Here is a 113,388-nt window from a genome sequence, read left to right as displayed (position 1 = left end):
GGGTATTTAATTGTTACTCTCCCGCTTTCTTTTTTCGCCTCCTCCGATAAAACCTTTATTTTCTTCGTTTTTTTTGCTGCTTCAGCCGTGATACCAGCTTCTGCTGAGCTCTGCGCTCCACGTCCCGCCCATTTTCGTCTCGACTACGAATCGGGAAGGAGGGGGAAGTGACGTATGCCGTAAAGCAGTTAAAGCCGTAAAAAGTTGTAGTTTTCTAGTGTGGAAGGGTCATAGATGTATTATAGAACTGGATGGTACATTGAAAATGGCCGCCCATTCATTTCAATGCATTTTGCTCAGCCAGCGCATACGCCGAAAAAATTTCTGACTTCCGGGTTTACTTCCGCGTTCCGGGTTTACTTCCGCATGCGCAGTTGAGTCATGATGCTCTGGGGTCTCCCATCATGCAATGACGCGAGTATTAATATATTATGTATTAATATAATATATTAATTCATGTATATTATTACATGTAAAGTATTACATATATTATTAATGTATTAATATAATATAATTATATAATATATATTAATATAATACATCCGTGGAATGCACGGACATGATTGTGACGTCAGCCGTGACGTCACGCCCAGAAAGAGACTTTTCTTTGACTTTTCTGGCCGTTATAAAACATTTTTGACAGATATAAAGTCCATGACATAAAAATATAGAATACAAAGATTAGTAATTGCCGGTGATTACAGCTGGAGGTTCCTGTGAACAGTTTTAGGCCCCGTTTACACGGGGCAAAAACGGAGGCGTTTTCATGCGTTTTGGCCGTTCGTTTACACGAAAACGGAGGTCAAAGCCCCCAAAAACGATCATTTCTGAAAACTCCGGCCAAAGTGGAGATTTTCAAAAACTCCGTTTTCACTTTTGCGTCTAAACAGAGAAAACGGAGGAAAACGGAGATTTACGTCACATTATGCAACAGAAACGTCACCAGCAGCGTCATGAGTGCGACCTGTGTTTACAATTAGTTTGGCCACCGTCAATATTTTCTTTTATTTTACCTGTTCTCTCAGACTCTCGTTCCGTCTTGGAAGTAAAGCCCTGAATTATGGTCCCGCGTTAAATCGACGCAGAGCCTACGGCGTAGGGTACGCGGCGATGTGCGCCGTACAGTGTGCGTCGCCGCGTACCCTACGCCGTAGGCTATGCGTTGGTGTAACGCGGAACCATAAATCAGCCTTGACTGGAAGTTACACGTGTCATTTGTTGATGTTTTTTCCAGGATTCTGATTGGCTGGCATCACGTTAACAGCGTTTTCATGTGGGTCCGTGTAAACAAGGATATTTTTGAAAACGGAGAGGTGAAAATATCCGTTTTTGTAAATACCCGGCTACGTGTAAACGTGGCCTTAGAGGCTTCTCTTTTACTATTGCGGTCTACGGGAAAAAAGCTTTCTGGGCCCCATGGAATTTTTTGTTGCAGTACCGCGGCTGGCCACTGGAAAAAATCGGCGTGCCTGCTGACCGGGGGCTGGTTCCTACCATGCTCCTCAAAGTTACATAGTACCAGACCAGTGAAGGTGATACAGACCCCTCAGACCATGACAGAGGTGTCATTAAACCTGTTGTAAGTTGATGTACCATCACAATGACTCTGGAAATATGATATTAAGGTGGAAAAGTTACATAGTGCTGCTTTAAGCCCTTGTTATTCTCCGGGTTCTCGTTGCCATCGTGTCTCTTTATTTCTGTGTTGTCGCTTTAAGACCGAAGCCCCGCCCCTTTACGTCACGTCATCACTACAGTCAAACAAACATGGCGACCTTGTGCTGACGGCTCTGTTTCCTCGCTGCAGTGTCTCTCTGATGGCGGGTTTTGTGATGGACTGGTGGCCGGTCGTGTGTGTGACCGTCCTGGTCGTGCTGCTGTCGCTGCGGTTGCGGCGCCGGGACGCGGACACGCGGCGGCGGGTGTGCGTGCTGGTGCTGGGGGACGTGGGGCGCAGTCCCCGCATGCAGTATCACTCCCTGTCCCTCAGCAAACACGGATACCTGGTCACCTTTGTGGGCTTTTTAGGTACGATTTCAGCGTCTGTCGGGTTAAACAGAGATGGTGCTGTCGAGGTTTGAATTAAACTCAGTATTGACGTAATCAAAGGGAGAATTTGTGCAGAAACTGATGTTGCTGCAGGTGACAGGTGACAGGTGACAGGCAGTACTCGAGTTGAGGGGGGATGAGGGGGGATGGCATCCCTCCTGAAATAAAAACTGTCCAAATCATCCCTCCTTTCCACCCCTTATGTCATTTCATCAATGAATGTGGTTTTACTGCTATTTCAACATTTAGAGTCATCACCAGAAAAATAACTTATTTGACAATTTTCACCTGTTTCAAGTAAATTTTCATTTGAAATAAGTAGGAAAATCTGCCAGTGGAACAAGATTTATCTTCTCATTACAAGCAAAAAAATCTTGTTCCACTGGCAGATTTTTCTACTTATTTTAAGTGAAAATCTACTTGAAACATGTGAAAATTGTTGTTTTTTCCAGTGATGAGTCTTGTTTTAAGTGTAATGAGATTTTTTTTTACTAAAATAAGACATTTTAACTAGAAATAAGACAAATATTCTTGTTAAGATTTTGAGTTTTTGCAGTGATCCATTTTACTTATCCTGTGAAGGACAGAATCATATTGATAAGTTCAGAAAACTGTGTGTGTTTTGATGTAAGCCCAGTGGATATTTAAAGCTTACAGAAGGCTGCATTTAACTGCTGCTATGTCATTCCTGCAGTATTTCTGCAGGTGTTTTGGTCAGTGCTATTATTTGTAATATATTATATTATTTGTAATCAGCACAAATATCTGTCCCCATATGATAAAATCCACCATCCCCCTGATTTGTTTTTACAACTCGAGTACTGGTGACAGGTGACAGGTGACAGGCGACCACACCTGATGGTTTCCTTCCTCAATGATTAAAGGAGCCACAGTTTCCCTGAAAAGACTCGAAACAGACTTCTGCATCTGCCAGCACACTCTTCCCGAACAAGGCTGATTCTTAGTTTTCACATCAGTCTGTAAATCAGAATCAGAATCATGTTTATTTGGCCAAGTCAGGTCAAACTAGACAGGGAATTTGACTCGGTTATTTTCGCTCACTGTACAGTAAATAGGCAAATGTTAACATATACAGGACTGTCTCAGAACATTAGAATATTGTGATTTTCTGTAATGCAATTACAAAAACAAAAATGTCATACATTCTGGATTCACTACTAATCAGCTGAAATATTGCAAGCCTTTTATTATTTTAATATTGCTGATCAAGGCTTAAAGCTTAAGAAAACTCAAATATCCTATCTCAAAAAATTTGAATATTCTAGGAATCTTAATCTTAAACTGTAAGCCATAATCAGCAATATTAAAATAATAAAAGGCTTGCAATATTTCAGTTGATTTGTAATGAATCCAGAATGTATGACATTTTTGTTTTTTTTTAATTGCATTACAGAAAATAAAGAACTTTATCACAATATTCTAATTTTCTGAGACAGTCCTGTATACAATAATAATTTAAAAAAAAAGTAAAGGTGCAGCAATATGAGGTAGACATGGTTATTGAAAGGTGCATTGTTACAGCATATGTAGTGGTTACTTTTAACATGCCAGTCTACTTTCTAAAAACTTTGTCCTTTTAGATCATTTTTGGCATCTTGTTTAGGCAACATTGGCATAAATCCACCATAAAGCCTTTTTTAATGCTTTTTTTTTCCATTTAAACTGACATATTAGCACGTTTACATGAGACAGCAGATTATAATTTCATCAATTCTTAGTTTGAATGAAGCATTATTTCAGTGAGCTGTACAAATACCAGTCCTCCATGCACAACAATGCAAAGAGAGACAAACGAACAAATATAATTAATGAAATGTTCACAAGGTAGCATGCAGTTATGGACACAGAACAAGAACAAAACACTTACAGGTTACAGCAATATTTTGTACATAAAGTAGAAATAAAGGCAAAATTGTTACAAAAAAACAATTGCACATTCATTACAGAGTCTACCCTCTTTCAACTATTGTGTGAAGTTAATGATTTTTATCCGTAATACCTCAAAAAAGGCGAAAGTTTCAAGCGGATGAGTTTATTATTATTATTATTATTATTATTATTATTATTATTATTATTATTATTATTATTATTATTATTATTAGTAGTAGTAGTAGTAGTAGTAGTAGTAGTAGTAGTAGTAGTAATATTATTATTATTACAAAGTGTTGTACTTTATCTGTAGTTGTCAAAAAACACACACACACCTGCTGTTATCTTGGAAAAAAGCATATAAATGAGACATTTGTAAGACTAAGAGACATTGACACATTTTATTTGGAACCAAATAGTTGATAGCATCGAGACAGTGTCGCCCATAATTAATGGTGAATTATTTTCAGACAGCAAACCTCATCAAGGCGTGCTGAATGAGGAGAAAATCCGGATCGTCCCCATCTCCGAAGTTATGGGCGTCCGAGGTAAAGGGAACTGAGCTGCTGTTTTATTTGTTTTTGTATTTTTATTTCTCCACATTTGCTCTTTGTTAGAAGTGCCGACAAACATTGACACAAACCCTCTGCCTCTCCAGCGGGACCCAAAATGCTCACGTACGTGACGAAGGTGATCCTTCAGTCGCTGCAGCTTCTGTCCGTGCTGCTGACGATGGAGCGGCAGTCTCACATCCTGATGCAGGTTCGTTGCATCCGCATGTCTCAGAGCCAAGATATCCATCAATATCTCATAATTAAGAAAAAAAAAATCCCCTTTGAAAGCAGCACCCAAAGTTAATCTCAACGAGGAGCGCGTGTGTTTATGTTTCGGAGCCTTCTTTAACTGGTATATAGATGCTGTATTACTAATTACTGTGGTTATGTCCCAGAATCCTCCTGGGCTGCCCGGCGTGGCAGTGGCGTGGCTCGTGTGCGTCCTGCGTGGCAGCAGGTTCATCATCGACTGGCACAACTACGGCTACACCATCATGGCGCTGAGCCACGGGGCGACGCATCCCATCGTCCGCCTGGCGAAGTGGTGAGTGGTGCTGTAGGGCGTTTCAGCTTTGCTCACGGTCGATTATTGATCATCAGGACTGGTGCGGACTCTATTAAACATACATCCTGGCTTATTGGGATTCAAGTCATTTTTCTTTTTTCTTTTAAATTGTGTTCATCAGGAGGAAGCAGATCTTGACCAATCAGTTGATCTCTTTCTTGTCCTCCAGGTACGAGCGCTTCTTCGGCCCTCTGGCTGCCCATCACCTGTGTGTCACTGATGCCATGAAGGCCGACTTGCAGGAAAACTGGGGCATCAAGTGAGATTTAACTTGTATTTTCTGTCAAACAGATCATTTGGTTTGTTTCACTCAGTTTCAGTTTCGGCATTTCCTAGTAAAGACAGATGACAAGGGCTAAGTAATGTTTCAAGCTTGATTATTATTGTGTTTCATTGCCGTATCAAATCTGTCATCTTTCAAATTCAGTATTTGCTTCAAATGTCATTGTTTTTCGTGTGCAATGACAATAAAGTTTGAATTAAACTGATTTACATTTGTTTATTAGCTCATAGATATAACGACAGGCAGACAGAAAAATGCAGTTATGGTTGAGAAACAAGTTGAACATTTGACAAAATCCTGTTTAACAAATATTAATGCAGTTTATGCTTCAGGCAGACTCGTGGCAATTGTCATAGCATCTTCAAGATGTGATGTCAGCATCGTATCCTCTTCAGTCAAACAAACTAGGAGGATAAAAGTAGGACACCCGAGAGCTGAGGCCGCTGTCTGTTTCCTGTGTGCAGGGCGACGACCTTGTACGACCGACCCGCCTCCATCTTCAGAGAGACTCCCCTGAAGCTGCAACACCAGCTGTTCAGCAGGCTGGCCCGCGCTCATCCACAGTTCAAGGACTCAGGGTGAGACTGGAGCGGATGAAACTGTTAGCTTCATGTTTAATTTAAGATCAGAGATGTCAGCCTTAACGTTGATTGTAAGGCATGCAGACTTTTATTTTCACGGGACTGTAGAACAAACAAGGTTCAGTTATGGGTGGAGACATGAGCAGATGCTCGAGATCAAATCGAGTCATCCTGAACTTTGGCGGTTACTTTGCTTTCTCACTCTCTCAGGAGGATTATGGGATCCAAACTGATCTAAACGAGTCGTGAAATGCTTGAATACAGCCTCATAAACCCAAAAAGGACCTTTCCTTTGATCGAGCCAAATTAAACTCTTGAAGAGTTTTTTGTTCGTTGCTCGTCCAGAAGAAGATAAGTCTTATGGGGTTTTTAGGTTTTCACTGTGTTGTTGTGCGTTGGTCAGGTCTGACTGTTTGGGAGAGGAGGTGGAGAGGACCGTCTTCACTGTTCGTGACGCGACTGACGGCGCCGTGACCCTGAGGTCGAAGCGCCCGGCGCTGCTGCTCAGCAGCACCAGCTGGACAGGTGAGAGGATGAAACGGCATCCAGCGTTACGGTTGTTAGTCCCGGAATGAGGACGCGTGTCCGCTCTCAGACACCTATATGAGCCTTTATGGCTGCGCTACATGTGACCACGTGTGATGCGTCATGTCTCTAAACGTCAGCGTTTGCAAGATGACTTTACCCTCCAGAAGAAATTGTTGCGTAGCAGCTGGCCTTCATTTTAACATTGACTTTTTTTATTCATGGTCTATTTTTATTCATCCAGTTTCTGTACTGGCTTCAGTCTGGTCAGAAGAAAATCAGAGTTTTGTTGGATCAGCTCCCATGAAAGTGGAAATCGAGTCAAAGTGGAGCTGTTTCGGGTGTCTTAGCCTTTTACCAGGATCAAACATTTTTCCTCTTTTAGCTTTAAGTCTTTAGATCTGCCTCGTACCAGCTCTGTTTCTCTGTGACTATCAGAAAGTCTTATGTTTCTTAGTTACTTTACTAATACACCTAGGGCCCGATTTACTAAAGGTTTGCGTGTGTTAAAACGTGTGCAAACTTGACAGCACCCGCAAACCAAAGTGCCAGCTGATCTACTAACAGCGTGCAAAGACGACTGCGTCTCTGAAATGCGCAAAATTGCACACGCTGGGCAGTTAGTACTTTTGCCCTGATGAATAATCAATATGGGGCGTACCTGCCAGAACGCGCTAAATACTGGGAGGGGAAGATGCAAATTGCTCCATTTACCACGCGCAATGAGATTTACCAAGCCTGAAAGTAATTGCGCGTATTGGGATTGCGTCTGTATTTAATACGTTCGAAAGGAAGGTGCAAATCTGCTGCTGCCGTTATTGTGGCAAGGAGGCGACATCCAAAATCAAAGAATATGCAGAGAGAGAGAGAGTCTTTATTCTGCTGCATGCTATTTTAAAAATGGTTGCACAAGTTTTATTAAAGGCCACTTTTTCTTTAGTTCTTCGCCTTATATCTTTGCCACCTTCTCTTATTGTGCCCCCCTCCACTCGCCCACAAGCAGGCCAAGCCTTTGTGCCAAAACTTTGTATTTTATTGATTACTTATCTTATTGAACGTGAAATCATCCTTCGTAAATTACATTTAATTAAAACCCGTGCTTATTAATCACAAAACACAGGTTAAACATCATGACCAAATCCGCTCCGTCCCGCTGTGTCAGGATCAGCGCAGAGACTGCAGCTTCGCCTGAATTATGGTTCTGCGTTAAATCGACGGCGTAGCCGACGCGTAGGGTCGCGGTGCGGTGTGCGTCGCCGCGCACCCTACGCCGTCGGTTCTGCGTTGGTGTGACGCGGAACCATAAATCATCCTTTAGTGTGCGCTCTCCTCTGTGCGCTGTTCTGAACACTTCTCTTCTCTTCTTTCGGATGATGGTCCCGTCTGTCACACATTTACTGTCAGTGTTTGCTATATAATATATAATATTTGCAATATACTGTGGACATCTGAATAAAAACTTAACTCATAAATAGATGAATCAAAGCGCTCTCCAGCTCTGTGTCTGATGTCTTTTTCTCCTCAGATCATGCCGAGCACCGCGGGGTCAAGCAAACCCGACCAATTCAATATTAAAATCAAATTCGGTTCTGTGGCCCGTTTTTCTATTTCGTATTTTTGATCTGTGCCTAAAATTGAAATATGAAAAACCAGACGTTTTTCTGTTTTTTGTGTTACCAACTGCATTTATTCTATCGCAGGTTTTCTCCGATATTGCGTTTCTTTTGGTAATGTTTAAATTTCTTTGCTGTAGTTCATGAATGTGTTTATTGCCTCTTCCACTAATATCTCTAACTCCAACTCGTTCAATTTCATTTTGCGCTTGTGACTTGTGACTGTGCTTTCCATCCAGACTCTCCATGGCGCATACGTAAGACACGCAACACCTCATTTAAATACTGCAGTTTGCACCTGTTATCAATTGCGCAGGCAATCTTAGTTGATCACCCGCAAACCACGCAACAACAGCACGTGCAAACTTTTTCAGTGCACACGCAATTTAGTACTCTTTATTTAGGATCTTAGTAAATCGGGCCCCTAATGTTCCCAGTAAATCTAAAAAATGGGTGTATTTTGGATAGCTTAAGAATACAAGACATCAGTCACTTATTTAGCTATTTATTTTAAAGTCAGAAGTATACTGAGGTAGCGGCCTCATTAACAATACAGCCGGGCTATTACAACAACAGAAAAACCAGAGTGTTTGAAAAAGGTGTTTCTGTCACTAAAAAAAGATCCTGAGTAAAATAATAAAAACATTAAAATAAATAATGAAAAGAGAATAATGAACAAAAATAAGAACTACTATAAAAGTGAATAAAGTAGTTCCTACGAGCAGCGTGTCATTTAAACAAAATCAGAATAGTTTATTTACTTTCCACTGTATTCCTGTTAATTATATACATTACCACAAATGACTGAAGTATCAAAAGTGTCGATATTTTTTTTTTTATTTGAGAATGGATTTTAGAGCATACAGATCTGGTATTGGAAGTATCGATATTTCAGTATTGATCCGCACATCACTAGATATCACCCACTGTGTGCGTGCATCGGTAAAAGTAATTGTAATGTGGGCTATTATGTTGTTCTCAAGACATTGACATAGACATTGAGTGGTTAAACTGCCTAAATATACTGCGTTTATTGGCATGTTGTCGAATACTTATATGTTAGTTTTAGTAGTTAAATAGGTAAATGTGACAGTGCAATCAGCTCTCCTTGAAGTGTGATATGTCTATGCAGCTTTAAGCTCTATTCAGGTTGTTCCCTTACATTATCTATTTGTATCAGTACAGCTTATTTAGTCTCCCTGTTGCCCTTGACGCGTTTTAAATGAAGACCGCTGTTCACGCACCCTCACGTGTAAAGGAAGGGTGTAGTTGCGGTCTGTGTCCATTAGATGGAGCCACAGACCGCCAGATTTATTTAAATCAATAATTTCAATACTAACCTTTTAAATGACTGAATTTTTGTTGATTCATTACTTATTTGGTGTATTTGACTAAGTTAATATTTTTACAACCAGAAATTTCAATGTTTATAATTTAATTATTCATACAATTGTACAGTATTAATATTGTTTATATTTGGTTTCTTGTATAGACCACACACACTCATATATAGATGTCATCACCATTCCTGTAAACTAATGCCAAAATTAAAGTCTGCTTGGAAACGTTTGTCCATACCCTTCTCTCTGATCGGAGCTCTGCCAAAGGAATCTAACTAGCAACACCCACTAGAGTGTGTTATAATCTTTAGGTGTTGGAGGCCCGGTTTCACAGACAAGGCTTAAGCCTAGTCTCAGACTAAAATGCTGTTTGAGCTGGCTTAACTTTAAGTCACTTGCACAGATATATCTTAAAATAGTCTTAGATTTAGTCTGTTCTGGATTAAACAAAGCCAATTGCAAGAGGGTGGATTAGAGCTACTCTAGGACTAAATTTAAGTTTATATTAATCCTGCAAAGAGGCAGGTTTAACTTCGGCTTAGTACTTTTTGTGAAAGGGAGCACAGATGGTTTGGGAGCTTGGAGTATTTGGAATATCTAAATGAAGACCAATATTCGCTACAGAGGCCAGCCAGACAAATACTTGTGGATAGGAGTAATCCATTGAATCAGTTTGATGAAATAACTTTCCGAGACCGCTTTCGTATGTACAAAGAAGATGTACTGGAGATAGTTACTTTGCTTGAGCCTAGACTTTCCTCCATGTCTCAAAGAGGAAGGCCTGTACCCAGTTCTCTCCAAGTTCTGATCACTTTGAGATTCTTGGCATCTGGAACCTTTCATCGTGAAACTGGTGATTGTGTGGTGTCAGTGAAGCAACAGTGTGTAGAATAGTTCACAATGTCTGCAGTGCCATTTGTGAACTGAGAAATCTGTACATTAAGTTCCCTGATGCTGCTGAACAAGCCAACTATAAATCGCGATTCTACGAATATGGGAACTTCCCACGAGTGATTGGCTGTATAGATGGATGTCATGTTGAAATCAATTGTCCATCAACTCCTGATGCTGAGGAGTACAGGAACCGTAAGAACTGGTTTTCCATCAATGTTCAGACTGTATGCACTCCCAATTTAGAGTTTCCAAACATTGTTGCCCGTTTGAAGGGAGCAACACATGACTCAAGGATTTTTCACAACTCTTCATTGTGTGCTCAGTTTGAGAGAGGGCAACATAGTGGAATACTAATTGGTGACAATGGATATGCTCAGAGTTCCTATTTATTCACGCCTTGGCCACATCCCACAACAACTGAGCAGCAAAGATACAACAGAGCTCATATTCGCACTAGAGGGATGATCAAGCGTATGTTTGGAGTGTGGAAAAATCAATTCCAGTGTTTATGCAATACACTTCTTTTGAGCCAAGAAGATGCTGCAAGGTGATCATTGCTACAACTGTTCTGCACAACTACCTGAAGCTGCACAACTACCTGAAGCAGTATAATTGTCCTGACCCTCCAATGGAAGACCAGAATGATTCAGATGTGCCCATGCCAGTCCAACGAGGACTTGCACTCAGAGCTGCTTTCACATTGCAGTGCAATATTGCAGTGCAATAGTGTGCTGAAAAATTAAATGAGAAACTCAACCAAGGCTGTCCTAAAATTTAGGTTGGGGGGACTACAATACTCACACTCTTGTCAAGTGTATTTCATTACATTACATAGCTATCTCATGCATCTTTCTTTGAACAACTCTCTCTTCTAATTTCATATCCAATTCAACCTGTAGAATTCTCATTTTCATGTCATGCTCTTCTTTCAGATATTTCATTTTCTGCTCATGAACTTCTAAGGTTAACTTTTCATGCATTGACATCCTTTTTGGTCTCTGCTGGAAGGTTTTGACAGCATCTTTTCTCTGGGATGCCATGCCAGATGTGGAGGGTGCACAGTCACTGTGCACTGGCTCTTCCACCAGGGTTAGAATAATTTCCTCTGGGAAAAGAACACTGTTAGACACAAAAGTGTGGTTACATTTTCATTTGCATTGAATTCACTGCAAATGGCAGCCCACGCATAGTTCTTCTTATGTTCAACAGCAGCACTATGCCCTTTACTTTCAATAACAGCATGATTTCCCAAAATGTGTTTAAGTAGAGTTTTTTTTCATACTCAGTATAGTTCTTTGAGCGTGTTCTTTTACCTTCAGCCATGTTTGGTGTCAAAATTCCCTCCAGCAAAACTGTCCTCAATTCCATTCCAGGTTTTTATGAACACCATTAGGCTAACAGACTGTGCTCCCACTTAGGCTAATGAGGCGTTCTCATTTAAGCTTACTCCAGGACTCCACAGTCTGGGACTAACTAAGACAAATATAAGCCACGCTCATGCAAGCCACTTAAATGACCTAGCTTTACTAGTCTGACTTAGGCCTACTCCTGGCTTGATATAAGCCTTGTCTGTGAAACCGGGCCGGAGAGTGTCATACGTTAGTCTCAGACAGATCTTTCTAAAACGGTTTAGCTTGTGGTCGACACAAGTTTCTGGACCGTGGGAAGCAAACGTAAAACCCAGATTAGAACCAGGGACCTTCTGGCTTTGATTTGACAGCTGGTGCACCTCGTGCATCCTGCCCGAGTTTTAATCAATAACTTGAAAAATGTATCTGACCTTGATCAATGACACTACGTCTTCACAAATCATCATTGTATCAACGTACTTATGTGAACTCTGAATTTACTTGAAACTCACAAAAGCAACATTTAATATTTTACTAAATTTACTAAAAACTGTCATGAAAATCAGACATTGCTTTGCAATTGAGGTTGAACAGAATCATAAAAAAACATTAGTAGTAATAAAACTTAGGATTAATTATTTTTACTTTATTTTTTATATTAAATTACTTTCTTCGTCAGTGTCCAGTTTTAAGTGTACCTGCCGTTTGCCGTATTTTAATCGTTTTATTTTGTCTCCTCAGAGGATGAGGATTTCTCCATCCTGCTGAAAGCTCTTGAAGGTACCAAACAGAGACTGATCCCAAACTTCTTTCAAAGAATAAAACATGTTTCCCCACATCTGACGTCATGTTTATTTGTTGTTTTTTTCCTCAGAGTATGAAGGTTTCATCCAAGGAGGAGTTTTGTTGCCGTCTTTAGTCTGTGTGATCACAGGTAACGATGAAACATCTGCCTTCACACAAATCTCAACCTCAACACTTTCATTTCAAACCTTAAAAACTTCAAAAGAAAACATGCTGCACAAAACAAATCAAAGCAAACCTTAAAGCCAGCGAGGAAATAACTGTATTCATAGCTTTAACTGCTCCATCTTCAGGAGTTTCAGACTGTGAGGATCTGAATGTTTTATAACGGATGACTCCTTCCTTCCTTCTTTTAATGCTCCGTGTTTTTAAATGCACGTGCAGGTAAAGGCCCTCAGAAGGAGCACTACAGGAAGATGATTGCCTGTCTGCATCTGGAGCACGTGCAGATCTGCACCCCTTGGCTGGAGGCTGAGGACTATCCACTCTTGTTGGGTGAGTCCTTCTTTATTTAACCTGGAAACTCTCAACGGAGGTGGACGGAGGCCAAAGCTCTTCTTCTATGTTTGGAGACGCTCATTAATCACATTTCATGACTCTGGAAAAGGTTATAATGCCAGTTCAAACAGATGCGAAGATTATTAACAAGTTCCCTTCAAAGTCAGATCTTAGAGAAATTGTTAAATAAAACAAAATCTGCATCTCAGATTCTACAAAACTGTAAGAGTCTGAAATGTTGAAGTTTGGCTTTTATTTAGAATGAAGGTTCCAAACAAGCCAAAACAAAAACATGAAAGCACAGCTTAGATTTAAAACGTTTTACGTGAATAGACTACAAAACATGTGTAATGATTTTCTGATTGTGCCGTATAACACAAAGCCATGTTGAGAGGAAACAGAACGGCAGCACAAACGCTTCCTGTGGAGCACAGCGGCGGAGCATGAAGAGTTGGTCCGGTTCTGGAGCCAGCAGGACATGGGCACCATGTAGACCTTGACTCAACTATGAACTGATCTGAACACCAGAGATCTGTGTGACAGCTGGGTTAAACTGGGTCATGTGACTTGAAATGATCCCCAAAACCCAGGACATCTGAAGAAGAAAAGAACAGAGGTAGAGCAACGACACCATCGAATTTATGAGCTTGTACGTGTATTCTGTCCGTTATCCAGGTTCAGCAGATCTCGGTGTTTGTCTGCACAAGTCGTCCAGTGGTCTGGATCTGCCCATGAAGGTGGTGGACATGTTCGGCTGCTGCCTTCCCGTCTGTGCCGTCAACTTCGACTGGTGAGAAACTCGCACGACGCACACGGACCTCTGCTCTCCGGGGGAAAAACTTCAGGAGTGTCTGTCGCTTCCTATAGAGTTTACAGGAACGGATTCTGACATTTTTAGGGGAATTAAAACTAAGCTATATCGATTCTTGACTGATCTAAAGCAGCAGAAAGTCAATCAGGTATTTTAGCTCTTTCTCAGAGGAAGCTGAATAAGATCAGCAGCAATCTGACTCTGCCTCAGTGTGAAACTGTCCAGAAAGCAATTAGCAGCCAGTTTCTGTTTTTTTAAACATTTTTTGAGTTTGTTTCCAGCGTGTTAAAGAGCTCCACGTCCAACACAGCTGCTCCGAGCCCGAGGACTGCTCGTCCATCAGTGTTATGTTGTCCTCTGTGGCCAAACTTACTCTGATTCAAAGCTGCAGATGTTCTCGTTTCTCCACAGTCTGCACGAGCTGGTGAAGCATGAGGAGAACGGACTGATCTTCAGAGACTCCTCGGAGCTCGCCGGGCAGCTGAAGGTGAGGGGGGACACGAGTACATGAACGTGTGCTGATCCAGAGCAGCTGAGGCCGAGTCCAACTGATCAAAATAAAAAGAACCACAATTCCTGGACATCATAGGTCGTCATAGTTTTACTTGTTTGTGTCCCGTCCGCTTACATGGAGGGAGAGTTGAGGGTTTAAAACTTAGCCACCACGGGGCGACTAAACCATCTAAATCAAATGTTCTTCTTTGAGAGTCTTAACTTCTTTTGTGTTTCCAGTCTCTCCTCTCAGACTTTCCCAGCTCAGATGGCAAACTGGTAGCATTTAGGATGAATCTCCGTACCAGCAGGGGGCAGCGATGGGACGACAACTGGGACCAGAACGTGCTGCCCCTCATCACAGCGCAGGGATGAACCAAAGATGTGAAGATTGGATATTAGGAAACATTTGTGGTCACCTAGAATTCAGTATGCAGTTCATACATGAGGAAGAACACTTTAACAGACGAGTAGATGTTTAAAGGACCAATGTGTTCTCAGATGAGACTAACTGTAAACAAAGTGAAGCAGCGTCATCTTTTCATTCCTGTAGTTTTGTATTTAAAGAAAAACCAAAACACTTTGATACGATGTACATTTGTGAATAAAATCTTTATTGTGCTACCCTGTTGTCACCTGCACAGCTTCATCAACTCTATTGAAGCAAGTCTGTTGTAGGGAAACACGGCACTGACGGGGCCGCTCATCACCCGATGGCTGATTCCTGCATTTTCTGCCAAAAACGACACAAATATCAAAGTTTACACAGAAATCCACATCCACCAATGTGCTGCTGAACTACCTGAAGAAGTTCACAGGGTTAAACTGTTTGTGACCTGGCAGCGTCGTTGTGTGTGTGTGGCACACATTTCTAACAGGGAGGTCATAGAGCCAATTGACTAGATTATTTAATGAGACGTTTGCGAAAGATGTATCAAGACTTTCATGATGTTGGTTGTAGAACTTCTGGATTCTTACCGAGCTGCTGTTTGAAAGTGCTGTACGTGTCTGGGTTTCTGACGGCAGAGCAGATCAGGATCTCTGGTCGGACCTCAGCAGAAGAATGGTTCAGGATCTTTGAGAGCAGCTTCACCAGACTCCCTGTGATTTCAGGATCGTACACCACATCTGCACAAGAAGAACACCGTCACTGACATCTCCAAACATTAGGAACTTTATAAGTTCAGAAAGTTTCCATCACAGTCTGCGTAGGCCAATTAGTCAAAATCAGATTTATATATAATATTTCTCCACTTGAGTAATCTCTCATCCTGTAGAATTATAGACAATACATTGTTTGTAAATGGTCCTTCAAAACATCCCAAATTGAAATAATTCCTCCTTTAAGGTCGCTGATGTCTTTACTCCTTGACATTATGTTAATACGCATTTGAATCCTGCTGATACCTCTGCTTTTACACAAGTGCTCACACTTGGTATAACCTATCTATACCATATATATATATATATATATATATATATATATATATATATATATATATATATATATATATATATATATATATATATATATATATATATATACACATGCTATTATAGTCTGTTTTTCAGAATAAGACATTCAATTTGTATTAGTTAAAGTTTCTTTTGACTATCTGCATTTTGTCATGCACCTTGATGATAGAAGGATAGATAGTGGGTAAAATCACTGTGGTTACAGTCTTTTCATAGTCAGTTTGTAAATCAGTCATTGTAGCCCGAAAACGGAATCAAGAGACCATAAATGTTGGACTTTCATCCATCATTCACAAAAAAGAATGACTCCTGCTTTCACCTTCAGTAAATCAACTATTTGCAGTCCTTCTATACGAAAAACACTATTCAGACCAAAACGACCCGATAAATCAAAGCTAGGGACACAGAAGTGCATTTGCAGTTGTTAACCTGCAGAGGGCGCAACTAAATTCATCATTGACTCCCAACCGGCGTTGAACTGGTGAGATAAACTTTTCTGCACCACGGCTTCGAGATCTTTTCTTAAAGCTCTGTATTATTTGGAAAAGCTGTACAGGACAGTTTGTAAACAGAAAAAAATAGATAAAATAATGGTGTCCTGTGTGAAAAACTGTTTCCTTCCCAGAAGACTGGTATAAAAACCTGTAGCGATGATGGTGTCAACTCTGATCTCTCCAAGCCTCTCGTCGGTCACCATCGTCCAGTCCAGCTCCTCTACAGCCACGGCAGGACATGTCCGCGGGCTTAGACCGTTCAGCTGGACGTTTTCTCTCAGTTTCTGCAGGACTGCGGGGTGACAGTCACTGAAGATGAACCTGCGCGGGCTGCAGGAGCGGCAGATGGTGATGCCGGTCAATCCAACTCCACTGCCCAGCTCCAGAACTGACCTACAGGAGGGAAACAAAGAAGGTGGTGAAAGGTTTTATGTTGCATTAAAATGTTCTTATATGATTAAAAGTGGTTTAAGTGGTTTTGAGGCGTATTTTTCCTCATACGATGCAGCTCTATGTTACAATGGGCGGAACAGGGTTGGGAATCTGGGTGGTAGATGCCCCCTCATGCCAATCAAAGTTAGCCATTTTAGCTTGACTGACTTGGGTTTTTCCAACCTATGATGCTAAATAGTGATTCTTTACATTCATCCTCATTTGAAGTGTCATTACCAAAACAAAATCCCAAAACTAGATTGTGGAGATGCCAGAGCTGAACTAAGGACCAGCAGAGCTCCGCTGTGCACTCTAGCTATGGAGACCAAAGCAGGTTTTTGAATCAGGCTGTAAATATGTTTATTTCTGCTGCAAAGTTAGACGTTTTAACACAGAGATCCATGGAGAATGACTATTTTGGAGACAGCGAATTTTGGTTCTACCAGGTCTTGGTCTTACACCATGGACTGATATATGAACTTTCATGTTATATGTTTCCCCCATGTGGTTAAAAATGGCGCTGCTACACGAAATGGCTCAGGTTATACCGGCCCTTTCCACTGCTCCCAGGGCGCCGAATAAATGAACCCTATGAGATCTGCAGGTGGTGATACCTTCCAGTGAAGAGCTGCTGGTGATCCAGAGCCCACTCTGCCAGGTAGAGGGCTGCCTCCCAGGTCACAAGGCCAGTGGTCCCCTGTGAGATCAGAGCCGTGTTTTCCAGCAGGCTGACGGCGTCTCCGCTGGGCTGAAGGACACAGAAAAGCACCAAACTGTGTCAATTTTCTTTCAGAAAAAAGATCAAAGTGGATTTGACCTGCTGGTTCCTCGTCAAGGCAATTTGAATAGAATATGACAGGACTCACACTACCGGTCAACAGTTTTAGAGCACCCCAGTTTGTCCCATTTGTATTTGAAATGTTTGCAATGTCTCAGCATAGAGCAAAAATAACTGACTTAAACAAAGAAATCATAGAGTCAGTTTTTAAACCAAACTTTTTTTTAAATCGAGATTAGTTTTGTTGTAAATGTACTAAAGAAATTAACTTTGTTTTCAAAGTCTTCAGTTTTAAATCAGCACATGAGACGCAAACAAAACATTACGTACTCAAAAATGACCTGATTTTCAAACAATTTACACAAATATCACCGCAATCTCCGCGGCTTCAGTGATGTCATGCGTCTGGTACCAGGAAGTAGCTCTTGTAGCACTCGCCGGCCTCCGCGGCTCCCACCACCTCAGCCAAAGCGTCGTACAGCTCGTCCAGAGGATCACTGGTTGTGGCCTCATGCTGCGCAGAAACAGAGCCAGAGGAGACGAGTCACTCCCCCGGTGAGGTTACACACCAAGACTGACAACTTTCATATTTTTGAGAATTTATGAATCACAGTTGGTGTCTGTAATTTCAGATGACCTCATGATGTTGACATTTCAGGCACTTTTCTCATTCCATCAACATAAGGAGGCTCATTTTTCAGGATGATGATTGTTCGTCCACAGAGCAAAGAGTTACTAAACATTTCTTCTGGAAAATCAAATCAAATCACTGACATGACCAATAAACAGTCTGGATACCAGAAAACTAGAACCTGATTGATGGAAAATATTGGCTTTCTTTAGAAGTCCAACCATCAAACAGTTCAAAATGTAAAAAAAAAAAGGCTGGAGAAGGCAAAGAGAAAAAATAATTCTGACTTTTGTGCTTCACGATGCCACAATTTTCTCACCTACTTAATATGAAAAAAGCCACTGATTACAGCATTTAGTTATATGTTTAACAAAGACATATTCTTTAGTAAAATAAAATAGTTCTGTGTCCAATCTCTGATTTACTTTTATTTTCTATTAACTAAAAAGAAGGAGTGTTATTCCACATTTTAGCCTGAAACATCATTCACTAACATTCTTATTGGGACCTTATTCTGGAAATAAAAACAGTTTTTCTGTATTTAACATCTAATGATTTCCCAAAAACTTCAAATACATTATTATTATTACATAATATTTTGACAACAGAAATAAATAAAAACTGTTAATGTATTCTCAGTGTTGTTAAGTGAGAGACTGACCCGTTTGATGATCTCTGAGAGAAACAACCTCCGGTATCTGACTGATGGTGGAAACTTCAGGCACAAAGGATGAAGACACGTCTGCGGATTAAATAAAAGAGTATTCTTGTTAATCTTACTGATAAACCAATATTAGTTTTATGAGACAAAAGATAGATCAGGTCATCTGAAGGCATATTTACTTGCTTCAGCAGCTGTGAAACCAACTCTGATGACTTGTTGCCCTGCAGATTGTCCTCCAGCATCTGGAAAGAAAGTTAAAGTTAAAAGCAACACAGCAACCCAGACATCCCAGGCAGCACCCAGCTGTGAAGGATTTTTCAGAGACATATAACATTGAGCCTCACATTTATACTTTGAATAATCAGTTTACTTTATGATTACTATAAAAATAAAAAGTCAACCTAAACTTCTGAGACGATCAAATGAAAGAGATCACTCACAACATCTATGGAGAAAAGCACATAGCATTTCCATATACCAGCTACTGAAAATACTGAATCTGAAAGATGGAAATATTACATTTATATACATAAATATAATATCCACTTTTAGGACGCTAACTGCACCTTCTATGATAGCCAGTTCATGCACCAATGCGAAAGCCTGATATTCCAACAATAACCTGAGAAAAATATTAATAAAAGTTGGGTTTCAGGTACTATCTCTTATTAGGCATAGGATTTGTTGTGCAGTGTGAAAGTTTACAACCTTGTGTTCAATATTGCATTTACTGGATTTGTTTATAAAGATAAATAAGCCATTAAATACTTTGTACGTTTTTTAAGAGCTTGTTAATGAGAAGCATTACTGAAAAATAAATACGTACCATTTAAACTAGTACCATTTGTATTTAACATATTAAGTATATATATATATATATATATATATATATATATATATACATATTTTTTATCTCTTACTGGAATTGTCAGTCTGTTAAGTGTCTTTGTAATCTTGAATGTCGGAATGCTGCTTTTTACTAACTGATAAGTGATTTAATGTCAGTCAGATTGTTTCTGTGTCCATGTGTCTATGTCCATCCATGTGAGCTCTGTAGCACTAACAGGTTCTTATTTGAATGGAGTTTGGTCTCTTTCCGTGCAGGGTCTCGTACTCACAGTCCAGGGAAAAGAAGCCAAACGGCTCATAGCGAAAAATGCCACACGAAATTCTCTTAAATCATCCGTCTTTTCCATCGTTTCCAGCTCTGAAAGCGCCATCTTTCCACCTTCCATGTGTGTTTGTTTACTTCCTGTTTACCCACAATCCACCGCGATTAAAACTTGCTAGAGCTGCTGGGTTATGTAGTTTATTCTATTTTATTAATCCTTCAAAACCAATATTAAAATATTTGATTTAACAAAAACGGGAATTCAGATCAGAGGCATTTTTTTCCACAGTAAAAAAAAAACATATGATAAACTATTTTATGAATAACACACTTCAACATAGTAAGTATGAGAAGAAATAATTTAAAGTTATATTTTTTTTCTAAAGTTAAAATTCTTTAAATGTTTTTTAACTGTAAAATTATTTACAAAGTACAAAAAACTCAGAGTTTAGTTATTTTTGTCAGTTGGAGCTTTTTCTCCCGCTCTTTTCTTGATGTGTCACTGAAGGAGGAGATAAATATCTTAACTGTTGGACAACTCCTTTACAGCAGCACACTGTACCTTCAGGGTGAGTAAAAATTACCATTATCATTATCATTGCTTTAATGCTATAACATACTTTTAATTATCATTGCCTAATTTCTATATTCAAATTAAAAGAAAGTAGACATGACAAAGGGTTTGCCATTTGTATAAGTCAATATTTCTGCTTCACTGTCCTAATAAATATTCACTGTATCATGTAGGCAGTACTGCCAAGCTCCTTCAAAAATGTACTTTATTTGTAGATAAGTGAATAATACCCATGTTATGTTGGACCAAATAACTACAGTACAGAAAAGATAAACAATAAATGTTGTGCAGAAGCACTGAAGCACCTTCTAAGGATTACTTGTTGTTGTTCATACTAAAGTAGATCAATGTTGATTGTGCAAATTTTTTTTTTTCAAATATAGTTTTAACAGATGAATGATAAATAATATTTTTTAAAATAATAATATGAATAATATGTGTATAATAATGTGTGGTTTTGAGTCGTTTATGGTTGTTTTACGTTTTTTTCCCTTTTTTTTTTTTTTACATTCTTTTAACTAAAAATTTTGATGATACCAGAGAGCCGACAGGATCACACCCATAGACGTATATATACAGGATTGTCTCAGAAAATTAGAATATTGCGATAAAGTTCTTTATTTTCTGTAATGCAATTAAAAAAAACAAAAATGTCATACATTCTGGATTCATTACAAATCAACTGAAATATTGCAAGCCTTTTATTATTTTAATATTGCTGATTATGGCTTACAGTTTAAGATTAAGATTCCCAGAATATTCTAATTTTTTGAGATAGGATATTTGAGTTTTCTTAAGCTGTAAGCCATGATCAGCAATATTAAAATAATAAAAGGCTTGCAATATTTCAGTTGATTTGTAATGAATCCAGAATGTATGACATTTTTGTTTTTATAATTGCATTACAGAAAATCACAATATTCTAATTTTCTGAGACAGTCCTGTATCTATGACATGGATGTGGATCTATGATCACACCGATCAGTGTTTCTCACCGGAGCATTTAGGGAACGGACTATCAACAAAGATGATTCCGTCAGTAATTAAGTTCCCCGCTTCCCCGTGAGCGTTTCAGATGGATCACGAATGATTATTTTAGTCTTATTGAAGGTAAATATTAACTGTTCTTACTCTCACATACCGTTTCTGTTAGATTACATGGTCGCTGTTTGGTGTTAATTCATTCACTTTACTCTGTATTCTTTTTTATCATGTTTTAATTTTATTTTTATAGGTGAACTCTGATGCGTAGGACATTTAAAAAAAACACAAACGTAAAGTTTGTGTACCTTTTATACCTAAATGTTTCGTGACTCGGTGGTTATTCTACGCATTTATTTCTTAGCCAACACCACAGCTAACCTAATTTCTCGTCCTGGTTTGTGAATCGACACCATTGCCACTAAAATCAATGACATTCTCGCTCAGGGCAGCCCGTTGCTATGACGACCCGCAGCAGACCCGTGAAGGGCAAAACCAGCCCTGATTTCATTCAGAACTCGGTCAGGTTTCCCCTCGACCTGCATTATATAAACACATTTCCTATCACTTTGATTTATTTTGTGAATCTTAATTATCCACGCTTTGGTTCGGCAATGATTTAATCTTTTATTACAACAAATTGAAAAATATACACCGCGGTTGAATTGGTTTGATATTGGATATTCGACATTCAACACCCATAAAACTTGTGATACATACCACTGATTTTGGTCAAACCACTTGTGATGTGTTCATGGTCATCTAGACTATATATCACAAAACAGTGATTATTAAAAAATCATATAAAAAATCATATATATGGGCTGATTTAAAAATCATATATGGGCTGATTTAATGTGGTTTAATGAATTCAACACCCATAAAACTTGTGATACATACCACTGATTTTGGTCATATTGCTTGTGATGTGTTCATGGTCATCTAGACTATATATCACAAGAGAGTAATTATTATAAAATCATATTATGGGCTGATTTAATGAGGTTTCATGAATTCAACACCCATAAAACTTGTGATACATAACACCGATTGTTTTATGGGTGTTGAATTCATTAAACCACATTAAATCAGCCCATATGATTTTTAAATCAGCCCATATATATGATTTTTTTATATGATTTTTTTTTTTTTAATAATTAGTGTTTTGTGATATTTAGTCTAGATAACCATGAACACATCACAAGTGGTTTGACCAAAATCAGTGGTATGTATCACAAATTTTATGGGTGTTGAATGTCGAATATCCAATATCCAATATCAAACCAATTCAACCGCGGTAAAATATACTCGATGTTTTGTTGAATGTCACGTCGGGAAACAATATGTTACAGTATCACACTTCCTTTAGAATCATATAAACAAATGAAGGTTACTTAAAACACTTGTAATTTTTCACATCTTATATTTCATATCTAGTAGGCTACATTCACGTTACTACAAGATCTTTATAGAAAAGATAAAAAGCAAGGCAAGTTTATTTGTATAGCACAATTCAACACAAGGTAATTCAAAGTGCTTTACATCAACATTAAAAGCAGCAAGACACAATTAAACAGTAAATAACAAATACAATTATAAGAAAAGAGGTAAAATGATAAAAAGCACAAGTTTTAAAAAAGTAAGGGCAGTAGAGTACAGCAGGTAAGTATTTAATTGAGTTTTAATTATTCTTATTATTCTTATTTAATTATTATTTAATTAGTTTTAATTGAGTTTGCTTCAATAAACAGTAATGTTTTTAGCCCTGATTTAAAGGAGCTGACAGTTGGAGCAGACCTCAGGTCTACAGGAAGTTTGTTCCACCGGTGAGGAGCAGAATAACTGAACGCTGCCTCACCTTGCTTGGTTCTGGTTCTTTCGACACACAACAAACCAGATCCAGATGAACCTCAGGGGCCTGGGAGCTTCATAGGAACTAACAGATCAAGCATGTATTTTGGTCCAAGACCAAATCTTATAAATTTCCAGATTTATTTGTAAATATGAAAGTTCTGTGAATAGAGTTAAAGAAAATTTGAAAACATCAGATCTCCCTTTGTCATGAATAGAATGACCTCAGACCTTATTGTATCTTCGACTAGTCATAAGAATATTGTTAAATATAGAAACACCACAAGTAATGTTCAACCAGTCTTATATGTTTCATATTTGAACTGTAAAGTTGCATGGCTGGCAACGCTCTTCTTGTCTGCATCTGTAATCAAAACAAGACCAAGGTTTACACTTTGGTTTCTTTGTGTTAACTATAAACTTCACTTTGAATCCTCTTATATCTGTGTCCTCAGAGCTGCTGAACACTGATCTGCAGACGCCATGGTGCTGAAGATCTTCTTTCCACAGTGCTGTAACCGGGCGGACAGCGGGCTGCTGGTGGGCCGCTGGATCCCTGGACATGACTCAGCTGTGGTGCTGGCAGTCATCCACTACCCGTTCATCCCCGGACAGGTGAAACAGTACGTCCAGCAGGTTGGTACAACTGCAGATTGCTTATAAACAGATCCTATCAGCCTCTGTAGGACACTCTGTACGACACCTGTTGGCCTTCAGTGGTCCAACAGGTGCCACCACTCAGAGTCAAAAGTGATAGAGGTACAATACATCTGTGATCTTTATCTTTTATTATTTTTAAAAAGCAGTTGAACTTGAGGGGCAATAAAGTGTATTTTATTGTAATACATGGCTTTTTCCTCCAAGATGCAAGATCAGAGTGGGGTGCAGCTGTCTGTTCTGGGGTCCTGGAGCTTACCCAAAGAGGGTCAGGAGGGCATGGAGAGCTTCCTTAGGGACCTGAGCACCATTTTCCCCCAGAAACACTGGCTCCAGATTAGACGCCACATGGGAAAGATTGGCTTCACCTGCGATGTTCTCTGCCGGGATCAGAGTAAGATGCTCAACCATTAATCGTATGCTTTATTACAGCAATTGTTATGATTATGTATGATTCAGCTTTTTATTATGCATATTGGTCTCAATATTGTCCAAATATAAAGATCAAATATTTTAATTATAGTTAAATACCAAAGTCGATACATTTTTATGTATGCAGTAACGTTATATTTTGTTTTACAAAGTTGGGGACATAATGTTAAAGTGGAGCCTGATGGCCTCAGTTTCTTCCACACATCAGTAGAGTTGGATCAGTATTGATTTTTATGCAAAAGCCATTTATTATACAGAGTTATTTACAGATTTACATTGCAGGTTAAGTGTTACATTCATAGATGAATGATTGTCATAATTTAGCACCGGCTGTTCTATTATTTCGGCCATTATTCATTTATTTATTTGTTTGTTTGTTGGGCAACACGTGTTCCTCTCCAACCGCAGCAGCCGGTGTTTGCTTACTGAGAAATAGTAAAAAAAACTAAAAAAAAGTAACATTTTAGAAGCATCAACAAATGTGCACAAAACAAGATAATAAATTATTATAAGACTGTATAAATTATGCATTTCCATGTGGGTTTCTGCTTTCTCTTTTTTCATTTTATTTCTGATTTAGTCTTTTTTTTCTTTTCATTTTGATTGACGTCTTTCACAAATGAAAGGTAGACTGGTAATAATCAGCTGACAGTAGATGAGCCATAGCCAGTGTTGCACATAGAGTCCATTAAGTTAAATACGATAATGTAATTTTAGTGATATTCTTTTTCTTTTGAAATATATTTGTCATTCAAAGTTTACTTTTACTACCAATTGTGACAGGAGTCCAAAACCATGCTTACGCTGTGTTTTCTTTATTGAATAAATAAATTTGGGGTTTTCTTTTAGTTTATGCAAAATTGTAAATGTTTTTTTCTTTTTTTTTTTTCCTCTCACTGAACCCAGAAAGAGAAACAGCTCAGCCGGAAACAGCAAAGAAGAAAGAGGAAGAAGAAGAGGAAGAGGAGGAGGAGAAAGAGGAGGAGGACAAAGTGATCTTTGTCCACTATGAGCAGAGGAAGGTGATGCTGTCGCAGCTTCATCCCATCGAGGGCGGGGACACCGACAACAGCTCTGAGCCTCGGTCTGAGCTGCGACAGGTATGAGACAGAACTGCAGGTTAATCATGCTGTGTTTTCCCTCCAGTCCAACAAACTGCAGGTTGATTTTCATTTCAGAGCTGCAACAGTGTTTTGTGTCTGTGTGTATTTACAGCTTTTCCAGTTTTGGCAGCTGGTACCTGTAATTTCCTGTTCTTCCTTCTTCTGTGCAGATGTTCCAAACAGTGGCCCAAAGCGGGCCGCTGTTCTTCCGGGACAAGTATGATGACGGCCCGCTGAAATCGACACACTGGCAGTCTGAAGGGCGAGAGGCGAGCATCATCGTAGAGCTGCTCAAACAGGCCTCAGTGCCACTCTGCCTGCTCATCAGCTGGATGCTCACTATGTGGACGTGGATCTGCGGCCTGCGGTGAGAGGAGTCACCCACAGCCAAGTCCACACTTGTTTCTGACACATCAGTTCTGGGATTTGTCAGTGAAAATAGTGGAAAGTGCTTTATAACTTTACTGTTGAGCAGATATATTTTGTTATGTTAAAATTTTTCATACAAAAAGGTAAAACATTGAACATTTTCCTAAGAAGCTGCAATCAAAATTGTCTTATTAACAGGTAAAGTCAAGCTTTTTAGCAATAAGGAGATAAAGATAGGTATCTTCAACAGATAACAGATCAATAGATTTTTGATGTTTTGTGACCTTATTTTACTAAATAATAAATCACCGATTGCCAGATTAATTAAAAGTCTGCTTTGGCCACATTTACTCCTAAACCGTCAGCCATGTTCAGTCTCTCTTCTGGACAGTTTCCAGCGCTCTGGCCGACACAGTCCAGACTCATTCGAGCTTTTTTCACCTGCAGGATCTTCAATGTTTTCCCGCTGCGTTTCCTCGCCTCCAAACTGTCCACGTGTGTCCAGCTCAGCTACAGAACTGAACACATGAGGACGATCAGCTCACCAAAAGCAGCTGCCGACAACACGCAGTTCATGAGGTAGGCATGTGGTCTCCCGTGAGCTTGTCTTTGCCCCTCACCTGGCTGCCACTAAAGCAGATCAGGAGTGCGGCTGTGGCCGTGTCTCCTTTCCGGGTTTTAGAGTGACGTACTTGACTGTTGTCTGGCTTTATTTTTTTAAACGAGGCAACGCCACAGTAACCGCCTGCCTCGTCTCTGCCTGCAGGAAAGCCAACATCGTGGTGTCATTCCTGGTGGATGTGGCTCTTGGCGTGCTGCTCATGTGGTGGCTCTACAGAGACAACCACATCTCCAAGCTGGCTGACACTCTGGTGCCTGCAGCTGATGTAAGTGTGCGACCGAGATCGAAGTTTTGTTCCTGTGAGATCAAACAGTATCTGATTAGCCTTTATACATCAATACAATAAAAAATATGACAAGACAAAAAAACAAACCTTTCTCGGTTCTTTATTGTCGCTGCACTCATGGGACCAATGAAGCACGCCGTGGAGTATCTGAAGTGTTTTTACTCTGAATTTTATTTACAGTTCATCAGAAGGATTTAACTAATGATATTTAGCCTTAAAAATTATGAAAATCTGTGTTTTATAACTTATATGACAGTTCAAAGACATTTTTTTTTTGTGGCCTAACCCTGTAATGCCAGATGTGTTATCTTTGGTAGATACATTTCTGGGACCTTTGAACACAATCAGAGAAATAGAGAAAAAAAAAAAAAAAAAAAAAAAAAAAAAATCCCACTGTGGGTTAAGATAAACGGTGCTAAACTATCAAGCTGCATCTCTGCATCCAACATCATCGGTGACATAATTCTTTACCATTATACAGACTGTCTCTAGAAGTTGACTGCTGCATTTATTTCAAAATAGCATTTTCAGGTACTTTTGGTCAGTTATGCTAAGAAATATGATATATTATAAATGTTACATGATTTCCTGTTTTCTAGATTTAATGTGATTTTTATATTGTGTTGTTTTTTTTTGCCTCCATTGAACTCCTGCTCCTCTTCCTCAGCATGTGGCCAAAGAGCTGGAGGAGCTGCTGCAGTGGCTGATGGGAGCTCCAGCTGGGCTGAAGATGAACCGGGCCCTGGACCAGGTTCTGGGTCGCTTCTTCCTTTACCACATCCACCTCTGGATCAGTGAGTCGCAGCACAAAAACGTGCAGGAATTGTTGCGTTGTTTTCCATCTGGAGAAGTTGCAGTGCTTCAACGGCTCTGCCGGTGATCAATCGAAGGTTCAGTGTGTCACGTGTCCCTCCAGGCTACATCCACCTGATGTCTCCGTTCATCGAGGGGATCCTGTGGTACGGAGGTCTGTCCGCCTGCCTCGGCTTGACCTTTGCCCTCTCGCTGCTCTCTGACATGGTGGCGCTGTTTACCTTCCACATCTACTGCTTCTACGTCTACGGAGCCAGGTACCCCTTATAAATAAATCTGTCTGCATGTGTTACTACTGCAATGGGAAGAAAAGTATGTGTTAACTTTGAAAATGTTAAATTTTTTTAAACGCTTGCATTTTTTTAAATGCTGTAAAAATAACGTGCTACCTTTGATGGCCTGCAGGGGGCAGTGTTTCCAAACACTGACTTCATGGTAGCCAGCCCTGATTCTGGTTCTGCAAGATCTCAGAATCAAAGAGTTCTTTTGTCTGTGCACAGTGCAAAACGCACAGTGAAGTAAGGCGGCATTAACTTTATTGCCACAATAAAATAAACGCTTAACTAAAGGCTCATTTTAGCTGTTTGACAGTGGCCAAAGAGAAAATTAGATGTAGTCAAGCACATAAGGTGTGAATGATTAAAGTGCTCACTAAGCTTAAAGAATTTTTTTTTTTTTTTTTTTTTTAAGAATTTGTGATAATAAAAGATGTTTCCAGAGGGCACTAAAGAAGACATAGGCTCTTAAATGTCTAACTGGAGCTTCCTCATTTGCCTTTTGTCCTTCCTGTAACCCAGCAATCAATCTCTTCAATATGCTGAAGTTCCGAAAATACACTTGGAGGAATGTTTGTCTTTCAAGTGATCATAGTTCTTCTCCCCTTCAAAACAAATAATTGGTTTGTCCTCTGATTTGAGTTTCATATCAGGGTGACTGACTTTTATCCTTTTGATGTGGAAAACTAAAAAATCCATCCTGGTTGTTGCATTTAATTGCTTGAATAAATCTTCTGCCCTGATTGGTTCGGTATGTTTTGCACCGATTGAAATGAAATCAGACCCATTTCCTGAAAGAATTTTTGTGAGGTGAATGGTTGCTCAGGTTTGAGGAATGACGAAGTTTAATCTTTTATAGTATATATATAATCTAAGATTATATTAAATCTTGAGTGTGTTCTACAAAGTGCTTTAGAGTGTGTTTATAATTCACCTATTCACACTTTCACACTCAGAAAGTGCTTCTTACATTTATACACACACTCACACTGATGGGCTTCGGTGTCCTGCCCAAGGGCAATTCACCATTAGCCAGAGTTGGTATTGATCCTCCAACCTTCAGGTTGCAGGTGCTACCCAGGATCGCCTAAGATGCACGATGAGCTGTAAAGTCGATGATCAGGCATTTCTGTTGTCGTCTATTTAAAGAAAGGGGGCCTGGCACATTAAGCTTGCAAGTAACTATTAACTTCCTGGCAAATATATAATTTACTACTCTTGGAAAATATTCATTCAGCTGTGTGACTTTGTATGAAAAAACAAAGTCAAAGAAATTGTATTTTTTTTAAATGACGTAAAAACAGCTGAAATTTGGAGATGGTGATGAAGCTTTAGTTTGATGCAGCTGCACTGAAACAACAGGAATGCATGGGGAAAAAAAACGCAGTTGTTGATGATATGAGGTTGTCGTAAATTGAAACGTGAAATATATTTGAAAAAATGTTTTACATAAGTGAAGTCCATGCCTCGAAAGATTTGTCAAAGAAAAATAAATCTGTTTTAAAAGCCAGAGGAGGTGCTTCAAAATACTTATTTTGATTTTTGTGGTTCATGATCTTTTTTTTTCATCAGATTAATCTTAGAAAAAAACTGTTATTAATTACAGAATTATATTAATTTCTTAGTTTTTATTTTTATTTTCCTCTTCAAAGCCAGAATGTTCTACAGTTAAGTATAATAGTTGTCTTTTTTTTTCTTTTTTTTTTATGAAACGGATGAATTAACATCCTCCAAGAGTGCTGGTGCCATATGAGAGTCCCATATGTTATGTTGTCACGAACACCATAAAAGTTAATCTGACTGAGATTTGTAACACCGCAGGTGGTTGTAACGAAACACTGAGCAGATAGCGGCAGGGTTGTCATGACCAGATGGAGCAACAAAACTGTGGAAAAAAACAGTTTTAAATGATTTATTTGGGGATTTTGGGATTACTTTGCTCTTGATCGTGGTATTCAAAATTTCCAGCAAAGTTTGTTGAACCAGTCATGTTCGGATGCAGCTGTAGGCCTGCAAAGGTGGCGAAGAGACGTGGTGTAGTCGTCCCTTGATGTTGGTGTTGTTTACCAGAACATTTCTAAGACGTAAACAGAACAAACCTGAATGAACCTGAATTTCTCTCTTCTGAAAATAACTTCAAACTGTCCGTTTTTGTACGGCTACAAATAATAAACATGAGTGATTTGTTGATTTTTTAAAGACTTGAAATCACTTTGTGCAAACTCTGGGTGCAGGTGAAGTCATGTCCCAGCATGCATCAGTGGCAACTCCTGTTTGGTGATTAAAGGAAAAGTTTGGTTATGTTTAACTGCTGTTTTTCTTTAAATCTCGGCAACACTCGGCTGCTCTGGCTTCTGCTCAGTCCTCTTTTAGCCCGGAGGAACAAAGGCTGTGGGTCTGCTGTCATGAAAGTCTCTGATGAAAGAGGAGGAGGAAGGTTTGACTAAATTATGCATTTGCTCTAAAGATAGCGCTCCCTTGTCTGTGGTGTATAATGAAATATTCCTCACTTTCCTTTTAGCATATTTATGCTCCATCAGCTCTGGGAACATGAGTGTATGTTTTAGATTCACTTTGAGAAGCTTTGTGGGAATATTTTATAAATCTAAAAATATCTTCTTGTGTGATCACGGTTGAGCATGTGCTCAGGAGGAGATGAAGGAAGAAGCATCGCTCCTGCTCCTCAGAATTAGTTTTAGATGGGTTGTTTGTGTCTCTGCCTTCAGGCAGCTTGTGAGATCACAATGATTAATGGTTTCTGGAAGTTGACAGATTTATTTGGGTTGCAGCTTGTGAGGCTGTTTTTAGTCCAGATTTGAGATATTTCTTTTCTCCAGTTACAAGATGAAGTGTTACCCCGCCCAAAAGCAGCTTATTTTATTCTTTGGATCAGTCATTTTGAATGATTGTCACAGATCAAGAGAGATGTCTGTTCAGACCTTCAAGCCATCAGTTCATTTTTCAACAGAAAGGATCATTCAACCTCTCCTGTGACACCACAGACCCAAAAAAGATCAAATGTGAGATCGGTGGGTGGTCTCAGGTTGAAAAAGGAAAACAAATGTTCTGCCTCATATTTTAGCTCTTTTATGGTTATTATTGAATTAAATAATAATAAAAATAATGGTTTGTCTGACAATTTAACCAGAAACTTTAAACTTGAAGCTCTTGAAGCACAACGACAACATGAAACTCTGCAGAAACGTGACACACTGATCATCTGTAACTCACCTGCATGAAGTGTGTAAAATACGGAGTAAACTGAGTGCAGAAAATATTAAAAAGACAATGAAACTGAGTAAACTGAGTGCAGAAAATATTAAAAAGATTAAAAAGTTTTAATATTAAAAATTAAAACTGTACAGTGACTGCATGTACACGTACCGGTACAAGCTTTTGTCATTTTACTTTTATCCACCACCACAGTGGATATGTAATAAAACAATCAAGATGCGATCCAAGTGCAGACTTTCAGCTTTGATTTAAGAGGTTTCACAGAATATGGCACCGCGCCCTGGATTTCTCTTCTGAAGCAGAAACCAAGATGATAACTTGAGCCTCTTAGTTTCCTCCGCTGTGGCTCTGTCAGTTAGTTTCACGGTTGTTGATGTGTGACGGAGTTCTGTAAGCCTTACGCAGTTACCCGACTAAGACGGAGCAGGAACCTGCTTTTTCTGCTAATAAGTCAGCAAATATTCCATCAGGAGAAACTGATCGTTTAACATGAGAAAAAATCCTTAGTCTTGCTTTAAATTACGGCTGAAAGTCTTCACTTTGGTCACATTTGGCCCATTTCAATTTTATATCTATTGTACTTTTGTTTTAAGGCAAAATCATAAAAATTACCAAATAGTTATAGGTTTTTGGATTCGTTTGTTTCACATAAGAATTTGGAAAAAAAAAAACATTAAAATGCAAATATGACTCTCAGAAACAACAAACTCAAACTTTATCCTACAAAAAAATTCAATTTACTGTTAAATTTAATTTGGTAATCTGCTTTTAAGAAGATAAGCAGTTTGTTGTTTCCGTTTTAATTGTTTTTGTCTTTAGCAGTACTTCATTCTACAGCAGGTGGAGATTAATATGGAAGTGGTGCAGAGAAGCTGATTTAAGTGAACAAACATTGGTTTTTCTGAATCAGAAACATTACTGCTATTTTGGACAAACAAAGTTGGTCTGGTTTTAGTTTGGTGCCATATGGACTCGCAAGAAAAGACAAAAACCAAACAAGCAAACAGAATACCAGAACGACAGGTGGATCTAAACACACGCAGTTCAGATCTAGTTTATTTAAAGGGATATATTCTGTGATTTTTACTTTTTACAAATTATATCTTGTAATTTAAAGAAAAACATGTTTGGGGGTTAAAAAAAGGGGAAGATAAAGGAAAATTGGGCATTTTACAATGTGGACATGACAGAGCCCATTTTACAGCAGTTTTAGCTGCCAGACTCTGTAGCTTTCCCACATCTGCTCATTTCTCAAAACTAAAGTGCACCAGCTCCAGTCAAACTACAACGTCTCAATTATATTTCAGTCTGAGCTTTGACCATTTTGAGACTCTTAGCTGTTTTCCCTGTAACCACTGAAGCGTGGATTTGTTATGTTTTTGGGTCACTCCCAAAGCTGAAGCTCCATCTCAGTCTCGGCTCTCTGAGAGACTGAACAACTTGCCTGTGTTTAGCACTATCAATCCTTCCTTCAATCCTGAGCAACTTCCCAGGCCTTTGCCTCACTCAAGAGTTCAGTTTTAGACTCAATCTGACCAGAGCTCCTTCCTCCGACTCAAAGTGCATCATTGTGCAGCTGTTTCTGACGTGTTTGCATCTCAATCACAAATTAAATGGACGACAGCTGCGCTTGCTCAGACCCAAGAGGAAAAACTTCAGAAAATCTGTTTTATTATTAGAAATGATCAGTGTGTTTGTTCATTAGTGTCCCATCAGCTGTCTGTGTGTGTCTTTCAGGCTGTATTGTCTGAAGATCTACGGCCTGTCGTCTCTCTGGAGGCTCTTCAGGGGGAAGAAGTGGAACGTCCTGCGGCAGAGAGTGGACTCGTGCTCCTATGACGTGGATCAGGTGACTCCCACATCTCAGCTTTATTTGATTTGCATTTATTTCCATTATGATCCCCTATTGCCTTTTTAACTCTTTGTATCAAATGGTTGTAATTGTTGCTTTAACCATTTGGTCCAAGGTGAGGCTTAGAATAACCACATTCTGAGTTAGTTTAGGTTGAAACCAACAAATCTCCAACATAATCCAAACGCATGCTCCACCGGTTCCTTGAATTTTTTCAGTCGGGGGTCAAAGATGTAAGGGGAGAGAAAATGTTGGCCTAACTAAGAGAAAACACAAAAGTTCTCTTGGCGTTTCCTGAGTGTTTTTGTGTCTGTGATGCTCCAGCTCTTTATCGGTATGCTGCTGTTCACCATCCTGCTGTTTCTGCTGCCGACAACTGCTCTCTACTATCTGGTCTTCACGCTGGTAAGATGAGTCACAAGTCAGACACTTTAATTCATTTCAGAAAAAAAAACAAGTAAACACAAAGTATTTGTAGCTGTAAAAAAAGTGCTGCATTATTCAGGTTATAGTCTGCATGTTCTCCATGAATTGTTAGACTGGAATAAATCTTGTTATGGACATCAATTACTGCTCCATGTCTAGATTTTAAGACTCACAGACTCCATGCCTGATTGTCTGCATAATTATGTCTTTTTTTTGTGACTCCTGCACGTTCCTGTGTGTTGTGTAGCTGCGGCTGGTGGTGGTGATGTTTCAGGGTGTCCTCCACCTCAGCGTGGACTTCATCAACTCCTTCCCTCTGTTTGCCATGGGCCTGCGCATCTGTCGGCCCTACAGATCGGCAGGTACGACACGTTTGACATATATTTGTCAGGTACAAATATATGTACACTATATATGTACACGTGGGTACACTATACTGAGGTGACAACACAATCAAAAGCATATTCCATAACCAGAAAGGAGCAGGAAGAAGAAAATCTTATTATACCTGCCCCTCCCTCAAAACAAAATTGAACAATAATAACAGATGGTCTGCACAATTACTTAGTTAATATCACAAGAAAAGAAAAACAAGAAAATAAATTGTCTGTCTCCATACGCATATATTATATATTTAGACTATTTCATACATACATTGCTATTTTTTTCAATTTTTCAATTTTTTTAATTTATATTTAAACTGAAATATGTTTATACAGCCCTTTAAATCATAATTTAATGAATTCCATAACTTAATTCCAACAATTGAAGTGCTCATCTGCTTTAAGGTTCTTCGGGCAAATAAATGTTTAAAATTAAATTTTCTACGATTATCTTCGTTATTTAAACTGAAAGTAAACATGTATTGTAAGTTTTCTGGTAATAATTTACATTTAGCTGTGTACATGATTGTGAGTGTCTGTAACTTAACCAAATCATCAAGTTTCGGTAATCTTGATTCAATAAATAATCTGTTGGTGTGTTCTCTGTAATGTGTATTGAAAATAACTCTAAGTGCTCTTTTCTATAATAAAAATAAAGGATTCATATTGGTTGAATATATATATATATATATATATATATATATATATATATATATATATAATATATATATATATATATATATATATATATATATATATATATATATAATGTATGTATATATGTATGTACCTCAGAAATGGAAACTCAAAACTCTTATATTTCACTTAACATGGCCATACCAATTCACTTCACAAAAATTAGCATGGGTGTACCTAATAGGTACAACTGCTGTACCTACAGTTAGGTAAACCAGGAGTTTACATCTGCTGAACTGTTTGACATTTCATGACAAAGAAATTAAACTTTTTGTGGCTCTTATCCCCCCCCCATCAGAAGATTTAACATCCTAATTTCCTGATAGTCTTGAAAGCACCTTAGCAGCAGCACTAATTTTGCCATAAAAAAAACATAGTTTAAACCTGCCTATGTTAGCAATTGTTCTCAATTTCCCCTCTAAGATCTAAAGAAAACACAGAAGAATCAAGGGGTTAATGTTCTGGAGGAACTCAGATGTGATTTTTGACTGTTGTATTAATGGCTGTTACTCTACTTCAGCTTTCCTATCCAAGTTGCAGTGTTTTCATCCTGTGACTTAATGAGCACTCTTTTAGGTATAATCATGTTACGATTATACCTAAAAGAGAGCTGAGTATCATCTGAACTATAAATATCCGAGAGTCAAATTGGCAGTTATTGTCCTCCTAGTTTCCTGAGTGTCTGCTCTCTCACATGGGACTGCTCTTTTAGATTTATACATTTTAATCTGTGTCTTATTGCATGTTTATGTGGTATTTCCAAGCTGTAGATCAAGTCTCAAATGAGACACACATTGCAACAGATGAGCAGATTTGTAAAGACATAGCTTAAAAGTAAGGTGTTATAAAGTATTTCTGTGGTGTTGTCCCTTCCCGGTATGAAGTTGTTGTTTCCATTTGCAGAAGGTGTAAAGTTCAGGGTGCTGTGTGAGGAGCCGGGCTCTGCCCTTCACCTGCTGATGGAGGTAAGTGGACTGTGTCTGATTGAAGCTCCTGCAAAGGAAGTTTGTTGGGGTTAAAGCAACATGACTGCAGTTACTCTTGATTACATTTACAATGGGTCAGCTTTATTACACTTCCCTGTGAACAAGCATGAGCAAAATCAGAACATTTTATTTGTTGTCATGACCCCTCAGATTAACCCGCTGAAGTGCAGCACCGTGGTTCAGACCTACCGCACCCCGACGTACAGCTGCTACCCCAAAGACTCATGGGCCGCCCTGGTCAAGAAGCTGTTTGTTGGGGAGCTGATTTACCCCTGGAAACACAAAACCACCAAGACTGATTGAGACAGGGGCCAGACATGTGACAAAGGCAGCAAAAAGAAGAGGAAATGGAGAGGTGAGGGAGAGGAGGAAAGAGAAGAGGCTGAATAAATAATATCTTTGAGATGCCTTTGATGGCAGGAAAAGCGTCTCAAGGAGCAGCAGTTGAAGCTTCAAAGTCTTCACGTGTAGTTTTCTAATGATTTGGAAGATGGATGGTAAATATGAGCAGCAGCAGAAGCTTAAAAGGCACAAAGTATTCACATCCTGCTGCTCAGTTTTCAGAGCTGTGATCATAAACTGACTTTCAGTTTGCTGTGAGAGTCCCTCACTTTATTTGAAGTGAAAATAAATGACCTAGACTTGACAAATTCTATGTTTGTTGGTACTGCTGAAAGATGTGAACACTCCTCATGTTTTCTTCAGGTGTAATGTGGAACACAAAGATGAGAAATGGTTCTACGTGTTACTCTGTATACAGATGTTATTTTTGTGCTCTATCTCAGAACAAAACAGACTTTTTCTACCAGCTCGATTAAATCAACCAGCTCCTTTTGCTGCGACAAGACCAGTGTCACATTTTGATTCCACCCAGGCCTTGTAATATTGGCTGTAGTTAACTTGACTGTAGTTAAGACAATAAAGATAAAAGGCATCTATATACAAATAATACTGAAATATGTAGGTGCAGTCAAGTTATTTATTTCTTTTATTTTCTGTGCAGTAAAAAGCTGGAGATGTCAGAATTATGAATTGGAATTGTGCACTATAGGCGAATGAAATGGTTAATTGGATTAATCTGAAGTCACCTCCTTTATCTTTTGATTTCAGCTGCAACGATGCAGCTTTTGCAGCTTCACCTCATCTCAAACCCCTTTTGAGACCATCAGCTGATGGCTGATTGTGGAGTCCAGGACATGTTGAGCAGCAATAGATAACTCTGTCTCTTGGTCAGAGAAGGTTTATGAAATTCTCTGGCGACAAAGTAATGACGCTCAGAGCAGCTGGAATTACTTGTGGCTGCAGGATGTTGTGTAGACCTGCTGGTTAATTGTTGCCCATCCTGTGGGACCTTCTGTCTTCTCTTTCCTCAGGTAGTCATGATGACACACTCGCTAGTTTTCCAGTCAGTGGTGTTGCAAACTTCCAACAAACTTGTGAAGTATTATTTCTTACTATAATATAAAGGACTATGTTAACTGAAAGTGGCCGTTCATTTTAATACTACATGCACACAATATAACTGATGTTTCCATTTAAGAAACACAAAAAAATAAAAATATTAGTTTCAATTTCATTTGAAGGAGTATTTTAATGTTTTTGAAGTAAATCTTGGACATCTTTTTAAAAGCAGCTTAACCTCCACACCTTAAGGGAAACCTTCTTAGCTAAAAATAGTTCAAGTTCCTTTGTGTCGCTTTAAGAATGAACAATTTCCACTGTTTAATTTGTGACAATACTGACTTGTTAACTAGTAACTTGTCCAGGTTACAATGTTTCTTTCCTAAGTGCTTTTGTCATTTCAGAGTTCTGACATCTCCAGTTTATTCAGCATTGCCGAAAATGCTCAAACTAAAGATAAACACTGGTGTCCAAACTTCTGCTCGTAGACAGGGTTCACTATTCTCTTAAATTTTACAAACATTCCCTGTAATGATACAATATATAATACGATAAATAACGATACAACAATATCTCTTGTCTAGAAGGTTTCTAAAAAGTCTTGATTTGAACTCGTAGGCTGCACTTTCACTGCAGTCTTCATGTGACTCAATTATGATATTTTTTTTTTTCCTTTTTCTCTTCCCTCCTGTGTGGTACAAGCTGAATATGCCTGGTGGGGCTGTAAACAGTGAAAGGAAAGCACATATTATAGATATTCCTACATCCATTTCAGGCCTCATTCATATGTGGAAATAAATCTGATGTGAATTGGATCTGTCCAAAATCTGTCTGCCATCTGACGATGATCTGATTTTCTTTATAAATGCAATTCAACTATTCTTGAATATTTTATTGTGATGTAAACGGGTGGACAAATTCTTTGCTGACCTTTGCTGAAGTTTAAGAATACAATATTCTTTTGTTTCTTTCACTACCTCAAGGATAACAAGGGGGACTTGCTGGCAAGATAAGTTCGCACATATTGGTATACAGGACTGTCTCAGAAAATTTGAATATTGTGATAAAGTTATTTATTTTCTGTAATGCAATTTAAAAAAAAAAAAAAAAAAAAAAAAAAAAAAAAAAATGTCATACATTCTGCATTCAGAAAACTCAAATATCCTATCTAAAAAAAATTGAATATTCTGGGAATCTTAAACTGTAAGCCATAATCATCAATATTAAAATAATAAAAGGCTTGCAATATTTCAGTTGATTTGTAATGAATCCAGAAAGAACTTTATCACAATATTCTAATTTTCTGAGACAGTCCTGTAAGAGGGTTGTCAGTGTAGCAATGGAATTAGGTCCATATACTCCATCTTGCTTTTCACTCAACTGTGTTCGATGAAAATACCGCCTGTTTTTCTCCTTCGTCACCTAATGTTGCCCACGTCGGTAGCCTAGTCTACCTTAGATGTTTTTTCCCCTGCTGGTGGGCATAAGAAATGCAGATATGGGTCATTTTTAAAAGATAAGCATGCTACTCATAAAAAAATTTAATGAAAAAAACTTTAAACAAAATGGAACCAGGTATTGAATCAAAATTCTCCATCAAGACCTGCAGTGTAAATGCATCTTACTTTACTTTTCTTTAAAATCCCCATGAAACCACATTTAAAAAACATCTTTTAATGGTTTAAAAAATATACATTTTTTTTTTTTTTACTTGAAACTTTTATCATTTCCTGTAAACATTTACTGACTTGGCATCCAGTTACAAACCTTTTTCTAATTGTTGCCAAAATCAATTAAGACAAAAATACCAGCAGAGCTAGTGGAGTTTGGTCTGACCAGTCAATGCAGACTTCACTTTTTTAATGGAGGATAGTCATCCTGGAGTTTTAAAGGGGATTTATAATCAGGATGAACAAGAAAACTGTTACTGGAGATGTTGATTGGGGGGAAAAAAAGTGAGGTGTAACAGCTGTCAGTAAATTAGATCATATTTTTATTTAAAGATGGGCCTTCTTTGGAAATGGAGAAGTGATGCATGAACTGCACTGAATGTGTCAAAACTTGTGATCTTTTAGATTTTATATGATTAAGTATTAACACAGGAAAAGTTTAACTGATACTAAAGGAACAAAAAAAAATATTTTTAATGCAATGTGTTTTTGTTTGGTTTATTTCTTTTACTTTTTATTTGTCACTTCCCTCATTCACTGACCAATTTGTTCTGATTGAGTCTACAGGCCTGAAAAAAAAACATTTGTATGTTTTAATGTGCCTACTTATGTTATGTTAGATAACTGTACTAAAGCCACTTAAATCTTGTATTTAAGTTTCTTGAGTTACTTAACTGGAAGATAAGCTGTTTTTGTAGAAGTAGGCCAATAGTTCCCACCAGTTTCCAGTCGTTCTGTGAAGCTACACAAAACACCTCCTGTTCTCTTCATGTCAATTATCCTCATTGTATTTACACTTTAATGTCAGACTGTCCTTGTGTCTCATTTATACTGACTGAATTTAGTTACTTGGTACAGTATAACTCATAAATATGTTTATTCTCAGGTGTTTGTTCTTTCCAGATTATCTTTTTTTTTTTATTAATTAATAAAAAAATTATCATTGACATTCTGAAATTGTTTTGTGCAGTTTTTGATACTCTTTTTAAATTTTTGATAATTGTGTGGTTATATTTGATAATTGTGTGGTTATATTTGTGTTTAAAAACTTTTTCTCTGTACAAATAATTAAGCTCAATATTTTTGTTCGCATGGTGTCCAATTAAGTGATGGTGGAGACCAGAGAGGGGTTTTGGGTCATCAGCTGGTAGATTTTGAAAATTAACCTCACCCCAAAAGAAATTTCAGCAAAACTGTGTCATGCATTATTTTTTAATGGAAGCCTTCTGTTGATACATTGACGCAGACTTGTCTTTAGCATTGCTTTAACGCATTAGCTAAGATGACTTATCAGAAATAATTGTTTATTTGTGTGATTTTTGATGAAAAAGACCAAAAGACACTGATGCTCTTTCACCTTTTTACTCCTTATCCAGCAACAGTCACATTCAGGAATTCAAAGAGCCAAATGGCAAGCTGCTCTGATCAGCATCATGTGATATTTTGGACAGTGAGCATCACTTTGAAATAATTTACCAGCCATCTGGTTGCAGATCACAATTTATTTTTAATCTATCAAACATTAAATGTACCAACATTTGTTACTTTGGCTAAATTTGAACCCTGGATTAATAATCAACCTGAAACTTGTCAAAATAAAAGCACCACCAAGCCTTTAAACACAATCTTTGATTTAGTGTTTTCTATTTTTCTTCCTCAAACCTTTTAAACTCTGAAGTATTTAAAAAAAAAAAATCACTCTGTATTGTCTCAAATGTAGATTTCTGAGTAATTTTGTCCTTCAGAGCCACGATAAAACAAGAAAAGGTGAGATGGAGGTATGATTCAATTTCTGAGATTTTAATCTCTCAAATACACTAACATGCCAGTCAAGATTTGTTAAATTAGGAAAATCAGGGGTCGTGTTTTCAGCTGCCTCCAGTACATATCAGAACTGATACAGCTCTGAATGCACTTTGCTCTTTGTATTTTCATTAACAGTCATATTCAAGCTGTTGCTGTCAGTTCAGGTCTGGATCTTTCGTTCATTATGTGTGTAGGTGTTCTGGCAAAGCTGAAGGGAGCGATGAGTCATCATGTTATAAAAACAGATTTAACACAGATAGAAGCAAATATACACACAGCCCACAGCTTCACATCACATGACATATTTATTGTTTCAGTTATACAACATGGTGTAAATGGCCCCAGAAAAGTGGAATTTGAATTTGTTTGATTCATTTTTGAACCAAAGCTTAAGCTAAATGTTAGATAAATTTGTCAATATTTCAGTAAATTCTATTTTATGAGTCAGATGGGAGATTTGATGCAATTTCCATATTCTTTAATCTCAGTTTAACCTATTTCTGATGATGACAGATTAAATTGATGTGATGCTCTTTCACAGGCTGCAAGAGGGCAAACACGGCTTCTTCGTGAATAAAAAGAAGTATAGCTTTCAAATCGAACTTTAAACAAATCTCCTCCGTGAAATATCTTTGCCTTTGTTCTGTGGGCATTTAGGGGAAGAATGCATCATCTTTGTTTTCCACATTCCCCCTCACCATCTGCGCATTGTTGACAGAAACATTTGATTGACGCTCTCCTCCACCAATGAACTCGGCGATTAGTGTCAGCGCGAAACCGCCGTCCAATCAGAGACGGGAATGGGCGGGGCTTGGGTCGTGAGTGGGCGGGGCCAGCGGAAGACTCCGGCCGCTCGAATCTGTCAGCGTCAGTGTCGTTGAGGAGACGCAGCTGCGAACACCAGCGGGTCTAAATCACAGAAATGGAAACATCCCGGGCTCAGCTCTCTCAGATCCGGACTGCACAGCCCGCAGCCCCTCGGTCCCGCTCGCAGACGCTGGAGTTTTGTGGATGAATCCGAGGCAGTGAAGTGAATCTTTGTCATTTTAGGACTAAATGAAGACAAGGCGGCCTGAGATTACTCCGACGTGGAAGTTGAGCTAGCTTTAAAAACAAGAACAAAAGTGTTTGCTCTTTTGTTTTACCTTAATAAAACTCAAAACGCAAGGCGTTTGGTTGGTTCCACTGACGTGGGAGTGTATTTAAATAATTATTGCTGCGAGAAGGAGCTAGCTAAGGAGCTAGCTGTTAGCTGCAGACAGGACTAGCTTTTGTTGCTAAATTAACCAGAAAGTCTCTTAAATGTAAAGAAACAAAACACAGAATCCAGGGTTTTTTCAGCTGAGCAAAACACGTATTTTATCAGGATATAAGTTTAATTTTTCTCATTGGTTGGCTAAGTTTAACAGATTATTTAAACGTGATTTGGCTCCATGTAAATCATGTTTATCCGTGTTTTAATCTTTATTTAAAGTAAACTTCACTAAGACACACTTAGGTTTAGTTTGTGGGTACCTGGTGGTTTTAGTTTACATTGTTTTTTTGTTTTCTTTCTGGTGTGCACTACCTTTTGACCTATAGCTTTTACTTCTTTTATATTTAACCTTATCAATAACAATGATTTGCTTTCCAAAACCTCTTTTTTGGGGATCATCTTATTTTTCAACACTTCATCTCTGAGACTGTGGCCCCTTATTAGTCTGATATATTCGCCGTTTATTTGGACAACGTTTTTAAAAAGGTAAAACAAAGGCTTCACAAGTGGACCCATGTTCAAGCAGGAGTAACTCATAAAGGGTGCCAGTATAAACCCGTCCACGTTTCCAGCTGTTCCTCAGCATCCTGGCTTCAGAGATGGGCACTCAGGGCAGCCCTGTGAAAAGCTACGACTACCTGCTCAAGTTCCTCCTGGTGGGAGACAGCGACGTGGGCAAAGGAGAGATCCTGGACAGCCTGCAGGACGGATCTGCAGAGTCTCCGTATGCCTACAGTAGCGGTGAGTCACTCCTGTCTCAGCTGATCGTTTGCCCTCCTGTGATGACATGTCACGCATTACAAAAGTCCTGAACATTCTGGCTGTGTGTGTCGCTCTGTGTGTGTGGATAGTGGAGGAAAATACAATGAGCTCTTCTCACTGTCTTCACATACAGTAGCTGTCACACAGAGCATTCGCGTAGAAGTGAGTCAGCCTGTCACAAATGTATGGTCTGCATTGTTGCTGCATTCATGCTTTTCAGTGACCTCTGAGTCTAGCTCGTGGTGGTTATGCTGGATATTTTCCAGTCAGTTGTCACTCAGTTGTGGCAGTTTTGTTTTTTTTTGTTTTTACATGCTTTGCAGTTTTGTGCATACATACACACAGTAGCTTCAGGCTTTTTCTCAGCTTTGTTCCTGGCTGGATCATCTTTCTGCGGTGCAGGAGGGTTAGATCACCTTGGTCAGTCGTGGTTTGAACATCGCATGCTGCTGCAGTATTGCTACTGGTCTGATCTGCTGTAAATCTGCATGTATACCTCCCACAATCAGAGGGAAACCCCAGTAAAGGGGCCTGCACTTCTATCTTTTGCTTAATAACATCCTAATAAACATCACAGATGCTTCACTAAAGGCTCCATTTGAGCACGTGTACTATTAAAATATAGCATATATATAATATATATCATCAAATGCTTATTATATGATTTCCAAACTCTCCTAATTTTACAAATCTTACTTCAGAAATTACCTTTCTCATTTTCAATATAATACTGATGAATTCTCAATCCGTTTCTGTGCCCTAACTTGTGTATTAGAGAAATTAATTTTGAAAATTGCGCTTTAGTAGTAATCGAGTCATAAATGCATCCTTAGCACACCTTGGGCCTGGTACCTGAGAGTAGAACTTGAGATGAACAAATAATCAAATTTAAATTGTAAGCTGCAATTTTGAATAATGTAATAAGTAAACCTCAAAGGCAGTTATTTTACTTTATACTTTATGCAATACGTCTGATAAAGGCTTAAAGCTGTTCTCTGGTTATACAAAGTCACAATGTCCTCCTTGTATTACAGTCATGCCCACCAATGAGATTCACTGTTTCTCCTGTGGAGAAAAGTATAAACATATGGAAATAGCAGAAGCTTGAGATGTATATGTAATCTTTAAAGAAATGGTTACTCTTCAACCTGAAAGCATAAATGTTACATCAGTCCCGAACAAAAGCAGGATTTCTGTGTCATCGAAGAATTTTGAATTTAATAAGGGAGATGTGCAGCACTAAAAGAAGCCGTGCAGAATGTGCTGCAGTACAGTAGACACAACTAGATTCAATACCATGATCCATTATCAGTAGCACCATTAAAGTAGCACCACAGCCCACTGAACAAGAAATGTAACAAGTAATGCCAAATTAGTGATGAGATTTTTGGCTAAGTCGTGACACACATAATGATCTCTAAGTCACTTGTCATGGCAGAACCATAATGAGAATCCCTCGAGGGTGATTGCCAACTTCTCGGTTGTAGACGTGCTGTGTCTATCAACACAGTGACTATATGGATTTGAAAAATGTCAAACTCTTGACAAAAGAGATACCTTTTCATCTCCCCTGTGTTTTATAGCAGATGTCTTATACAGAATGTAAGAAGAGAGATGAGAAGGACCTAATAATGTGCCGTTTTATGCCACAACAACTGATTTATGGTTAAGTAGGATGACTGAGTAGTATCCGTATCACACTTTCATTAATGATGACCTTCAGCTGAAGAGTCGCTGCATACAAACAACATAGTTTCATTTTTACCACGTGGGCTGTGTAAAAGCAGCATAAAGGAACTTTTATTCCTTTCAGGTTAGGTTGCTTTTAGGACAATGTCCAAGATTTAATCTTGTTTGGTCTATTCCACAGTCAATCTCATTTTTTTTTCCTTCTGATATTTCTTATTTGTCATACTTTGTGAGCTAGTTTCGTTGTCGATGATGTGTGACGTAGCACTGTAAAGCAATTTGCAGCTTTGTAAGAGACAAACCTTTTGAGAGTTAGAAATGATTTTGGATAGACGATTCCTAGTTAAATCAAACATTCCTTCAAATGTAACTGTAAATGATGTCTTAACATTGAAAAACTTTCTATGTGGTGCTTTAATGCTCCATTATATGCTACAAATTTAATGCAGAGCAAATATTGGATTTGAGCTTAGTAATCATGGCTCAAGTAATAATTACGATATAAGAAAAAATGCACTTAGATGTTGTTCAGCCTTGTTCAGGAGACGGTCCAAATGTCACCTTTTTGTGAGACGGCATCTAATGACTATTTTGGTATCGGATGAATCTGTCGATTATTGTTTTTCGACTTGTCAATGAATACTTATGTCATGCTCTCCAAAATACTGCTGTAAAATTAAGGTTGTGTATCACAGCTCACTCATGCAACTGGCTACTAGCTCATGGACCATGCAGGATACCAGCAGAAGATGCTTCTTCTTCTTCTTCTTCTGTCTAAGAAGTTGGATACTTTTTAACACCTCAATGATGAAAATCCCTATGAGAAATGTGTACAATCTGGTGTACTTCAGCAACTCTCATGCAAGTCACAACTCACATCAGCAACTTTTCTATGGTTGAACATCCACAGCTGGCACAAAACCTGAATCCTCACCTGAACTCTTGATATTCTAAGAACTGGAAGGTTTTTGTTGTTTAATCACAAGATTGTCTTGTTCTTCTCTGAGTCCTGCACCAGGTTCAGTCTGTCTTTGCCCGATTGCTTTACACTATTTTATTTTTTTCATCATTAGAATTACCACAATTAAAAATCTGTCAAACCTGAATTTTTTTATTCTTCAATCTGGTTGCCTTGGGAAGTCTTGCTTATACATTTGCATGTGAGCCCTCTTTTTAATTTAGTTCAGTTTTTTTTACACAGCACCAATTATCAACAAATGTCAAGCACCTTACAAAGAAAAACGAGTTCAATTCATATCAAATCAAATACAATAGAATTCAAACCAATTATACTCAGATCCGTCATAATCTGATTCAAATAAATTCAGTCTTTTTTTTGGGCAATGTTGTGAGGTCTGCTGTTGCAATAATACAACTAAAATGCCAGAATTATACATCTCCAACATACAATTAGGTCTATAAATCTACTGGCGCCTCATTGATGGAGCAGTCTTAATGAGCAGCTTACGGTATTTCATTTTTACATTTTCAGCCAGCAGGGGTTTTTATCACCTTTCCTTCCTGTCTTTGTCTACAGCAGCCATTTTGCATTCAGCTTGCTTTTTTATGTCTTTTAAATTTGTTGTAATTGGTAAGTGTAAATGTGTAATCCAACCTCCTGACTAGGAGTCAAAGTCCTCAGTGTGATACTGCACATGAACTACTGATGAGGTGTTGTCATTTTTCAAGACAGTGGTCACAGCTATTATTTTTATTACATTATTAAAATAAATGATTCAATTATTCAGGGTTTGCTTGGTGTTGATGGATTGTCCAAACTTGAATCTGCACATAAACTTGATAAGTTACTCTGCTAATCTACCGTAAAATTAAACAACTGTTCTTGATAATATGGCCATCTTAAAACTATAACTTAAATAAAAGCCTCCCTGTACTATTTGAAACTTTATATCAATTACTTTATGAAAGTTAAATTAATGTTTCCGCTTACATAACACTAATCCATATTCATTTTAGAAACACTATTTTCACAAATGATGTTTTGAAATCGGTGCAAAGAACGCTGCAACTGGAGTTATAGCAGGATTATTAAAGCAGACGTTGTGATGGATTATTTAAACTCAGGTGATTTTCAATTATCCGCTAGTTGATTTTTATCAGTAACTGAGATGATAGAAAACCAGCGGCAACACAGAAGTCAAGGAAAATAATTTCAAAGGACTAAAAGAATGTGGTGAATGACTGGGATGTCACGGGAAACTCGCATGTTTGTCAAGAAAAACTACTAAGGAGCACAGCTGGGCATGCATGCACAGTAATTAGTCTTAATTTCCTCACTTTAAATCTGTGATGTCAGATCACTGATGCCTGAAAGGTAAACTGTGCAGATGTTTTCTCCAGCAGTCAGATGTGGAGATGCAGCCACAGATGAGGTTTTAGGTATTCACACCATCACTTTATCAAATGAATCCTGCCGGAGGAGGCAGCTGCTTGTTGGTGTTTGACAGCATTCTGGAGACCTTTTTCAGGTTGTTGGATTGCAGATATCCACATTCGCTGCAGGTCAAATCAAATTTTTCACAGCAGCAGTTGGAGATAAAAAAATGTCTGAGCAGAAGAGATGTTTGTCCCTGTGTTGTAGTTTAAATGAGACTGAACAAACTCAATAACGACTCTTACTGACCCAGTTTTCTCAACATCAGTGTTTGATGAATTCATTCTTTCACACGAGTCGTGAACCTGCTCTGAGTGCGGTGAAACTGCTTTCATCAACAACCAGAACGGAGCTCGGGCAAAAGTCCAGTTCACAGCTTTGTAAGCCCAAAACCCTGGAGGTTTTAAGATGTTTGATTTCCTCAAGTAGCAAGAGCTTTTTATTATTTCAGCAACTCCTAGGAACATTCAAATCTGTTAATCTCTGTTGATTTTATGCACTGTGAATCATATTTGATATGAGTAGCAGAGTTAGACCTGGATTTTTTAGCACAATAACAGTGGTCCCCCATTACTTATTGAAATGCATTAACGAGGTTTCTTTTAATAATAAATTAATGCACTTTATCCTGATTGCACATTGCACAATGTATTATGTGTGAAGTCAACACTAACTTATTATTATGATTTATCAGAATTTCTGTGTTGCATCTTTGTTATTGAAAAGGGATCTTCAAGTTGAGGCACTCCAATTTCCTGTCGGTTGATAAATAAATGTATATAACAACTGGGTTCGTGCTTTGCCAGAATGTCCGCCGGTCCAGCTTCAAAACACCATCTATAGGAGGACGCCGTCCCGACTGAAGTCAGAAATGTCAAAAGGCCTCAAACAGCTTCATTAAAAATGGAGGGTAGAGAACACAGCTGAACTCACTCAGACGAGGATGTTTACGCAGGCAGAAGCTTTGCTATTGATTTCCGTCCCCTTGGCAAAGAGAGGTTAGTGGAGGTGTGGGGGTTGAGTGTTTCCAAGGACCCTGAATATTTCAAGAGGAGAAAATCAGAACTGGAGGAATCATTTTAATTGGATGATGCAGTCCGCAGGCTATGATTGGATCAGATTTTTTCTTTTTGAGGAGGACAAATCTATCGGGATACTCTAATCTGCCAGATTGTGCTTTTATTCATCATAAACATGGTGATCAGAAGATGTCTGTGGTGCAGCAGAGTGACTCAGGTTATCGTAAGGATTCACATCAGGGTTTCTCTTCAGGTGACGAGTGTTTGTCACATCGCTGATGTTTCAGCTGGAACACAATCGACTGACTGATTCGTTAACTGACAGAAAACAAACAGATTTTTACATTATTTTTATTTAATAAGCTGCAGAGGTGTGAAAGTTAACTTCCCTCATGATTGCATTCAACTTTAGTTTTTTTTCCCTCTTTCTTTGACATTTATTGTTGAAGGAGAGCAAAGTTGTCAGGGCTGTTTACGCACCAATGTTTTGTTGGTGTGAATCCTGCTAAAGTGGTTCCTTATCAGCTGTACTGATAAGGTACTTAATCGGTTTTTTATATACGTTTTGGAGGGCAGAGTCTATAATGAAGTAAATTGGTTTCTAAGCACCGCAGTAAGGTTTAGTTTTTCCCAGTTGAGTGATGCCAAACATCAAAAAACCACTGCTGTGAAGAAGAGAAGCTAATTAAAATGCAGGAACAGCTTGAAACAACACTTTTCAGAGCATCTGCTAGACAAGTGAGGTTCTTGCATCTTTTTTCCCTTTATTGTGTGCACACTAACAACCAGTTATTCCTCAGGGATCAACTTGGCTCAGTAGTTTGTTGTTTCATTGTAGAAGTGGACCAGCTTGTTTCACAGCCCCACATCCACCAGTGACGGTTATCGCTGGATGTCAGCCAGCTCATAGTTACCCCACATCCCTCCCCCATGCTGCCCTCATGGAGGAGAGGCAGCTTTAGTGTGTATAAACAAAGAAGTGGGAGGTAAATGAAAAGCTGGATGTGGTCTAATCCTCTTCAAAGATGCTCAAGCTGACACACAAACTGTTAAGCATCATGACCGGGTTGAGACGGAAATCAAGTTGCACCACGCTTTCCACATTTTCTTCTCCTGTTATTGATACAAAACATCACTGCACTCGTACTGAACTAAACCTGAAGCTGATGGTTGTAATGAAGTCCTTTTTTCACCAAGCAGCTGAATATTTAGTCTTGTCTTTTCTAGACTGTCCACCCAATCGCGCTGCACACCTGAAACTTTAACATTAATGTGTATACAGTGTAGATATTTTAACCTAAAATGTGACTGACCAGGGTGTTTGATGGGTGAAAGTCCTTGAAATATCGTTTTAGTATCACTCGGATTAATTAATATTCGACTGTAAAAGCTTTCCCCTGGAACAAGGAATCTTTGGAGAATCCTTTTTCTGAACCACTACTTTACTGCCACCGCCATGAGACATTATATAAACACCCAAGAAGTATATTTTAGCCCCTTAAATAGCCTTTGCTGGGAGGCAGTATTTGTGATTGTACCTGGTATTTCAGGTCGGAGCTGTAACTGAAAACTTCTGATCAGCCGAGTACTTCCTCCTTATTTCATTACACCTCATTCCACAGTTAATGTCTACTACAACTGAAATAATCTGTTAAAGTTGGCTGAGTAGGGGTGGGTATTGGGAAGGACCTCACGATACGATACGCATCACGATACTTGAGCCACGATACGATACACATTGCGATATCCCGATTATGCGATATCCCGATTATTATATTCTACATAGTTCACCGAAAAATTTAAAAATGCATTACACATCTTAAAATCCAAGTTGTATATATGTACACCAGATGATAGTGATAATTCATTGGACAGACTGAGTCAAAACAATGTAATTCAAACTTTCCATTTTAATATGCAACATATTTGCATGAAAAAACACACTGAAAAACAATGAAAAGTGCAGTGTGTACATTATTCTTAGATACAAAATACTCAAAATAAAATGCAGTGTCTCACCCACACTGAAATTGAAATCACAAAAATACAGTACAGCTACTTGCCCCTGACTTAAAATGACAAAAATAAAATGCAGTGTCTCACCCACACTGAAATCACAAAATAAAGTGCAGCTAGGGGTGGGCAAAAATATTGATACGGCAATATATCGCAATACATACATTGAATATCGATATCGTATCAGGAGACTATGTATCGCGATATATTGCCGTATCAATATTTTTGCCCACCCCTATGGCTGAGTACTAGATGGCTTTCAAATGTTAACAGTTTTATAAACATGGTGGACTATAGGGGCAAGGACAGTTGGAACCAGTTTTTGTCTTAATCTTTAGGAAATGCAAAAACTACTACATGATTCAGCCACATGTCTAACACTTGTTGGGATTTCATAGCAGCGGTTCCACAGGACTTCACAGAAATTTGAATTATCATGAATTCAGAAGAAAAACAAAAATGCCCCTGAGACATCATAAATGTTTTTATGGTTCTGTTTCAATTGTTTGGGTTGTGTTACTTTCGGTGCCGTGTCCATGAGCTGTAAGAGTCGCAACATCCAAGTCTGCTCACCATCATCATTGTGAGGTTCTCACTGGGAGGCAGAGTTTGAGTTGGTTAAGCTCCAATAATTGTATTGACACCTTCAACGGGCTTCAAATCAATCCATGTCCCCACTAGGCATGGGACGATATGAAAATTTCATATCACGATATTAGTGGACAAAAATATCACGATTACGATATTATCACGATATTAGCGCGTCGCTTATAAAATTCTTAAAATGCAAGGAAAAACAATAACCGTGGATCCACTGGTTCCTTCAGAACATTTATTCTCAAATCATTCTCAACACAGTGACACTTGAGGTAGAGAACAAATAGTGTACTGTAAATGTTATGCATTACAAAGTGTAAACTATAGTACCGGTACTTATTTGAACTTTCTTTTTTTGTAAGAAAATACTTCCCTGAGAGTCGAAAGAAATAAGTGACAAATAGAAATAAAGTGACAAAGTAGAGCCAAATGCACACTGATTGTATTACTCTCTGAAACTTTAACAGTGGCTGGCTGCCTGCTACTTAGTACGGCTCTCTGGAAAAATAATAAAATAAAGGCACTGCTCTGTAGTATACAAAACAAAAGCTGCATGGTCAACACAAAGATTGAGTGAAAATAAAGTGCCACGGATTGTACTACTCTCTGAAAAAATATTAAATAAATAATAATATTAATAAAATACATGAAAAAAATAGCACTGGCTTCTACCTGGCTGGTAGCCTTGTGTGACCAAAAAAAAAAAAAGATTGGCGATAATTACAGTACCCCACGATAACGTTATCGCGGCCGTTTTTTATCGCGATATATGATAATATCGTATATCGCCCCATGCCTAGTCCCAACATTTGTTATGGGGAGCAAATCTCAAACCCGGCTTTAAAATCCCGTAGTGTGGCAAGCTTTAACTATGAACTGCAGTAATTATGTTTTTAAACACGTCAAAAAGCCCTTTAGTGTTTCTATAAAAGTATTTTTATGTGAAACTTTATTTCACAGTTAGAAAAAGGTTGATGAAAGTGGGAAAAAAACATCAAATTTTTAAAATAAGCCTCTTTAATTTTAGGATTACTCAAATTGGATTTTTTTTTCTTTTTTCCTCTCTTTTGTGACCAAGACCTCTGGCTTTGTTTGTGGCTTCTTCCCCTAAATTTAGTTCCTGGTCACTGACTGAACTCTGCAGTATTTTTGAAGCTTTTGTACCACACTGTGATTTTGATTCTGCTGAAATGTAGGATGCAGTATGCGGGAAAATACACAATCTGGATCATGTGTTACTTCCAGGGATCTGGTTCACAGCTGGAGCCGATCCAAGCTCTGACTCGATTGACTTCTGGTTATGCCATAGCCTAATCACTTTCATGGTGGGATACTGCATACAAACAGCAGCTAGACCAGGGTTGTAGTACATACTGTCCAGGTTAGGGTTTTTTTTAGCTCCACCTCCTGACCGCACTGAGGTCACATTACTGATTTTTAGTGACTGCAATTGTAGCACAGGGCGTCATTTTTATCATCCCAATTAGGGCTGGGCGATATGGACCAAAAGTCATATCTCGATATTTTCTAGCTAAATGGCGATACTCGATATATATCGATATTTTTTCTGTGCCTTAATTGGGGTTTCCCCCAAAGCATTATAGCATAGCATCTCTGTTAGCTTCATTTTTTTCTGAGGCAAACCCTTAAAAAAACAATCAGTTTTAATACAAAGTCTCGTGCCAAATGTCACACAGGTTCGTTTATTAACAGAGGTCTGCACAATATCAAAATGTATAAAACAAATGAAATAAAAATAAACTGCCTGCATTTATAGAATAAAAATGCCTCTTGAATAAAATAAAACAAATATCCCTTTCCTGCATAACAATTAAATTAAAATACACTGTGCAATTAATACAATGTAGACAGTAACAGGCAGACTTTTCCACTGAGGTTGACAGTTGTGCAAATAACAAAACATTTGTGCAAATCTCAAATAAAAACATTCAAGTCAATTTGTCACAAAATAAGCTATATCAAAATCATTAAGAAAAAAAAAAAAAAAAAAATTTTTTAATAATCGATATAAACGATATTGTCTCGTACCATATCGCGTTTGAAAATATATCGATATATATCAAAATCTCGATATATCGCCCAGCCCTAATCCCAATCAACCTGGGACTTTAAAATATAAAAAACCTTAAGGAACCTTTAGGTTCTTGAAAGAAGGCCTTGAGGCTGACATTTCTTTTATTGTATCCTAAACAACACTGTTGATACATAAATGTCCCTGTCTATTTTATTTATTTGCAAATTAGTCTTCTGAGGATTTTTGGAAATCAAATGTAACTGTGATGGAAACAGAGACGGAAACATAATCATGTTTACCTCGAGACAGCATTTAAGTAAATCACATACTTTCTTACTGAAGCATTTTATTGAACGTCTCTTGAAGTTTATTGACAAAAAAACAGAAGAATAACAACTCGTCAAACATTCCCTGAGTTAAACAAACATCTCTCAGACACAATCGGCACAAACCTCACACAGCTTCCTGTGCGTCTCGTAAGAAACAAACGTCAGCTGCCTCCCAGAACACAAGCTGCACTTTTCAGCTAAGACATCAGAGGCATCACAGAGAGGCTATTGATTACCTGGGATGGCTAAGTGATCCTTGGCAGCGAGAGGAAAAGAAGCACTTTAGACGCAGCCCTGCACTCACTCCAATTCAATTAGACTACCCCGAGCTCAGCAATTTAGCTCAGCGGCAGCTTTACGCTGCCTGGAAATTGGACGATATTGCTAATGCTGTTAGCCAGCAGCTGCTGCCCATCACAGTAACATTTTAGAGATGCTGTTAAAGAGATAAACCTTTATATCCATGTGAATCCATTGTGCAGGTTAGCTGTGTAAGTAAGTACCCTGCAGTGGTGGAGCTCATGATGACTGCCATGCCGCTTAGTCCTATTTGTTTTAATTTATGTTTCATTTGTGAATATTAGTAAACATCACCAGCCACTAGGAATGGGTGATATTTAAGGAAGGAAGGAAGGAAGGAAGGAAGGAAGGAAGGAAGGAAGGAAGGAAGGAAGGAAGGAAGGAAGGAAGGAAGGAAGGAAGGAAGGAAGGAAGGAAGGAAGGAAGGAAGGAAGGAAGGAAGGAAGGAAGGAAGGAAGGAAGGAAGGAAGGAAGGAAGGAAGGAAGGAAGGAAGGAAGGAAGGAAGGAAGGAAGGAAGGAAGGAAGGAAGGAAGGAAGGAAGGAAATGAGGAAATGAGGAAATGAGGAAATGAGCCTGGAAGGAAGGAAGGAAGGAAATGAGCCTGGAAGGAAGGAAGGAAGGAAATGAGCCTGGAAGGAAGGAAGGAAGGAAATGAGCCTGGAAGGAAGGAAGGAAGGAAATGAGCCTGGAAGGAAGGAAGGAAGGAAATGAGGAAATGAGCCTGGAAGGAAGGAAGGAAGGAAATGAGGAAATGAGCCTGGAAGGAAGGAAGGAAGGAAATGAGGAAATGAGCCTGGAAGGAAGGAAGGAAGGAAATGAGGAAATGAGCCTGGAAGGAAGGAAGGAAGGAAATGAGGAAATGAGCCTGGAAGGAAGGAAGGAAGGAAATGAGGAAATGAGCCTGGAAGGAAGGAAGGAAGGAAATGAGGAAATGAGCCTGGAAGGAAGGAAGGAAGGAAGGAAGGAAGGAAGGAAATGAGGAAATGAGCCTGGAAGGAAGGAAGGAAGGAAATGAGGAAATGAGCCTGGAAGGAAGGAAGGAAGGAAGGAAATGAGGAAATGAGCCTGGAAGGAAGGAAGGAAGGAAGGAAATGAGGAAATGAGCCTGGAAGGAAGGAAGGAAGGAAGGAAGGAAATGAGGAAATGAGCCTGGAAGGAAGGAAGGAAGGAAATGAGGAAATGAGCCTGGAAGGAAGGAAGGAAGGAAATGAGGAAATGAGGAAATGAGCCTGGAAGGAAGGAAGGAAGGAAATGAGGAAATGAGGAAATGAGCCTGGAAGGAAGGAAGGAAGGAAATGAGGAAATGAGGAAATGAGCCTGGAAGGAAGGAAGGAAGGAAATAAATAAATGAGGAAATGAGCCTGGAAGGAAGGAAGGAAGGAAATAAATAAATGAGGAAATGAGCCTGAAAGGAAGGAAGGAAATGAGCCTGAAAGGAAGGAAGGAAGGAAATGAGCCTGAAAGGAAGGAAGGAAGGAAGGAAATGAGCCTGAAAGGAAGGAAGGAAGGAAGGAAATGAGCCTGGAAGGAAGGAAGGAAATGAGCCTGAAAGGAAGGAAGGAAGGAAGGAAATGAGCCTGAAAGGAAGGAAGGAAGGAAGGAAATGAGCCTGAAAGGAAGGAAGGAAGGAAATGAGCCCGAAAGAAAGAAAGGAAGTAAAGAAAGAAAGAAAGAAAGAAATTAGCCAGAAAGAAAGAAAGAAAGAAAGAAAGAAAGAAAGAAAGAAAGAAAGAAAGAAAGAAAGAAAAAGTATTTTTTTTATCGTCATTTTTATCGTTATCGGGATAAATGCCAGAAATTATCGTGATACATTTTTTAGTCCATACCGCCCATCCCTACCAGCCACATCCATAAATTAAACAAAAAAGATTTATGAAAGTGTAGAGACATAAAGCTGTTGTTGAGTATATAGATAAACATCTAATCGGTAGTGGAGAAGGTTGTGTGGTTAACCTTTTGGCCTCAGGTGCTGCGAAAACGTGCCTGAACACGGTGCAGGTAACGGGAAACAGGTGTTGCTGTCAGACAGGTTAGTCAGAGACCTGTTAGCGGCCCGAGGGGCCGCGCACTGAAAGTAAAACAACCAACTTTCACTGTGTGACACAAGTGAAAGTACATAGCAGCATAAGAGTCACTACAGTTCATACACATTTGTGAAAGATTTGTGTCATTTTAAAGGATTATTTGCAGAAGAATCAAGACTGATTACACACTCCTCTGTGGTGTGTTGTGAGTTTAAGTTGATGAATCATTTCGTCTGTCTGCAGCACTGCAGCTGAAGCATGTGTTTTACCTCACAGCTGTCTCCTCTATTTTTGTGTAGGGATCGACTATAAAACCACCACCATCCTTTTGGACGGCCGGAGAGTGAAGCTGGAGCTGTGGTAAGCACAAATATACGCTTAAGTATCCCTTAAAGATTTTGCAAGTGAAGTAAAGCACACGTTTTGAACTCGTGGCTAAAAATTAAGATATGGATATGTCAAAGACTGAAAAATGGAGGAAAATGTCAGCTCAGGCAAAGCTCTGAAGGCATAATTTTACTTTGAATCAGTGCACATAAATGTTGAGACTGTGATCTTGTGGAAAAGAATGTGGGCCTCCCTCCGAAAAAGAGTTTTCATCCAAATCGTCACCAAAGCTTTCCATTTTCAACTTGCATCTTTTCAGAAACTGTGACATTTAATTGACATTCAGCAGTTGTATGCTAACAGTTCTGCGAGTCAGACATATTCACACCAGCTTCATCTGATGCTGCCACTTCCTGTATCACCACTACACATTTATAACCCCCTTTTTTCCTTCCATTTTGAAGGGGACGGGGTTCTGTAACTGTGTAGAAAAACCTGAATGGAAAGACGCATCTTCATTGGTAGTTGTGTTCAGTAACGTTCCTTAATGGGTCAGGGTGAGACTTCCTCGGTTTAGTACTTCCTGTGAAAGAAACACTTTGCTCTGTTTGTTTCTTTAGTTTTCACTATTGAAAAACCAAGAATGCACGGCGAACTGAGTTGCTTTTTGCTGCACCCTTGCAAGTCATACTTTCTGTAAACCATTCTGGTGCAGAAATATGGGTCACCCTGCACACACACACACACACCCAGAAAACAGCAGCTAAAGCTGCTCAACTTTTTTGTCCCAGCATAAAACACCACAGTGCTGAAGTGGAGAATCAAATGCAGTCAGTCATGCCTGTTCTTGTGGGTATTAATTTCATACTTCTGTGTGCATGTGTATATTTAAAAGGATTATTGAGAGTTAGTTTTACAGTCCTTGCCTTGCTTAAACACAGAAACAAATCATTTTCACTGTAACACAGATATGGGTCATGTATTAAGTCTAGTTTTACGTCCAACAAATAAGCGTGCATGTGTACAGGCAGCAGATGTGTGTTTGTCAGCTGAGACGCTGCAGCACTAGGCGAGGCATGTTTGGTGGAAGTAGGCCAAGGAATTCAGCTCCTCGAGGGAGAAGCAACGCCTCCTCTTCCCTGTGGAGAGCCAAGTTTTGAGTTTGAAGCTGCGCCATGATGCAGAGTATTCTTGATTTCTGCTGCCTCAGTGTCTCACCCTCTCCTCGCTAGCTCAGTGTCGTTTTACCATCTTAATATGATCTTTCCCTCTCGCTCATGCACCCTCCCTCCCCATCCCCAGCTTCCTCTCCATTTCTCTGCAATGACTCAGACTCTTTCGGGCCTGTCTGAAGTGGCAGAGATGAAGAAATTGAAGGATATGTCTGACATTATTATTGTCGACAAGTCCCATAATAAAACACTGTCATTTATTTTGACGGGATCCCACTTAAACTGGATTAATCCTCGTCTGAAAACAGCTGCTTCCTTGTGTGTTAGTCAGAGACTGCAGCAAGTTTTAGGACTTCATTAAGCTTTTTGTAAATTAAACTGTGCATATCTTTTCTATTTTTTTGTTAGTCATATAGATCAAGTTGTCCTGAATATAGATGGTGTGGTTTTTATTACCTGTCCTGCAGGCGGGGAAGTGACTGACATGTGCTCTTAAATTATGTTTTTTTGTGGAGTTCTTGCTCTTTTGTCCAAAACAAGATTTATGTATTTTTTCCAACGACTACACAATGATTAGTTGAGTGTTTGCTGCTGCCCACAGGGACACCTCAGGGCAGGGGAGGTTCTGCACCATCTTTCGTTCTTACTCCCGCGGGGCTCAGGTGAGACACTTGCAGCTTAAACGGACCTCACTTAAACCAGCGGCATGACTTAAACATGCAGACATTGCAGTAAACGTTACAAAGCACACATGGAAATGTTGAGTGTTTTCTTTTCTCCTCAGGGAATCCTGCTGGTGTACGACATCACGAACAGGTGGTCCTTTGACGGCATCGACAGGTGGATCAGAGAGATCGATGAGGTGAGGCCGATCGGAAGCATTCTATCCCTCCCCTTAAATATTTGGTCTCATAATTTATCTGCTGTGTCTTCGGGGTCATAATTCAGCATGTTTCTATTTTTTTAAATTAAGAACGAATTTATTTATACTTGAACAAAAGTGCAGCTTTCTCTGCAACTTTCCAAAAAAAAAAGTTTTCAGCTCCACTGAAAGGAAACAGAAATGAACAGGAATCTGCATGGTTGACCTCATCACCGGCACATTCATCCGTACTTGATTTCTTTTGTCTTCCACCCACTTGTTTCTTTGCCGCTGCATCATCGTTTTTGTCTTTTTCATGACCAAATTCTTGTACATGAAATGGTGAAATGACACAAAGCTGTGAGTGACCTGCGAATGTGAGCACAGGCTTTACGTCCTTCCTGCTGACTTGGACACAAAAAGGATGTGTGTATGTGTGTGTATTTTTGGCTTGTGGAATTTCTGCTCCAGTTTGGTCTTTCCTGCTCCACCTCCACAGAAGTGGCATTGCTGCACGCCTTTGAGGACAGAAATAGTGTGGAGGTGGAGGATAATCGGTGTAGAGACGAAAACAGATGAAGACAATCCATCCGTTGTGCACTGATTACCTGTAATTACTGCCTACTATTAATCCAGTATAACCATTTCACCCACCCTGCGTAGGACTTCTACTGGTGATTAACAGGGATTAACTCTTTCTGCCATTAAATTATCTGACATTGTTGGAAATGGTGACAATTTATGTCACATTTCAAATGTATTAAATCATAATTGTAGTGATTTTTTTTTTCTCCTGTTGAAACCAAAAGAAATGTCTGTTAATTAAAAAAAGCAACCAATTATCAACTAATTATTGCGGATAATTTTTTCCAAATATATTCCGAATTAAAACTTACAGTAAAGCCTCTCCAGGCAGCTGTTTTTCCGTACAAAACAAGAAGAAAAAACAAAACAAAGAATAATAATAATAATTTCAATTTATATAGCGCTTTTCACCTGAAACGACAGATCTCAGAGCGCTTTACAAAGAAGACTAAAAACAAGACTAAGACTAAGAAACTAAATGGATGATGATGATGAGAATGATTCTGGTTCATCTGGATTTGAGTTTGATTCCCAGCGAGCTGTACCAACAGACGCAGTAGAATCTGCCGCTGGACGCCAGCAGATCAACGTGCAACCAACCAGAGAAATGAAGCCTGTGACGCAGGCAGAGCAACAGTCAACAAAAAACATCCAAATGTGCAGCGGAGTAGGAACGCTGGTAAATGAAGTGAAAAACTCGAGCAACTCTGCAGCTGGTTGTTATGAACAGCGGCTCTTAGGTGCCCATCGCTGACTGCGTTTACTAGAAATGGCTAGTGACTGGTTACAGCTGGCCGGGCTGCTGAGATAGAAATATGTAAATTAAAAGGCGAACTTGAAGTAAAAGTTCCCTAAAAATGACTCGAAGAAGAAAACTGTACTTCTGTGTTTTCTGTCGGACTGAAGAGGATTAATTTTGCAGGAACAGTTGTGTGTGTGTGAGAACCAGAGAAGACACATTAGTGGGAGATAAGCCAGGTGGGATTAGGCAGGGTTTATCAGTTAACGAGGATATAAAATCAATGAGACAACAGCTGCTTTTCCATGTTGATTCGCCTACAGCTTTCACAGCGTACTCAAACGGCAATGAGGTATTGATTCTGAGCTGGAAAAAGCCTCCGAACATGTTCATCTGTGGACGGATTTTTAAACTCATCGCTGCTTTTTCACTCGGAGGATTACTCCTCACATCTGACAAACGCAGAAATGCACACATGTTCCAATCAGTCAGTGCAGAACAGAAAAACTGCAGGGGGAAAAAACTGGGACACACTTTTGGAGTGATGGAAAAACCTTCGTAATGCTCCGTGTTTTGAGGGATGTGGGTTTAATAAAAGCTTTGGATTCAGGATATAAAACGCATATGGTGAGGTCTCTGTGGATGATATACCTGAGAGTGTGGAAACGTTTAAAATGAAACTCAAGTCCACATTCAATCAATTTAGCTTTTAACTGAGCTGCAGTTTTCATTGGATTTATTTAATTTATTTAACAGCGTCACTACCGCACATAAACACCCTCATTTCAGTTTGTCAGCACATTTGGCTCAAAAGTTGTGAAAACGTCACTGAGCTGCTGTCAGCTTAGGACTTGGCGCCACTGTACGCGTGTCTGAGTGTTCAGGCTTGAGATGACATAATACGTAAACCTTGCTAAGCCTGACCTGTAACACTGCCAACAATCCAGTGTACAAATTTAAACATAAAAGCCGCCGGGTTCTCAGTTGAATCAGATAGTTCATGACCAGCGCCGCTCACGGAGGCCGCTTGTTATAGCTGTTATATTGATAACTTTTTATATAATCCTAAATCGTTTTTTTTGTTCTTCATTGTAAACATTTATCTTTGAGTGATTCTTCTTTCCTCTTTTAATGCTTTGTTACTTGAAGCATTTCCACAGTTGCCTTTTTCTCAGTCCTTACCACCTGTTAGGATGGGTTACCATGGCAACAAGAAAGATGTTCTACAAGTGGGAGCAGATGATCAAAAGCTCAAGAAACCAAAACAAGACCCGACAGTAGACCCCCAAATACCAGATGAATCCTTTTCACTCTGTAACCTTCAGATTTCTAGAGTCCTGTCATCTGCAGAAATACTCAGATTACTCTGCAGTTATGGGATGTATCAGGGCTGGATGAGAAACTGAGCACAGAGATGGTGGACGGCTGCGTGGCCTAGGAACAATCATCCCACCTTGAGTACGAACAAGACGAAGGAGATGATGATTTTACGAGGAGCAGATAAAAACTGTTCCCATCATAGGAGAAGAAGTGGAGGTGGTGGAGGAGTGTAAACATGTTGATGTTCATAAATACGGTACATCCGGCTGGACTGGAGACGCAACACTGATGCTGTTATGAGGAAGGAACCGAGCAGACTGAACCCCTGGAGGACGCTTAGTTCCTTCAGCATTTTCAGCAAGATGTTTCAGGTCTTCTGTGATCTAAACCGCGACACTTCAACATTCGTTAATGATGCTGATGACTCATCACATCCATTACAGCAGTGGTTCCCAAACTTTCTGTGCCCAAGGCACACCAAAGGACAAATAAAAATTTCAAGGCACACCTATTGTGCAAAATAGCCTTATAGCACGTGTTATCACTAATATCATCTGTTTATTTGTTAAGTTTATTATTTACTGATGCCAAATAAGATATGACAAAGACAACGATTCTACTCATGAAATATTTATTAACAAAATACTTCACAAAAATATTTAAACTTTATCAAATTGGGCTTCATCGAACACACCCATTTCAGGAGGATTTTTTAAAATAGTTTTTAGATAAAGAGTTTGCCTCTGTATTATGGAATGGGTGCATTCAAAGTAGTATATAGTAAATTAAAATAATTATTTTTGTCTAGTTGTATACTATATTGCAGAAGGTTATGGTTGTCACAAAATCCCACGGCACACTTGGACTTGCCTCAAGGCACACCAGTGTGCCGCGGCACACAGTTTGGGAACCACTGCATTACAGACAGCATTTCTGTCAAATAATAACTATAGTAATTACAATCATTCATCAGTAAACAAAAATGGTTTCATACAGCAAACATTTTAAAAAATGGTGACGGACGTCAGCTCGTGTTGATCCGTCCACATACACACAGAAGTGGTTCTAGGAAGCGTTTCTTGCATCTTATTCAGTTGATCTCAAGCTGTTTTCAACAAGCTCAACTTTAAGATGCTAGTAGGAAGTTGTTTTCCGCGTAGCAGCCTCTGCTGCTGCTCCTGTTTCTCCGCTGGAGGACTGAGCAGAGGCTAATGAGTGGTGACAGACAGGAGCAGCGGAGGAGGACGGAGGTCGACTCCTCGCTGCCGTCATGTTTCATTCAGTTTGTCAGGACAGATCGGGGTGAATTATAGAGAACTGCCGCCTCCAGCTTGTTGAATTCATAACATACCTCAGCTTGGCACACTGTACGTATGTAATGACTCAGATTTCTTTTCCTCCCCGAATGTTTTATTCAAATATTTTCAGGAATTTCAAGAATAATCCCACACTACTTTGTCGTGCAAATGAAAGTCTCAGATATGGATGTTTTCAGAGGCTTTGTTGTCAACACAGCACATTGAACCTCTCAGCGGTGGGTTAATCAGTCCTGTGTTGTTTTTCCCTCCCAGCATGCTCCAGGCGTTCCTCGGATCCTCGTAGGCAACCGTCTCCATCTGGCTTTCAAGCGGCAAGTTCCCACCGAGCAGGCGAGGGCGTACGCCGAGAAGAACTGCATGACGTTTTTCGAAGTGAGCCCCCTGTGCAACTTCAACGTCATCGAGTCCTTCACGGAGCTGTCGCGCATCGTCCTGATGCGGCACGGCATGGAGAAGTTCTGGAGGCCCAACAGAGGTGGGTGGATGGATCCAGATACGGGGGGTTCAGATGGGACACGTTTAACCGCCTGGCTGAAGGAGCCGTGTGAAGTCTGTTTTTATGTTTTTAATGAGCTCATGGACCACAGCTGATGGATGTCTCTTCTCTGACTCATTTTACCTCGTTCCTGTCATCTCTCCCTTTCCCGCATGTGCAAATTACACACTAATGTTCTTGTAAATGGAGTCTGCTTTGACATATTCAAACTCCTCCGCTGTCTCAACTTCATCCGAAGCATAAAAAAAGCAGCATGAGCTGCGTCAGAAACAGGCTGAGCGGAAACGACGACGGCGAACTCCACAATCCTCAAAACAGGCAGAACATTGAACTGTACACACCTTTATCTTCATTATAAATATACTTAGAGTTTTTTATATCACAATTTAGTTCATAAACACATTCCTTGTTTTTATTGGCAAGCTTTTTAGTATTTATTTACATTTTAAAAGACAGATTATCAACACAGAGATGATTTGAGTTGCAACATCTTTCTTGTTTTGGATGTTGTGCTTTTTTTTAATTTCTTTTTATTTTATTTTAGGGAAAATCTAATATTTTTTTGCAATAATTAAATAAATTAACACCGGTCTAACATGATATTTCCATCTAGCTAATATTTATGAGAGTAATTGCTATATTTATTCATAAACTGTATGTTAAATTAGAAAATGAAAAGGAAAGTTTCATAAGTTTTCATCTGGCTCCATTGTTCCTGCAAATGTGAACTCGTGACCCACCTGCAGGGCGTTTGCAGCCATGTGAGCGCTTCTGTTGGTTGAAGGTGCTTTTATTCAGTTTGACAGGAATAAACCGTAACCACCTTCTCTGCTCCGCAGTCTTCAGCCTGCAGGACCTCTGCTGCAGGGCCATCGTGTCCTGCACGCCGGTCCACCTCATCGACAAGCTCCCGCTGCCCGTGGCCATCAAGTCCCACCTCAAGTCCTTCTCCATGGCCAACGGCATGAACGCCGTCATGATGCACGGACGCTCGTACTCGCTGGCCAACCCGGCCGGGGGCTCCAAGGGCAACAGCCTGAAGCGACCCAAGTCCATCCGTCCCCCACAGAGCCCCCCGCAGAACTGCACCCGCAACAACTGTAAAATCTCCTAACTCCTGCCACGTGCTGGCTGGCATCGGGAGGCAGACGGCCAGGGCCGAGGTAACCGGAGGGAGTCCCTGGCTGAACCTGAGGAGGTGAAGAGCAGGAAGCAGGTGGACCTGCAGCCTTCTGTAGAGCACATTAAAGAGAACAGAGTACTCCCCAGGTGAGGGGGTAACGGAACAACTACAGACTCTTCGTTTGGATTCTCACTACGCCCGTCTGCTAAAACTGAGAGACGAAGACTCCAGAAACGCTCATCACTGCTGGAATGTTAACTACATGTACAGAAACCTCTCTCCACCCTTTATTTACTACTCTACATGATGCACAACATGTCTGTGCATTTAGGCCATCAACTCAAGGTTTGGTTTTTGTCACAACTGCTTTCTTCTTTCCACATTTCTGTTGAATTTCTGTTTCACTGATTGATAAGCTACATTCAAAACACTAGAACGCCGTCGGTCCTCGAGCAGCACTTCGTTTGTCACCGTTTATCCTCAGCTGAAGCTTCCAGAAATTCTCCCCTAAAAAACCTGATGGACACAAGCAGAAACCAAGTCTCGGCTCCGGCCTCGTCAGCGTGCCTTGAGTTTAACTTTTCACTTTTTCGTTGAAAGTCAGGTATCCTTCGTGACGAAAACCCACCAAGGTTTAGGTTTTAACATTCTGCTGTCACTGAGATGCTCGTTACCATGGATACCATGCAAAAATGGCCTGATTTAGGTCCTTTCATCTTTTTGTGACTTTTAGTTCTGATTTAATTGAAGCATTGGTGAGCAGAGCAAAACTAAAACTTGAAGAAACTTGATTGCTGTGTGGATCAGAGACAAATGATATCATTCATGAAATTGATTACAAACTGATTTTCTTTTGGTTTCTGAAGGACAAGGACGTTTGTCTGTATTTTCTTTTGGTTTTTGTTTAGTTTTTAAGCAGCAATCAATCAGTATACTGAACACACAACATATTGGTGGAAAATAGAAATTGTTAGGGAATATTTTCTGCAGTGAATTAATTATTTAGTTCTTTGCTGGGGCTTTGGGCTGCAGGATAATGATGAGGTTTGCAGCTCTCAGGCTCAGATTATCACCAGGCTGCTCCTTTAAATAGACACTTCCATCTTTGTTTGGATAAATAAGTGATGCATCTTTCTTTGACCCAGGAGCTTCTGGGAGCTCTGCAGAGATGAGATAGAGAAAGGCAGCTTCACAAATTACATTTATTCTACCATCACTCGTCTTCTTCTTTCTCATTTTTGTTTTGGGATTCATCATTTCTCACCTTACCCGTCATCTCACACCTGTGGAAAGTAGTGAAACTCCTCACTGAAATCCAGCGTGGTAGAAACAGTGTTACAGTCACAGTATTGTTGGTACTAGAGAGGTCCTATACCTCTTCATGGCCCAAAGTTGAACCTTTAAAACATTTTATTAAACGTGGTTCATGGTCAGAGTCTGAGCTGACCAGAGCTGCTGGTCCTCAGGAGGTTTTAGGTGGGAGGCCTCGCAGAAAACTGTCGTGTCACCTGTTAGATGATCTCACTCCTGTTTTCTGTTGGTTTCCGGAGCCTCCATCTCTCCTGTGTCTGCTTTGTTTTCCACAAACACCAGAAGGGACCTGAAACCAGTCTGAACCGCTGGACAGCTGCCGCCATCGTGGAAAAACAATCACTCTTATTGACAGTCAGCAGCGACCCTTATTTACTGTTTTTCTGTCCTCTCTGAATCTCTCTCAGCTACATCCACAATCACTCCCATTTTGAGCCTTTTAAAAGGTGAAATGAAATAAGATTTCCAAGAAAAAAGCTCTCTTAAAAACACTAAAATGTGTATATTAACTATAGTGAGCGTATCAATGTTTTAGCAGCAAATGTAACTAAAATTATTGATTTTAATGAGATTTTTAAAGAAAAGAAGAAAAAAACAGCCTTAGCCATTTAATAGTAGCCCCAAGTATCTTCCGCTGATAATAATTCAATCATGTTCTGATCTTGAACGATTAATTGGATAAAAAAACAGCAGGCAGCCTAACATTATCCCTTCATGACTCCTCCGCAGCGTTCAGGTCCGTCACTCGTGACTTTGTTCAGCCCCAGCGCGTCTTCGTGTGTGTTTTTTTGTCGGGCTGAACGAGCGCTCGTGTAGAAACAAGTCTGAACACGTGAACTCTTCCAGGTCGCTGCTTTTTAGCCGCCAAACTGCTCCGACTGGATCTCCTAGGAGACTAAATGCAGCACATCGTCGTCTGATCTGCACCGGCGTCTCCACATCCCGTCCCATGATTCACAGCCGCTGAATTATAGATGCTCCTTTCATGGATCTCTGGAGGGCTTCATCTCCGTCTCTCCTCGCTGTGCTTTCATCCTCCACGGCGCTTGCTGCGAGGTTTATTTCTCATACTTGGCATGTGTTTGTTTCCCCCGTGTGTAATAACTGGGTTACCGGCAGGCGTTCAGCTTCGGCCTGTTTTGTTTTTAGTCGCTTCTCTTCAGGTGTTTTGTGGAAATGCCTCTTTAATTTCAACTCTGGTTCATTCAGCTCTGGTTTTGTTTATTGACTCTTCATCCATCTGCTTCTTTTCTACCCGCTTTCATCTCAGAAAGCTGTCAAAGCCCTCAGACTTAAAGATCTCAAGATTTTGAGAAGATTACTGCAACGCTGCTTGTCCAGAGATGGATTATTTCATAATTTAGATCCCATATTAGTGTTTTCACACACTTTTACAACATTTTCTGCAAAACAACACTGCTTTAAGACCTCTTCAAACAAAACTACTTGCAGCCTTTTATCACTTTTAGCACCTCAAGTAATTTAATTTTAGTCCTATTTATCCAAATTTCAAAACTTTTATCCCAGTTATTTTAGAAACTCATCATTGTGCTTTTTTTTTCCTTTTTTATCCTAAATGAACAAACTGCTGAACATGTTCACGGTAGCCTTCAACTGTCACTGCTGCTGGCGCGTCGTTAGAATAATGAAAATGATCAAGTGTATGAGTGATGAGGATCATAGGAAATGGGATAAAACCTGCAGATAACTGCAGAAAACTAATTTGATATTTTAGCATCAAAGACAACTAAAACATATGAGATTGTTTGAGGACAGTTTTAATGCATTTCTGCTCGTAACGTTTCCTTTCTGCACACATTTCCCTCCTTTTATGGCCAGCCCCAGTAACGGATATTAAACACACACAGTTGTGGTTTAGGGGAGCGACTCTTGAGCTTGTTGCCAAGACTTACATTTTTACCTCCAGTTCTCTGATGAACAGAGACTTTTATTGTTGTAAAAACCCTCCTGTTTTGTGTTGATGTTTTCAATCATTTCCTCTGTTGTTTTTGCTTTTTCCTCAAGTTTATTTGCTGAACTCTATCTCTCCTGAGCTGAGCTCCCAGTTTTAAAAAACATTAGACGTTTGAAGAGGATTCTGGGAGATTTGGACTCAGGACCCCGTCAGGGCTGACCTCTAATTTCGCCTGTTATGTTCCGAATTTGTTTGTTTAAAGAATTCTGTCTAAAAGAAAAGTGACCTGAAAAGACACTATTCCTGTTTTTTCATTTGGGCTGAAGCTGCTGAGTTATCTGTGTGTGTGTGTGTGTGTGTGTGTGTGTGTGTGTGTGTGTGTGTGTGTGTGTGTGTGTGTGTGTGTGTGTGTGTGTGTGTGTGTGTGTGTGTGTGTGTGTGTGTGTGTGTGTGTGTGTGTGTGTGTGTGTGTGTGTGTGTGTGTGTGTGTGTGTGTGTGTGTGTGTGTGTGTGTGTGTGTGTGTGTGTGTGTGTGTGTGTGTGTGTGTGTGTGTGTGTGTGTGTGTGTGTGTGTGTGTGTGTGTGTGTGAGAGAATGCGAGCGATTATGTCCTTCAAACACTAAGCTGAATATTGTTCTTTTTTTAAATTATTGATTGTACAGTTCAAGGCAATGCGTATGAAGAGATTTTTTTCACAATAAAATTAATGAATGTTGGAGTCATCTTGTCCGTGTTTTGTAAACTTCAGATCATAAACACACTTGTGTGTAAACTCCTCAGTGAACTTGAACTATTTGAGAAGGCTGCCCCCTGCTGGAGTAATGTTTGTATGACGCTTCATTACGAAGGAAGTAAAGATGAGACAAGAAGAAAGGAAAATACGCCCCAGTGGCAGAATATTTATTCATTTGTGACGTCTTAAAACACGTTTTCTTGGGGATTATCAATATTTATTTGTAGTACATCTGTTTTCTATTTGTATTTTATTGCATTGCATATTTTGCAGTTTATCAAGATTCATTTCGAAATTACAAAAAGAAGTTACTAAAATAAAAAAATAGAGCAATTGTTTTGGGACATAAGAAGTATTTTTCCCTATATTTAAATCCAGATTCAAAGCTCAATCCATCCAGATGGATAGATAGATGACTTTATTCATCCCCAAGGTCCGATATACATACAATAAAAAGTACAATGGAATAAAATACTGAGGTAGAAAAAAAAATGTAAATAAGGTGATAATAGAATGGAACGACAACACACAAGATAATAAATAAATAGTTACGGTGCTGTGGCGAGAGTCTGAGTGCAAGGTGACAGGTGGAGAAGCAACAAAGAAGAAAAAATGGAGCTCACCATAACAGACTGATAAAACATCAGCAGCATCTTGTTGCAGACATGAAAAGTCCTGAGCCTCCGTCCTCAGGAAGTAAAGCCGGCTGCTCTTGTAGACGGTGTTGGTGGACCAGTCCAGTTTATTGTCTAATGTTACACTCTAAATCTACAAACGTCCCACCATTTATTTGTTTATTTTTCCTCTCCTACGTGTTGGTTTCTTTGTTTGTGAGTGATTGCATTAAAAAGAACGTGGAGCGTGCAAGAGTGGACGCCCCAGCTTTCCAGACACACCCGAGAAGGTGAAAGAGGTGAAGAGAGGCCACAGGAGCAAAGAAGCATAAAACACTTTTATTTTAATAAAAAAATAAGACATGATTGTAGAAGGTCTGTTGTGGAAAAACCTACTAAATGCTCTTTAATATGTTCTTTCCAACTAGATGAACATCAGCCCTGTAACTGAGTCTAAGAGATGATCCAGATTTCAGTAGATTTCATTAAGCAGTTGCATTCAAAAGGGTCAGAACGTACATCAGGCGCCTCGATTCAGAAATGACAATGAAACAAAGGAAACATAATTCTTTTAAGGCATAAATGATGATTCATTCTCACGATTCTGGTAGTCAAAACATTGTTACGGTCGATCTTAATCTTTTTGGGGCAGATTATCCGTCAAGGTTAAATTTTTTCTGCTCTCAGCATTTTTGGTTCAATCAAGTGACCGAGGATACATTTCCCACCACAACTTTGTACCCCAAGACATTTCAAAAGGGATTCCACATGAGGAAGACTTGGTAGCTAGCAAAGCTTCCCAATCGCATATGTGGGATGTTTGAATGTTGGGAAGAATTTGTAATCTTTTAGTCCTGTGGACATTTTTGTTGTTCTGGAAAATCCCATAGCTGAGAAAGATGCCCCATCAGTTACTCCTGTGGGAGATGTTGGTCCGGAGGAAGAATCTTCAGACGTCTCCCAGCTGGAGAAAACGCCTACAATTTTTCTTTAAAGACACTCAAACCCTGAAGATTCCAATATGTAATTTCATTTTAAGGATTAATAAATTATTGATGAATTAAGTCAGTCTACTGGATACTCAATGTATGTTCAATAACCCACAATGAAAAAGCAAAGACAAACACTCATTGACTTAGTAACTACAAAAAGGAAGGGTACAGACCGGTAGAAAAGTATCCAAAAAACCTTCACAAATTCACAATTTTAAAATTCGTAATTGAAAAACGCAGGTCTGTAGCCTGAGAAGTTTCAATTCAGCTTCTCAAGGCACTTCAACAATGCAGTTGAGCGTTCCCAAATTAGTCCAATCAATACAAAGCCAGTAAAATAACAATTATTGCTTTTCTAAGGCAACCAACAGATGGCATCAAAAGTTTCCTTCATTACAATCCCCCGTCCTGAGCAAGCACCACGTGACTGAGGAAGAGAAATGTCCCCCTTAATGGAAGAAACCAGTTTTTCTGGCTCAGTCTGAGACAGGATGCTCCTGATTTTAGTAATATTACAAACCTGTTTAATATGCAAATCAGATTATGAATTCAACGCTGCTGAGAGTTAAAGGACTTCACTTCGACACTTATTCAAGCCTTGCTGCCGTGCTGAACGGAAACCTGGATTTGTTATTATTCTTTTTTATTAATGATGAATAATAATAAGTTCAGACTGGCTGCCACTCTGAAGAAGTTCCTCCTAAATGATTGAAATGACACTTTCTTGGGGCCTGCTTTAACACCTGTAGCTGTGGATTCAACCAAAGCACACACCTCCTCTGACCGGTTGTTTTCTTCTACAGAAGGGCAACACTGTCCAGTGTTGTGTGCACTGAAGCCATAGTTCTGACAACAAGATAATCAAGCTGTGGAGGAGGAGGATTCAGGGAGCTGCCATCCGTTGCACCAGCCGATGGCAGCGAGTCGAGTGATGATACAATTGATTTGTTAAATTTAGATACAGCATCCTACTGTGATGGAAAATGTTCAGTCACTCTGAGGTCATACAAGAACACTCAGGTTGGACCAGTATTGTGTCTGCGCAGTTTGGGTTTAGTTGTCTGACACAGCTACAAACATTAACATTATTTTGGCCCTGTTCTGTACAACAGCTGTACTGGCGACTCCGTGACTCCTGCATTTAAACTTTTGCATGTTTTGAACATTTTGCATGCAAAAGGTAATGCACGTTTATTCACTCTTGTCGACGTCACTTTTTTGTGTGTTTCTGGTGTTTTGGCTGTTTTTGCGTCCAGCGACGGAGCATATTGTTTGAACGTATTGATCATTTAGAGCCTTATGTGCTGAATTTTTACAACCTTTTTCTTACTGCATTTTGTCTGGCCCCGGCTTGGTGACCCAGTTAAGGTCTGGGGGGTTGATAACTGGTGTAGTAGACCGGTCCATGGCAGATTCACAGATCTTAAAACTGGCGGTTTCAGTCACCCACTAGAATTAAAAACTAGTGGGGGCTGGGACGATTGTGCCTAAAACAAACCTTGACTGACAGTGGCGGCTAATTCGGTGTTGGCTTTTTATATGAAGCTGTACGTGATGAGCGTGATTTCTGAGGTTATCTGAAACATCGTGTTAATGAGCCCACTTTTTTGGACAGCATAGAGGACAGGTTGTACTGATTATAGTTCATGTTTTCCATGTCAATCATAACTGTCATTGTTGGAATATTATCATTTATTTTTATTCTATGCATCACATTTAAAGTACCTTTACACTATTATTGTTCTATTCACTTTTATTAAACATATTGTGCTGCAAAGAGGATGGCGATGGCCTTGGATCATGGTGCTGCTGGTGCCAAGAAGAGACGGGTCAGCATATCTGTGGGTTTCTGCTACATGTTTACCCCCACATGTTTGGTTATGATAAGATCTTCACACAACCTTTACTTCAATATCCTGTTTCATGAGACACACACACACAGAGCATAGCTGCCTCATGCTCAAGGTCAAACTCGGAAGTGACAAAGAAAGGAGTCAGAGGAGGAATAAAGAGGCAGATTAGACAAGTTTTCTCCCCAGATTTTATCCCCAGAGGTTGGATGAAGAGAGTTCAGCCTGTGCCCCAACGAATGGAGGGCCAAGTTTGTTTTGTTTTTTAAAAAAAAGCACTAGTGGCCTTTATTGGGAAAGTAAGCAGACAGCAAATGGGTAGAGAGAAGGGGGAAGACACGCAGCAAAGGGCGACAGGCCGGGACTCGACCCCGCGCTGCCTGCACGAGGCAAGTAACCTCTGTAAACGACACCCACTCAACCCACCGAGCTAGCCAGGCCTTCAGGAGAGGTGCGTTTAAACCACGGCAACGCCCCATCATTTTTAAACCAATCAGTGTATCTTATGCAGAAAGAGGAAAAGAAAATTATGTCGTTGGACCTCTGATCACACTCGTCTCACAGAGTTGTCACCACTGGGAGGTTTAGACTTCCCCCTGGAGCCAGAGCTGTAATGTTGTCCTGTAAAAGTCCAGGTAAACTGTGCTGATTTTGGTTCCCACCTTGGTTCGCGTCTTGTGGGCATTTCATTATTCCGTTCATTATTGGCATTACTCATTATTACATTCATGAATCTGTATGTCAGTCGGTACATGCAGAAAAAAGTGTGCAATTGCAATGGACATTTTTCAGTCACTCTGTGAGGATATTATGAGCCACTCAGGTCAGACAGGTATTGTGTCTGTGCAGTTTGGGTTTAGCTGTCTGACACAGCTGCAAAGATGCTGTTTTGAGAACTGAAGGTTATTTTGTGCTTTTATAATATTTCGGTTTTACTCATATATTCCAGTCCCCTAGTGGTTAAATTGGGTTTATACAGGGGTATAAGATACTTTTTTCCACCTACTAAAAATACATTTCTACTCAGTTTCTGTATAATCAGGCCATAAATCAGCAGTAAATCAAGGATGTGATTATGAGAGTGAGTAGGTCTGAATGTATTCTGAGAGAAGCCAAGTGAATCTAACAAGGTAAGGCAGTAAACCGAATGTTATGAATGTTAAAACCCCCACTACAATGATATTTTCTGTACTTTTAAGTCTGAGAGAGAATAAGGGCAAGGTGGACGATACACAGCCACTAACAGAAGTGCTTTAGTTTTTTATCTGGATTTTTATGAGGTTTTCATAATTTACTCCACTTGTATTCATTGAATTACTAAATGTGGGGGATCTGGGAGCTGACAGTCATTATCAAGAGAGAGTATATGGTGCCCAGCTCTATTTCCATGATGAGCCAGGGGTTTGTCTTCCTGAGAGATACTCAGGTGATGCTAAGAGTGGTCGGTCCTTTCTGGTGCAGTCCAGGCCTGGACTGAGACTAAAATTTGGCCCTGGACTTTCTTTGTCCAGACTGGCATAATATGAAATGGGTCATTGTTTATTCGTCTCTTATTTGATGTAACTAAATCAGAAAATTTCCATAAATAAGTGTTCAAAAAAAAAAGCAACGCAATAATCCATAACCACTGACAGAAAACCATGAACAAATTGGACAGTGGGCTTTGAAGGAGGTTTATTGATACTTTAAACAATTTAACATTGGTGACCTGATTTGTAATCATAAAAATTATGAAAAAGCAGATCTGCATGCTCAAACCACACCACCATGTAAAATTGTCGTTAATTAATCAGGATAGTATATTACAGAAACGTATTGTATTCACTTGGAAAACAAAAACAAAATTATCCCGAAAAACAACGCTTTTTTTTCTCCAAGTGAATGCAATACGATTCCGTAGTATATAATTTCCCAACACTTTAGAACTAGATTTACACCACACGCTATCTATTATGTCAAGTAAAGTTCATAGAACACGTTTCTGAACATTTGTAGAATGAGTGTTTATCCACATGTTAGTGAGCACACACACCTGCTATCACCACCACCATGTCCTCCTCCCCTCCTGGACCGCCAGCAGAGCGGGAGCCTCACTTTCACCGTCAGGACAAGTGAGTTGCAAGAGCTTTTTTTTTTTCTTTTCCTTCAGTTTTTCTGCACCGCATTTTCGTTTTTTCTCCATTGTTGCTTTCTTAGCTCATTATCAAAGGTGATTGGACGAGGGGGGGTCTGGAAAATGCGTGGGCGGGACTACTGGGCCTATCTCTTTACATACAAAAAAAAAGGTCAGCCACTGCCGGCCCATTACTGGCCCAAACTCCCAGTGCTCCCTATGGCCAATCCACCCCTGGTGCAGTGCTCATTACATTTCAGATTACAACCTTATTCAATGTTTTTAGTACAGAGCAGGTGTTTCCTACCTGCGACAGGCTGTGAACTCCGACCTTCTTCATGGACCTCTGTTTTCTACCCGGCCCTGGTTGGTACCTCTGCCTGAGCTCATCTCTTTAATTGCCTCTCCTTACACTTGGTCAGTTATCATTTTAAGCCTGTTCCATTCAAACCTTCAAACAAAACGTTACAGGACCCACAATTCAGTTCGGCTACGTTTACATCACCTCATTTAAAATCAGTGGACTACAACATGATGCTGCCAACTCGTACATCTGGGCGCGAAGTTACAACAAACAAGAAAGCCCTGATGGCATCTTCAAGGTTAGTGTTCCTGAAAATATTTCAAGGAAAACCTTGAAATGAAAATGTAACCCGTTTGTTCAGAAGGCCGACACCCTCCCTTTATTTCTGCTGCCATAGACCTACACTGCTACCGGACTTCCCACAATGCACTGGGGAATTCCCCCAGTTCTTTTAAAAAAACTGTCCAAATTAGCATGATATAGATGCAACTACACGGATTTATGGTGTATGACCTTGACTGGTGTACCTTCACAGTAAAGTGCTCTGAGAAGACGTTTGCATCAAAAAGAAACTAACTTTTTCTGCCAGAGATACTGGAACTTGTAAAATGGGTTAATAATCTACAGCTGGGGCGACCACACCCAGCGAGTGTGGACGACCTGAAACGAAAGTGAACTGAGGAGAGCCGTATATGGCGTTTCCTCCTGAAGCCTGCAGGTTTGAAGAGGAGGATGCACAGGGGGGGGGGGGGGGGCAGTCCTGGGGGCGCAGCGTGGCCCTGGCCGGGCTTGGTGGACCGGGCCCCCCCTGCCCTGTGGGGAACGTGGGTGCTAGTACATCTGTATCCTCCTGCTGCTCCTCTACTTGACCCACCCACACATTCACTTATATTAGGTCCGAGGGGTTGGGGGGTCCGGGGCGTGGGGGACGCTGTCTCACATGCCCCGGGACTGCTTTCTCCTCAGTTTTTTAATAACATCTTAGACATCTCTAGACTCAACAGATGTACACTTCACAAGCACACTTGCACATAGGGTCTTTGGAGGGGGGACACCGTCAAATGTGCCTACTGGCATAGTCACTGCATTAGTCACACCCACCCACACTCATCACCAGGGGGCAGGAGTGAGGGCTTCCTACACTCTTCCTGGCCCCGTCTCGGCCGGGAAGGCTGGCCTTTCGATGTGTGGGGGTTGTGGGCCTGGAGGGCGAGGAACTCTTGGCCAATGCCGGGTGGTTGGTGCTCGGCTGGGTCCTGGTCCGTCGCCGTGAGTTTCCTGGCTGCTTCCTCCCGTGGTCATGTGGGCTCCGCCCGGGGCTTCCCTTGGTCCCCTGCTGGGAGGGGGTGGGGTGGGGGTTCCTCCTGTCGCTCTTCTGGTTCTCGTGGGGATGCTAGTGGCCTGGGTTCGGGTTTCTTCCATCAGTTTCTGGTCTGTCAGGTGGCGTGGTGATGCCACCCCCCATCCCCACTCCTATCCCCCTGTCACATTTCTGTCACATTTCTTAACTTATCTGTGTTGATGCTAAATCTTTGTGCTGATAAACTCTTTCTTGCAGAGATACTGCAGCCAACATGAGTGGGTATAAGTGGGCTGAAGATGACTTTATGCCACTAGGGGTGTGTCGGCTCCTCACCCCACAGCCGGAGGATGATCGTACCTACATGATGTACCATGGCACCACCAGGGCGAATGCTCAGGCCATCCTTAACGCAGGTTTTCGTCAATCTGAAGATGGGATGCTCGGTGCTGGTGTCTACCTCAGCAGAGACCTGGAGAAGGCAAAACGCTATCCTCTTGATTGCTCTGAGAATAACAAGGTTGTCATTAAGGTTAAGGTCAATGTTGGAAAAGTGATTGCCATCAATCGTCAGCACCACCCGCTCCAGAAGACCTGGAGTGACCATGGATACGACACCGCCTGGGTGCCACCCAACTGTGGGATGGTGCCAAGTGGCCTGGAGGAAAACTGCATCTGGGATCCCAGACAAATTAATATCATTAATCTCATCAAACCGGTTCCCACGGCCAACCCGCAGGGTGCATATGGTGACATGTAACGATGTAACCAGCAGTTACTCATCAGTTTTTCATGCTCAAATGTATTTATATGTATTTGGATACAAATAAATACATTTTGCAACTCTGTCATTGAAATATTGTTTGTAAGAGTGTCTTAAATCTGAGTTTCTGTTTAATCATGTGTGAAGAGGCAGATCCTATCTTCATATCAACCTCTGATATAATGATAGTGAACATGTGAACACGTTGCCATCAGGCTCAAGGTTCAATAAATAGTTTACTTACTCTGAACAGTGTAACTGCTGTATACCATGTTACAGAAACTAATAGAGAGAGAGAGAGAGAGAGAGAGAGAGAGAGAGAGAGAGAGAGAGAGAGAGAGAGAGAGAGAGAGAGAGAGAGAGAGAGAGAGAGCATGGCTTCTTTTGAACCATAAACATCCAAAATTGGTCGCATCTCACATATCTTTACACCCTTTAATTGGTAAAATGCATAAAGGTTGTAGGTTATCATGAGATGTTTTGTGTTGTCCTAATTGAGTCACCTTTGATTTCAAAGATAGTCAAACAATGGGAATAATATGATGGACTTTAATCCAAGACAACTTCTTGGGATGGGACTCTGTGGTATATTGGTGATCTGTCCCTGACTTTTCCTGCAGAGAGGTGGGACAGGCTCAGCAGACCCCCGTAACCATCAACAGGAAGGTGGTTTTAAATCAGTGTTTCCCAACCCTGGTCCTTGAGGCACACTGTCCAGCATGTTTTAGATGTTTCCCTGCATCAGCACACCGTGATACAAGTGGCTGTGTCATCAACAGAATTATGCAGGCCTTGATGACAAGCTAATAAGGACCATTAATTAAAATCAGGTGTGATGATGAAGGGAAACATCTAAAACATGCAGGACAGTGGGCCTTGAGGACCAGGGTTGGGAGACACTGGTTTAGATGATGGATTTTATTGGACTTAATGCCCACATCCATGAGGACGTTGGAGGGACGTTCTTAACCGAGGGACAAGGAAGCCTGGGATCATAACTCTGATTTTCTGCACTAAATTAGTTCAAACAGCTTAATTTGTACATGCTAATCTCATTCATTTCCCTGCATCCCTGGTTCTGATTGGTTTCTAACATGTAAGACTGGACAGATAATGAATAAATCACCTGGTTGGTCAAACAACTGAAAGAAACTCCAGCTGACTAACTGGTGACAGGCACCATGTTGACTCTGATGCAGAGGAGCCAGAGGGGCTTGAAGGCTCTGGAGATGAATGAGGCGTGAACTTGTACTGAGTGACCATGAAGAGACAGAAAATGATCACAAAGATGCAGAAAATCCCCCCAAAAAACTGTAAATCTGACGGCATAAAAACAATGGTGATAAAATATGGTTAATCACAACAAAGATATACTGAGACAGAAGATCACCAGCCATCCAGAGTAAGAAACTCCGGATGTAAAACAGGCCATCTCAGTTTATGAGCTGTGACTCACCATCCTGCTCGCATGAGCATGAAAGAAAAAACAAAAACTGCACTGAGTGTCATTTTGCTTCTGTTTTAAGCTTTTTTGCAAAGAAAAGAGAAAGCAAGTCATTTAAATACGTCCAATATTCATAAGCTTCAATGACCCATGAACCAGTCTAACTCATTTGGTCACTCATTTTCCACCCTAATATTCACGTCCCCTCCCAGATAACGTTTGGCTCAAACACGGTTCACATCTGTCCAAGGCAATGCGTATGAAGAGATATTTTTCACAATAAAATGAATGAATGTTGGAGTCATCTTGTCCGTGTTTTTTGTAAACTTTAGATCAGGGGTAGGCAATTCCAGTCCTCGAGGGCCGGTGTCCTGCATGTTTTAGATGTTTCCCTGCTTTAACACACCTGATTCTAATTAATCATCGTCATCGGCTTGTCATCCAGGGCTGCACAATTCTGTTAATGACACAGGTACTTTTATCACGGTGTGCTGAAGCAGGGTAACATCTAAGACATGCAGGACACCGGCCCTCGAGGACCGGAATTGCCTACCCCTGCTTTAGATCATAAACACACTTGTGTGTAAACTCCTCAGTGAACTTCAGGTTTTATTTGAGAAGGCTGCCCCCTGCTGGAGTAATGTTTGTATGTTGCTTCATTACGAAGGAAGTAAAGATGAGATAAGAACAAAGGAAAATACCCCCCAGTGGCAGAATATTTATTCATTTGTGATGTCTTAAAACACCTTTTCTTGGGGATTATTAATTTGTTCATGTATTTGTAGTACATCTGTTTTCTATTTGGATTGTATTGCATTGCATATTTCTTTATCTGAAGTTTATCAAGATTCATTTGGAGATGACAAATAAAAAGAAGTTACTAAAATAAAAAAAATAGAGGAATTGTTTTAGGACATTTGAAGTGTTGACACATTTATTAATGTATCAATACCCTACCCCCCAGGACCCCACTTTCTTAATGATCAATTACCACCCCTAATTACAACCATTCACTAGGTTTCCTTTGACAACCTTTTACTGCAAATACATCAAAAATTAAGAACATGCCCAAACCTTCAGGGTCAATTTCGATGTCCTCCAGTGTCATCCCTTTGTACTGTGACACAGTCCCTCTTTCCATAGCCAGAAGCACTTTGCTCATTCTACCAAGCTGCTAGAAGTTCTTTGGGGTAAGCGATAGTGTTGTCTGTGAATGCGAATATAATGGTAGTGCTGAAGTAGGTCAGAGTAGGTCAGAGTCATTTTCCTCAAGGTTCCAGACCTGTGACATTGTTGCAATATGTTTTCGAAGCTTTGCTGAAGTCAGTGCTTAGGGTGTTTGGCACCACAAAGTTTGGTGTATTTATGAAAGAACCCCCCCTCTGTAGGCCAACATGGCTTCTGGTCTTCCAAACATGAATACATTATCATTTGATACATTACAGCTTTCACGTATCTCAGCTAGACGCGCCATAGCATTCACCATTGATGGTTTTAACAAGACAGGGACCATCTTCGACCTTTTCCCGCGGATCTCCACTCTTTCAAAGTACTCGTACATCTTCCTCTTGAATGGAGTCAAGCAAACCAGGCCACGTCATCATGCAACACCGACTTGTTCCTGGACCTGAAGGCAGACAGTAACATCCGTGACACATCTCCTTCTCTTCTCCTGTTGAATTAAATGGATAAAGCAAGTGTTACCTTAGCCAGGGCAGCATAGTTCTCTTGAGTGGGGAGATTCTTAGCATTCTCTTTGAAATACAGTATGTTGCTGGTTTTCCATGTAAGATCTCAAGAGCTTCACAACTTGGATTAACACCTGTGTCATATTCTTCTTGGTATAGCTTGGCATGTATAGCTCTGTACCTTTTGGCATACTCTGCTGTGATATCATCAGCAAACATCCTAGCATTGCTCTCAACAATACTGACTGTGGCCAAGCTTGAGGGCTAAAGACCCTGTTGCCTTCTTCACTGCTGATACAACATGTGAGAAGTTTTTAAGAATGAAGAACTCTTCAGTAGTGTAATATTCTGAGCTACTAGGACCATTCTTCTAACATCTCATCTTCTGCCTTATGTAGTCATCACTGTTTCCTTTTACTTTTCAGTTTATTGAACATATATCGTCTCTGCTGAAGGATACAGTTGTCATTCTGAACAACACTGAGCCGGATCCTGCCTGAACGAGATCTGGCACCTCCAAATTTTGGCCTCCTTCTGTGCCGGTACTTATTTGGGCATATCCGGAACCTCTCACTAAAAAAATAATTAATATAAACACTTTTAAAATGTTTCAAATAAAATGGTGATATGCCTATTTTAATTTATCGGGTAGCACGGTGGCTTAGTGGTTAGCACTGTTGCCTCACAGTGAGAAAGTTCCCGGTTCGACTCCCTAGCGGGGGGACTTTCTGTGTGGAGTTTGCATGTTCTCCTCCTGCTTGTGTGGGTTGCGTGGGAAAATGAATGAATGGACGGAATAGATTTATCGTCATTTAAAGGAGCTTGAGGCTCCTTTTAAGAAATGAGACTCTATAGCGCCACCCTTCACCACGACGGCCGTTGGGGGTACTGCAGCCAACAGTGAAGCCGGCACGGGAGAACGGGGAGAACGCACATGTAGCGTCATGTGACGTCACATCCGCAGGCCAGCGCGGGAAATTCGGGACCGAATTGCAGCACATTTTGCAGCACACAGCCTGTTCAAGGCAAAGGAGAGATTCACTAGAGGGCTCACTCTTTTGGGTTTGGAACGCTTCATCTGACATTATTACTAGAAAACTTAAAATGTATACGGATTTTTTTCATAAATCTTGCCACAATCCGGCCTCAAGCTCCTTTAAGAGATTGATTAATTAAATGGCCTCGATATGGGGAGGATTGTACATTCAAATGCAGCATGTGTAAACATACAGAAACATTTCTAAAGTGAAAAGAAAAAAATAGTACACTCCCAAAGTTTAGTGCTGAATGAGTCAACCAGTTCAAGCAAAATGAGCTGCTTGATAATATGTCAGGGGGCGGTTGGAGTAGGACCCAGATGCAGGAGACCAGAAGGCAGGAGTTCCAAAAAGTAGTGATTTATTTGTCCAAAACAAAACCAAAGCAGGATACAAAAACCAGAACATAAACGTGACAAAATAAACTACCAAAACCTGACGTGGAAAACACGGAGGAAACCGTATGGCCCAGCAGGGAGCAAGGGAAAGACAAGACCAGATATACAAAAGCGTTAACGAGACACAGGTGTAGGCGATCAGGGCCGATGGGAAGCAGGAAATTCAAACAAGAACTCAAGACAGCTGTATCCGAAATCGCATACTAACGTACTACATGCTACATACTGCATCAGTATGTACTGTATACTGCCTACTAAATGAACGATTCACTACGCCGCTCCAGCAGACCGTTCACACAGCAGTAGCAGCCAAGTATCCCAGAATGCATTTCGCACCAAAACGACAGCGGAAGCCGAGAGCTAAAAGTAAGCTAAAAGCTGTTTTAATTTCCGCTGTAGCACTGTTAATATGGCACTTTATTACGTTTTAATATTTTTTCCAGGCGTAAAAGTAACCGTTAAGATCCCCAACCTGGGCTCAGTTCATCCAAATAACGCCTGTTAAGAAATTTGCTCCAATGTTTTCGGGGATGAGAAGAGCCGCCGGCTCGGCAGCAGCAGCTCACGGCCGGAGTACAGACGTGATCGCCGGGTTAACCTGTGCCGTCGTCCCGGGGAGAAAGTGATCCAATGAACTGACCTGCAGCTCTGTGGAAAATTACCACTGGCTGAAATAAATAATTTAGGAAGATAAATGTTGGTTTAATAGATGAAATCTAACAGTTGTAGCTGCAATATTAGTTTGTCTGAATATAAAGTGAAGCTTCGTGTTTTTACTGGATCCCCAGAAGCAGCACTGCTGCTCTGTCTGTACATCAGAGCAATTTTAAATTAGAATTGTGATGGCTCTGATGTACAGACAGAGCAGCAGCACCTTGCCACCCCTTGAAATACGGAATTGTTCTGTAATTGGGAATTAAAAGTTGCGTTCTGTATTGAACCAATACAGACCCATATTATGCTCTTATTTATGTCATAATATACAGGTGAAGGTCGGAAAATTTTAATATATTGCAAAACTTCATTCGTAGTAAATTCAAATAAAGGTGAAACAAATATATTATTCCCCACTACATACAAAGTGAGATATTTCAAGAATTTATTTGTTATAATTTTGGTGATTATGGCTCACAGTTTATGAAAACCCCAAATAAAAAATCAAAAAAAAATTAGAATATATTATGAAATCAATAAACAATTCAATCATCAAAATTATAACAAATAAAGGCTTAAAATATCATTGCATGTAATGAGACTAGGTAATATATGAGATTGACCTGTTAAGTTGAATATAAATTAACTTTTACACCATATTCTAATTTTCTGACCTTCACTTGTATGTATATTATACATCTTGGCTGATGTGGACATACATAGCATAGGAGCAGAGGCTATTTCAGTTGCTAGTATGCAAGCACTTAAAGCACTTTAAACTTTAAATCAAAGCATTTTGTTTTTTGATATAAAATAAATACATTTCTATGTATTTTAGAAGTTTTGGGGATGTCCCTTTTTTTGGTGCCTGCGCTGCTGAAATGGGGCGTCCCTTATTCCTATTTCTTAAAGGTGGTAACCCTAATTTTAATAAATGTATTAAAATGAACATATCAGTCTATTGAATTTATTTTTATTTTATTAAGCTACATATGTTTGGGTTTTTATTTAGTGCACCTCTACGTACTTGGTATAAAACATAATAAAAATAATGTTTTTGTATTTGTAACAGTGTTTTGTATTGTATGAGTGTTTTCTCAATAAAGCTTGTAAAAAACAATAATTGTGCTGGTCAAGGGCGCATTGCATTCTGGGATATAGTAGGCGAGGTAGACTGGTCTGATGCATGCTGTGGATTTTTTCCAAATCAGTAAGACATCCGGGTATTTTTCGAATACTGCAGATTTTGCTTGTGTTCACATACAGCATACTACTTACTACATTTTGGCAAAATCAGTACGTACTAGTAGTACAGTATGCGATTTCGGAAATGGCCACAGGCTTCAAAATAAAAAAGGAAGTATCAAACCATGACATAATGTACATTAGGGCTCAGTTGCCTGATATGGACAAACCTACATTTTTACTGAACGTTTGGAAATAGATGATGTAACTGGAGCGCCTGCATTTGACACAGGACGTTCTCTCTAAAACACTCATTGGAGTAACTTGTGATGGCGCTTCTGTTATGTTCTTATGTTCTTATGTGCTTCTGTTAACGGAGTGGCGAGTCGGCTTCAGGTCATGTTAACCCAACATTACTGTGTGGTACTGCTCAGCCCAGACTTGAGCTAGTAGAGATGGGCATTATAAATCACTTTAAGATATTGATGAACAAGTTATATGAACTGTATAGCACATCTAGCAAAAACCGAATGGAGCTGAGAATCTGCTGAGAGCCTGGTCCAGCTATGCAAAATAGATTGTAGTTTAGACACTAGATGGGTGGCATCAAGTTTTAGAACCATTGAGGCAGTGTGGAAGAACTATCCAGCACTTTACAAGCATTTCAAAACTGCATCAGAAAATCCCTCCCGTGACAGTGTCACAAAGCAAACATACAGTGGGCTTGCTATGCGCATCTTCGCATTCGTTTGTGAACAACTTAGGCATAAAGTGCGACGTATTGCAAGAATTATCTGAGCTCTCAGTCGAGCTTCGTAAACGAGACATTACCATCATTTCAGCACAAAAGACAAGTTGTTGGGAAATCAGGGTACTTGAGGCCATGTCGGATCGACCAGGGAGCTACACTGAACTGAGCCAAAGGGAGATTGAGGAAAACTCTTTCCATGGAATCACACTGAATGGAGGAAAATCAAGCGACAAAAAACTCGACCCCAAGCAGTTTTTCCTAACTGGCCAAGAACTTGGAGGACCGTACGTTATCTCAAGGAGGCCGGATGTCAGATAAAACTGGATTTAACAAGTTTATTGAGAATTTGAAGGTGCTTTACACACAGTACTGGCCCAAGGATGCAGGTGCGCTGTATGGACAGACTGAAGTTGATTCGCTGTGCCAGCGCTTCAACATTGCACAGTCATACGGGCCTACAGAAAATACAGAGATTCAGATGGAAAAGACCCCCGCGATGAGTTGATGGAGTTACTTGTTGCTGTTGAAAGATCCTTGTGTTCATTTGTCTTGTGTACCATAAGAAAACCAGTGAACAGAATCAAATGTTAATACAAGCTTTTATTATATCATGCACAATATTTTCCAGCCGGAGGTACACTCCTCTCAAACCACAGAGGTAGGAGAGAAAATGCACACTGTGGTCATCAATCCAGTCATATTTATACTGAAAAAGGGAGGTGTTTTGTACGTTATAAGAACCGATGTTGAACCTTATCTGTTGAACCGTATCTGGGAGGCCAACTGCTGTCATGTGTGGGGGTAAGGTGTGGACCCAAACGCAGGAGAGAGAGGGAGGCCGGAGGCAGGAGTTCTCAAAAACAAAAGGATTTATTCCACAACTGGTAAAAACAAAAGCACTGCTTGGCAGGATCTAAACTCAACAAAAACAGGAATCCAAAAAACCAGGGGAAACATGGAGGGAACAAACAGTACGGACCGACAGGCAACAAAGGAATGACAAGACCAGATATACACAGGGGATAACGAGACACGACGAGACACAGGTGCAGACACAATCAGGGCAAATGGGAAACAGGAGGGACAGAACTGAAACTCAAACTGGGGGGAAGTGTCAAACCCTGACAACTGCAGGGAAAGAAACCTAAACATGTCACACTTTCAACCATATATTTTCTGTTGTCTATCTCTAATCTGACATGCCAACCCAGCAAAGATCTACGACAACCAAAACCCAGAGAAAAACAGGATGGGACCCAACAATCTTAAACATCCGTTCCTCTTCACCGTCCTCACCTAAAGAAGACCTCAGCCAATCATAAAAACAGGAGGTGGTTCTGCGCTGAGAGCAACCATCAGTGTACAATCTTATAGAAAAACCCCTGATACTTTTAATGATTTCATCAAATCCTAACACTGTATACAGCATTCCCATTGAAAGTGCTGATGGTGGATTTTCTCAGTTTAACTTAATTTGCACTCCCAACCGTGCCTCTTTGCTCACATCATATATCATCTTCACTATTCCTAAACATTTTGGACCTATACTATAAGTCCCACTTGTGGTGATGTGCTCATTTGCCTGTGCTGGGTATAGACTTGTAGTAAAGACCAAGACACTACCAAGACCAGAGAGTATCAAGACCAAGTCAATACTGAAAACACCAGACCACGTTTTTGCCTAAGCCCTTGCCGGTACCTCTGCCTTCGCTGACAGCCTTTTTGGACCTTGACCTTTGCCTGCCCCTCGACGGATTTTTGCCTGATCCTTGCCTGCTCAGATTTACTCCAATAAATCTTTTGAACCATTTTCCCTTTGTCTGCATTTGTGTCCATTCCTCGTGTGCCTGACAGAACAATCTGGCCACCATGGACACAGCAGACATGAACGCCCTGCAAGCAGCGGTTTCCGAACATGGAGCCATTCTGGGATCCCAACAACAAACTCTACGTACGGTAGACCACAACCTGACTACTTTGGCTTCAGTTCAAAATCTCAACAATCAGATACAACAACTGCAGGCTTCCTCGTCTTCTGCTGCTGCTGCTCACGCCCCTTCCAGTCAGGATTATGTACATCAGCCTGCTGCCAGAGAGCCCAAGCTACCCCCACCTCAACCTTACAATGGTGAGCCCGGAACCTGTCGTTCCTTTTTGTCTCAGTGTTCACTGATTTTTGAGCTGCAGGCCTCTGCTTTTCCTACTGAGCGCTCACGCGTAGCCTATATAATCACGTTACTCACTGGCAAGGCAAGGGAGTGGGGAACAGCTATGTGGGATTCTGAAGACCCTGTTTATGATGACTACGACAGATTTGCTGATGAAATGAAGGAGGTTTTTGACCGTTCTGTTACGGGCAGAGGTGCTGCCAAGCAGCTACTCCAACTTAAGCAAGGCAGCAAGTCTGTTTTTGATTATGCCATTGATTTCCGTACTTTGGCGGCCTCGTGTGGCTGGGGGCATACTGCATTGTTTGATGCTTTTTTGAATGGACTCTCTGACACTGTAAAGGATGAACTGGTGTCTCAGGACCTGCCTGAGGACTTCAAGGAGCTGGTGAAGCTGGCTGGCAGGATTGATGCTCGACTAAGGGAACGGCGCTCTGAGAGAGGTTCATCCCACCCTCGTCCCTGGCTTACCGCTGCCCCCTCATTACCAGCACCTCTAGAGGCAGCCCCTCCTCCAGAACCCATGCAGCTTGATCGTGCAAAGCTGTCTCCTGAGGAACGCATGCGCCGCCGCCTCCAGAATGCCTGTTTCTACTGTGGCCAGACGGGTCATCTCTGCCTCAAATGTCCGTTAAAAGCCAACGCCCATCAGAAGAAACGGGGCTTCTGATGGGCACTGCTCAAGGTAATTACCCTGTTAAGCGTTCTTTTTTGCCTGGTTTGCTGCTGCTGTCGGATGGTGCTCATCCCCTCACAGCTCTCATAGACTCTGGCGCTGATGAAATTTTCATCTGTGCTGCCACAGCTCGTCAGTTAAAGATCCCTGTGCTTCCCTTGAAGCAGCCCGTATTGACTCTTGCAATTGATGGACGGAGTCTCACGCATATCACTCATGTCACAGAGCCTGTTGCATTGCGGATTTCTGGTAATCACAATGAACACATATCTTTTCATGTAATGGATAACCTTCATGTCCCCATTGTCCTAGGCTTTCCCTGGCTGTCAGTTTACAATCCTCATGTTAACTGGGCTGATAACACAATTATGAGTTGGAGTCCATTTTGCCATTCTCACTGCTTAACCTCTGCTGCCACCTCTCTCTCCCTGGAGCCGGATAGGACTGAGGAGTTCCCAGACTTGTCATCAGTCCCTCCTGAGTACCTGGACTTGAAGACTGTTTTTAATAAGTCCCGTGCTGTCTCCCTTCCTCCTCACAGGCCTTATGACTGTTCGATTGACCTCCTGGAGGGAGCCATGCCCCCCAAGGGGCGCCTCTATTCTCTTTCCCCTACAGAAACTGAGGCGATGAACAAGTACATCTCAGAATCCCTGGCCGCTGGCATAATCCGCCCATCGTCTTCCCCAGCTGGTGCAGGCTTCTTCTTCGTTGGAAAGAAGGATGGAGGACTCAGGCCATGCATCGATTTCAGAGGTTTAAATGATATCACTGTGAAGAATCATTACCCATTGCCACTCATGTCCACAGCCTTCGAATTATTACAAGGTGCTAAAATCTTCACTAAACTTGACCTGCGTAATGCCTACCACCTGGTGAGGATAAAGGAGGGGGATGAATGGAAAACAGCCTTCAACACTCCCACAGGGCATTATGAATATCTTGTTTTGCCTTTTGGTTTGACTAATGCCCCTGCTGTTTTTCAGGCCTTGGTCAACGATGTGCTGAGAGACATGGTCAATTGTTTTGTTTTCGTTTATTTAGATGACATTTTGATTTTCTCTTCCTCCCTCGAACAACACAGACATCATGTCAGGTAGGTCCTCCAACGACTCCTGGAGAACCGTCTCTTTGTGAAGGCAGAGAAATGCGAGTTCCACCAAAGCAAAATGTCATTTTTGGGACACATTGTGAGTGCAGGCCAAGTCCATGTGGATCCCTCCAAGGTTAAGGCAGTCACTGATTGGCCCACCCCGACCACGAGGCGTGACCTCCAAGGCTTTTTAGAGTTTGTACGCAACTTTAGTACGGTTGCTGCCCCACTCACAGCTCTGACCTCTCCCAAGGTGCCTTTCCTCTGGAATTCCCAGGCGGAGGATGCTTTCTCTAAACTCAAAAATTGTTTCACTACTGCACCTGTGTTAACTGTCCCTGATCCCTCTCTGCAGTTCGTAGTCGAAGTTGATGCCTCAGAGACCGGAGTCGGTGCAGTGCTGTCCCAGAGGACACTGATGGCATCTTCAAGGTCAGTGTTCCTGAAATAAAGGGAAACCTTGAAATGAAAATGTAACCCGTTTGTTCAGAAGGCGGACACCCTCCCTTTATTTCTGTTGCCATAGACCTACACTGCTACCGGACTTCCCACAATGCACTGGGGAATTCCCCGAGTTCTTTTAAAAAACTGTCCAAATTAGCATGATATAGATGCAACTACACTGATTTATGGTTTATGACCTTGACTTGTGTACCGTCACAGTAAAGTGCTCCGAGAAGACGTTTGCATCAAAAAGAAACTAACTTTTTCTGCTGAGCTTGCCAGAGATACTGGGACTTGTAAAATGGGTTAATAATCTACAGCTGGGGCGATCACCCCCACTGATGGCATCTTCAAGGTCAGTGTTCCTGAAATAAAGGGAAACCTTGAAATGAAAATGTAACCCGTTTGTTCAGAAGGCGGACACCCTCCCTTTATTTCTGTTGCCATAGACCTACACTGCTACCGGACTTCCCACAATGCACTGGGGAATTCCCCGAGTTCTTTTAAAAAACTGTCCAAATTAGCATGATATAGATGCAACTACACTGATTTATGGTTTATGACCTTGACTTGTGTACCGTCACAGTAAAGTGCTCCGAGAAGACGTTTGCATCAAAAAGAAACTAACTTTTTCTGCTGAGCTTGCCAGAGATACTGGGACTTGTAAAATGGGTTAATAATCTACAGCTGGGGCGATCACACCCAGCGAGTGTGGTCGACCTGAAACGAAAGTGAACTGAGGAGATACTTATATGGTGTTTCCTCCTTAAGCCTGCAGGTTTGAAGAGGAGGATGCACAGGATTCACGCTTCACTCTGAGACGGACACGGACAGAGGTACGTCAGCTCAACACACACTTTTAGACCTTTCCCTAAAGAGACTGGATTCATGCAGGTATTATGATCATGTCTGTGGGTATGAAGAGATATTTAATTTGCTAATTCTTTTTGTCGGACAAGGAGGGTTGTTAAAGCTACAGAAAAGCCAGTTATTCGTACAACTCATCCACAAGTCTGACAGCTGTGAACAGTCAACTCTGCTTGTTTTTAAGTTTTTCAGTCAGGAAGAAGTTTGAATTGAACTAATTTGTTCTCTTAAGTTGTATTTGTAAAACCTTTAGAGGACATCACGCACTTCTAACATTCAAGTTTATGAAAATGTTTAATAAAAAACGTAATGACTGCTTTGTAACAAGCAAAGAAACGGTTTTGCTTCCCGGACCTTCTCTGAAAACTCAGACTGACCAAATCTGCTGCAGCACAGATGAAGTTCAGCATCCGGTTGTTCAAATAGAAGCAAAAGGCCGTCACGAGCGTTCCTCGTCTGGGAAGGAAATAACCTTTAAGATTTGGTTGAAAACATTAACGTTTAAACTTCACCCCTCAATCTTTCAGTTGGAAGCCAGTTAAGGCAAGGCAAATTTATTTATATAGCACAATTCAACACAAGGTAATTCAAAGTGCTTTACATTGACATTAAAAGCGGCAAGACATAATTAGACAGTAAATAACAAATAAGATTGAATAAGATGATAAGAAAAGAAGTAAAATAATAAAAAGCACAAGCTGTTAAAAATAGCGGCAATAGAATACAGCAGGTAAGTTTAATTTAGGGGTACGCTTGAGTAAACAGTAATGTTTTTAACCCTGATTTAAAGGAGCTAACAGTTGGAGCAGACCTCAGGTCTACAGGAAGTTTGTTCCACTGGTGAGGAGCGGAATAACTGAACGCTGCCTCACCTTGCTTGGTTCCTGTTCTTGGGACACACAACAAACCAGATCCAGAAGACCTAAGGGGTCTGGGAGCTTCATAGGAACTAACAGATCAAACATGTATTTTGGTCCAAGACCATTCAGGTCGTTGTAGGCCAGCAGTAAGATTTTAAACTCTATCCTTGACTCACTGGAAGCCAGTGTAGTGATTTCATGACCGGTGTAATATGGTCCAGTTTCCTGGTGTTTGTAAGGACTCTGGCGGCAGCGTTCTGAATCAGCTGCAGCTGCCTGATAGATTTCTTGTTAAGGCCTGTAAAGATGCCATTGCAATAATCCAACCTACTGAAAATGAATGCATGAATAAGTTTTTCCATGTCTTGTTTAGACAGAATCCCCTTAATTCTAGCAATGTTTTTTAGGTGGTAATAGGCAGATTTAGTGATAAACTTTAGATGGCTGTTGAAGTTCAGGTCTGAGTCAATAATTACACCAAGATTTTTTGCCGTTTTATTACTGCAGTTTTCAAGGCCTGGGGAAACTGGCCTGTTTGAAGAGAAGTATTTATTATCTGCAATACATCCGGAGCTATGCAGTTTAAAACTGTTTTAAAAAAGTTTGAAGGCAGAATATCAAGACAGCATGTTGTGGGCTTTAATTTTGAAACGGTTTCCGTTAGGGTTTTGTAATTTAAAACGCTGAACTGTCCCAGCTTTACTAAAGGATAGGAAGGCCAGAGTGTTATCATTCCTGAGGTGGAGCACATTGCTTGTCTTATCTGTAATATTTTGTTTGTGAAAAAGTCAGCGAAGTTGTTAAAGGTCTTTTTTGACAGCAGTTCAGGGGGAATTGAGGCTGTGGGGTTTGTCAGTCTTTCTACCACAGAAAACAGTGTGCGAGCATTATTACTGTTTCTATCGATAATCTTTGAAAAATACGATTGCCTTGCATTCTTCAGTTTCTGGTTATAGTTATATAGCGAAGACTCTCTTTATAAATGTTGTAATATACCTGAAGTTTGTTTTTGCGCCACTTGCGTTCTGCTTGTCTACATATCCTTCTCTGTTCTTTAACTAGTGTGGCGTTTCTCCAGGGTGACTTTTTCCTCCCGGACAGAACTTTGGTCTTAATTGGGGCAATAACAGTCATAACATTGGAACTGAAACTGTTAACAAGGTCATCAACTAGAACTGAGGGAAGGGTTTGTGATGGTGTAAAACCCTGGGTGAATAATGCACAGGTGTTATCATTTATATAACGCTTTCTGATTACCTCTGCTTCACCTTTCATAGGATTGGCAACAGTGGTCATTTTAAACAAAACACAGTAGTGATCAGACAGAGCAACATCGTTCACCACAACCTCTGAGATATTAAGACCTTTGGAAATAATTAAATCTAAAACATGTCCTCGGTTATGCGTTGAATCTGTGACATGCTGGGAAAGCCCAAAATTATCCAGAATATTTAAAAGTTCCTTAGCACACCCATCTTTGGGATTATCAACATGAATGTTAAAATCACCCACTAAAACAACACAGTCAAAATCCATGCACATAATTGACAGTAGTTTGGCAAACTCATCAAAAAACCTTGCATCATATTTGGGGGATCTGTAGATGGTCACTAAGATTGCTCGACAGGGGGATTTTAACTGAATGGCAACATATTCAAAGGAATCAAATTTACCATAAGACATTTTCTTGCATTGGAAGCTGTCCTTGAACAGAGTGGCAACTCCGCCTCCTCTCCTATGTATTCTTGCTTTACTAAAGAAACTAAAATTCTGCGGTGTTGACTCAATAAGAACTGCTGCACTATTTTCCAGACTTAAAGGAGCTTGAGGCTCCTTTTAAGAAATTAGACTCTCTAGCGCCACCCTTCACCACGGCGGCCGCTGGGGGTACTGCGGCCAACAGTGAAGCCGGCACGGGAGAACGGGGAGAACGTGCATGCAGCGTCATGTGACGTCACATCCGCAGCCCAGCGCGGGAAATACGGGACCGAATTGCAGCACATTTGCAGCACACAGCCTGTTCAAGGCAAAGGAGAGATACACTAGAGGGCTCATTCTTTTGGGTTTGGAACGCTTCATCTGACATTATTAATAGAAAACTTAAAATGTATACGGATTTTTTTCATAAATCCTGCCACAATCCGGCCTCAAGCTCCTTTAACCAAGTTTCAGTTAAAAACATAAAATCAAGGTTGCACTCGTTAATAAAATCATTGATTAAATAACATCTTAGACATCTCTACTCAACAGATGTACACTTCACAAGCACACTTCCACATAGGGTCTTTGGAGGGGGGACAACATCAAATGTGGCTACTGGCATAGTCACTGCATTAGTCACACCCACCCACACTCATCACCAGGGGGCAGGAGTGAGTTCTTCCTACACTCTTCCTGGCCCCGTCTCGGCCGGGAAGGCTGGCCTTTCGACGGGTGGGGGTTGTTGGCCTGGAGGGTGAGGACCTCTTGGCCCCGCGATCGGCCAATGCCGGGTGGTTGGTGCTCGGCTGGGTCCTGGTCCGTCGCCGTGAGTTTCCTGGCTGCGGGGCTTCCCCTCGGTCACCTGCTGGGAGGGGGTGGGGGTGGGGGTTCCTCCTGTCGCTCTTCTGGTTCTCGTGGGGATGCTGGTGGCCTGGGTTCAGGTTTCTTCCTTGTCAGTTTTCTGGTCTCTCGGGTGGTGTGGTGATGCCACCCCCCACCCCCACTCCTATCCCCCTGTCAAATTTCTGTCACATTTCTTAACTTATCTGTGTTGATGCTAAATCTTTGTGCTGATAAACTCTTTCTTGCAGGTATACTGCAGCCAACATGAGTGAGCCAAAGCCGGAGGATGGTCGAACCTACACGATGTACCATGGCACCACCAGGGAGAATGCTCAGGTCATCCTCAGCAGAGGTTTTACCCAATCTGAAGGTGGGATGCTCGGTGCTGGTGTCTACCTCAGCAGAGAGCGGGAGAAGGCAAAACGCTATCCTATTGATTGGCCTGAGAATGACAAGGTTGTCATTAAGGTTAAGGTCAATGTTGGAAAAGTGAAAGCCATCAATCGTCAGGGCCACCCTCTCCAGAAGACCTGGAATGACCATGGATACGACACCGCCTGGGTGCCACCCAACTGTGGGATGGTGAAGAGTGGCCTGCAGGAAAACTGCATCTGGGATCCCAGCCGAATTACAATCGTTGAGGTCATCTAACCAGTTCCCCACCCCAACCTTTATCTACATGATTACATGTAACGATGCAACCAGCAGTTACTCATCAGTTTTTCATGCTCAAATGTATTTTTATGTTTTCGGATAACAATAAATACATTTTGCAACTCTGTCATTGAAATATTGTTTGTAAGAGTGTCATAAATCTGAGTTGCTGTTTAGTCGTGTGTGAAGAGGCAGATCCTAACTTCATATCAACCTCTGATATAATGATAGTGAACGTGTGAACACAGTGCTCAAAAAGCAAAAGCATTTTTAGTGTTATACTTTCCATCAGGCTCAATGTTCAATTAATAGTTGACTTACTCTGAACAGTGTAACTGCTGTATACCATGTTACAGATGTAATGTAACATGCTAAACTGAAACTAATACACATGAAAAGTAGCAGCTGCAGTTGTCTTTTCAGAGAGAGAGAGAGAGAGAGAGAGAGAGAGAGAGAGAGAGAGAACATGGCTAGCTTCTTTTGAACCGTAAACAGAGCCGCCTTAACCTAATGTTAGGCCTTAAGAGGTTTTGTAGGCCCCCATCCCCTCGACTTACATAGTCTTATTATAAAAAATCAAATTTTGATTAACGTATCTCTGAGCCCACTTGAGTATAAACACAAAATACACTTTTTATGACACTTTTTATAACAACCACACAAAGCAAACCAAGATGTATAATATAATTAACACACAGTAAAGCTGTATTTTTGGCATCACTTCCACTTTTTATCAGAACTGTAAAATACAGACTGCTGCTGAACTGACAGCTGGACTGAATACAGAAATAATGTTGAACTAAACCTGCACAGCAAGGTCTGTGATGCAAATAAAGTTCCATGTTCAGGTTTAACCATTGACTGTAAAAAACATATAACAATATATATTAACATATAACATTTGTAATAAAAAAAATAAAAATGTCCGATCAGATCAGACAGCCTTGTGAACCAATCACATGCACCTGCACAGACACACACATGCACACTCCATTCAGCACCATGGATAGCAACATGGCTTAATGCCAGCCAGGTACCAAAAGATGAAACATTATGGAAGATTGGCAGTATAATCTAGACAAACATCTAAGCAAATACGTTATGCATTTCTCTTAAGACAATTCACAACCACAACAATTTAAAACGTGCACCAGCTAGCAATTAATACAGCACTTTCTTACCTTTTTAGAAGTGCTTTCGCCTGGTCTTCTTTGAAGAAAAGGCCTTGATAATGTCCTTAAAATCCAAATCACGCAGGATGTCATGCTCAATCAGTGTGAGATGACTGACTCCTTCCTGCTGCATGGTGGATCGCAGTTTATTTTTCACCAAGCCCAGTTTGGAGAAGTTACTGAGTTTGCGTTTGAAATGCATTTTAGAGAAAAATCTTCTCTGCTGCTTATATTGGCGTTCCGATGCCGATATGTCAGCATCTTTATTTTGACAGGACTCGGGTCCCATTTTCACCCAGTAGGCGCGCACATTCATGTTAACGCTGTTTCCCCAGCGGCCTGGGTCGCTGTTATAAGGGTCATCTGACTCAGGCCCTGCCTGGTCTGCAGCCTGGTCCTCTCTCTGGGGTTCGTGTGACCCGGGACCCCCCTCCTCCTCCTCCCCTCCACTGCGGGCGGTAGACCGCTCCTCTCCCACTACATCCATCGGTGGCACGGTAAACATCCAAAACTGGTTGCATCTCACATATCTTTACACACTTTAGTTGGTAAAATGCATAAAGGTTGTAGGTTATCATGAGATGTTTTGTGTTGTCCTAATGGAGTCACCTTTGATTCTAAAGATAGTCAAACAATGGGAATAATATGATGGACTTTAATCCAAGACAACTTCTTGGGATGGGACTCGATGATATATTGGTGATCTGTCCCTGACTTCTCCTGCAGAGAGGTGGTACAGGCTCCAGCAGACCCCCGTAACCGTCAATAGGAAGGTGGTTTAGATCAGTGGTTCCCAACCTTTTTTCCTTGGAGCCCCCCCTACTTGTGTCTAAGACCAGCCAGGCCCCCCGACCCGTACGTACTAGCACCAAAATAGTCTTTAATTAAAAAAATGAACATTAATTATGTTTTTTTTAATACATTTCTCTTTGGTTTACTCTGTATACATATGACTTTGTTTTTCTCCAATGTCACCAATGTATAAAATACGCACAAAAGGACATAAAAGGACATAAAAATATTTCTGAAAAATGTCTTTTAATATGAGACCAACATTTTTTAACATTTTTCCTTTAACAACCTGTCGGAGTAGATTAAATGTTGAGTAATGATATAATAAGGAATGAAATAATTTCCTGTGTTTGTCACCAGTGTATAAAAAACACAAAAGATATTCAAGACATTCATAAATTATTCCTAACAATGTCTTATGAATGACTCATTCGCAAATATAATTTTTACAACTGCATAATTTCAAAGCAGACAAAGTTTCGCGCCCCCCCCCAGAGATCGCTGGCGCCCCCCCAGGGGGGGCCCGGACCCCAGGTTGGGAGACACTGGTTTAGATGATGGATTTTATTGGACTTAATGCCCACATCCATGAGGACGTTGGAGGGACGTTCTTAACCGAGGGACAAGGAAGCCTGGGATCATACCTCTGATTTTCTGCACTAAATTAGTTCAAACAGCTTAATTTGTACATGCTGATCTCATTCATTTCCCTGCATTACTGGTTCTGGTTGGTTTTCTAACATGTAAGACTGGACAGATAATGAATAAATCAACTGGTTGGTCAAACAACTGAAAGAAACTCCAGCTGACTAACTGGTGACAGGCACCATGTTGACTCTGATACAGAGGAGCCAGAGGGGCTTGAAGGCTCTGGAGATGAATGAGGCGTGAACTTGTACTGAGTGTTGTGCAACTCAGGTAGCTTGGCTGTCCAGTTATCGAAGGCTATTAATGAATATTATTAATAATTATTAATAATTAATAAAGTTGACTATTTATCAAATTGTATTACCAAAATGATAATAATTCTCGTAGGGGCACCACTCCGGGGCCTTACTCCGGAGAAAATGATAACTAAACAGCAGAAAATCAGTCTCATAAATTAAGGTTTATGCCTAATACAGTAATTGAAGGGTGAAATTCGAGCACTAGGCTCTGCTTAAACAAATCAATTTGTGACCAAATCTTGCATGAAATAACAACAACCACTCATTAAAAATCAATCAGGATTTATTTACATACAGGTGTCAAAAGATGATAAACGCAACACCCCAAATAAACCTGATGGCAGAACTTAAGTATTATAAAACAATTAATTAACTAGGAAAACAACAATCAATAAAAATGAAATGAAAGTTAAATGCATGGAATGGGAAAAAGAAATCAAAGCAATAATAAAAATGATATCACAAACATGTACGGTTTAAAATATTGTGGCTGCATAAAGATGGTTGCGTTTTTTAAAGATGGCGGGACTGTAACCACGCCCCGTGCAGATCTAGACCGGATGTTACTCCCGGTGTTTTAAACGTGACTACGGCAGAAAACAGCGCTTTAAAACATGAATGACTAGCAGAAAGTAGTGACTACAAATTAATGACAACAGTCATGGTAATGATGCTGATGTAATCTCAGCTCTGACCACAGATTTAGCTCTGTAACACTCCCAGTTAAACTCATACACCCAGACTCAAAACCTCACGCCTTCCGGTCGGGATCGGGAAGCTGCGGGTTCTGTCGAGGTTCCAGTCCGATGCGGCCTCGTTTCTCTTGGCTCCACCATGCGGCTCGGCTCGGCTCAGTCCTGTGGAGACCCCACGGGCAGGACGATCCTGCAGGGGTTCCCCGGGGCGGGCAGCCGCTCAGCTTGCTCTCCACGTTCCTCCTTTGAAAAGAGATGCAGTCTTTCTGCGTCTCACAGCCGGGCAGGTCTCTCCGATCACGGAGCCTCTTGGCGCGCCTCCAGGCGTGCGAGGACAGTCCACTGGAATCAGGGCCGTCGCCGTCTTTCACCAAGGCGCGGGCTCACGGATCTGGAAGAATCTGGCTTCCGGGCTAAGGGAACTCAAGCAGAGAAAAGGTTAGGAGGAGCAGGAGGGCCGGAGCGCTGCCTCGCTCCGTGACCGCAGCGGATCTCCAGGCCAAGCTGGAGCGAGGGCGTGCAGAGCATGGGCCGGCCGTGGAGCAACGCTCCGCTGGATCTTCTCTCCCCCCTCCCAGGGGGGGAGGAGGAGATGGGATCTTTGGCACGCAGCCAAAAGATCCAGCTCGGATGAGATGAAGTGGAGAAGAGAGTGAGTTGAGGAGCAGCGCAGCGTTTTGATCCTACGCGCGCTGCGGTGACGTCATCAGTGCCTCGTTGCGATTGGATGCGCGCCGCTTGTAGGCGCCACCCCCCCCCACGCAAGGCATGCTGGGGGTTGTAGTTCATGGCACGTGGCCATTTTAGGAGGCCCATTAAAGCCGGTTTCAGGCTTGGGGGGTTGACCAGGGTTTCGAAGTTTTCTTCTGTTCAAAGGGGCAGCACCCCCCCCTCCGAGGCCTGGTTTACTGGGTTTTGCTGTCCTGCTTTCATCTGCCATGCAGCGGGGGTCGTAAACGGACTATCTCGAGCCCGGCCGAGATAACCAGAAGTTAGCCGCAGGGGGTCATAAAACTGACTTCAGGAAGCAGTCTGGCCTTACTGGACTTCATAATCACAAAATGTTCATACATTTTATAAGTTCAGAGTTCACATGGGCGACGCACAACATGAGTGACCATGAAGAGACAGAAAATGATCACAAAGATGCAAAAAATCCCCCCAAAAAACTGTAAATCTGACGGCACAAAAACAATGGTGATAAAATATGGTTAATCACAACAAAGATATACTGAGACAGAAGATCACCAGCCATCCAGTGTAAGAAACTCCGGATGTAAAACAGGCCATCTCAGTTTATGAGCTGTGACTCACCATCCTGCTCGCATGAGCATGAAAGAAAAAACAAAAACTGCACTGAGTGTCATTTTGCTTCTGTTTTAAGCTTTTTTGCAAAGAAAAGAGAAAGCAAGTCATTTAAATACGTCCAATATTCATAAGCTTCAATGATCCATGAACCAGTCTAACTCATTTGGTCACTCATTTTCCACCCTAATATTCACGTCCCCTCCCAGATAACGTTTGGCTCAAACACGGTTCACATCTGTCCAAGGCAATGCGTATGAAGAGATATTTTTCACAATAAAATGAATGAATGTTGGAGTCATCTTGTCCGTGTTTTTTGTAAACTTTAGATCATAAACACACTTGTGTGTAAACTCCTCAGTGAACTTCAGGTTTTATTTGAGAAGGCTGCCCCCTGCTGGAGTAATGTTTGTATGTTGCTTCATTACGAAGGAAGTAAAGATGAGATAAGAACAAAGGAAAATACCCCCCAGTGGCAGAATATTTATTCATTTGTGATGTCTTAAAACACCTTTTCTTGGGGATTATTAATTTGTTCATGTATTTGTAGTACATCTGTTTTCTATTTGGATTGTATTGCATTGCATATTTCTTTATCTGAAGTTTATCAAGATTCATTTGGAGATGACAAATAAAAAGAAGTTACTAAAATAAAAAAAATAGAGGAATTGTTTTAGGACATTTGAAGTGTTGACACATTTATTAATGTATCAATACCCTACCCCCCAGGACCCCACTTTCTTAATGATCAATTACCACCCCTAATTACAACCATTCACTAGGTTTCCTTTGACAACCTTTTACTGCAAATACATCAAAAATTAAGAACATGCCCAAACCTTCAGGGTCAATTTCGATGTCCTCCAGTGTCATCCCTTTGTACTGTGACACAGTCCCTCTTTCCATAGCCAGAAGCACTTTGCTCATTCTACCAAGCTGCTAGAAGTTCTTTGGGGTAAGCGATAGTGTTGTCTGTGAATGCGAATATAATGGTAGTGCTGAAGTAGGTCAGAGTAGGTCAGAGTCATTTTCCTCAAGGTTCCAGACCTGTGACATTGTTGCAATATGTTTTCGAAGCTTTGCTGAAGTCAGTGCTTAGGGTGTTTGGCACCACAAAGTTTGGTGTATTTATGAAAGAACCCCCCCCTCTGTAGGCCAACATGGCTTCTGGTCTTCCAAACATGAATACATTATCATTTGATACATTACAGCTTTCACGTATCTCAGCTAGACGCGCCATAGCATTCACCATTGATGGTTTTAACAAGACAGGGACCATCTTCGACCTTTTCCCGCGGATCTCCACTCTTTCAAAGTACTCGTACATCTTCCTCTTGAATGGAGTCAAGCAAACCAGGCCACGTCATCATGCAACACCGACTTGTTCCTGGACCTGAAGGCAGACAGTAACATCCGTGACACATCTCCTTCTCTTCTCCTGTTGAATTAAATGGATAAAGCAAGTGTTACCTTAGCCAGGGCAGCATAGTTCTCTTGAGTGGGGAGATTCTTAGCATTCTCTTTGAAATACAGTATGTTGCTGGTTTTCCATGTAAGATCTCAAGAGCTTCACAACTTGGATTAACACCTGTGTCATATTCTTCTTGGTATAGCTTGGCATGTATAGCTCTGTACCTTTTGGCATACTCTGCTGTGATATCATCAGCAAACATCCTAGCATTGCTCTCAACAATACTGACTGTGGCCAAGCTTGAGGGCTAAAGACCCTGTTGCCTTCTTCACTGCTGATACAACATGTGAGAAGTTTTTAAGAATGAAGAACTCTTCAGTAGTGTAATATTCTGAGCTACTAGGACCATTCTTCTAACATCTCATCTTCTGCCTTATGTAGTCATCACTGTTTCCTTTTACTTTTCAGTTTATTGAACATATATCGTCTCTGCTGAAGGATACAGTTGTCATTCTGAACAACACTGAGCCGGATCCTGCCTGAACGAGATCTGGCACCTCCAAATTTTGGCCTCCTTCTGTGCCGGTACTTATTTGGGCATATCCGGAACCTCTCACTAAAAAAATAATTAATATAAACACTTTTAAAATGTTTCAAATAAAATGGTGATATGCCTATTTTAATTTATCGGGTAGCACGGTGGCTTAGTGGTTAGCACTGTTGCCTCACAGTGAGAAAGTTCCCGGTTCGACTCCCTAGCGGGGGGACTTTCTGTGTGGAGTTTGCATGTTCTCCTCCTGCTTGTGTGGGTTGCGTGGGAAAATGAATGAATGGACGGAATAGATTTATCGTCATTTAAAGGAGCTTGAGGCTCCTTTTAAGAAATGAGACTCTATAGCGCCACCCTTCACCACGACGGCCATTGGGGGTACTGCAGCCAACAGTGAAGCCGGCACGGGAGAACGGGGAGAACGCACATGTAGCGTCATGTGACGTCACATCCGCAGGCCAGCGCGGGAAATTCGGGACCGAATTGCAGCACATTTTGCAGCACACAGCCTGTTCAAGGCAAAGGAGAGATTCACTAGAGGGCTCACTCTTTTGGGTTTGGAACGCTTCATCTGACATTATTACTAGAAAACTTAAAATGTATACGGATTTTTTTCATAAATCTTGCCACAATCCGGCCTCAAGCTCCTTTAAGAGATTGATTAATTAAATGGCCTCGATATGGGGAGGATTGTACATTCAAATGCAGCATGTGTAAACATACAGAAACATTTCTAAAGTGAAAAGAAAAAAATAGTACACTCCCAAAGTTTAGTGCTGAATGAGTCAACCAGTTCAAGCAAAATGAGCTGCTTGATAATATGTCAGGGGGCGGTTGGAGTAGGACCCAGATGCAGGAGACCAGAAGGCAGGAGTTCCAAAAAGTAGTGATTTATTTGTCCAAAACAAAACCAAAGCAGGATACAAAAACCAGAACATAAACGTGACAAAATAAACTACCAAAACCTGACATGGAAAACACGGAGGAAACCGTATGGCCCAGCAGGGAGCAAGGGAAAGACAAGACCAGATATACAAAAGCGTTAACGAGACACAGGTGTAGGCGATCAGGGCCGATGGGAAGCAGGAAAGTCAAACAAGAACTCAAGACAGCTGTATCCGAAATCGCATACTAACGTACTACATGCTACATACTGCATCAGTATGTACTGTATATTGCCTACTAAATGAACGATTCACTACGCCGCTCCAGCAGACCGTTCACACAGCAGTATGCAGCCAAGTATCCCAGAATGCATTTCGCACCAAAACGACAGCGGAAGCCGAGAGCTAAAAGTAAGCTAAAAGCTGTTTTAATTTCCGCTGTAGCGCTGTTAATATGGCACTTTATTACGTTTTAATATTTTTTCAGGCGTAAAAGTAACCGTTAAGATCCCCAACCTGGGCTCAGTTTATCCAAATAACGCCTGTTAAGAAATTTGCTCCAATGTTTTCGGGGATGAGAAGAGCCGCCGGCTCGGCAGCAGCAGCTCACGGCCGGAGTACAGACGTGATCGCCGGGTCAACCTGCGCCGTCGTCCCGGGGAAAAGTGATCCAATGAACTGACCTGCAGCTCTGTGGAAAATTACCACTGGCTGAAATAAATCATTTAGGAAGATAAATGTTGGTTTAATAGATGACATCTAACAGTTGTAGCTGCAATATTAGTTTGTCTGAATATAAAGTGAAGCTTCGTGTTTTTACTGGATCCCCAGAAGCAGCACTGCTGCTCTGTCTGTACATCAGAGCAATTTTAAATTAGAATTGTGATGGCTCTGATGTACAGACAGAGCAGCAGCACCTTGCCACCCCTTGAAATACGGAATTGTTCTGTAATTGGGAATTAAAAGTTGCGTTCTGTACTGAACCAATACAGACCCATATTATGCTCTTATTTATGTCATAATATACAGGTGAAGGTCGGAAAATTTTAATATATTGCAAAACTTCATTCGTTGTAAATTCAAATAAAGGTGAAACAAATATATTATTTCCCACTACATACAAAGTGAGATATTTCAAGCATTTATTTGTTATAATTTTGGTGATTATGGCTCACAGTTTATGAAAACCCCAAATAAAAAATCTAAAAAAATTAGAATATATTATGAAATCAATAAACAATCATCAAAATTATAACAAATAAAGGCTTAAAATATCATTGCATGTAATGAGACAAGGTAATATATGAGATTCACCTTTTAAGTTGAATATAAATTAACTTTTACACCATATTCTAATTTTCCGTCCTTCACTTGTATGTATATTATACATCTTGGCTGATGTGGACATACATAGCAAAGGAGCAGAGGCTATTTCAGTTGCTAGTATGGTTGGCTGTCTGTACAGTCATGCAAGTTCAATGCTATTAAAGCACTTTAAACTTTAAATCAAAGCATTTTGTTTTTTGATATAAAATAAATACATTTCTATGTATTTTAGAAGTTTTGGGGATGTCCCTTTTTTTGGTACCTGTGCTGCTGAAATAGGGCGTCCCTTATTCCTATTTCTTAAAGGTGGTAACCCTAATTTTAATAAATGTATTAAAATGAACATATCAGTCTATTGAATTTCATTTTATTTTATTAAGCTACATATGTTTGGGTTTTTATTTAGTGCACCTCTACGTACTTGGTATAAAACATAATAAAAATAATGTTTTTGTATTTGTAACGCTGTTTTGTATTGTATGAGTGTTTTCTCAATAAAGCTTGTAAAAAACAATAATTGTGCCGGTCAAGGGCGCATTGCATTCTGGGATATAGTAGGCGAGGTAGACTGGTCTGATGCATGCTGTGGATTTTTTCCAAATCAGTAAGACATCCGGGTATTTTTCGCATACTGCAGATTTTGCTTCTGTTCACATACAGCATACTACTTACTACATTTTGGCAAAATCAGTACGTACTAGTAGTACAGTATGCAATTTCGGAAACGGCCACAGGCTTCAAAATAAAAAAGGAAGTATCAAACCATGACATAATATACATTAGGGCTCAGTTGCCTGATATGGACAAACCTACATTTTTACTGAACGTTTGGAAATAGATGATGTACTGTAACTGGAGCGCCTGCATTTGACACAGGATGTTCTCTCTAAAACCTCATTGGAGTAACTTGTGATGGTGCTTCTGTTATGTTCTTATGTTCTTATGTGCTTCTGTTAACGGAGTGGCGAGTCGGCTTCAGGTCATTTTAACCCAACATTACTGTGTGGTACTGCTCAGCCCAGACTTGAGCTAGTAGAGATGTGCATTATAAATCACTTTAAGATATTGATGAACAAGTTATATGAACTGTATAGCACATCTAACAAAAACCGAATGAAGCTGAGAGTCTGCTGAGAGCCTGGTCCAGTTATGCAAAATAGATTGTAGTTTAGACACTAGATGGGTGGCATCAAGTTTTAGAACCATTGAGGCAGTGTGGAAGAACTATCCAGAACTTTACAAGCATTTCAAAACTGCATCAGAAAATCCCTCCCGTGACAGTGTCACAAAGCAAACATACAGTGGGCTTGCTATGCGCATCTTCACATTCGTTTGTGAACAACTTAGGCATAAAGTGCGACGTATTGCAAGAATTATCTGAGCTCTCAGTCGAGCTTCAAAAACGAGACATTACCATCATTTCAGCACAAAAGACAATTTGTTGGGAAATCAGGGTACTTGAGGCCATGTCGGATCGACCAGGGAGCTACACTGAACTGAGCCAAAGGGAGATTGAGGAAAACTCTTTCCATGGAATCACACTCAATGGAGGAAAATCAAGCGACAAAAAACTCGACCCCAAGCAGTTTTTCCTAACTGGCCAAGAACTTGGAGGACCGTACGTTATCTCAAGGAGGCCGGATGTCAGATAAAACTGGATTGAACAAGTTTATTGAGAATTTGAAGGTGCTTTACACACAGTACTGGCCCAAGGACGCAGGTGCGCTGTATGGACAGACTGAGGTTGATTCGCTGTGCCAGCGCTTTAACATTGCACAGTCATACGGGCCTACAGAAAATAGAGAGATTCAGATGGAAAAGACCCCTGCGATGAGTTGATGGAGTTACTTGTTGCTGTTGAAAGATCCTTGTGTTCGTTTGTCTCGTGTACCCTAAGAAAACCAGTGAACAGAATCAAATGTTAATACAAGCTTTTATTATATCATGCACAATGTTTTCCAGCCAGAGGTACACTTTTCTCAAACCACAAAGGTAGTCGAGAAAATGCACACTGTGGTCATCAATCCAGTCATATTTATACTGAAAAAGGGAGGTGTTTTGTACGTTATAGGAGCCGATGTTGAACCTTATCTGTTGAACCTTATCTGGGAGGCCAACTGCAGGGAAAGAAACTTAAACATGTCACACTTTCAGCCATATATTTTCTGTTGTCTATCTCTAATCCGACATGCCAACCCAGCAAAGATCTACGACAACCAAAACCCAGAGAAAAACAGGATGGGACCCATCAATCTTAAACATGCGTTCTGTCACGGCAGAACTAAGATCTGGACCCAAATGCACGACCGGAGACCAGTTCAAAATATTTTTAATGCAAAGTATCAACAAAAATCACTCCACACAGAGGAAAATTCTCAAACTGCAAAAAACACAAGGAAATGCAAGACCAGGCTTTAACAAATTGCCTGACATGGAACCTAGAACACTTGACATAGCAGACAAGACGAACTGGCAACAAGACAAGGGGAGACAGACTATTTATACATGAGGTAGGGGAACACAGGTGGAGTCAATCAGGGGCGGGGTTGACAATCACAGTGGAGGGAAAATCACACAAAGGGGGGAAGTCAGGATCTGAAACGAGAGGAAGAGGGTGAGTATCAAAATAAAACAGGAAGCCACGAGACAACATAAACACAAGACAAAACTAAACACAACTTAATGTTTCTTGGACATGACACGTTCCTCTTCACCGTCCTCACCTAAAGAACAACTCAGCTAATCAGTCTGGTCATAAAAACAGGAGGTGGTTCTGCACTGGGAGCAACCATCAGTGTACAATCTTATAGAAAAAAACCCTCATACTTTTAACAATTTCATAAAATCCTAACACTGTCAACAGCATTCCCATTGCAAGTGCTGAACGTGGATTTTCTCAGATGAACTTAATTTGCACTCCTAATCGTGCCTCTTTGCTCACATCATATATCATCTTTACTCTTCCTAAACTTGTTACATTATTTACCATTATAGTATCCAAATTACACCGTGTATGCACTTTTGAAGGACTTCGAAATCAGCTCCTCTACAAAAAGCAGGCAGACACTGTTGCAGAGCTGGGAGAGCAGATCCACAACCTCCAACGTGTCAAGCAGAAGCTGGAGAAGGAGAAGAGCGAGTACAAGATGGAGATTGATGGCCTCTCCAGCAACATGGAGGCAGTTGCCAAGGCTAAGGTTAGAATTGGGATTTCTCATGAATATGAACAATAAGTACGGTGCACCTGTTCTTGTTTTGATGTCAATTCGAAACTTGAGTCCTAGTGCTTTTATTTTGTAATGTATTTCATCTGTGTTGCTGTATGATTCCTGTGTGTCTTGTAATTGTTGCTGTCTTGGCCAGGCTTCCCTTCAAAAAGAGTTCATCGTCTCTCAACGGGACTGACCTGGTTAACTAAAGGCAATAATAATAATAGGATGTAGGAAGGAGGAATAACTGGTGATCACAAGACTCTGTCACCTTAGTGTGTGCAGTGGCATCTCAATTATACGAGTCCGAGACATGGCGAGACCGAGAGACCCGAGACCGAGACAAGACCAAGACTAAAGACTGTCGAGGCCGTGACAAGACCAAGACCACAAAAAAGTGGTCTCGAGACCGGTCTTGAGAACTACAAGTCTAGTATAGCCTAAAATAATAGTAAATTATCGTCATAACATTTATACCATGGATATTATTTGAAATTGAGGCTTGTAAGTCCCACAGAGTGGCAAGTGGGCATTTGCATGTGCCCGTCTCATCATCCCTGAGCTTTCATATTTACTTTACGTTCCACCATCTTATGATTTACAAATTAAGCAATGTGTGGGTGTCATTTTTTTGCAGAGGATAGTTGAATGAATCTATTAGCCATTTCTTTATACATTATATTGATGTTCTTTAAACATGACTTCCTATACTCAGGAGATATGTTTATTGGTTCAGTTTGTCTTTAGGTCCTGGATTTTTGTCCCTTTCTTGTCAAATCTTGTTCTTGCCTGTTCTGATGTTATAACCGGTTGCCTTCCATCATTCCTCATCCCTGGTGTTCTGTAAGTGTTTCTCTTTGTTAGTACGGTATTCCAGCTCAGTTTGTCTTGTTTTGCCAGTCTTGCTGGAACCTCCGGTCTTCGACACACACACACACACACACACACACACACACACACACACACACACACACACACACACACACACACACACACACACACACACACACACACACACACACACACACACACAAACACACACCATTCTGAAAAAAGGCACAAAAAGAGGACAGCGGCCATTTTCAGACACAAATGCATGTTGGAGCTTGTACAATACAATTATAATGAAAACCAAATGGGGATGGTAAATTTAGTCCCCAATTTACTAGTGTGTATTTTGAAAAATGTCCCCAATTTTGGGCAAACACACATGCGCACACACACACGCACACAGATTACTCATGCATTAGCTATCCAGGGCCCCTGGAGAAGCACGTTTAACCCACGGCCACGCCCCATCTTTTGGAACCAATCATTGTATCTTATGCAGAAAGAGGAAAAGAAAATTAAGTCGTTTGACCAGTGTTTCCCAACCCTGGTCCTCAGGACACACTGTCCTGTATGTTTTAGATGTCAGATGTTCATCTGTATATGTCAGTTGGTGCTTCATGCAGGACAAACCACAGTGAAGAATTCCAATGGAAATGTTTCAGTCACTCTGTGAGGATATTATAAGCCACTCAGGTCAGACCGGTATTGTGTCTGTGCAGTTTTGGTTTAGTTGTCTGACACAGCTGCAAAGTTTTGAGAACTGAAGGTTATTTTGTCAAAAAAACACCGAACTCTGTTCTGTAAAACTGCTGTACAAACACTCTGCATTGAAACTTAAGATGTAGGTTTTGACCCTTTTGCATTTCAAAGAAAATTAAATAATTGACCAAGTGTAGCCCTTTTGCCAAGTATTTATTTTAGAGTGTTTTTATAATATTTCGGTCTTACTCACATATTCCATTCCCCTAGTGGTTAAATTGGGTTTATGCAGAGATATTACATACTTTTTTCCACCTACTATAAATACATTTCTACTCAGTTTCTGTATAATCAGGCCATAAATCAGCAGTAAATCAAGGATGTGATTGTGAGAGTGAGTAGGTCTGCATATATTCTGAGAGAAGCCAAGTGAATCTAATAAGGTATGAAAGGCAGTAAACTGTCATTATCACCATATATGAATGTTAAAACCCCCACTACAACAACCTTATCTGTACTCAGACTTTTTTTTTTTATCTCAGTTAGTGCTGAGAAAGAATAAGTCAGAATAATGGCCAGGTGGACGATACACAGCCACTAACAAAAATGCTTCTTGAGATTTCTACTTTGGATGAGACAGACTAGGAGACAAGGATTGAACAGAGCTAAAGATGATCCCAGGTCTCCGCTCCTCAAACTGTCGTACAACGAATATGTGATCATTTAAATATTTAGAGGGAGTTAATTTATTGACGCTAACATGATACTCCTCATCTGATATTAAGAAAGCCACATTTAACTGACTAGATATTATCTACAGTTTTAGTTTTTTATCTGGATTTTTATGAGGTTTTCATAATTTACTCCTCTTGTATTCATTGAATTACTAAATGTGGGTCATCTAGAAGCAGACAGTCATTATCAAGAGAGAGCTGGAGCACAATGTATGATGCCCAGCTCTATTTCCATGATGAGCCACAGGTTTGTCTTCCTGAGAGATACTCAGGTGATCCTACTGTAAGAGTGGTCAGTCCTTTCTGGTGGAGTGCTCATTACATTCCAAACTACAATCCTATTCAATATTTTTAGTACAGAGCGGTGTTTTCCTACCTGTGACAGACCGTGAAGTCCAACCTTCTTCATGGACCTCTGTTTTCTGCCCGGCCCTGGTTGGTAGCTCTGCCTGAGCTCATCTGCCTTCTCTCCTCCTGGATCTCTGTCTTCTGTCTTCCCCTCATTAGTACGTCTGCCCAGAACTCATCAAATAATTGCTGAGCTTGTTTGTTTATTTATTATTCGTCTCATGCTGATCGGTACCTGGGCCTGGGTTCATCTGCCCGTCTTCGGTTCTGAACCTTATCCTGCTGTTCTTGGATTTGTCTTCTGCCTCCCACTAACTGAACTTTAAACTCTCCCGGTCTCTGAACTGTTACCCCCAACCCTGGGCAGTCATCACTGTCATAATTCAGTTCGGCTACGTTTACATCACCTCATTTAAAATCAGTGGACTACAACATGATGCTGCCAACACGTACATCTGGACGCGAGGTTACAACAAACAAGAAAGCCCTGATGGCATCTTCAAGGTCAGTGTTCCTGAAAATATTTCAAGGAAAACCTTGAAATGAAAATGTAACCCGTTTGTTCAGAAGGCGGACACCCTCCCTTTATTTCTGCTGCCATAGACCTACACTGCTACCGGACTTCCCACAATGCACTGGGGAGTTCCCTCAGTCTGCTTTTTTGTTTTGGTTCTTTTAAAAAAAACTGTCCAAATTAGCATGATATAGATGCAACTACACGGATTTAAGGTTTATGACATTGACTTGTGTACCGTCACAGTAAAGCTGCTGAGAAGACGTTTGCATCAAAAAGAAACTGTAACTTTTTCTGCTGCTGCCCATGAGCTTGCCAGAGATACTGGAACTTGGTTATATGCAAAAGGGAGAAAGAAAAGAAACCAATGAAACTAATTTTGTCTATGAAATTAACGCCAGTGTAGAGCTGGTTTACAGGTCTGTAATCCACACCCAGCGAGTAGTTTCCTGGTTGACTACAAAGGAACCCCAAATGTGAACTACCGGTACCTGAAACGAAAGTGAACTGAGGAGATCCATATATGGCGTTTCCTCCTGAAGCCTGCAGGTTTAAAGAGGAGGATGCACAGGATTCAGGATTCACTCTAAGACGGTCACGGACAGAGGTACGTCAGCTCAACACACACTTTTAGACCTTTCCCTAAAGAGACTGGATTTATGCAGGAAATATGATCATGTCTGTGGGTATGAAGAGATGTTGTGGTTGAACTGAGAGACTGATTTCTCCAGCACATCTAAATTAAGTAAATATATAATCTGTCTATTTAAAGTATGACAATATTTAAAAAAAAAAGTTTTTTCAGTCAGGAAGAAGTTCAAATTGAACTAACTTGTTCTCTTAAGTTGCATCTGTAAAACCTTTTTTGCTTCCCTGACCAAAAGACTGACCAAATCTGCTGCAGCACAGATGAATCTCAGCATCCGGGTGTTCTCATAGAAGCAACAGGCCGTCACAAGCGTTCCTCTATCCCTCTCTCTTTCAGTTGGAAGCCAGTTAGTAACACAGTTTTAGTTTCTATTTAAACTAACTTGTTGGAAAGAACTGACTCCAGTACAAACTACAGTCAAGAAAATCTAAAATGATATAATGGAAGAGCTTTAAATCAAACTCGATACACAGTAACATTGTAACAGCTGGAATTCATGTGAATCTGTTCAGTTTAGATGCTGGAACGGCCCGGGCCATCCAGTTTCTTACTATTTTGTTTGGTATAATAAATATAAAAATTGTTTCCAATTGCACTTTGACAACATTACGTGGTCTTGTTAGCTGAGTGAGTAAGAACGAATGGATGTCTCGTCCCCAGTATTTCCACAGAGCTGCAGGGTTCTGTTCATGGCTTGTTTTTTGGGGACAATTATATCAAAATTCTGTAAATACTAAATACGCTTACAGTAGATTTTAAGGTCTTTGAGCTAACTTTGCAAAAGCATCTTTACACTCCAGCCGAATTATAGAGTAGTTGGAGATCCTAATCAGGCTACTGGAGCCATCAAATCAGAACTCAGCAGGATTTATGGAGGAGGGCGGACAGCCTTCATCTCAAAGGTCCTACCTACACTCTTCCTGGCCCCGTCTCGGCCGGGAGGGCAGGGCTTTCGACGGGTGGGGGTTGTTGGCCTGGAGGGCGAGGACCTCTTGGCCCCGCGATCGGTCAATACCGAGTGGGCTGGTGCTCGGCTGGGTCCTGGTCAGTCGCCGTGGGTTTCCTGGCTGACTTCTCCCCACCCACCCCCATTCCTATCCCCCTGTCACATTTCTGTCACATTTCTTAACTTATCTGTGTTGATGCTAAATCTTTGTGCTGATAAACTCTTTCTTGCAGAGATACTGCAGCCAACATGAATGGCTATACGTGGGCTGATAATGACTTTATGCCGCCAGGGGTGTTTCGGCTCCTCACCCCACAGCCGGTGAATGATCAAATCTACATAATGTATCATGGCACCACCAGTTTTAATGCTCAGGCCATCCTCAGCGCAGGTTTTGGCCAATCTAAAGACGGGATGCTTGGTGCTGGTGTCTACCTAAGCAGAGAACTGGAGAAGGCCAGACGATATCCTATTGGTTGGGCTGAGTATGACAAGGTTGTCATTAAGGTTATGGTCAACGTTGGAAAAGTGATTGCCATCAATTATAAGGGCCACCCTCTCCAGAAGACCTGGAGTGCCTATGGATACAACACCGCCTGGGTGCCACCCAACTGTGGGATGGTGCAGAGTGGCCTGGAGGAAGACTGCATCTGGGATCCCAGCCGAATCAGTATCATTGATGTCATCAAACCGTTTCCCACGCCCTTTTATCCACAAGGTGCATGTGGTTACATGTAAGGATGCAACCAGCAGTTACTCATCAGTTTTGCATGCTCAAATGTATTTATATGTTTTGGATACAAATAAATACATTTTGAAACTATGTCATTGAAATGTTAGTATGAGTGTCATAAATCCGAGTTGCTGTTTAGTCATGTGTGAAGAGGCAGATCCTATCTTCATATCAACCTCTGATATAATGATAGTGAACGTGTGGACATGGTGCTCAAAAAGCAAAAGCATTTTTTTAAAAGAAGCATTTTAGTGTTATACTTTCCATCAGGCTCAAGGTTCAATAAATAGTTTACTTACTCTGAACAGTGTAACTGCTGTATACCATGTCACAGGTGTAATGAAGGTTCTGCTACACCCAGCTAGCTAAACTGAAACTAATACACATGAAAAGTAGCAGCTGCAGTTGTCTTTTCAGAGAGAGAGAGAGAGAGAGAGAGAGAGAGAGAGAGAGAGAGAGAGAGAGAGAGAGAGAGAGAGAGAGAGAGAGAGAGAGAGAGAGAGAGAGAGAGAGAGAGAGAGAGAGAGAGAGAGGGAGAGAGAGAATCCAAAATTGGTCGCATCTCACATATCTTTACACCCTTTAGTTGGTAAAATCTATAAAGGTTGTAGGTTATCATGAGATCTTTTGTGTTTTCCTTTTTTTTTTTTTTTCCCCTTGTCTGCCCACATATTAATGATTGATACCATGACGGTAGAAACCAAAAGTATATATATGTGCATTATTACTATATTTAATATATATACATATATATACGCATACATATGCGTACACATACATAAATATACACATACAAACCCAGTGATTTTTTTTTTTTTTTTTTTTTTTTTTTGGGGGGGGGTGACGACATCCACTGCCAATCCAGGAAGCAGGAACACACGGAAACACACGTCAAGCACTGGAAATCTGCAACAAAAAACCACAAACAAAGCACGAAACCGGCACGGAGCCAACCAAAACAATAACAGCAATCGACCTAAATCATGAGATCTGAGCTAAGCTACCGCTACCTAAACCCAAAAACTAGAGAGCCAGCATGCAGGTGAACAAGCCAGTGTGTATGTCTATGTGTGTGTGTGTGTATGTATATGATCATGTGTGTGTGTGTGTGTGTGTGTGTGTGTGTGTGTGTGTGTGTGTGTGTGTGTGTGTGTGTGTGTGTGTGTATATGCATGTGACTAAGTGACTGTGTGTGTGTGTGTGTGTGTGTGTGTGTGTGTGTGTGTGTGTGTGTGTGTGTGTGTGTGTGTGTGTGTGTGTGTGTGTGTGTGTGTGTAATAAACCAAACAAAGTTCCACCTGAAGTGTATCTATAGTGGGGGAGGGGGGGGAGCAACCCCGCCACCCGCGAGGCCCCCCCCCCCCCCCCCCCCCCCCCGGCGCGGGAAGAAGCAGCCAGGGATCCCGCGGCGGCGGACCGCGACCCAGGCAATCCCCGGCCACCCGGTCCGGGCCGGACACGCGGCCAGGAGGCCGAACAGGGGTGTAAAAATGTTTTTCGCAGGGGCCCATTAGGATAGCCCATGGGGCCCATTTGGGTTCGCCAAACATACTCAGACAAACATAATCAGACCTGCAAACTATAAAGTAAAGAGAGAGGTGACAAGATTGTGTGATGTTAATAGAAAATTTAATAGGAAAAATCCCCGGCCACCCTTCAGGCCAACGACCCCCACCCGGCAGGGGGCCAGCCTGCCCGGAGAGACAGAGCCGCCCCGGCTGCCGACGCGGGCTTTTGTGTTGTCCTAATGGAGTCACCTTTGATTCCAAAGATAGTCAAACAATGGGAATAATATGATGGACTTTAATCCAAGACAACTTCTTGGGATGGGACTCGATGATATATTGGTGATCTGTCCCTGACTTTTCCTGCAGAGAGGTGGGACAGGCTCCAGCAGACTCCCGTAACCGTCAATAGGAAGGTGGTTTAGATGATGGATTTTATTGGACTTAATGCCCACATCCATGAGGACGTTCTTAACCAAGGGACAAGGAAGCCTGGGATCATAACTCTTATTTTCTGCACTAAATTAGTTCAAACAGCTTACTTTGTACATGCTAATCTCATTCATTTCCCTGCATCACTGGTTCTGGTTGGTTTCTAACATGTAAGACTGGACAGATAATGAATAAATCACCTGGTTGGTCAAACAACTGAAAGAAACTCCAGCTGACTAACTGGTGACAGGCACCATGTTGACTGATGCAGAGAGGAGCCAGAGGAGCTCGAAGGGTCTGGAGATGAATGAGGCGTGAACTTGTACTGAGTGAACATGAAGAGACAGAAAATGATCACAAAGATGCAGAACCCCCTCCAAAGAAAACTGTAAATCTGGTGATAAAACAATGGTGATAAAATATGGTTAAAATATGGTTAATCACAACAAAGATATACTGAGACAGAATATCACCAGCCATCCAGAGTAAGAAACTCTGGATGTAAAACAGGCCATCTCAGTTTATGAGCTGTGACTCACCATCCTGATCGCATGAAAGAAAAAACAAAAACTGCACTGAGTGTGGTTTTGCTTCTGTTTTAAGCTTTTTTGCAAAGAAAAGAGGAAGCGAGTCATTTAAATACTGTCCAATATTCATAAGCTTCAGTGACCCATGAACCAGTCTAACTCATTTGATCACTCATTTTCCACCCTAATATCCACGTCCCCTCCCAGATAACGATAAGCTCTAACATGGTTCTCATCTGTCCTGCTGTGGTCTTTCGTGCCACATCTGCCCCTCACAAAACTTTCCATAAACCTTTTCATATCTTAAATAAACTAAAGGTGTGATGACTCGGATCTAAAGAGTCTTCAGAAAGACAGTTGATCAGGCTGTTCTCCTCCACTTTAGCTGCTGATACATAAACCCCTCTTTCTTTCTGCTCCAGTTTTCTGATGCAGATTCACTAAAGATGCAAATTTACACCATGACTCACTGATGATAAAGTTTCTTTTCTCTGTGCACTCATGCTTCATTTAGCTTTCTCTTTTTTCAAAGCTAAATATTGCCTCAATGACAGTAGTTGGTATTGTTTAAGAATTAAATAATTAATAATACTGATTTAGGAGAGACGAAAAATGTCTGGAAACATCTGGGCATTTAAATGTGATGTCATGATAAAATCAGAAATACATTTTTGTACATTTCAAAGCAGAGCTATGGCGGCAGCTCTTGATCAAACTGATAAATATGAGATGGAACCAGCTGCCAGTTTGTGTTCAGAAAGCAGACACCCTCCCTACCTTTAAAATTAAGCTCATCTTCATTTTTGAAAAAGCCTATAGTGGGTGATGGCTCAGGTGACCTGAAATCTCCCTTAATAACACACAGCTTCCCATGATGCACCTCTTCTCACTCTACTCTCTTCAACTCCAACTCTGTCAATGACACTATTGTTATTATAAACCTGTGTTCCTTCAGCAGGTGCTCCTGATCTGTGGTTCTTGTTCTCTCGTCTTAGCTGTCCTCTCAAGCCCCAACCGGTCGAGGCAGATGTTCGTCCTTCCTTAGTCCGGATCTGCCAGAGGTTTCTTCCTGTCAAAGGGGAGTTTTGCCCTTTTCCACAGTTGCCTGGTTTTGTTTGGTTAGTGTGAGGCAGAAGTCAAATCCAGGAGGAACAGGCCAGGCTCAGAATCAGACAAAAGCAGATGAACTCAGGCAGAGGTACCAATCAGGGCTGGGCAGAAAACACAGGTCAGTTTCAGAGGAGCAATCACAGGAGAAAGGCTTGGGAGGGGCATCTGCAGGGAGGGTGCAACTCAGTTTGGCAGAGAGTGAGGGAAGAAGTCGTGTTTAAACAAACATGATTTGCTTGCAGGGACAGGGCACAGACATGAAATCCAAATATGCCCGGAGAACTGGTTACATGGGGTTGCCATGGCAGCACTGCTTCCATCAGGCGTTTTAAAAAGTTAAAGGAGCTATGTGTAGTTTGAACCCAAAAAACTAAATTCATACTCAACACTCCACGCGATCAACTTTGGGGCAGTATAACTGTGCAAAGTGAATTGGTCTACCTTTGCATAAGTAACGAGAAAAAGTACAGCCTTCCTCATGAATTCCACGTCAAATGTACTGCCAATCGAGAGAATCAAAACACAGAATCTGTAACTCAGAAATATAAATCTCCAACCAAGAGTGAAATTGTTTTGCTTTTACTTGCCATCATTTCTAAAACCATTCCTGTTTCTGAACCATCTTTCTCAGTTCCACTGTTTTTTTTGCGGTTGAAATTCTGAACCAAGTCAAATCAATCTACTGTGAGTAGGCAGGACGTAGTCCAGATTAATGTAGTTTTGTATTGACGCCATGGTAACCTGACTTACACGACCATCAAAAATGTCTAGCGAAACATAAATCAGCAGTGGTTTACTTATTCATATAAAAAAAAACGTTGCAAGTCCTGCATCAAACTTCATTTCTTTGCTGTTCATTAGCTGTCTGCAATGGGGGTGTGGTGGCAAATTTCTTTTCCCCAGAGCTTCAGCCATCCTTGATGTTCCTATTCACCTATCGGATAGGTCCTATCCTAAAATGGTAACTTGGGTAACTCTCGGTAACCAGTTCTCTGAGTATATTTGGATGTCATGTCTGTACCCCTGTCCCTGCAAGCAAATCACCCTAATCAGCCTCCATATATTTTCATATTTTTTGGTTAATTTTAACTAT

At 40.7% G+C, this 113,388-nt stretch overlaps 5 protein-coding genes across 7 annotated transcripts; 4 read left to right on the top strand and 1 right to left on the bottom strand.

Annotated features, from left to right (window-relative positions):
- Positions 1-1,757: 1,757 nt before the first annotated feature.
- On the top strand, positions 1,758-14,673 carry alg1 (ALG1 chitobiosyldiphosphodolichol beta-mannosyltransferase). Its single transcript, XM_061712245.1, has 13 exons — positions 1,758-2,028; positions 4,410-4,487; positions 4,598-4,701; positions 4,889-5,037; positions 5,228-5,317; positions 5,806-5,919; positions 6,326-6,447; positions 12,385-12,423; positions 12,518-12,577; positions 12,832-12,942; positions 13,621-13,735; positions 14,168-14,243; positions 14,489-14,673. The coding sequence occupies exons 1-13, from the start codon at positions 1,818-1,820 to the stop codon at positions 14,621-14,623; spliced, it is 1,404 nt and encodes a 467-aa protein (XP_061568229.1). The 5' UTR covers positions 1,758-1,817; the 3' UTR covers positions 14,624-14,673.
- Positions 14,674-14,700: 27 nt separating this feature from the next.
- Positions 14,701-19,955, bottom strand: eef2kmt (eukaryotic elongation factor 2 lysine methyltransferase). Its single transcript, XM_061712244.1, has 8 exons — positions 19,842-19,955; positions 18,903-18,965; positions 18,721-18,801; positions 17,841-17,942; positions 17,265-17,398; positions 16,367-16,611; positions 15,227-15,376; positions 14,701-14,981 (listed from the first exon to the last, which is right to left on the bottom strand). Exons 1-8 carry the CDS (start codon positions 19,941-19,943, stop codon positions 14,881-14,883), a joined length of 978 nt encoding a protein of 325 aa, XP_061568228.1. The 5' UTR covers positions 19,944-19,955; the 3' UTR covers positions 14,701-14,880.
- Positions 19,956-20,367: 412 nt separating this feature from the next.
- On the top strand, positions 20,368-36,956 carry pigq (phosphatidylinositol glycan anchor biosynthesis, class Q). Of its 3 annotated transcripts, none has more exons than XM_061711861.1 (14): positions 20,368-20,403; positions 23,696-23,876; positions 24,105-24,291; positions 25,236-25,429; positions 25,603-25,799; positions 26,249-26,380; positions 26,568-26,688; positions 27,377-27,503; positions 27,626-27,779; positions 32,769-32,880; positions 33,208-33,288; positions 33,557-33,671; positions 35,292-35,353; positions 35,525-36,956. In XM_061711861.1, exons 2-14 carry the CDS (start codon positions 23,724-23,726, stop codon positions 35,675-35,677), a joined length of 1,788 nt encoding a protein of 595 aa, XP_061567845.1. In that variant the 5' UTR covers positions 20,368-20,403; positions 23,696-23,723; the 3' UTR covers positions 35,678-36,956. The 3 variants fall into 3 exon arrangements, with proteins under 3 accessions (XP_061567845.1, XP_061567846.1, XP_061567844.1); XM_061711862.1 differs by lacking the exon at positions 20,368-20,403 and adding an exon at positions 21,441-21,518 and having other exon boundaries at positions 23,696-23,855; XM_061711860.1 differs by lacking the exon at positions 20,368-20,403 and adding an exon at positions 21,441-21,518.
- Positions 36,957-41,133: 4,177 nt separating this feature from the next.
- Positions 41,134-66,557, top strand: rab40c (RAB40c, member RAS oncogene family). Its single transcript, XM_061711066.1, has 7 exons — positions 41,134-41,992; positions 42,079-42,247; positions 54,974-55,034; positions 56,775-56,835; positions 56,958-57,035; positions 61,251-61,473; positions 62,334-66,557. Exons 2-7 carry the CDS (start codon positions 42,106-42,108, stop codon positions 62,606-62,608), a joined length of 840 nt encoding a protein of 279 aa, XP_061567050.1. The 5' UTR covers positions 41,134-41,992; positions 42,079-42,105; the 3' UTR covers positions 62,609-66,557.
- Positions 66,558-74,011: 7,454 nt separating this feature from the next.
- On the top strand, positions 74,012-91,029 carry LOC133421610 (uncharacterized). The gene is made up of 3 exons (XM_061711269.1): positions 74,012-74,468; positions 83,766-83,813; positions 90,602-91,029. The coding sequence occupies exons 1-3, from the start codon at positions 74,025-74,027 to the stop codon at positions 90,971-90,973; spliced, it is 864 nt and encodes a 287-aa protein (XP_061567253.1). The 5' UTR covers positions 74,012-74,024; the 3' UTR covers positions 90,974-91,029.
- The last annotated feature ends 22,359 nt before the right edge of the window (positions 91,030-113,388 follow it).

This window comes from Cololabis saira, chromosome 21 (assembly GCF_033807715.1).
Source record: "Cololabis saira isolate AMF1-May2022 chromosome 21, fColSai1.1, whole genome shotgun sequence".
In the NCBI taxonomy this organism is placed as follows: Eukaryota; Metazoa; Chordata; class Actinopteri; order Beloniformes; family Belonidae; genus Cololabis; species Cololabis saira.
This window is presented reverse-complemented; position numbering and strand designations above follow the sequence as displayed.

Bases quoted from the DNA above. Each gene is read 5' to 3' on its own strand.
- alg1 (XM_061712245.1), top strand. From the start codon at position 1,818: ATGGCGGGTTTTGTGATGGACTGGTGGCCGGTCGTGTGTGTGACCGTC. The intron at 5,920-6,325 runs GTGAGACTGGAG...TGCGTTGGTCAG, and splicing joins CCACAGTTCAAGGACTCAGG to GTCTGACTGTTTGGGAGAGG. The intron at 12,578-12,831 runs GTAACGATGAAA...ATGCACGTGCAG, and splicing joins TTTAGTCTGTGTGATCACAG to GTAAAGGCCCTCAGAAGGAG.
- eef2kmt (XM_061712244.1), bottom strand. From the start codon at position 19,943: ATGGCGCTTTCAGAGCTGGAAACGATGGAAAAGACGGATGATTTAAGA. The intron at 16,612-17,264 runs GTATCACCACCT...TCCCTCCTGTAG, and splicing joins CAGCAGCTCTTCACTGGAAG to GTCAGTTCTGGAGCTGGGCA. The intron at 14,982-15,226 runs GTAAGAATCCAG...CGTTTTTGGCAG, and splicing joins CACTTTCAAACAGCAGCTCG to AAAATGCAGGAATCAGCCAT.
- rab40c (XM_061711066.1), top strand. From the start codon at position 42,106: ATGGGCACTCAGGGCAGCCCTGTGAAAAGCTACGACTACCTGCTCAAG. The intron at 57,036-61,250 runs GTGAGGCCGATC...TTTCCCTCCCAG, and splicing joins GGATCAGAGAGATCGATGAG to CATGCTCCAGGCGTTCCTCG. The intron at 61,474-62,333 runs GTGGGTGGATGG...TCTGCTCCGCAG, and splicing joins GTTCTGGAGGCCCAACAGAG to TCTTCAGCCTGCAGGACCTC.
- pigq (XM_061711861.1), top strand. From the start codon at position 23,724: ATGGTGCTGAAGATCTTCTTTCCACAGTGCTGTAACCGGGCGGACAGC. The intron at 25,430-25,602 runs GTATGAGACAGA...TCTTCTGTGCAG, and splicing joins CTCGGTCTGAGCTGCGACAG to ATGTTCCAAACAGTGGCCCA. The intron at 33,289-33,556 runs GTAAGATGAGTC...TGTGTTGTGTAG, and splicing joins ACTATCTGGTCTTCACGCTG to CTGCGGCTGGTGGTGGTGAT.
- LOC133421610 (XM_061711269.1), top strand. From the start codon at position 74,025: ATGAGTGGGTATAAGTGGGCTGAAGATGACTTTATGCCACTAGGGGTG. The intron at 74,469-83,765 runs GTTCCCACGGCC...CTGCTGCCAGAG, and splicing joins TCATTAATCTCATCAAACCG to AGCCCAAGCTACCCCCACCT. The intron at 83,814-90,601 runs GTCGTTCCTTTT...AGTGAGCCAAAG, and splicing joins CAATGGTGAGCCCGGAACCT to CCGGAGGATGGTCGAACCTA.